This window comes from Canis lupus, chromosome 5 (assembly GCF_011100685.1).
Source record: "Canis lupus familiaris isolate Mischka breed German Shepherd chromosome 5, alternate assembly UU_Cfam_GSD_1.0, whole genome shotgun sequence".
Classification (NCBI taxonomy): domain Eukaryota; kingdom Metazoa; phylum Chordata; class Mammalia; order Carnivora; family Canidae; genus Canis; species Canis lupus.
In genome coordinates, this window is record NC_049226.1 from 53,347,243 (window position 1) to 53,469,138 (window position 121,896).

General features: G+C 43.4%; 1 protein-coding gene and 1 long non-coding RNA gene across 3 annotated transcripts; one reads left to right on the forward strand and one right to left on the reverse strand.

Moving 5' to 3' along the window:
- Window positions 1-12,690: 12,690 nt before the first annotated feature.
- Window positions 12,691-21,629, reverse strand: LOC119876277. Its single transcript, XR_005358906.1, has 3 exons — window positions 21,504-21,629; window positions 17,816-17,940; window positions 12,691-13,016 (listed from the first exon to the last, which is right to left on the reverse strand). It is a non-coding gene; the product is annotated as an uncharacterized LOC119876277 (long non-coding RNA).
- A 17,997-nt stretch (window positions 21,630-39,626) lies between these two features.
- PLPP3 (phospholipid phosphatase 3) lies at window positions 39,627-121,646 on the forward strand. 2 transcript variants are annotated; one of them, XM_038537422.1, is made up of 6 exons: window positions 39,631-39,852; window positions 81,053-81,210; window positions 95,336-95,616; window positions 96,066-96,123; window positions 106,876-107,052; window positions 119,716-121,646. In XM_038537422.1, the coding sequence occupies exons 1-6, from the start codon at window positions 39,714-39,716 to the stop codon at window positions 119,839-119,841; spliced, it is 939 nt and encodes a 312-aa protein (XP_038393350.1). In that variant the 5' UTR covers window positions 39,631-39,713; the 3' UTR covers window positions 119,842-121,646. The 2 variants fall into 2 exon arrangements, with proteins under 2 accessions (XP_038393351.1, XP_038393350.1); XM_038537423.1 differs by lacking the exon at window positions 106,876-107,052 and having other exon boundaries at window positions 39,627-39,852.
- Window positions 121,647-121,896: the final 250 nt, after the last annotated feature.

Below are 121,896 nucleotides of genomic sequence, written 5' to 3' on the forward strand. Positions count from 1 at the left end.
TGTACTTAATATATGTTAATTCATGTACTTAATACATCTTGTTAAATGAATAACAGATGAAATCTTATTTCAGACATAACATTATTTTAATTCACCTATCCTCTCACATGCAACACTAAAGGGTTCTTCCTGTTTACTCCTGTAAAGTCCTGTATCACTTGTGTTCTAGCACCATGTTGTGCTATCCCATTATATTTGTTCTATTGCTTTGGTTTTTGTTTTTTTTTTTCCCCCTCCCTTTTCTGGTGCAGATGTCCTCTCCCTGAAATATTCAAGGGCAGGGATTTTATCCTGTTTATCTTTGTATCACAATCACCCAGTTCTCAATAAATGTTTTAAGAATGTCTTGTTTAATAATTAAGGGGATATCTTATCTTTTAGTCTTATATCACATAATCATGCCCTTCTTTTTCCACTTTCAGAAAGGATCCCCTCATCACTCTTGGCTAGATAATTCATCTTTTGCTCCTCATTCTATTCACCTGTAGCTGTATCTCTTTTGTGTAATTATCACTTTCTAGTTCAGTAATTGGTATAGAGTGACTGCAAAAGCCTAAGGACAAGAAGACTCTTCCTTATATTCCCATGCAGTTGTAATTCACAACTCTTCCTTTTTGTGCCCTGCTATGCTTGAGTAGCACACACCCCCGCACCAAGGGTAGGCATAATATATACCCTTTCCTAAGGGAGAGAGCTATAAAAGCAATACTCCTGAATCTGATATGATTTATTTTGTTAAAGCAAACAATTATAAACTACGGCATTTATACTATTAGTAGTAACTATTTATGATGATCTGTTGTCCCCTTGAGCCTTTACTTTAAAGGGATTCTTTGAAAGTTTCATGAATGAATAAAAGAAGGAAGGAATACTATTTCTGTTACCAAGTTCAGAGGAAATTTAGTCTGCTCATTTAATCTATTACTGCTTAGAGCCAGAAATCATGTATTTGTATGGGTTAGAGGAAGATAGTATTGTCCTTTATAAACTAGATTTGAAATAAATAATAGTTTCACTTTTAAAAATTATGCTTCTTTCCCCAGGCCATGCTAGCCTTGAAAACAAATAGAAATGTTATAGGAAGTGAGTTTTCCCTGAGGTTTTAGTACGTTCTGACCTCTCTATTCTCTGTGGAACTCAAGTAACTCGTGCTCATGCTCATCCCTGATGTGGGAAACAAAGACAGAACAAAAATTATTACATTTCCTTACTACTTGCAACCCATTGACAAGTCCTTCAAACAGGCAGAGTGACATTCCTCTAGGAAATCAGCTGCCTGGATGTTAATACCTTGCTAAAGTCAAGAGGCAATCTTAGCCCAACCCCCAGGATCCTGTAAGTCTACTCTAACATAAAAAAATTCCTTTGGAAACTTCTTTATCTCTCCCCTCCAAGATGTGTGTTGGCAATCATCCCACAAGCCTATGACCCACCGATATACATCTGAAGGGTCTCATGACTCAGGCTTTATTAGACAGTGATAAATGACCTTTCTTTCTTTCTTTCTTTCTTTCTTTCTTTCTTTCTTTCTTTCTTTCTTTCTTTCTTTCTTTCTTTTTTAAGATTTTATTTATTTATTTATTTATTGATGAGAGACACACAGAAAGAGGCAGAGACACAGGCAGAGGGAGAAGAAGCAGGCTCCATGCAGGGAGCCCGATGTGGAACTCAATCCCAGGACCCTGGGATCAGGCCCTGAGCCAGAGGCAGACGCTCAACCACTGAACCACCCAGGCGTCCCAATAAATGACCTTTCCCAACAGTAGCCAGCCCCCCTCAAGGTCCTGGAAACCTTGCTACCAAATTCTTTAGAGATTTATGCTATCCTTAACCCCCTTCCAACTTGAAAGTCTATAATGGGTCACTCCTTATGACCCTGGTGCAGCTCTTTCTGCCACAGGTCCTGTCCTCTTTAATAAAATCACCTTTTGCATCAAAGATATCTCAAGAATTCTTTCTTAGCCATCAGCTCCCAACCCTACTCTCTTTCCTACATCAATTCCCATTTCCCGTGTCCCCCAGCACTGCTTTTCCATCTGGTGCCCACTGCTGCCTTCATTATCCTCAAAATTGAAAAGGAAGGATTTTTTTTTTTTAAATGTTCTCCTCCCAGTGACTACAACTCTTCAACAATTGAAAAGGTGATTTTGTTCTTTTAGTTTACTGCCCCTTACAATGCAGGACTTGAAACAAATGTCTCAGGAGAAGGACTGAGCACCATGTGGACGGTTCTATCCCCACGCAGCTATAAGCAGTTACAGGGCTAACTCAGCTACTCAGCTGGGCTACTCAGCTGTCTTGGTGTGCTTGTCTCTCTGCTTCTTCTACCGCGCAGGTAATTCTCACCTTTTCAGGGAACATCTTCCATTTTTGCAGACTAGAGGCAGCTTTTATTTCCTCCACTTTGTTTTTCCTCTTTGTGTGATCATCCTAGTATCCCTAGAAAGCTTCTCTTGTCACTGGGATAAAGGGAGAAGTCATGTAGGGAGGATGTCCTGTCTCTGCAAATTTGATGCTTTGGTTTCCTTGCCAGTGTTCAGAAAGTGAGCATGTGGTTGGACTCCCCTCTGTGATCCTGCTCTTATACTCTTCCATTATTTGATCCACTTGATATCACATAGATTATATAATAAAGTGCAGTATGTCAGGCATACTTGGCTATAGACATAGAATAAGGAAATGCTTAAAATCATAATGTATAATGAGAAACGTATCATAGCATCTCTCATGAGTTTTTCCAGGAAAAAGAAAAAAGAATTCAAAGCAATCTTCAGCTGTATTCTTGGAAGATGGGCTTTAAAATTATCCTCAGGAGGAAAAAAAAATCACCCTCAGTAACTATCATCCTCTATATTTTTAAATGTATATTTCCAGCCTTTTATGATCTTTTTCAAGTCTCATTTGGGGAACAACAACAAAAATAAATTTGGAGGCTTTTCTTTTTTGTTTTAGGTCTGATTCTAATTCTTTTACAAAACTTACAACCACTTTTAATATAGCTTTTTTCAGGTAACTATTGTTAGGTTTATTGTAAAGGTGAATCATTGGAGGAATTCTTTGGTAAGTTATATGCTATTTTTTCAGAATGTCACTCCAGCCTCAAGAAGTTTCTGGTACATATGAAAGAAGTATCCCGTGAATAACACCCTTAGGCTCTTACCTTCTCAAGAAGACCTGTACCCATGAAATGATTTAAAACCAAGTCATTATTTTTTGACTTATTCTTTTTTAACTTGTGAAGGAAAAATGGCACCTCCAATTTTTCCCACCAAACTCTCTCTGGTTGCATGGGAAAGACATTATTTGATTTTTGTTACCAATTTTCATTGCCTATGACATAAATACTCCCAGAAACATGGGCTTGTAAAAATGAGTCTGATGATACACCCTTCCTGCCCTTTACTCCCTCGTTCGAAAATCTAATGTATCTTTGTGATGCCTACAGGGAAAAAGCTAAAATCAAGTGGTGATTGCTTTGCTGAAAGTCAACAACCTGAAGGCAAGGGGGTGGTTTTGTTTTGTTTAAGAAAGAGTGACAGAATTAATCAAACTTGCCTTTAATAAATCCTTGTTTCTAAATCCCAAGAATGACTGTATTTCTTAAATCCCAAACTTAGCTTCAATCCTGAATTCCTGCTGCAAATGCTCTCTGCATTACTCAGAAAGACACCTGTTGTTAACTTTCACCACCTGTTCCTTACTTTGCCTCGTTTGCCTCCTCAACCAGTTTGCTAGTTAAATCTGTCCTGCGTTTTTATAGTTACCTGTTTTCTACGACCACTCCATCCAAATCTGAAAGTCTCAACAACATTCCGCTCCTCCCCACCACTATAAAATTTATTCTACAAAATTTGGAGGCACCCTGGCAAACTCCAGGCTTTCGCCTGAAAAAGGAATAAACCTGAAACATGCCCCCCTGACAAGTTTCCTGTAACCCCAAGAAACCCCCAACTTTGTTACCAATTTGAATTTATCATCATGGAAAGAGATTGCTTTTTCTTCTCTTCTTCAAGAAAGAGAGTGCCATAAACGCTTTTTCTTGAGCTTCATTTAAAAAGTCAAGCCTCTTGAAAGGTACAGATGAGGAAATGTTTGGATTGGTAATAGAAGGAATAAATAACTTTTATAAATTGGAGAAATGAATTCTCAGTTTGTTTAAAAGTACATTCTACACCTTATTTCCTGTTCAATAAATGGAACATTTTTGTGGAAGTAAGCCAAAGGTTTTATGAATAGCTCCTTACTTTTTTTCATCTGTTAGGAACATTTTTCAAATATAAATTAAAAAATAAATCCCTACAAGAATTTTATGTTCTCACTACTTTGCTGCTGAGGGCTCTATATTATAGCTTTATGTCAAAGTCTTAGCTGAGTTTGTATCTGATAGAATACTTAACACAGATTCAAGCATCAGATTAAAAACAGCTTGATCTTATTGTATTGTGAATATTTCTCAGGATTAAGCCAAGAATTTTGAGATTTCAAATGTTAACTATTTTGAGTCACTTTACTATTCCTGCCTTGATATGTGTTAGTTTCTAAATTAAAATCTTCTAAAAAAATCTTCTAAATATTCATTATAAATCTGATATTTCATGAATCTGTGAGTTTTGGATAATTCATCTAGTCTCTAAACTGCCATCACTTTTTAACCTATACAAAAAAGCCAAGGTCACTCGTATTAAGAAATCATGTCCATTTGAGTCTTCAAAAGGTTTGTCATTGGAGAGCCTGGGTGGATCAGTCAGTTAAGTGTCTGCCTTCAGCTCAGGTCATGATCCTGGAGTCCTGGGATTTAGCCCCATATCAGGCTCTCTGCTCAGCAGGAAGCCTGCTTCTCCCTCTCCCTTTGCCCCTCCCCCTGCTCCTTCTCTCTCCTACTCACTCACTCTCTCTCTTTTAAATAAATAAATAAACAAATAAATAAAATCTTTTAAAAAAGTTTTGTCATAAACAATTACGTTTCCTATAGTAAGATGATATGCATATGTAAAAATCATGAGCAAATTGTTTCCTTTTGTGTAGCTACATAAAAATAATATTTTCTACTCTTGTCACATACTTCATCTCTCTAATATCAGCTATAGAATTGGAAAGTCATGGTTTGGAGAAGCAGGGGGAATTGCAGAGATGATATCTCTATGTTATTTCTGGATGACTTGCAAGGATGCAATTTCATATGAACTTCACTTAAAAACACTTCGTGACTTCAGTGTGAAGTTTAAATTATGAAAAATACACAATGAGCCGAGTGAGTTTAACAATAATTTTATAGAAATTGAAAGGTTTATTATATGTGTTGAATGGTAATAGAAACCAGTTTGCATTCTACTGTTTCCATGTTCTTTTTTGAATTATCATCACTTTCTCATTCTTTTATATTGTTGTCTGCTATTTACTATGAAGTGACTACATTATACAACCTATTTGAAATATTTTTAACTGTGCTAGAATGGTAATAGTCCTCCTGACAGGCCCATAACTACATAATGTGAATCTCTGAAGGTTTTTCCAGTAAGCAAATCACAAAAGAAATAAATGTGGAAAGAAGCCACTTCAAGAACAGATTTTTATCAGTAATATAGTAAATGAACAGTGAATACCCTAAAGATACCTGGTAAAGGTATAAAAACCATTTATACAGATCTCTCTCTCTCTCACTCTCTCTCTCTCTCATGCACACACACGCACACACAATGGCACACACATGTATGTGCACAAAGCTTATCTGCAGGAAAATACTTGAGGTATACTAACCCAAGTGTGTTCAATTTATTTTATTCAAAATAAAATCACCTCACTGGGGGAAGGAAAAAATGAAAAGTCCCATGTAGAAAATGAAAATGGGGAAGAGAGAAGCCAATATGTTCATTCTCCCATGTTATATAGTTTTAGCATTGAAAAAGAAACAAGGGGGTCCTGGGTGATTGTACTGTATTGGGTGATCAGTAAGCATTTGACTCTTGGTTTCGACTCAGGTCATAATCTCGGGGTCGTGAGATGGAACCCAGCCTCCTAGGGCTCCATGCTCAGCATGGAGTCTGCTTTTCCTTCTCTGTCCCCCTCAATCCCTTCCCCATGGCTCATAGGCTCACTCTCTCCAAGAAGAAAAAGAATGAGAATGAGAATGAGAATGAGAATGAGAATGAGAATGAGAATGAGAAAGGAGAAGGAGGAGGAGGAGGAAGAGGAGAAGGAGAAGGAGAAGGAGAAGGAGAAGAAGAAGAAGAAGAAGAAGAAGAAGAAGAAGAAGAAGAAGAAGAAGAAGAAGAAAGAAAAAATTAGAACAGCATATTCTGGATTATGTATGCATGGATTCATTGAGTGCTTACGACAAGTACTAGTAAAGTTGAGGGATTTTACTAGGCTCTGGGTATGTAAAGATAATAGATACTACTCCTATCTTCGTAAATGAATGATCAGAAAGCATGGTAATAAGTAAAATGACAGAGGTAAGCTTACATGCTAACGAAGCCCCAGAAAAAAATTAATATGTTTTGTTTCGTCCCTTCTTAGATTCAATTAATATATCCAACTGCTGTCTCTAAACTTCCACTCTGGTTCCTAAATAATCACGTCTTTTGTAGGTAGTTCTCCAAAGAAATATAAAAATTTTACTTAAATCTATAATTTTATTTTAGTATTTAGCTCTTTTTATAACTTGCAGGTATGACTTGGCTTTTTAACCTGTAGTCAAGTCAGATTGTATTGCTTTTCAACTAGTATTTGCCCGGGCTCAATTCTCCCAGGATTGAGGAAGGAAGCATATACTTCCCTTCCACATTGACAAGGGGCTTGGCCATGTGACTTTGACTGATGCAATGTGAGCAGATGTAACACACACCCCATCCTTGAAGAGGTATTAAATATGCTTTCATGGTTCAGTCTGGCTTCTTGAGCTTCTGACCTCCGCCAAAAGAAAAGCCTTCTTTAGATAGTCCTGAACTAAACACACACACAAAGCCCATCAAAGCTTCATAAGCATGTAATAAATCTTTATTAGTATAAGTTCCTGAACTGTTGGGGTTGCTTGTTACTGCAGCAAAAAATAACTACTACAAGAGTCAACCTTATCATCATACTTGTGCAAAAAACCATAAGCAATATAAATAAAAGGCAGGAATTTGTAGTGACTTTCAAAACAAGCAAATGCTATACATATATTGTAGGATATGCACTATTACTATCACTCTTAACACAATGTCTACCTTTTTGTACCAAAATGTGTGCACAGGATGCAAATATTTAGGAGCCAGTCAATAACATACAGGTATGTCTGTCTGTATGTTTGTATAAATAATTAGTAATTATGTATCTGTCATGATTCCCCATATATCATAAAATTTAAAAGGATTCATTTTTTACAATAAAATCTATTGCCCATAATCCAATTCAATGAAGAGATTGACATGAAGAAAAAGTTTTATCCTAATAAAATAGAACTTTAGGCTTATGAAATGCTTCAGACAGTTTTTACTATCCACTAATGGCCATATGAAATGAAATAAAGGAAGGAAACCATGTTATATGCCTATGACTATATTATATATAACTGTACACCCAGATACTAAAAATAATAACACCAAACATTAGTAATATCCTCATTTGTTGCAAGCTTCTAGTTCTACCACTGAGAAAGACTTCTTATTCAATATTGTGCATTAGTAGATCTCAAAATTTTAAAATCCTTTGTGACTAACACTCATCTTGTTTATATTTCTGCTCTATAGTATTTGCATATTATAGCTATTTGGCTAATCTCAAAGCAACCTAACCTCCCTATTCCAAAATTAATTCTAATGTTGCAGATTTGCAAGTGTGGGTGGAGAGAATGTAAGCATATAAAACATAATGATATTATGCCGTTTCCAGCATAAGTATTTTTATAAACTCTAAAATCATGCAAGAAAGCATATTTTTATAAATTGAGAAATGTTTTATAAGCACCAGTGGGATATAAACTTTCTTCACAAAAACACATATTGGCTCATTCCTAAACTATCTGCTATTTTTAATCTAAATGAAAATTATTTTTACAGCTGATTTTTGCAGCAGTTTTTCATTGTACCCTGCAGATATATTAATGTGTTTTTATCATGTTGACATGTTATTATAAATAAATCCATTTTATCTTAAACTTATGGTGTTTCTCCCGTGCTTATATTAAGAGGAAGTGGGAGACTAGTTTGAATCAAAAGAAGCATCTGTAATAGTCCCTCCAGGAGTCCCTCTAGACCTTTGCCAGCTTGACGCTGATTTGAGGCCGGTGCAGGGTTGGGGGTGGGGGTGGGGAATACAAGAATTTAAAATATAAACAAAAATGTTTTCCCAAAGTTCCTTGAATCAAAAGAGAAAATATATTTGGGATGAACTATGTGAATTTTTTTGAATCTCTTTGCCTATTCCACATGAACCCACAGCCAAACAAATAAAGTTTATGGTTACACAGCTGGGGACTTATTACTTCTTCATTTTATAAAAATAAAACCACAGGTAATTGTGTGCCAGTTGGTCTGAATTTGTACATGTAACAAATAGGTAATGAATTACTTCCTCCACTTTCTCTAGGTACTGAATAGATGCATTTATCATGAATTTGTCATATACTGAATATAAGAGACTGGATATTAAATCAGAAAATTACGTTTTCAGATGACATTTTGCTTATTCATTCCTTGATTTTTTCCTTTGTCCTTTTCTTCATTTATTTATTCATTCATTTAACAATAAATATTTATTGAGCTCTTCCTGTGAAGTAGGCTCTGTGCTAAATTCTGGGAATACAGCGGTAAATAAATAAACACAGGAGGAGCTCAAAAGACAATTCCAGATCCTTCTCAAATTCACTCATCCATTTATTCACGTTTATTTCCAACACAGAGTACAATGAATATAGTCAAACAGACATGGATTTAATTTGCACTTAACAGCAGGGTGATCTTGGGCAAGTTGTTTAAATTCTCAGAGCCTCAGCTTTCATATATGCTGTTTACCTTAAAGAATAACAGAGTGAATTACAAGCATAATATATAAACCTGCTTGGCATTTTATTCTCTCCTACCCCACATCAAATCTTACCTGTTCCCCACATGTTAGGTCCTAGAGACACAAAATGGATAGGATGCATTTCCTAAGCACTATGCTTAGTGGAGCTAACAATCTAGAAAAATATCAAATGTGGTCCTTGTCTGGAAAATTAACTTTAGAATCATAACGAATAACATTTAACATGTACCAAGTATTGTCCTAAGCACTATTACATGGATGGACTCACTCTTCTTCACAATAACCTACGAGACAGGAATTATGCACGCCCTGCTTTCTGTGTGAGGAAGAGGCAACACAGGAAGATTAGGCCACTTGGCCAAAGTCACACAGCTAAGTGAGTAGCAAGAAGTAATTCAAACTCAAGTTGCCTGTCTCTGGAATCTGTGTTTTTAGCCACTGTCTCTAGAAGGGAGATTACTAATACAAGACAATGAGTGCTCAGCATCTTATGAGTTGGTCTAAGCAGTACATGAATGACAGGAGAGAAATCAGGGCATAGAGTTCAGACTTTAAAAACTGATAACATTTTAGTAGAAAGAACAGTGAAACATGACAAGAGATATTATTGGGCATTTCATGCAGGTTTTATTTTATCTTTCTAGAAAATGATTCTTCTATACATCTAACACAAATATATTATGTTGGGTATGAACTGTTCTTCTTGGTGGAGATGAAAAAACATATTTAGAAAAAAGACTAGAACTTTTTATTGCTTCTGATTTGTAAAAGTAATACATGCTAACATAGAAAACTAACAAAATAGCAAGATATAAAGAAAAGCACTTTTGGGACTCCTGGGTGGTTCAGCGGTTGAGTGTCTGCCTCTGTCTCAGGGCATGATCCTGGGGTTCTGGGATCGGGTCCCACATCCGGCTCCCTGCATGGAGCCTGCTTCTCCCTCTGCCTTTGGCTCTGCCTCTCTCTCTCTCTCTCAATCTGTGCCTTTCATGAATAAATAAATAAGATCTTTAAAAAAAAGAAAAGCACTTTAAAAATCATTTCAAGTTTCATCGACCAAGAAGATAATCATTTTAACATATAGGAATATTCCCTTTGATTCTCTTCTCTGTGCATATTGTATTAAATCTATTTTTACATAAAAATAGGCAATTTACTTATATGCAGTTTTCAGTCTTTTTCTTTTATTTTAAAGGATTTATTTATTATTTATTTATTTGTTTGTTTGTTTATTTATTTATTTTAGAGAGCTGGGAGGGGCAGAGACAGACGGAACAGAGTCTTAAGCAGACTCCACACTGAGTGTGGAGCCTCATGTAGGGCTTGATTTCACAACCCTGAGATAATGACCTGAGCAAGAACCAAGAGTCAGTTGCTTAACCAATTGCACCACCTAGGCACCCCTCCATCTTATTCTTTTCACTTAATACTTTATCCTTAGCAACAAATGTTGTTTTTTTATTGATGCCCCAGCATTCACAACCATCCTTCCCTGCTTTACCATCTCCATAACACCGACTACCATCAACATACTGCAATGTTTTTACTTCTTTATTTTGTTTATCTCTTGTTTCCCCCCTCCCCACCTCCCACACATATTCAAGAAAGTAATCTCCAGGGATCCCTGGGTGGCTCAGCGGTTTAGTGCCTGTGTTCTCCTAGGGCATGATCCTGGGGTTCCGGGATTAAGTTCCACATCGGGCTCCCTGCAAAGAGCCTGCTTCTCCCTCTGCCTGTCTCTGCCTCTCTCTCTCTCTCTTTCTCTCTCTCATGAATAAATAAACTCTTAAAAAAATCTTAAAAGAAAAGAAATTAATCTCCATGAGAGTGAGAATATGTTTATTCTGTTTTCTACTGTATCCCCAGTGCCTAAAGAGTGCCTAGCACATAATAGATGTGTTATTTGTTGAATGAATAATGCCGAAGAGGAAGGCATAATAGCACCATCACTGGAGGTAATTCCTGGATTTAAAGGTTGGTCAAGGGGTGCCTGGGTGGCTCAGCTGGTTAAGTGTCAGACTCTTCGTTTCCACTCAGATCATGATCTCAGGGTTGTGGAATCGAGCCCCACGTCAGGCTCTGTGCTCAGCACCATGTCTGCTTGAGATTCTTTTTCTCCCTCTGCCTTTGCACCCCATCCCCCAGCTCATGCACTCTTCCATTCTAAATAAATAAATAGAATCTTTAAAAGTTGGTCAGATAATATAACTATGAAAACACATATTCATGCACCATACATAGTCAATTGTTCTTACCACTAATGCTATTTCTAGTTATTTGGGCTAACATACGTAGGTAATAGGATGAGCAATTCCTCATGCATAGTGAATTAGATGATTGCAGCTTGCATGCAATTGTTTTTTCATAGGGAATTCTTCTCAAGACTCTCTTTTTTTCCCAGGGTTTTCTCTTATGTCATCTTTTTTGTCTTTCCATTGTGCTTTATGTGTTCCCAATAATCTTGGTTCCTAACTTTATTGTCTTCTAAAATTTGGGGTTTGTTTTCAGTGATAGTGTATAATATGTCATGCATGGGTACTTTCTCTTTGAATTTGATTTCACTTTGATTGATGGTTTGTTGGTTTGTTCAGCAAGCCACATCTTGTTATATATGTCTATCTATCTATCTATCTATCTATCTATCTATCTATCTATCTATCTTTGAAAGAGAGAGAGATACACTTTATATATTCATTAAATTAACCAATTCCCTGTATTTCCCAGATGTCAGGTGGTCAGGCATGGGCCTGCCCATATGAACTCACATCTTCCTACCTAATTAAAACCTGAATCATTGGGTCATCTGGGTGGCTCAGTTGGTTACGTGTCTGCCTTCACTTGGGTCACGATCTTGGGGTCCTGGGATCGAGCTCCACATCAGGCTCCCTGCTCAAAGGGAATCGGCTTCTCCCTCTCCCTGTACTTCTTCTCCTCTTCCTACTCATACTCTCTTTCTCAAGTAAATAAATAAAAGCTTTTAAATAAATAAAACCTGAATCATTGAATATGTTTATATCTAGTAGTCCTTTCTCTCATTTTTATCAGTAATGATTGTTTTTCCTTCATCTTTTACATATGTAAAGAACAAGATACACATAATTGCCATTTTAAACTCAACTCACTGCTATAAAAATTATTCAAATGAGATAATATATATGAAAGTGCTTGGTAAGCTTTGAGCTCTCTACAAACATTACCCTGTTGCAAATAACATTAACTCACAGCATCTCTGACTATATAGCATGTCACATATACACTTCATTCACTGTGTGAAAATCTTTCATATGCTAAAAGGCCAGTATCAAATCCTCATTCCAATTCTAGGCTGAATAGCCTGGCTTATTTATAATTTCTTCCTACAATCTTTGCTCAAATTCTCAATGCTTTTCATGTTTTGTGACTTCTCTTGGATCTATCCTTTATTCTCTCTTTGCTAACAAAGTGCTAACACTGTGCTAGCATGGTGATTTGACAAGTGAAACTCACTTTATGAAATACAACTCTGTGACAATAGAATATTTTATAAGTTGTGTCCTATTACAGTAAGTGACTTAAATACCCGCTACAGAGGGAAGTTAGGAAAGAACTTCTGTTTATGGAGCACCTACTCCAGTGCATATCTGTAGCGTGAACTTGCTTCTTTGTGTCTCCAAGCCTGTTTTTCTCACATGTAAAGTAGGGGCTCACCATTAACCCTTCCTGCAGTGGTTTTCAAAGGTTAGGGTACTGGGGCACATTTGAAAACATGTGGGAGTGTTTTCAGCCCACAATGCCTGGGGGGATGTGGGTGGGGGACAAGAATATAAACATCCCCAAATACCTCAGAAGCAATCCCTCAACTAGAAATTGCCTTGCCACAAAATGTTGGTAGCACTGCCATTGAGAAACAGATAAAGAAACTCCTTACACATGACCCTCTGAGACACCAGTGAACACTAGATGGCAGAACAGGGAAGCTTCAGGATTCAGGAAAAAAAGTCCTCATTCAAAATCCACAAGATTCTCCTGCCCTGTTAAAATAATAACACTTTTAAATAATAATTTAAATAATTTTACATTTTAAATTTAAGTAAAAATTTAAATAATTTTAAAATAATAACAATTTAAAAAATAGAAACGATTTTAAAATTATTTCCTGTGTAAGTCTGCCCAAAGCAAACCTGAAATTCTCCTGCTATATGGGAAGCATCTTAAAATTTCAGATCAGCTCACCATCCAGGTGAGAGGACTTCTCTTAATGCCTTTAGAAACAGCGAGTTCATTTCCATTTTTGTCTGTGTTTCTGAAGAGTTACTTGACTTTAGTCAAATCAGTAAGTCATATTGCCAATTATAAGTTATATAAGATACTTCTTTGAATGTACCTATTTCTTATGCCAGCTCTGTATGAGCTCTGACAAAGTTCACATGGGCCAAAGTTGAAAGCACTTCACCTCCTGCCCTGCCTCTCATGTCTGTCCTCCCACTCCAGAGCTTCCTACTAGGGATCCACTTGCACCCAGAATATGCAACCTAAGGGTGCAGGGACTGAGTCTGTGATCTTATAGATCGTAGCCAGTGGATAAAATCTTTCTCCTTTCTACCCCCTGGCCTGCAAAGTGGGTAGTTCTGACACACAGCATGTCTTAATTCTTAAGAACCCACCCAGTCTTTGAATCTAGCAATCAATAGCTCTTTGCAACAATTAGCACTAGCATGTGCTGTTTCACTTTGGCTTTCCCACCATCCTTGCTTTGCTGTCCTTGTCCTTCACTCTCCTTCTCTGGGACTGTACTCCTCAATAAAATGAGGGCATGTAAACCCTCTGTTTTGAGCTCTGCTTTTGGGAGATCCAGAGTAAGACATAAGTGGAGAATTGAAACCATCATCTGGTTAATTCAGACTAAACTCTTGCAGAGATCAATTTGCATTAATTTACAAGACAAGGTGTTAAATACAGAAGAATGGTCATGCCAACTGACAAGTTAAAGTGAGCTGTCAATATTGTGGGATCATCATACCACATTTCTCTTATAAGCTCACTTTCGAGTTCTCTGGTATCTGTTTCACACAGTCTCTCAAGCCTCAATCTTTCATCCCCACTGCTATCTTCACCCAACAACATCTCTTCCAACTTAATTGGGAAAAGAGACACCATCAGATGGGCACTCTTTGATCATCTTATTACTAGATCAACAAGTCCATCTGTGCCTGCCATCATCTCCTTTCTTCCTATTCCATCTGGTAAAGTGTCCCTTCTATCGCCAGCCAATTCCTCAGTGAAGATCTAATTCCCTCTGGCCTTCTCTTCTCAGGGGCTTGGTTCCTTAGTCCTCTCCTTCTTCTTCTTTTTTTTTTTTTTACCCCCCGCCCCCGTTCTTTTTTTTTTTTTCAAGACTTTATTTATTTCAGAGAGAGAGTGTGTGAGCGCATGAGCAGGGGGAGGGGCAGAAGCAGAGTCAGAGGGAGAAGCAGACTCTGCTGAGCCTGGAGCCCCATGCAGGGCTTGATCCCAGGACGCTGAGATTATGACTTGAGCCCAACTCGGACACTTAACCAACTGAGCCACCCAGGTACCCCTATTCCCCTCCTTCTTGAAGCAATAATCCCTCTTGTTCTTTCCCACCTGAATTCAAAACACTTTCCTACCTTTAAAAGACCTCCCTTTACTGCATGCTGGCCTCGAGCTGGTTCTACACTTCTATACTTGCTTTCCCAGTCAAACTTCTCTGAAGAGAAAGCTATCTCAATTTTTTCACCTTCTATCTTTTCCTCAACAAACTGTAATGAGGCTTCCACCTGCATCACTTCTCTGACACTGACCTTGTGGAAGTTACTAATGACTCAGTTACTCAATCCAATGATCATATTTTTCACGGCTTCATTTTAAACCATCCTCAAGCAGCAATCAACACAACCAAGCAGTCTCTCCTTTAACCATTCCTTCCCCAGTTTCCTTTTAATGCCCTGTCCCCACCCCCACATGCTGCTATTTCTTTATTACATTTGTGTTGTACTCTTCCTCTTTCCCAAGGTGAATGTCATCAGTCCTTCCTCAAGACTTGATATAGGCCTGCCCCCTCCTCATTACATACTGAGACATTCTCATATAGATCCGTGATTCCAAAGTATGTCATTTGCAGGTGACTCAGAAATGTATATCATCAGCCAGACCTTTCTGCTTTATTTCCCACCTAGTGCTTACAATCTTATCTTAGAATTTCAAATGCATCTTATCTTAGAATTTCAAATGCACTGCAGGCTACTCTTTCTGCTCACAGGTCCTTTCCCTGAGCTCTAATAAAAACACCTTTTTGTACTAAAAAGAGAGAGAGAGAGAGAAAGAGAATTTCAAAAGCACTTCAGACTTACCATGTCCAAAAATCCAACTCTAGATTTCCACCCTATCTTCCACTCTGCCCAACCTGGTTGTTCTTCAGATTCCCTAGTTCAGTGATCAGTGTTCATGAAGTCATAGGAGCAGGAACAAAGTTAGGGGAGACATCCCTTAAGCAACCTATTGCTAAGCCTTGTCTCTTTGTATAGACTCTAAAATATTTTAATTCGTTTCTTTTATGTTAATTTTTTTTTTTTTTTTTTTTTGAGATTTTCTTTAGGGATGCCTTGTTGGCTCATTCAGCTAAGTGTCTGCCTTGGGCTCAGGTCACAATCTTGGACTTCCTGCTCAGCAGGGGATCTGCTTCTCTCTCCTCTTTCTGCCCCTCCCACACTGGTGCTCATACTCTCTTTCTCTTTTGCTATCTCTCTTGCAAATAAATAAATAAAATCTTTTAAAAACTAAATATTTTATTTATTCATTTGAAAGACAGAGTCAGAGAGCATAAACAGGAGGAGTGCCAGAGGGAGAGGGAGAAGCAGACTCCCCAGGAGCAGGGAGCCCGATGTGGGACTCCATCCCAGGACCCCAGGACCATGACTTGAGCCAAAAGCAGATGTCCAACTGACTGAGCCACCCACATGCCCCTTTGTTAAATCTATTTTTAAATATTTTTTGAATCTGTCTACTTTGCCACTACCACTGCCATCACCCTCTATCAGTGTCTTTTGCCTGGGTTAATCCAATTTTTGTTTCCCCGGTAGCCAGAATGATGGTTTCAATCCCCAAATCTGATTGTGTCACCCTGTTGCTTAAATTTTTTAAACGGTGTCTATCTATTTTTAGAATAAAACAGGGAATCCCAAATCTAGTCTACAAACTTCACATGTGCTGGTCTCTATCTATCTCTCCAGTTTACTTTCTTTTACTTTGTGCCTCAATTCATTAGCTTTCTTTCAGTTCCTCCTATTGTTCACATGCTCTCCTACCACACTACCTTAGGCTATGCTTCCCCTCTGCCTAGAAAGCCCTTTCTCTAGTCAGTGTCTGCTTGGTCTTCAGGTGTAAGTTCAGGAATCATTCTCTTAATGCAAGCATTCTCTGACCTTCCAGCCATGTCAGATTCCTATTATTACACTCTAATGTATGTGTGCCCCAAGACACTAATAATGTAATGTTGAAGAGAATACGTCTAAAGAGTTTACAAGAGTTCAAATTAAAGCCTTGGATTTCAGGGCTGAAAGTGAGAACCCAATCCCTAGAAGGTAAATTATTTTAATTTTAGGCCCACTTTGGGGCACCTGGGTAGCTAAGTGGTCGAGCATCTGCTTTCAGCTCAGGACTTGATCCTGGATCCTGGGATTGAGTCCCACATTGGGCTTTCTGTGGGGACCCTGCTTCTCCCTCTGCCTATGTCTCTGACTCTCTCTGTGTCTCTCATGAATAAATAAATAAATAAGTAAATCTTAAAAAAAAAAAAAAAACCCCACACACAATATTTTAGGTCTACTTTGATGGAGGTAGGAAATAAAAGGAAGGTCGGAGGAAATTTCCAGATGTCTGACTTGACTGGATGGAAAGAGATGCCTTGAAGGAGAATGGCAAATTTAGGAGTAGAAATAGGCTTCCTGGCCAACGAAAGTGTGAATGCCAGTTCACAGTGCATTTACATTTGCTCTTTGACTTAGCGGTTATACTTCTGAGACTCCATCCCAAAGGTGAACTGATGACAAAATTGCTGAAAGCCACCCAGTGTCAACAATAAGGGATTAAAGGAACCTCCTGTGCACCTTCGTATAATACAGTACCAAGCAGATGTCTAAAAAGAATAAAAATTTCTATGTCTTATAGTGGAGTTATCTTTAGAATATACTGATAAGTGTAAGAAGCAGGGAGGAAAAAGCATACATAGTATGTTACCATTTACCTAAGAAAGGGAGGAGAGGATTCAAATATATGTGCTAGTATTTGCTTATATTAAAAAAAAAACAAAATGACAAACCATGGATATTTTGAATTGTTACCAATAAAGACTGTAATGCAGATCTGACTAAGTCTTCATCAGCCTACTGAGTTGCTCCAGATCAAAGATTAAGAGTTCTGGTTGGGTATTAATGGCCAGTGCTACGGCTACCATAACACACTGGTAGACTGGGGAGCCTGGAGGCTAAGAGGTCCAAGATCAAAGTTTGACAGTGTTCAGTTCCTGGTAAGAACTCCTTCTCAGCTTGCAGATGGCTGCCTTCTCCCTGAGTCCTCATGTGGACTTTCCTCTATATTTGTGAGGAGAGAGAGAGAGATTTCTCTCATCCTCTTCTTCTAAGGCCACTAGTCATATTATCAGGGCCCCATGGTCATGACTCAGTTGAACCCTAATTAGTGCCAAAGTCCTCATCTCCACACATTATCTCTCTTACTCTGTTCAGGCTGCTAGAACCAAATACCACAGACTGGATGGCTTATAAACAACAGAAATTCACGTTTTTTTTCTCACAGTTCTGGAGGCTGGGAGCCTGAGATCAGCATGCCAGCATGGTTGGATAAGGGCCCTCTTCTGGGTCATAGACCTCATGCTGTGTCCTCAGATGGCAGAAAGGGCTGGGAAACTCTGTTTTCTCTCTTTTAAAAGAATAGAAATTGCATTTGTGTGAGTTCCACCTTCGTTACCCAAGGACCTCCCCTTCATGACATAAGCACCTCCCAAAGGCCCTAACTACTACCATCACATCGGGCATTAGTATTTTAATGGATGGATTTGGTGGGGACACAAATACTCAGACCATAGCACCACCACCTTAGGAGTGAGAGCTTCAATATGTAACTTGTGGGTGAGGGACACATTCAATCCATAACATGCATTCACTGTGTTTGTCGTTGGCTTGGGGTCGCCTGGAAAGAATAAGGTTTCAGCTAAATCAAAGTGACTCTGAAGCCACCGAACATGGAAAGGTGCAAGATGCATCAATTTGTCTTTTGCTTTGGAGGAGATGTTCTGGGATGTACCTGCCCACTGGAGCTTTAAAAACTTTACTGAAATGACAGCTCCCTGGATGATCACAGGATGTATTGTCTACTTACTAGAGTACATGCATGTGTTTTATCAAGGCTTCCAGTGTGCTAGTCAATTCTGGCTCATCCTGCCAAATCAGAATGATGCTGTCACTGTAATGAATTAATGTGATATTTTGGGGAACATCCAGAAGTTCAGATCTCTTTGGACTGTATTAATGTCAGATAGCCTAACATAGCACAATGACAAAACTGTGAATGTGTATTATTGTCCATTTCATGTGAACTGATCCTGGTCTTTTTTTTTTTTTTAAGATTTTATTTATTTATTCATGAGAGACACACACAGAGAGAGAGAGAGAGAGAGAGAGAGAGGCAGAGGGAAGTAGGCTCCATGCAGGGAGCCTGACGCGGGACTCGATCCCAGGTCTCCAGGATCATGCCCTGGGCTGAAGGCGGCGCTAAACCACTGGGCCAGCAGGGCTGCCCTGATCCTGGTCTTTTATCTTTTTTTTTCTTTTTAAGGAGAGAGAGGCAGAGGCAGAGAGGCAGAGACATAGGCAGAGGGAGAAGCAGACTCCCTGTGGGGAGCCTGATGTGAGACTCGATCCTGGCACCCTGGGATCACACCCCAAGCTCAAGACAGACACTCAACCACTGAGCCACCCACACGTCCCTCTGGTCCTCTATCTTGATTGGGATAGAAAATAATATATTCTTTATGTTAATGGCCATACACCATGTATCTAAGGCCAGAATTAATCAACTCTAAGTAAGATATCATGTTTAGGGGGCGCCTGGGTGGCTCAGTCAGCTGAGTGTCTGACTCTTGATCTCAGCTCATGTCTTGATCTTGGGGTTGTCAGTTTGGGCCCCACATTGGGCTCCACACAGACTTTTTTTTTGGAGTCTACCAAAAAAAAAAAGAAAAAAAAAAAAAAGAAAAAGAAGATACCATGTTTAGCATGTTAGCTGAAATTGGGGATATTACTTGGTTGAGCCTGCATTGGTCTACTGTCATTCTCCAGAATCTAGCACCTGGTTTCTACAGAGGCTAGACTGGCTGGATACAGGGAAATATGGTTGTGGCCACCATCCCTGCCTCCTTGAGATCCTTAAGGCTGATACTAATCCATTCCATACTCCTTTAGATACAATGTTGTTTGTATCTTGATTAGGGATGAGGATAGGGCAGTTTCAGAGGTTTTTACTTGGCCTAGTTACTACCATATTTCTTACCTCTACAGACCAAGGGTTACTCCAAATACCAAGTAATTCTATCTCAATTATACAGTCAGGAATTGGAGAAAAAAGCCACAGGGTCAGTGCAAATACCTAATATATTGATTTTAAGCCATACTTTGGCCACAAACCTACTTATTGCCTGGTTTACTTTTGCATCCACTCTGCAGAGGTTTACAATGACCCTGAGTTTCTAGGTATTTGTATTTGTTGACGTTTTTCAGGGAAACAAAATAATAGTGTGTGTGTGTGTGTGTGTGTGTGTGTGCGTGTGAAAAGAAAGAGATTTTTTTTAAAAAAGATTTATTTATTTATTTATTCATGAGAGACACAGACTGAGAGAGAGGCAGAGACACAGACGAGGGAGAAGCAGGCTCCTTGCAGGGAGCCCGATGCAGGACTCGATCCCGGGATGCAGGATCAGACCTGAACCAAAGACAGGTGCCCAACCACTGAGCCACCCAGGCGTCCCAAAAGAAAGAGATTTTAACAAACTGGCTCATGTGATTATAGCAACAGGCACATCTGCAAGGAAGACTGGCAGGCTGGAGGCCCAGGGAACAGTTGCTATTGTAGCTCAAGTCCACAGGCAGCCTGGGGGAAGAATTCCTTTTTCCTAAAGATGACTTCAGTCTTCATTCTTAAGCTCTTCAACTGATTGAATGAGGACTACTCGGAATTATGGAGGGTAATCTGCTGGACTCAAAGTCTACTAATTTAAATGTTAGGCCACACCTGAAAAATGTCTTCACCACACCATAGACTGGTAGTACACCAAACATCTAGGCACTATAGCTTAGCCAAGTTGACACATGAAATTAACCCTCACAGTATCAATGTCAAATATTAGACACTGTTCCAGTAGTTTTCAAAATGTATTGGTATTTCTCTTCCCCCAGTTTACAGTCACCCAAGCCAATGGCCATTCATCCCTTGGGAAAGAACAAGGAGAAATGAGTACATATTTGCTGGGGTGTTTCAGGGTCCTTCTTCCTGGAGACAAACCACCTCTTTATTTAGTGGTGTCCTACTTATTAATTTATTACCCCTCAGCTCCAAATTTACCCTTCAGTACTTACTCTATGATAATGGATGAAATTCTTTTAAGTACTTATCCTTTACAGTGAGCAACATGCTAAGCTTTCTCAATGTCAGGGGCTAGAGGAATATTACAGGAAGAAGGAGCTATGGGATGCCTGGGTGGTTCAGCAGTTTAGCACCTGTCTTGAGCCCAGGGCATGATCCTGGAGTCCCAGGATCGAGTCCCACATCAGGCTCCCTGGGAGGAGCCTGCTTCTCCCTCTGCCTGTGTCTCTGCCTCTCTCTCTCTCTGTGTCTCTCATGAATAAATAAATAAAATCTTTTTTTTTTTTTTTTTAAAGAGCTTCTTCCACTCATTCTGGCTGCTGTGCTGTCAACAAGTGATGTGGTCGGTGGTGCTGACCCAGCCTTGCTCCCAGAATGTTCCAAGGAATGCTCCAAGCTTAGCCCAACAATCTTCCCAGGGCCTTCTCGATACAGATATTGTGCCCTCCAAGCCTCTAGCCAGCACCAGCATCCCACCTCTTTCTGCTGGTCTCTACCTCTCCTCTAGACATACCTGACAGCGATGTGGCTTTACTGACATAGACATTGTGCTCTCCAGGCATCCCATTTGCACTGGCCACTGCAGGCAACCATCCTCTATGATTGTCTCCCTGCTAGTCCAGAAACTAGACCAGCTCTGGCCTAAGAAGCCAGCACACATCTTTGCCATTTAGTGGGTTGCAACCATGCCTTCTCTGACAAAGTCTGAACCCCAGCCATTGGAGGAAAACACCCTCAATAGAAGTTTGTCCTTCCTTGGGCATTTTCCCTTCAGCCCTAGAGTACCTTTGTATCCTATACTTATTCTTTGATCATAGCCTAACTATTCTTAATATTGTACTTACTCTTTTTAAATCATAGTGTGAAAAAAATAATAAAAAGTAAAAAAAATAAATCATAGTGTGGTTTCTGTCTCTTGATTGGACCCAGACTGACAGAGGATGAGAATGGCCCCAGAAAGTTAGGATTTGGGAATCAGATTGGTCATTCCCTGGTCCTGAGTGCAGTGCTGAGCACATTGCTGATGGGAAGTGGGTGGCTCACAACTCATTGCATACAATGAGATCACAATTAATCAAGCTGTGGTTGATTGTGATGAACTGCTAGATGAAGCAAGTGCCTTAGAAACTTAAGTGGCTATGATGTTTGACAATTACTGAAGCATTTAAGGACTGTCCTTTGGGACAGATCCTTTTGAAAGTATTTCTGCACTTACAGAGAAAAGAAAAAAGATACACTGAAGCCCATTAATTTTTAGCTCCCTTATGGAAGTAGCTTTCTCTGTATACTGTGCACAGCCACAGGTTGTGACTTGCTTATGCCTAGTGACTGTAGACCATCTCTGATCTGAAAAGTCAGAGAATTTTTCACTATCCAGTGAACTGCAACTCTGCTTTCTCCAGTGAGGTCTGAACTCCTGTATATGTTTGTCCCTGCCTTGCTTACTCTTTCTCTGCTCCAAGGTCTATATATATCTTATAGTTACTTTTCTATCATTTTTTTTACATTGAACTTCCCTTGTTTAAATCACAGTGTAGTTTCTATCTTATGACTTGCACCTATACTAAAATGGACTCCAGGGACACCTGGGTGGGTCAGCGGTTGAGTGTCTGCCTTTGGCTCAGGTCATGATCCTGGAGTCCTGGGATCGAGTCCCATATCAGGCTCCCCACAGGGAACCTGCTTCTCCCTCTGCCTATGTCTCTGCCTCTCTCTGTGTGTCTTACATGAATAAATAAATAAATTATTTTAAAAAATAAAAAATAAGATAAAATGGACCCAAATTTTGTACCTGGCACAGGTCTAGAAACTGAACAAGGAATCATGAATTTTTATTAAGAAAACTTTCTGCAGTCCTCTGTTTATCCATTCTTTCTTTCTTTTTTATTATTATTATTTTAAAGATTTTGTTTGTTTGTTTGTTTGTTTGTTTGTTTATTTATAGAAAGATAGTGTGTGAGCAGGGAGAGGACCAGAGGAAGAGGGAGAGAGAGAATCTCAAGCATATTCTATGTTGAGTGCAGAGCTTGATCTCATGACCCTGAGACCATGACCTGATATGAAATCAAAAGTTGAATGCTAAACCAACTCAGCCACCCAGGTGCTCCATATCCATTCTTGCTTTCTTTTGATTGGAGACATAAAGCAGCCTTTTTTTTTTTTGCCTATTGATATTGCCCTAGGGACACTGTGATCTACTAACCATCTCTACAACCCTGCAGGCCAAGGGTTTGGCCCATCATTACGATCATTGTGAACCATTGGCTTCTGGTAGTTAAATACTACTATTTGTCTTCAAGAGAGCCACCACTAGACTTCTTAGTGATGCTGATGCTTCTCACTGACCTATACCTGATGGCCTTGGTAAATTGCATGATCCATGGGACTTCCATGGAACAAAATCCTCTGATGGGTTTTTCAGCCTCACATGATAGGTCTACTCAAGTGTGCTCATTGCCTGAACTTTGCATTCTTTCTGCTCATTGAATTACAAAAATTCAAGCATTTCAACTTAGTTCAGCATAAGCCACCGCTTTCCTCTGCCAGTGTTGCATTGAATTTGTACTGTCCGTTGAGTGTCTTGGAAGGGTACTCAACCCAGTATCTCAAGAGAGTTCCCCCAAATCAATAAACTCTACTTTATTCAGTCTTAAGTTTCAGCCCCTTTGATAAGATATTCTCAAGATCCAGTCACTCAGGTACGCCTTGGTTCCATGTGGAAAATCTGATTCTCACAGCTCCTGTGGTGTATAGGCCCTGTTCTCCCTTATCAGGCTCAACATGAACGCGGCTGTCACTCCTATTAACTTGGTGGTTTGGGCCCAGTTGCACTGTGGAGGAAAGGTGTCTAGAATATCTTCCTCTATGAAGACAGTATTACTCATAATGAGGAGAAGTAGGCTACCTTTGCAGGCTCTGAGGATTTAGGTAAGTCTGTAGAACAAAAATCTTCAAGAAATATGCAGATATCCTTATTTCATGTGTCAGGATTCCCAGGTTTCCCAACCAGGGCCCTGACAGTGGCATAATAGATCTTCTTGCATTATGTATTCAATTGTTTTTGAAGCTAGGAAATCTATTCAATTCTGAGTTTAGTTTTTAGCTTTTTCTGCTTCTCATTACAAGAGAAAAGGGGTCTCTAGGATACCAAAGATGCTCTTTGGCCTTCACAGCTAATTTTCTATTGTTAATTGCCCTCAGCTTTTCATCATCCCCTGTAAGACGATCTGTAGGATACAACTTCATAGCAAATCGCTAATTCCATTGTGCTTGCATGTCCTGGCCTCCCAATCCCAAGCCTCAGACCAGTTTTGCAACTTGTACATTGCAAAGAGGAGGGGTTTAGATTCTATCACCCTTCCTCCTGCTTAGATGCGATCAAATGATCTAGAGGTCAGATGACAAAGCCTAGGAAAAATTTAGACAACCTCTCAAGCTTTTTCAGACAAAGATTTTTATTGGCTTACATGAGCTCTCAGTCTTGTGTTTTTTGTCTTTCATTCTTTTTGTTTCAAAGTATCTATTTACCTGATACAGAATAATACATTTATTTTTCTCTTTTGTCTATACATTTTAGAAATTCGAGCATTTCAATTAGTTACCAAACGTGAAACAGTACTGAATTATAAAACAGTTACCATGAACGGAGCATTTTATTTCAATGTACATTCTATATTTATCTGTGCCAGAACACTATAAAACCAAGCTAACTCTTCTTATTTTACAGATCAGGAAATTTAAGGACAGGGAGCTGAGGTAACTTGGCCATGATCACACATGCTAGCAAGTACTACAGCCTATCTGACTCCACACTCGCAATATCAAGTGTAATCAAGTGAATCATTTAGGTAAGTGTAATCAAGTGAATCATTTAGGTAATTCAGGGAAGACATGCACTTTCCTCCAAAATTAAAACCTCAAACACATGCCTATTAAGGGTTAAGAAACTTCCTCAGACATTAGCCCTAATATTTTGTTCTGAGTTTCCTTCCCTACTTTAAGAGAGAGTTTCTGTATCAAATGCTGGAATCTGAGTAACTACTAATTATCCTAGGAGGATGACTAGAAAGAATGTCCAAGGGCATACATAAACTTTAACATGTGACTACCCTGGGATAGTTTTCTCCATTCCAACCCAAAGTTTAGGGCATCAGACAAAATACCTTGCCCAGATTCAACTACAAAATAATGCCTTCTTTATTACTATCATACTAGCTGAATTAAAAACAATGGGAAATTGAGTTTAAATAATATTATAAAAAAGGGAAGACCTTTTATTTTATTAAGGTAAACAGGCTTAGCATTCTTATAAGAGACTGAGAGACAACAAAAGCTCTTTATGCAAACTTTCCTTCTTGTTACTATGGGACTACCTTTTTTTTTTTTTTTTTAAGATTTATTTATCTATTCATGAGAGAGAGAGAGAGAGAGAAGTAGGCTCCCTATGGGGAGCCCTATGTGGGACTTGATCCTGGTATCAGGCCCTGAGCCAAAGGCAGAAGCTCAACCCCTGAGCCACCCAGGTGTCCTGGGACTACTTTTAATATTATTATCCTTTCCTAGTTAAGTGGCTAGGATTCCAGGTCTCCAGGCATTCGCCTGTTTCCCTGGGCTCCTCGATGTAGTTTTCATCTTGGTGGTCCTGCTGCTTTGGCCCTTGGTGGGCTTATTCCTGAAGTGCTGCTTCATCCCTTCCTGGTGTCAGTGGCCATGGCCAGGAATGAAAAGGGTCTCTCCTTTCAGCAGTTATGGCTTTCTATTTGGCTCACAAAGAGCTTTATGAGTTTTTTTCCTGTTGGCTGGGATGAAACACATTTGATAGTAAGTCCTACTTGAAACAATACCTCTTATGGAAAGATCAACTTCAGCCCCAAATTGATTCATGTGTCTTAATTCTTTCCTACCTGAAGCTGATTTTACCCCCATGAAATTAGGGATGATCTCTTTCTTTCTTTCTTTCTTTCTTTCTTTCTTTCTTTCTTTCTTTCTTTCTTTCTTTCTCTTTCTTTCTCTCTCCTTCCTTCCTTCCTTCCTTCCTTCCTTCCTTCCTTCCTTCCTTCCTTCCTTCCTCTTTCTTCCTCTTACTTTTGAGGCTTAAACACCCGCATGCTAGATTCCACATAATCACATTTACAGTTTACTGCATGCTTTCTTGGGAGGCTTAGGACCCACAGTGAATATCTGTGAGCATCTTGAGGAGAATTTTTATTCCTAGGACTTAACAGGAGTCAATATTCAATTGATGTTTATTTGAATGAATAGCTACATTGGTGAGACAAACTATTAAGTAAGCATAACAGTTATGTCACATAAGAAAAGTTGTGTAGTGCAGTATTTATGTATTTAAAAATACCTATGTAATATGTTTGCATGTATTTTTTAGATATTATGGTTTGTTCATTGGGATATATAATTTTTATTGAAGTATAATTAATATACAATGTTAGGTTAGTTTCAGGTTCAAAAAAATGATTCAACAAATCTCTGCATTACTCAGTGCTCACCACAATAAATGTAGTCATCATCTGACACCAGACCACATTATCGCAATCTTAATGAGATCTAGCCGTTTACAACAACATGGATGGACCAAGAGGATATTACACTAAGTGAAGTAAGTCAGGCAGAAAAAGGCAAATACCATATGATTTCACTCATATATGGAATTTAAGAAACAAGACAAATGAACAAAGGAAAAAAAGAGACAAACCACAATAAAAACAGACTTAAGTACAGAGAACAAACTGGTGGTTACCAGAGGGGAGGGGGGTGGGGGATGGGTGAACTAGATAAAGGGGATTAAGAGGTACAAACTTCAGTTACAAAATAGATAAGTCAAATTGAACTCCAATAAAAATAAACAAACAAATAAATAAAAACAACAAAATAAATAAGTCATGGAGATGAAAACTACAGCACTGAGACATAGACTTTTTAACACAGTATGACTGTACCTTTGTTTTGAAACACCTCTTATTGAAGAATGAGACCCAGACTTACATTAATAAAATGATGGGAAGCACTTAGGCCAAGGAAGGATGCATCTGTCTATATCCACACCTCTCACTTTATCTCTAGTTACCTGTATCCTCTTAATGTAATGTAATGTCTTAATGTAATGTCTTCTTATATTTGTCTCAACACTTTTTCTTCATGTTTTTACTATTAGTAATGATAAAGAGTAATGTAGACAGTTTAGGAATTCATTATTAATATATCTCCTGAAACACTCATGGAATTTATTAGGTGTTCCACACTTAGGCCTTCCATTCATTTTGTAACTGCATGGTGAACCATGACCATCCTGCTACACAGAGTCAGGGGGCTTCACAGAGACGCACATGAATGGAGATTCTGAAATCATGCAGCCACACATAGTGGCCCTAATATTACATACATTCCCAAATGTTTTACAGGAATAGTTCTCTGTCTTCTTTGGAAATACCAGAGCAGACCTCTGAACTCACATTCCTATCAAGTCCTAGCATTGAACGAGGAGTCTGCTAAACTCTAGCAGACTTTGAAGAACTTTGATCACTTTAATAGTATAAATAACATAATAATAGTATATCTTCTCAGAATATTTTAAAGATTATTTTTCAACAGAGTCACTTCAAGGGCACCTGGGTGACTCAGTCTGTTGAGCGTCTGACTCCTGATTTCGGGTCAGGTCATGATCTCAGAGTCATGAGATTGAGCCCTGAGTGGGGGCTGAGCATGGAGCCTGATTGAGATTCTCTCTCCTTCTGTCCCTCCCCCACTTTGTGCTTTCTCTGTCTCTAATAAATACATAAATCTTAAAAAAAAAAAAAAGAATCATTTCAGTCTTCAAAGGATTTCCACATTCATTATCCCATTGTATTCCCATACCAACCTGGGTATAACATCTGCGATTCTCAGTGTATCAAATCTGGAATTGAGGTTTCGGGAGACACAGCAACTTGACCAAAAAGTCACATAACCACTTAGCGACACACTTGGGATTCAAAATGCTGAATATAAATGCTATAATTTTTCCATTATTTACTTTTTTAAAAAAGTCAGGAATATCTTGCCTATGCCAGAAGAAATTCAATGACCTCATAGGTGTGTATAAAATTAAAGCAGGTATGGGATACCTGGGCAGCTCATTTGGTTAAGCAACCAACTCTTGGTTTCAGCTCAGGTCATGATCTCAGGGTTGTAAGGTCTAACCCCTCATCCAGCCATATGTCAGGCTCTATGCTCAGGGGATGGTCTGCTTGAGATTCTTTCCTCCTCTGCATCCCCCAACCCCCACCACTCATGCACATCTCAAATAAATAAATAAATAAATAAATAAATAAATAAATAAAATATTTTAAAAAATCAAAGGAGATATAACAATATTACATAAAAGCTCAAAAGAGCAAAAACCACCCACAGACATCAGAAGAGAAATTTTATTTTATTGTATGTTAAATTTTTAAAAAAATTATTATAGTTGGTTTGTTGACTCATTTATTAATTCAGTATACATTTCTGGGGTGCTGTCATTGACAAGGCATTGAACTAATACTATGGGAACTGTAAAAATGAGTAGAGCACAATTACTGACCTCCTGAAATATATCATCTCTAAGCACACAAATAACTGTAATAACTGGTGGAATGTTACAAATGCCATACCAGACAGGTGAGTATAGAGTTATGAGAAATTAGCAGAGGCAATATAATTTTCATTTTTCTCTACATTACATACATATTACTCTTACAATAATAATTTTTAAGGATTCACTTAAATTTTTTTAATTTTTATTTATTTATGATAGCCACACACAGAGAGAGAGAGGCAGAGACACAGGCAGAGGGAGAAGCAGGCTCCATGCACTGGGAGCCCGACGTGGGATTCGACCCTGGGTCTCCAGGATCGCGCCCTGGCCAAAGGCAGGCGCTAAACCGCTGCGCCACCCAGGGATCCCAGATTCATTTAATTTTTAAAGAAAAATTTAAGGGACGCCTGGGTGGCTCAGCAGTTTGGCGCCTGCTTTTGGCCCAGGGAGTGATCCCAGAGACCAGGGATCGATTCCCACGCCAGGCTCCCTGCATGGAGCCTGCTTCTCCCTCTGCCTGTGTCTCTGCCTCTCTCTCTCTCTCTGTGTGTTTCTCATGAATAAATAAATAAATAAATCTTAACAAATATATGCATATCCTATTGAACATCATAGCTTAGCCTTGTCTAACTTCAACATGCTCAGACTCTTACACTAGCCTACAACTGGACATAATCATCTAACATAAAGCTTATTTCATAAATAAGGTGTTTATAATAAACTATTGAATATCTCATGTAATTTATTGAATTCTATACAGAAAGGAAAACTAGTATGGTTGTAAGAGTATTGAGTATTCATCCTTGTGATCCCGGGGTTGATTGGAAGCTGTGGCTCACCACTCCTGCCCAGCATCATAAGAAAGCATCGTACTATGTGCAGCTAGCCCAGGAAAAGATCAAAATTCAAAATCTGAAGTATGCTTTTACGGAATGCATATCACTTTCATCTCATCATGAAGTTGAAAAATCATAAGTTGAACCATTGTAAGTTGGGACTGTCTATCTATAAACCAACCAACTTTTTCTTTGTCCCGTGAATTACCAGAAGAAGGAAAAATAGCTGCCTTTTCCAGGAAAGTTCCAAGGAAATGATATCACCTGAGGAAAAATAGGTTTCAATTAGATGAGCAAATTGAAGAATTTTTAGGGCTGGGTGGAGGGCATCTTGACTATCATCTTGTACAATCCCCCATTTTAAAGTCAAAGAAACTGAGGCACAGATTAATGAAGATACTTGCCCAAGATCAGGTAATGATTTGGAGCAGAGAAAGAACTAATACTCATGTCTCCAGACTCCATACTGCTTTCGCTGATGACTGGTAATACGTAGAATACTGTCTGAGACATGAACAGTGTTAGATTATCTTCATTGGATATCCACAGTTGTGCCTTACATAAAATTCACTAATTATTTACTGAATAAATAAATTAAATTAGTAATATGCTATTTAGTGTAATAAAATTACAAAACATACTTATTTGTCCACATAACATCCTGAATACATAATAGATATTTTTAAGTTTATGTGTCTAAACCTGAGCTCCTGATCTTCCCTCCACAGGTATGCTTCACTCTGTCTTTCTCCTTTCTGTTGAAAGCAACTTTATCTATCCAGTTACTCAGGCTAAACACCTCAGAGTCATTATTGATGTCTCTCTTTTTCTCCCACCTCTTATCCATTTTGTCAACAAATCCGATTGGTTCTACCTTCGAAATATCTCCAGAACCTGATCTCTCTCACCACCTTCTCCACTCCACCATTACCACCTTAAATCAGTCCACACTGTTCCCCTCTCAGAATACTTGTAATGGTCTCCAAAGGTCTGCTTCTACCTTTGTCCACACCCAGTCTAGTCTCAAACAGCCATGATGATTCTTTTAAAACTTAAGTCAGGTCGCCACTCCTCTGGTCCCAGCTCTAAAAGTGAGTTTCTTTCATTTTACTTCTTGTAAAGGCTAAAATCCCTTCAAATGTTTTTAGCAGCCTCATTTGTAATAACTAAGAAATAGAAGCAACCCAAATGTCACCAAATGGGTACATAAACAACAGTGTATGCATTTGTAAGGGCTACTTCAACAGATTACTAAAAACTGGGTGGCATAAAACAACAAAAATGTGTTCTCTCACAGTTCTGGAGGCCAGAAATCCAAAATCCAGCTTGACTGCACTCCCTGTGAGGGCTTTTGGAGAGAATCCCTTCTTGGACTCTTCCAGCTTCTGGTGGCTGCCCCAGTGTTTTCTGTCTGCATCAATGTCATCTCTGCCTCCACCCTCACAGGGTCTTTTCTTGCATGTCGCCCATGTTTTCTCTTCTGTGTCTGAGAAGGAGACTTGTCATTGGATTCAGGTCCCACCTGCATAATTCAGAATGATCTCATCTCAAGATCCTTAATTACATCTGCAGAGACCCTTCTTCCAAATAAGATCACATTCACAAGTTCTGACAATTAGGACATAAACAGGGAGGCTCAGTGGTTGAACGTCTCCCTTCGGATCAGGTCGTGATCCTGGGGTCCTGGGATCCAGTCCCACATTGGGGTCCATGCATGGAACCTGCTTCTCCCTCTGGCTATGTCTCTGCTTCTCTCTGTGTCTCTCATGAATAAATAAATAAAATATTTTTAAAAATTAGGATATCAACATATCTTTTTATAGGTGACCATTCCAGTCCACTATACTCAGTAAAGATGTCTTAGTTCTACTTTGCCTTCATTATGGGCTCCCTCACATTCTCCATCTTTTTTTTTTTTTTTTTTTTCCAGGTTAAAAGTTGTCTTGTAGATGCATGTTCTGGGAAGGCAGTGCCTATGCAGGCCTAAGTGCAGAAGATGACTAAGAACGATCTGAGGGTGAGATGTTCATATGGCCATAGCCATTCATGTGGTCCAAAGGCAAGGTGGCATTGGCAACTGTTTTGGAGCTGGGAAACCTACGTAAGTTAAATTTTCAGAATAGTTATTAAAACTGCCTGTTGGCCAAACATCAAATAGATAAATTTAATTAATGATAACAATCTGGAAAATTGAAGAAATTCTTCCATTTCTCCCTCTTTCCCTCCAAACCATACAGAGCAGTTCCCTTCCTTAGTTCATTTTCTCCTACTTTGGCTATCTTTTTATAGTTTAAGTCTCTACTGTGGCATAACATACAAGCAGGGAAGTATAAAACTTTTATGTCCATATATTGATTTTGTACTATCAAATTTTATATATGTTTATGCTCATGTAAGCACCACCCAAATCAAGCACCCAGAAAGCTTTCACGTACCTCTGCCCAGTCAATAACCTCTCCCCAAAGGTGACCACTATTCTGAGTTGTAGCACCATAGAATAGGTGCCTGTTTTCATACTCTTATAAAGCAATATGGTATGCATTCTCATATCAGTTCTTTTTTTTAAACATTATGTTTGAGAGATTCCATGCTCCTCAGTGTAGAGGCGGTTCATTCCTTTTCAACACTGCATATTATCCTACTGTGTAATACATAATATAGTCATTCTGTTTTGGATGGTTGCTTGTGTTACTTCCATTTGTGAGCTACCATGAATAAAGCTGCTAGGAATCATCTCATACAAGTGTTTGGTGGACCTATGCCCTTGCCTTTGTTGGGCACATCCCTAGGTGTGTCATTACTGGGCCATAGGATAGGCATATGTTTAGTGTTAGCACATACTGCCAAAGGCTTTTCCAAAGTAGTTATACCAATTTTCACTCCAGCTAGTTCCCATCCTCACCAACACTTGACAGTGTCAGGATTTTTCATTGTAGTATTCTGATAAATAGATAGTGACATTTAATTGGGTCTTAATTTGCATTTCTTTAATGACTAATGACAGTGAGTATTTTGTCTTTGCTTGTATATCCTCTTATGGAGTGCTTACTGAAGGCTTTTTCTTCCTCCTTTCAACTTTTTTTTTTTTTTAAGTAGGCTCCATGTCCAGCATGGAGCCCAACATGGGGCTTGAACTCATGACTCTGAGATCAAGAACCAAGCTAAGATTGCTCGGTTAAGTCGAATGCTTAACCGGCTGAACCACCCAGGCACCCCTTCTCCCCTCCAACCAACTTTTTAAAAAAAATTGGGGTTTCTGTATTTTCCCAGTTGATTTGTAGTCCTTTATATATCTTGGATATGAATCCTCTTTGTAAATATATGTCTTTTCCTAATCCACCCTAATTGCCTTTCCATTTTCTCATTTGTGTATTTTAGCCATCAGCAAACTTTTTCTATAAAGGGCCAGATGGCAATTATTTTAGACTTTGCAGGCCTTTGTGATCTCTGTTGCTACTACTCAACTCTGCTAATGTAACACAAAAGCAGCTGTAGACAGCCATACATTAAATGAATAAGCATGGTTGTATTCCAATAAAACTTTATTTATGGACACTGAAATGTTGAATTTCATGTACATTTCCCATATCATTACATATGGTTCTTTTGACTTTTTTCAACCCTGCGAAAATGTAGAAACCATTTTGAGCTCCCCGGCTGTACAAAGCTATGTAGCAGGATAAATTTAGTATGCCGACCATTGTGTGGTAATGTCAGATGTACTTTATACATATAAGTTCTGAATTTTCATGAGCTTCAATTTATATCTCTTCTTTTGTCATTAGTGCTTTTTATTCCTATATGAGAAATCTTTGCTTATTCCAAGTTCCTGAATATGTTCTCCTTTGCTTTATCCTAAAAGCTGTGTTTTGTCATTCATTTTTATGTCAATGATTCATCTAGGATTAAGTTTCATGTATGGGGCAAAGTAGAAGTTTTACACTTTTGTTTCTATGTACTTGAGTTATCACATACCTTTTCCAACTTAATAATGTAGCCATGACTTATCTGCTGCATGAAACTTTCCTTGATGGCTGAATGTGGAGCTTACAACTGTCAGCTAGTCATTCATTCAACAACTCCTATTAAAGGCTTATTATGTACCATGCCAGACACGAAGGAGATGATTGTCTTTTGGAGAAACCAACTAAGTCTCTGCAGTAAAATGTGGTAAGTGCCATGATAATATTGCAAGCATTTGTTTATGTTTTTCTCCTACTAAAAATGAGTCATTTGAAGAAAGGGACCATAGGGTTTTTTTTTTTTTTTTTAAGATCTTATTTATTTATTCATGAGAGACACACAGAGAGAGAGAGAGAGGCAGAGATACAGGCAGGCAGAGGGAGAAGCAGGCTCCACGCAGGGAGCCCGACATGGGACTCAATCCCAGGTCTCCAGGATCACGCCCTGGGCCAAAGGCGGCAATAAACCGCTGAGCCACCTGGGCTGCCCAGAGCATAGGCTTTAATTTGGTTATCTCTAGCACCTTCCATGAACTCTAGTATAGAATAGGTGCTCATGAAAATTTGATGAGTGATTAAATGAGTGAATAAATATTTATATACAGTGAATATACATATATTCATATAGTACATCTGTATACAGAATATGTACATATATGAATTTAGCGAATAACATGCATAAATGTGCATATGTGTATATAAACACACACATAAAACCTTCTACCTCTTGCTCCCAGACACACAAGCTAAAGTACCTCTTGGGCAACCACTAATCTCTGTGTACATTAGTCAGAGGACAAAGTTTACACCACATAGATTCAAGATAAAAGTCCTGATGGCTCTTGTATCAGACTGCCCCTGTTCAAATCCAAGCTCTATCCCCCAGTTGCTGTGTAATCTTAGATGAGTTACTTCATCTTCTTGTGGCCCAGTAACCTCACCCATAAAATGGGAAAACCTTCCTCATAGAGTTGTTTAGAATATTAAATAGGTGTATACATATAAAATAATCAGAGGCCTAAAAAGCTCAATGAGGACAGGAATTTTTGTCTGCTTTGTTCATGGCTGTACCCCTAGCTCCTAAAAGAGTGTTTGGTACATAGTAGATACTCAGTAAACACCTATGCTGCATGAATTACAAACACCTAGGTCAGGAAAATCTCAATAATTGTTGACTATTATTATTTCATGCATGATATAAAAGTTTGGGATTCACTTTCCAGTCATTCCCCATCCCCCATGGAGGACAATTTCACACTTTGGGAATCATAGCATTTTTCGACAATGACACAAGGTGGCAGCATCCGTCTCCTTTTGAGGTATCAGCCACAATCGTTTTAAGGTTTCCAGAGACCAACCCTGCAACATCGCTATTTGCAAATGCCTCATCCATTCTAGATTCTATTATTCTAAATAACAACATTGTTTAAATTATTATGAGGTCAGCTCTTAACTGTCCTAATTTCTAGCTAAAGAAAAGACTACTGGTCGTAAAAAGATAAAAATACTGACATCAATCCAGGCTGCTTTACAGTCAGTCAGTACCACTACTGTTTTGTGTTCTTAAAACTCTGGTTTTGTAGCAAATAACTGCTCAACAAATAATGAGCCCACATCTTCTGTTTCTGCTACACGTGGTACAACAATGTTGTTCCTTTCGGAGTCTGTAAGAAAAGACAAAACAAAATCAAACTGCTCTGCTTTCTCAATAAAGACAGGAGGCTAATTCTGCAGTCCTAAATTACTCTGTAAACCCACCATTAAGAAGCAGAAATGTCTGAGCACCTTTGAGGGGGAGATCTTGTGATATAAAGAAAAGAATCTTGGTTAAGAAATGAAGAGACTTGGGATTCCAGTGGTTCTTCTAAAATCTCCTTACCTTCAACCTTAAACTAAGTTCCTTTCCTTCCAGAACTCAGTACCTTTCTTTCTTTCTTTTTTTTTTTTAGTACCTTTATTTCCAAAACAAAGATAACCATCTTTGCCTTACCTACTTGAATGAGATCAGTGAACCTAAATACCTTTAGAAACTGTAAAGGGCTCTATTTTATACTGCATGAGCTAAGGTTAGAATCATTTCCATTTTACCAACGGGGAAAACCAGTTCTAGCCAGTTAAATGGGCTTGCCCCAGTTTTCTCATCTATAAAATGGGCTAATGAAAGCAACTCCACCTACTTCTGTGAGTTGTAAGGATAAAATAATAGATGTGAAAGTGCATTTAAAATGAATGCACCCTTACTTGTTCAAGATTAGTTTAAACAAGAGGCTTTTCTTGGGTTTCACCAACAATCCTGAAGGTAAAAAATATGTAACTAAGTAGTCTTAAAAAACTAAGCATGTTTGATTTACTTCAGAATTTCAGGAAATTGCACATTAAAAAAAAAGAAATAGGAATAAAGAATCTCAAGGTATCATTGGATTTAGGGAAGGATAAATAAAATTAAATGGTATATTCGCAGTTAGTAGTCGATCAACACTTCTTGAATATTTGCATTTAAATTAAGTGTACCGTAGAAATAAAATCTTTGCTTAAAATCTTAACATTCAACTAACATTCATCCACTGCCTATTTTGTAACAAGTATTTTCAAAATGTATTCTTTCATTTTTAATGTTCTAGTCCTCAAAATCAGAGAGAAATAGAAATTAAATCAAAATTTAATGAAAACCGAAAGTAAAAGTTGAGAAAACAGATTCAGAGAAGTTGCTCAGCTTGCCTCAGGTTAAACAGGAGATCCAAGATATTCAGACCTCAACTCCCTGCTCCTTCCTGCCCTTTTCTTAGGTGCATTATTGTGGAGGCTTCTACTCACTCCTGCAGCAGCACTCCTGATATTGCATCCAGCACTTACAAAAGCAAGCTAGCAATTTTCATTTAGTATAAACCAGAGGTGGAGTGTACAGGTTTTAAAGAAACTGGATAAAGGGGGTACTTCAGAGCCAAAACTTATCTGTCTTCTTAAGTGAATTTCAATGGCTTGCTTTGACCTTTGGACTATACACTCACTCGGAAAGGCACTCAGTTACCTTTCCCCTAAATATTTCCAGAGCCGATTCAGGCCTTTTCAAAAAAAAAAAAAAAAAAAAAGATTAATTATTAAATGTTAGGGGTTAAAGAGAAAGAGAAATAAAATTATGAAGTAACAAGAGATCTTAGAAACGAAAGCCATTTAAATCTCTCGGGAGGTATCAGTTGTTTAAGAATGATGTGCTGTTGTTGCCACACATAATAAGTTAATCTTAAAAAGTCATTTATCCCTGCTGATGTTCCAGTTTTTCTACAGGCTAGTGTAGTGAACGAGATGCCATTTTCAGGTGTGAATTTTGGTCACCTGTGTTTACTGGGAATTGTAATTACTTAAACTTTGAAATGACACGATTCTAAACTCTGGACTCTGCTTCACTGCATTTTACTTGTTCCATTTTAGGGTTAAAGCAAAGAGGCTTTCAGGTTTATGGGTCTGGTTAGGTGGTTTGACTTTCTATTACCTAAAGAATGATATTGACACTGTGCTTATGACTTGTTCAAGTCATTTTTAATGAGTATCTATAGTATTCTCTTCCCTTGAAGATTAATCCAAATATAATACTTGTTTGCATACAGCTATATGCATCAATTAACACTATAATCTTTTTGTTATGAAAAAAAAAATAGCCCACAGAGCTCTGTAAATGGAAATATAAAACTTACTTAAACATCCATTAATTTTCCCTCTTATCTGCTCCTGGAACACCAGACTTTTAGCCTTCTTAGTAAGTGGTTGAGTTCAATCGGAAGGACCTAAATATTTGGTTCCTACCATTCAATCTAGTGCCAGTGAAAGTTAACAATGTTACCCAATGACTTTAGAGACCAACAAGATTGAGGAGTTGTAATACCATTTAGCTACAGTAAAAGCTTGGCTTTTAAAATGTTTATTCTTAAATTAATAAAAGTCATTTCACAGATAAGGAAAAGCAGACAGGAAATGTAAAGGGAAGTAACTCTAAAATTCAAATAATACAACAGAGTAGTATAGAATGGACTAAAATCAGCCACCTGAGTGACACAGGTGCCAAGGAGGAGGGAGCAATGAAAGGAGAGGCATCCGCAGTTTCCAGAAGATTTGCATTTACTTTTAGGTTGGAGTCCCAGAGATACAGTTTGGTGACTTAGAACTTCAAGGATGATTATACTAATTACAAAGAAGGTTGGGTGGGCAAGAGAAAGACACTAGAATCCCTGAATTCCTTTCAAAATGTCAATAATCACATTGCATTGTTTCTGCTATTTTAATATTTCGAGAGGTGTTTCTCACCGAAAAGTTATCTAAGGAATTTATTCTTAGTTATCCTGGCTTTTACCTGCTGCTATTTAAATTGAGAATGCTGTGTTTGACAGGCACCTGGATGCTCCCCGCTCCAAAACTGTCTTGGAGATTCCAGAAGATAGCAATTTTGCCTCTCTTTGCCAGCCGGATTTGTTGCACAGCCTGGACTTGAACTTAGTTCAGCAGACACCAAACCCCTGTACTGAGGAGAGGCCGTGGAGCTGAAAATCCATAGAGCTGACTAGTTTTACTAATTATAACACCAAATCAGACTGTGATCAGTGCCACAAGCCTGTTATAAACAAAGCATTGAAGGTGAAGTTAATTCTGTCTGAGGGTCAAGGAAGGGCTCAGAGGGAAGATGACATTTCAGGGGACTCTAGAGCAAGAGAAGCATTTTGCCAGCTAGAGACGGGATAAAGGTGCATCATAACCAGAGGGAGTAGGAGGGCAGGGGTGTGAAGTGCCAAAGGACTGTCCTAGAAAGGCCAAGTGGTTGATGGTGGCTGGATATGGGGGCTACTGAACCCCATAAAGAGTCAGTGTAAATGTATCAAAAAGCTACAACTATTTCTATTTCTGGATTCACAAAAAGAGACACCTGGAATAAATACCCATTTATCGTCAACTGTCTGCCCAGTTCTCTGGTAAGCACTATAGAAGATGTAGCGGAAGACCCATGTCCTGGGGATATTTATATGGCATTCTATCTGGAAGAAAGATGAACTCACATAAAATAACGTGAAATAATACTACAGCCTCCAAAGCAAAGCATTAGTTTGCCCCAGAAGCCAAGCTAAAGATGATACCTCCAGAGAGCCCTCCTGCTGGGCTGGACTTCCCCCGACCCCCCACCCCCCCATGGTGGTACATGCAGACTTAAGGCCAGCTCAACCAGCAGAGAGGCTTGAGGGCTTGGGAGGCCTTCACCTCAGAAACAGGAATAAAGTTCACGGTTCACCCTTATATATAGCACTTCTATGTGCCTGGCACCGTTCTAGATGCTCACATGGATTAACGAACTCAGTTTTCACAACTATTATATTTGGGAGAAAGAGTATATCCCGGTATCTCCATTTACATATAGGGAAACTGAGGCACAGAGCCACAGCCAGGATTCAAATCTACAGGGTCTGGCTCCAGAGTATGTGTCTCAAGGTCTAGATGCTCACATGGATTAACTAACTTAGTTTTCACAACTATTATATTTGGGAGAAAGAGTATATCCCGGTATCTCCACTTACATATAGGGAAACTGAGGCACAGAGCCACAGCCAGGATTCAAATCTACAGGGTCTGGCTCCAGAGTATGTGTCTCAAGGTCTAGATGCTCACATGGATTAACTAACTTAGTTTTCACAACTACTGTATTTGGGAGAAAGAGTATATCCCAATATCTCCATTTACATATAGGGAAACTGAGGCACAGAGCCACAGCCAGGATTCAAATCAACAGGGTCTGCCTCCAGAGTGTGTGTGTCTCAAGTTCATATCCTCAGAATCTGGTGCTGGGCGTTTCCCGAGGTATTTTCAGGATAATACGATCCAAAGCGAAATAAATACTCGAAAGCCCCAGATCTGTAAGGGAGGAGAAATGCATGCTCGCTCTCCAGCCTCCACTTAGGTCCGACCCCAAGGCCAGCAAGAAAAGGTTTCTTTTTATTTACATAGTTTTCCTTCTGGGACAACTTGGTGTTTCTGAACGCTAGGGGCTCCCGGATTCTCTGGTTTGAGAGTAACTTTTCCTTTTAGGATTTTTTTTTTTTTTTTTGGAAGGGGGTGGGGGAAAAATGTGGCCTTAATTATCCTACGTCTTAGGCTGCTTAAGGAAGGGGCTGTGCTTTCGGGATCTCCTCGGAGCCAAGTAAGGAGGTCCCTCTCTTTCCCTCTGTCTCTCTCTCTCTCTCTTTTTAAGAGGACCTCGTGCAATAAAAGTGCAGAAACAAACCCAGGCGACCACAACAACAGCAGCCGCGGCGGCAGCAGCAGCAGCAGCAGCAGCAGCAGCAGCAGGAGGAAGAGGGAGGAGGACAAATTGGGAGCTGGGGCAGGCGCTCCGCGGCGGCCGGGCTCGCAGCAGCTCCCCATTCATTAGGTGCGCGGCCGCCGAGGAAGGTGGCCGAGCGCTCGCCCGCCGCCCGCCCCCCGCGCCCCCCGCGCCCCCGCGCCCCCCGCGCGCCCAGCGAGTCCCCGCTCCCCGGCCCCGCGCACGCCCCGGGGGCCGCGAGCGCAGCGCCGAGGAGCGGCGGGGAGCGTCCCCGAGCAGCCCGAGCAGCCCGAGCAGCCGCGGCCGGGAGGCGGGCCGGACGCGCGGGTGTGTGGCTGCCGCCGCCGGGCGTCCTCGCGGGGCCCGAGGCTCGCGCCGCAGCCAGCGCCATGCAGAACTACAAGTACGACAAGGCGATCGCCCCGGAGAGCAAGAACGGCGGCAGCCCGGCGCTCAACAACAACCCGAGGAAGGGCGGCAGCAAGCGGATGCTGCTCATCTGCCTCGACCTCTTCTGCCTCTTTATGGGTGAGCTCTCCCCCGCCCCCCACCCCCCCCCCCCCACCCCGAGCCCCAGCTGCAGCCCCAGCTCCAGCTCCAGCTCCAGCTCCGGCCTCAGCTGCAGCCCCAGCTCCGGCCCCAGCCCCAGCCCCAGCCGCAGCTCCAGCTCCAGCTCCGGCCCTAGCTCCAGCCCCAGCTCCAGCCCCAGCTCCAGCTCCAGCCCCAGCCCCAGCCCCAGCCCCGGCGCCCGCCCTTCCCCGGGCCTGGGAGCGGGCGTGGGGGGCGCGCTCAGGCTCCCCCGGGCCACCGGCGCGCGGCCCCGCTGCAAGGTCCCGCGGAAGGTGCGGGGGGCGGAACCGTGAGCCGGGGCGGCGCGGAGCTCGCTGCCCCCGAGGACCTCCCGGGGCGCCGGGCCGCTGCCTGCTGTGCGTAAACACCCCAGCCTTCCGCTCCCGCCGCCTCGGCCCGGCCGGGCTGCAGCTAGGCTTTCCCCGGCTCCCCCCGCAGGTGGCGGGCTGGAAGGTGCGCCCTGATGCGGGCGCGGGGCGCCTACTGTGTGCCGGTGGTAGGCGGCGTCTCGGACGTAGTTTCTAGCAGCCCTCGGCCCGACTCTGTGCGGGATGGATGAGGAGCCCCATTTCACCGATTGGGAAACTGAGGCGCTGCGACTGGAAGCCCAAGATCAGGGTCGTGTCTGGGGCGCACGATTAACTGCGGTCTCAGAAACTTTTTCCAAACTAGTTGCATGCCCCCGTGCGAAGAACCGGTGGGCTCTTAAAAAAAAAAAAAAAAAAAATGGGGCTGGGGCGTGAGGAGCATTTATGAGCTTGCCGGGGGCGGGGGGAAGCTATTGACACGAATCTACGGGAGTTCCAAGGTTGAAGTCAGAGTAGAATTATTATTATTATTTTTTAAGCGATTCATGGTGTAATGGAAAGCGCCCAGGACTTCTCCTCTAGAGCCCTGCTACTCTGCCGCTTGCAGGGTGTGCACCTCCTTGCCTCCTGGGCCTCGGTTTCCTCATCAGTTGAGTGAGTGGCTTGAATTAGATGCTCTCCTAAGGCCCCTTCCTGCATTAAGAACTCGGATTAGGTCCAGGAGCTGTTTTGCCAACTCTGCTAACTGAAGAAACATCTGTGTTCCCAATTCAGTTCCCTTAAAATAGACTCCTGCACGGAGACCTAAGTCCCCTTTGAAATGGATTCGTCCGTGCAGATTGTGCGAACCCGAGACGTAGGGGGCCCGAGGGTACCCTCCTCTTGTACCTCGTGAGTCTTTCTGCAGCAAGGTCCTCACTGAGGTCCCTCTGCCCTCGGCTGCACTGTCCATAGTAAGTTTGGGAGTCAAAGGAAGATGGGACGCTTAGAATTATTATTAAAAAGGTAGGAATGGTCCCCTTTGGGTACAGAGAGACAGCTGCGGGTGGAGTTGTGCTCTGTGGAAGGGAAGAGGTGACTAGTTCAGGTGGCAAATCCCCCTCCCACCTCTCCATAGAAATGGGACATTAAGATGCTATGTAAAGGAATTGTCACTGGGGGGCCTGCCTTCCTGTGGGCCGCTGGCTTATTATCCTGCACAGTGGGAAGATTAGTATTTAAAGTCTGCTGCCAAGCTATTGAATTTTTAAAAGGCCCTCCCTGGTCCTGGGGGAGTACAAGGAGAACACTAAACACATTGAAGCTGTTTGCTGTAAACTTGTCTGGAGCTTCCCAGTGTTTACTGGTGTTTTTTGTTGGTGGTAAGGTAAACTCTTCCCGGCCAGGCCTGTGCTGAGTACCCTCCTACCTCCTACTTTGTGATTAGGAAAGCAAATCTAGAACACGCCTGACAGCCTTTGTACAGTTTCATTGTTCTCCTCCCCTCTTCCACTCTTCTGCTTTCAGAAGGCAGTCCCGAGAGATGGTGCATTCTTATTAATGGGAAAAGAAGTGTGAAGGAATTTGCAGGAGGACACACCTATCAGCTATAGTTTAGCCAGGGACACTGTTGTGCATTGAAGGTGCAAGTAACGTTTATGTTTGCACACTTCAGGTCATCTGCCCCCACTCTCCCCGTGTTTCCCCTGAAAGCTGACATTCTATCCCTAGCTATTTATTACATTTACTCACTGTTGGTCTGTTTGAATAAATGATTCTGTTTACCTCAAAAAGGTGGTAACTGGACCCTGCATTTTATTATGATGCACATTATAGCTATCTCTTTTAGGGGTATATCCTTGCCATTAAAAAAAAAAGTCAACAAAGTCATTTTCCAAGTAACTTATTATCAGTGTCTCCTCTATGCATAGACCAAAAAAACAACATCACTAATTTAATGCCTAACTTGCCTTTAGTAGGAAAAACTGTAAGGTAAATACTTGAGAAATATATGCAGAAGAACTCTGTTTGGTTTCCAAAAGAAATTAATAACACGACATGTGATTTTAATATCTCCTATACAACAGTCTTAAAAAACTGTTTCTTCTTGGTTCACTTTTTGCCTAACACTGTCAGTATGATTTAATTTTTATACAGTTTATTGATCATATGGTCTGGATTACAGGGCACTAATATATTAAAAAAGAGAAACATAGTTTTCTGTTTATTCTCTCACAGAAATATATACCAAGCTTCATCTCCCTTGTATCTGGAAAAAATAAAAGCTGATGTGCTGCATTAAGTGTTATGTGAGTGGAAATATGCAGGCAGTTGAACTTGTTTCATGTACCTTCTTGGAATGTTAAATTCTTAGCAAAAAATAAAAGTCCACTCTTGTTTGAATGCCCAAAGAATCTGGTGACCGAGAACACCGAAGGGAGTTTACCTCCTCATGAACAGCTGTCTTTGCCAACTAATTGCTTTTATAAATACAGTTAAGAATCTTTGTGTGACATTCCTTTTGAAACGGATTTTGTTTTCCTTTCAATTACATAGTATGTACCGCCTCCTGGTTTTCATGCATTGGTTCTGGTGTACCAGGTGACAGGAGAGCAGCAGAGGATGTTCCCAGGCAAGAAGGGAGGAGCATCTTCTGTCTTTCTAAGCTCTTTTAGCCCCTTCTTAATATAAATGTGTGTTCTCTTTGCTATAATCTTTATGAAGAGATTATCTCCATTTCATAGGTGAGAAAACCATGTGTCAGAGAGGGGAGGCCCTGAGATGCACCTTGAAGTCGATTTGGGATTTGGGTCGATGCCTCATTCTCAGTGAGCAGGACTGGAGTCCATCTCCCTTTCAAACTCAAGATTCTTATCAGAAAATCCCGAGGCTGTTTGCAGAAGGTCCTGCCTCTCTGCATTTCCAAGTTACCCATTTGAGCCAAAGCAAATGGATAAAGGTGGTTGAACTCTCCTGGTCAGTGATACGGTCTTGTTGCTCCACAGTGTTGTTTGGATTTGGAACTGGTTCTGAGACTAAGTAATGCACAGATTTTTGAGGGCACTGTTTTACCCCATGGGCCAGTGGTTCCATAGAAAGAACACCGGCAGTACATGGTTGTAGCAAAATGTAGGGATTTGGTAAACCCGGGCTGAGCTTCTACGTCCCTGCTTTCCCTCTTTCCTGTCACTCATCCCAGATATTTACTGAGTGCCTCCTTCCAACCCTTGCACTTGGAGGACTAAGCAGTTTTAGGCAGGTCCAGCTTTTCCTGTGTGGACTTTGCTCAAGGTCCTTCATCCTTTGGGTTCAGTTAGCTCATCTGCAAAACGGTTAGCAGAATGACCACTTCGCTATGTTGCTGTAGGGATCAGAAAAAGTCTTGGATGTGAAAGGTTTTTTTTTTTAACCTCTCAAGACTTGGGCAAATAAATGCAACGGATTTATAACCTGAAGCCCTTTAAGAAGGTTTTGTGGTTATCTTCGTATATCATGTCTCAGGATCATAGGTAGATGAGACCATGAAATAAATATTCAGTAATAATACAGTGAAGACCATAGAGCTGCTCTTCAAAAAGGAGAATGTCCCATTTGCCCAGTAAGTTGAAGATGGATGATTTCCATTCATTTTGACTCTAGCTGAGAAGGCAGCCCCTAAAACTAAGCAGATGTCTTGAGCCAACTGGTCTTCACAGTGTACCCTGAGCCCTCTTTAGGGAAGGTTCTTGTGTTCAAAAAAACTGTTCCTCATTTGGTTTTTGATGCCAGAAGGTAGGTGAGCTGAACTTATACCAAGAGGGGTGGGAGGTATTTGAAGAAGCAGGTGCTTCATCAGTCTGAAAGGCCTGACTCATGTGCCATTCCCAACCAGGAAAGACAGTCAATGGGTGGAATATGATGAAACAGGGAAAGAAGTTCAGGCAGGTAAAAAATTAGAATTTGGATGCTCAGCATCCATGCTGTGTAATTTAGTGGTTCTAGAATGTTCTTGGCCTTTCTTTCTTTCTTTCTTTCTTTCTTTCTTTCTTTCTTTCTTTCTTTCTTCTTTCTTTTTTTAAAGATTTTATTTATTCATTCATGGGAGACACACAGAGAAAGAGAGAGAGAGGGTCAGAGCCATAGGCAGAGGGAGAAGCAGGCTCGATCCCAGGACTCCAGGACCACTCCCTGGCCTGAAGGCAGGCGCTAAACTGCTGAACCACCCAGGGGTCCCCTTCTTGGCCTTTTCTGATTTTCAGTTAAATGGATAAAATCCTAGAACTGGTTCCGTATATGGGCTACATAACATCATCTTGTGTTATTATTAAATTACTCACTTTTCTCTGGAAGGGAGGCAGTGTGGTATAGTGAAGAGATCAGGACTCTTACAGCCAGAAGCTTCAGGTTCCAGGTTGACCAATGCCACCATCTGGTGGTGTGCTTGTGGACAAGTTGGTTTTCTATGGATGGATCTCAATCGTTTTGTTTTTTTTTTTTGTTTTTTTTTTCCATTGGTAAAATGACTGGTTGGGCAGGATCACATCTAATGTGTAAAGCTGCCACCCAGCATTCTGTGACAGATTTCTGGCAGAGAGGAATTGACACGTTTGTTGAGTGTCTCCCTTATGCATGCACTTTGCTTAGCTCTTCATTGTACATTACCTCCGTGAGTCACCGCAAAAGTGATGAGCTTACAAACGGGAGTTCTGGCCTTGGAGTGCCACTTTGTCGCTGCATAACTTTGAAGAAATTTGCTTGACTTTTCTGGGCCTGGGTTATTATTATTATTATTGCAATAGAGGGAAGGTACACAATCATCTTCTTAGACCTCTTCTGGCACTAACAGCTTTATGATTCTGTGCTGGTAGACATCCTGTGATGTAGAAACCCAGTCGTTCCATCATTCCTTCTGTTAGACTATTCATCATGAATTGTTAGATTTTTTTTTTGTTTTGACCAAAGAATTAATGCTGACAATTAGCTTATATTGGTATTCATTCTGGAGGGAAAGTAAATGCTCTTACTAAAGTTAACCCAATATGCCAAGAAACTAGCTAGATTTTTCCTTGGCCAAATGTGTCCTTTAACCTGCCTCTTGAAATGTATAGTACAGTTGATCATTGAACAATGCATATGACTTCTGACTTCCCCAAAACCTAAGAGCCTGCCGTTGACCAGAAGCCTTGTTGATAACGTAAACATCAATTTACCACGTATTTTGTATGTTGTATGTATTAGAAACTGTTCTTACAATAAAGTGAGCTCGAGAAAAGAAAACATTCTTAGGCAAATCCTAGGGAAGAGAATAGGCATTTATAATACTGCTGTATTTTATTGAAAAAAATCTGTGTGAGTGGACCCGTGTGGTTCAAATCTGTGTTGTTCAAAGTTCACCTGTAACCACAAACAAACAAGCCCGACAGGTAACTTTCCCCCTTTTTATTACTCTTTTGTTATATTCACTAAATATGTGTTTTTAATAACTCAGTTTTGATAATTTAATCTACCCTGTGAACCACAGAATGCAGAAACAGATTTTCATTCAGTAACTGGTAAACTGTCCAGCCAAGCACCTTGCATGGCTTGGCCTACAGAAGGATAGGTAAGCCATGCTGACTTTTCCAGAATGGCTGAAAACTTCTATTTCCTCATCGTCCAAAAGGCCTAAGGTCTTTTTGTTTTGGGTTTTGGGTCCCCCCCCCCCCCCCTTAGCTCCTTCTTCCCCAGCTTCCTCTCATACTTGAGATATACCATGGAGGTATAGCTGTCTCTGGTGGGAGACTTTTCCACGTTTAGCCCTTTTTGATTTCCTGTCAATTTTTGATTCTTACTTTTCCCGTCTTGTGTGGTTTGGGCTCGCAAGCCCAGGTGGTCACACATCATGATGCTAATGAGACCATAGTCAAGGACTTCTGCTCTGTGTAGGCAGTTGTATTTATGGAGACACCCTACCTACTGTGTCAGTTCAACCAGTACATAGTATTTGAGGAGTCATAACTTACTTGGGGGATTTCTACTATTTCAACATTTTAAGAAACCCATCTAGAGTGAAATAGAGATTCTCAGGCTCCTTCTCAGGAGATTCAAATTCAGCAGGCTTTGGGTCAGGGCCTGGTATTCTGGATTTCATAAGCTTCTGATGATTCTCATCAGGCCAATCAGAGAATTGCTGTTGTTTAACAGCTGGCGTCTTAAGGGCAATTGGCTATGTCCTGAGGCTTTTTGTCCCTGGACTGAATGTTCTGGCACTTTTCACATTGTTAGGGTTTGTTCCTGCCTCCACCCCCCCTCGCCCTACCCCCACCACCCGGTTTGCGGCCAGCACACCTGTCTTTCAGCAAAGATAATGAAGCTTGTTAGAATTCTTTCAAAAGGAGAAATTGCTTCTGGGTGCAGGCCTGAAGGTCTCTGGTGATTTTTAGAGAAGGGACTTGGTGGTGTCTCCTAATTGCTTAGAGGCTGGGATTTTTATTTGTTTCTCGGTCTTAAACCGAGTTCTGTGTAGTGGAAGTTGACCACCCAGTGATCACTTTGGAAAAATGAGGTGTTAACTCAGTAAATATTTTCTTTTGAGATATTAAAATTTGTGTCTGAGTGAAAAGTGAAATGAATAAATGAGATTCTGAATAGAGCCTTTAAAAGATCAAAGTTAGCCTGGCAAAGTATTGTGGAAACAATACCAGCTTTGGATTCCCTTGGATCTGGGTGTGACTTGGGCAAAAAGTATTTCACCTTTTTAGTATTCAGTGTCCTCATCCAGAAAAGAAGCAAGAGACCTAGTATGGTGATGCTCAGCTTTGATCATGAATCTGAAAATGCTCTGGGAAGTTAAAAAGTATTCTATCATGATTATCAGGTATCATGTTGCTATTATTACTCAGAGTAATAGTAGTATTTTCCTTTCCATCCCAGTGTTCTTACTCTTGATGGTGCTATGAAATCCTCTCATTTTTTTTTTTTTTTGGCAGCAAAGTTGCCTGAAATATATTAGGGGAAAAAATTGTGAAGAGAATCCTAAGAAAAAACCAGGCAGAGGGAACGCAAATGTTTTCCATTAGCCGAAGAAAAGCAGTGGCAGGTTTTCTGACCCCATCTGGGAAAGTCACAAAGCAGGAACCTTGGTAGTCTTTGGTGGTTGCTTTCTTCTTCCCCTTTGAAAGGGACGTGGCCATGTCATCTTAAGAGAAGGACACATCCACCTTAGGAAAAGGCGGGAGGGATTTGGGACAAATTGTCTGACTTAGGGTCAACTCTTATCTGTGTCTTTTGACAGCCCACGGAAAAATGTAGCTGAAAAGAACAGTCCGGATTGAAAATGACCAAAATACACATTCTCCAGGGCCCCGTCTGCATTTCTTGATCTAGGGAGGGAGTAGCTGTGCTCATTACCATACTGATTATTCAGGCCAACCATGTGGTTGGTATTGGTACCAGACTCCTTTCAAAGACAAGGAAACTGCAGCCTAGAGAGGTTAAGGAACTTGCCTACAGGTCCCCAGTGTTCAGTAATCATTCAGTTTTCCAGAGCTCTTGTCACCCTTAATCTGTCTTGCTGCTCACTTTTCAATGCAATGAATGCAGCTAAGACTCTCTCTTTTCTAGTTCTTTCATTTTATTAATTTCAATTACTTATTTACTTATTTTAAAAAAGATTTTATTTATTCATGAGAGACACAGAGAGAGAGAGAGGCAGAGACATAGGTAGAGGGAGAAGCAGGCTCCCTGCAGGGAGCTGGATGCAGGATTCTGTCCTAGGACCCCGGGATCCGGGCCTAAGCTAAGGCAGATGCTCAACTACTGAGCCACCCAGGTGCTCCCATTTCGATTTTATTGAGTCCAAATGTGTACAATATATTTTACAGGGCCCAACATAGGACACAAACAGGAGTCTTTTTTTTTTTTTTTAAGATTTATTTATTTATTTGAGAGTGTGTGCACCTATGCAGGAGCACAGGAAGTGGGGGGACGGGCAGAGGGAGAAGGAAGGGATATCTCAAGCAGACTCTGCACTGAGTGTGGAGCCTGACATGGGGCTCGACCTCACAACCCCGAGATCATGATCTGAGCTTAAATCAAGAGTCAGACACTTAACCAATTGAGCCACTCAGGTGCCCCAAGACAGATACGAGTGTTAAGGATCATGTTGGGCAGTGAGGAGGTAGGTATACATAAATCGTTGCAAAACAGCTTGGGGCATGTTTAATGAGCCTTTCTGCGAACAGCATAGAGAAAGTGCTTTTGGAATAGTTCTTCACTGCCTGGATTCATGGAATCTTTAGAATAATAAAGTAGATTGGAGTTGATGTTATCAACAATATCAGGGTCATATTTTAACTCAAGAACACAGGCCTCTTGTGGTGGGGCAGGTCGAGGTTGGAGTGGATGGGGGGGCTCAGGCTTTAGCCTCAGACAGATGGGGGAGCTTGCCTGCTGTTACTGGCGAGGTGCACTTAGGCAAGTCACTGAATGTCTCTGAGGCCTCTGTTTTCTCATTTGTAAACTGGAGAGTATGGGCTTGGTGGAGGTGTGAGGCTATGCCAGGCAGGTATGGTGCGTGGTGCTGGCCACTTAACAGATAGGGGCAGCTGCTGTCACCCTTGTCACCATATCTTACTCTGTGCCCTCGAATTGATATGAGGAGCCTGAAGCCTGACCTGGGTGGTGATCGTCCCATGATCCTGAAAGAGCAGGGCCTACTACCAGTGTCTTGCCTCTATACCATTTTGCTTTTCTGGTGCTGTTTACTTGGCAGTTTGAAACTGGTACCATCCATGAGGTCCAGTTCTCCAGAGAGCTATAATCTCTTCTTTCTCTTGGCTTTGTTACTTAAAAAGGAACAAGACAAACAAGTTAACTTTTAATCCAGATTGTCGGGTAAGAGTTCAGTGAGACCAGAGATACATGAAGCAAATTTGAAGGACGAGGCAGTTTCTTGATACCACTGTTCTTCAAACCGGCACTTGTTCTAGAAGTGCTTCTTACCAAAGATCCCTGCTGACTGATTTGAGTTTGAACGGGCACTCGCTTTTGCCAATGATGTATCGCAGGAGAGAAGAAAGAGAAACCCAAGGTTTCAAAGTTTTTGCTTTTTAAAAGCCTCTTGAGGTAGAAAATACTCTCATTTGACCGAGGAGGAAACAGATTAAATAATTTTCTCAAGGTCATTCATTAATTGGCGGTGCCAACATTCAAAAGAAAGCTAGGTCAGGTTCTCAAACATCCTTGTGGAACTATCCTTCCTTTAGACCGAGGTTTATAAGTTAGAATCTGCATTAAAATTCCCCAATTTCATACCAAACCAAACAACATACACAGGATTCAGTTGGAAGCTTTTGAAAGGAACTTGTTGATTTCTGTGTGCTTTGAAAGTATATGTTGCAATCAGAATATTGGTGGTAAGTGTGTTTTTGAGGTTTGTCACAAATTAACAAAATTATATGCTTAGAGAGTTTTGCAGAGAAATGCAAATCAGTATAAGCGCCTTGTCATAATAAGCAGTATGCTTTGGTTCCTGTTTACCTATCCCCAAAGCACATAATATACATAATTACATTGACACGAAGGAAGCTGTTCTCATTGATGGTTTCTTTATATCTGGCCCCCAAATTAGTTTGTGGTATCAATCAATGTAATTTCTAGAGAGCCTATTTAATTAAGTCTAAGTTTGTACTTGTCTTTCAAGTATCAGTCTGGTCTTCTGTGGATGTTTCTTGAGCACCTACTATGTGCTGGGCCCCCAGGGATTCTTGACCTTTAAGAATTCTCAGGCTGGCCAGTGGGAAACAGACTTGCATAGTTAAATCAACGAAGTGTTGCTGATGTGGAATGGTAGAGGGGCTGTAGCAGCAAAGTGAAGAGTGGGGAAGTTTGCCTGAGGGCAGGCATGGAGCTGGGTCCTGCCAGAGAAATCTTAGCTCACATGCCAGGAGAGGGGAGAGGGTAATCCAGCAAAGGGAGCAACAGGTGCTGAGCCGTGCATGCAAACACGAACAGATCTGGAAGGGGTGAGTATGAGACGCTGGAGTGCAGCCTTGTGTGGAGGATGTTGGAGATAAGGCTGGTGAGATAGGTTGGAGCCAGATTATGAAGGGGTGGGGGGCTGCAAAAGGCAGGCAGCTGAGGAACTTGAACTTTATTTTGGAGGACCAGCCGAGCAAATGAAATTTTATTTTTGTTTTCGTTTTCCTTTTTATTATGGAAAATGTCATATAGAAACCAAACACCGTGTATACCTAGGAGTGGAATTGCCAGGTCATATGGTAAGTCCATGTTTCACTTTTTTGAGGAACTGCCAAATTGTTTTTCCATAGCGGCTGCCCCATATTTTAGAAATAGCGTGACATTAGTTGAAATATGTAAGGAAAAAAAAAGTTTTATGGACAACATTTGGAATTAACATATTCATGAACAGTTTTAAGAGAGGGTTCATCTACTCAGTTGTGTACTCAGTTGTGTTCGAGATCGCTGCGTTTGGGGAGAGGGAAACGGGAGAGAGAGGAGGGGACCAGTAACAGGGAGGCAGAGCTGGACCGTAAGCATTGGAGACAGAGAAGAGAAGGATGGGTAAGAAGGATGACAGGTAGCTCCAGATCTCCTGAGTGGGAACCTCGGAAGAGTGGTGCTGCCATTCATTCCCTCCACAAACACTTCCAAGGCAGTGTTTATAGAAGGCTTAATGAAATCCATCTTGTAGGATTACTGAAATGCTTCGTGGTCATGGCCTTACTAGGCAGATGAAGCTATATGTTCTCTTCCACCACCAACCCCCCCCGCCCCACACACACACACTCTGGAATTTCTTAGTTTCTCAAATGCCCCTTAGAATAAATGGGCCATTGGAAATCCTCCTGGTTTAGAGAAACCATTTTTCTTGGGTTGTAATGGTATTTTAAAAACAGTGTTGTTGAGATATAATTCAGGTACCATATAATTCAGCCATTTAAAAAGTATAGTTCACTGGCTTTTGATATATTCTACAGAGTTGGGCAATCACCACCACTACTGATTATTTTATTTTATTTATTTTATTTTATTTTATTTTATTTTATTTTATTTTATTTTATTTTATTTTATTTTATTTTATTTTATTTTATTTTATTTTATGATTTTATTTATTTATTCATGAGAGACAGAGAGAGAAAGAGGCAGAGACACAGGTAGAGGGAAAAGCAGGCTCCTTGCAGAGAGCCTGACATGGGACTTGATCCCAGGTCTCCAGGATCACACCCTGGGCTGAAGGCAGCGCTAAACCGCTGAGCCACCCTGGCTGCCCACCACTACTGATTTTAGAACATTTTCATCACTGCAAAACGAAACTCGTACCAGTTAGCAATCACTCTCCATTCTCCCTTCTGGTCCTGCCATCCCATAGCAACCACTGATCAACTCTTTGGGTCTACATACTTGCCTGTTCTTGACATTCATGTAAGTGAAATCATATAATATGTGGTCTTTGTGAATGGCTTCTTTCACTCGAGATCATGTGTGCAAGGTTCATCCATAATGTATCACCTATGGACAGCATGTTCATTGAGCATGTACCAGTACTTTATTTGGCTTTATTGCCAACTAATATTCCCTTGTATGGGCATACCACATTTAGTTTATACATTTATCAGTCTATAGACGTCTGGATTTTTTCCACTTTCTGGCCACTGTGAATAATGCTGCTATGAACATTCATTTACAGATTTTTTTTTGTGTGTGGACATACATTTTCAGTTCTCTTGGGTATCTATACCTAGGAATGGTGACTCTGTGTTTAACTTCTTAAGGAAACTGCCACTATTTTCCATAGTGGCAGCTGTGCCATTTTAGAAATATCTTAAGATTAATTAAAATATGTAAGGAGAAAACACAAAAGTTTTACCAAAGTCCTTGGAATTAACATATTCATGAAATCACTCTGGTGTTGCTTTGTTCTTTGAGCCATTTTCCACAAAGAAGCAAACTTTTTAATCAGTTCACTACTGTCACTGGGTTTAAGATGAGTGAGCAGAGAACAATAAAGCTGATTGAGAAAAAGATGCTGGGTGGTCAGCTAAACCCGCTCACCCGCTGAGTAACATACTTCCACAGATGGGGATGTCACTAGCAGATTCCTGCCTCAGCAACATGAAAACAAGCCTTAGATCCTCAGTCTCTTGAACAGTTAAAAGTGCAGATATTAATATTAAGACCTTCATATTCCTAGGATCTGTTTTAAATATTTTTTAAGACCATGAAATGGAACCGTAGTTTCTTTTCTTTCTTTCTTTTTTATTCATGAGAGGCACAGAGAGGGAGGCAGAGACATAGGCAGAGGGAGAAGCAGGCCGCCCCATGGGGAGCCCCATACGGGACTCTATCCCAGGACCTCGGGATCACTACCTGAGCCAAAGGCAATTGCTCAACCACTGAGCTACCCAGACACCCCTGTTACCTTCATTTTATAGAAATGAGGTTCAGAGACGTTAAAAGATCACTTCTCAGAGTTTCTGTGGCAAGTGACTTGCAGTGTGGGGGTCAGACCTAAGCAGTGTGACCCGTTGGGCCATCCTTCACCACCAGGCTCTACAGCTTTCTGGTGCTTCTGAAGCCCCTTTTGTCCACACTGCTCCATGCAGCTTTCACATTGGTGACACATGACAGTTTGCCCAAAATGAATTAGACTTGGGATTCTCACCCTGAACTCTCTGAACCTGTTAAGGTTTATTAGAACAATTATGGGGCATCTTACCCTATTTTCAGTACTTCAAAAATAGCTAACATGTGCTATAGGTTTACCAGTGTGCATCTAGTCTAGACTAACTCAGAGCATCAGGCCCTGCCTAGACTAGTCAAAGCATTGGCATTCTGTGCTGTGACTTAAATGTGGAAGGACATCTGTTCGCTCACTCAGGTCTTGTTAGTTGTTTCCACTAAACAGGAGATGAGATTGGCACTTTCTATGCTTTGATTAACAAAAGTAGAGAAATGACTTAAAATATAGTTTACTTGATAAGTGAAGACATCTTTCAGACATCACTGATGGTCAAGAAGGAAGGGGTAGGTATCTTCGGTAATAAAAAGGTTGGCCATCCTAGAAGAGATAAGCCACTCTGTGAATTTAGAGAGGAAGACACGAGGTCACAGGAAGATGGCCTGATGGGAAGAGGGGCTTGAACTAGACCGTATCACTCACATCAGGCAGCAGTAATGGGTTGCTCCATTAGTGACCTTTTTTGTACCATGGACTTGATCTGCTGTCCTTGTGGTTTTGCATAGCCCTTGGGTCACACTGAGAAATTGTGAGCTTCTCTGGTTAGTGGCTGTGGGCACAGCACCTTCATTAAATGTGGCAAATAGAACTTCTACTAGTAGCCTCTTCCCCACAAATGACCCACATTGTTGTAGAGTTGGCAACCACTAACAGTAAGTGGCAGAAATGCTTGTCAGCCACACAGTAGATTTCATTAGACACTTGCCCAAAGTAGCTGTTTTGGTCAGTTCGGGCTGCATAGGTTTGTGGGGAAGAATGACCTAATACATTAGTTCTCATCATTGCATTTGTCTTGCTATGCTCTTGGCCTTGATGGACGTTTTGATTAAATACATAGTGTTATCTTTTGAAGCAACTGCACATAATGTGATTAGAGGGAATTATTTCCAGCAGGCTGAGATTTTAAAAATATTTCCAAGGGTGTTATCAACTTACATCAGAGTCTTTTGTTTAGTGGGCTTCACGCTTAAATCTCTTTGGAGAGTGACTCCTGTAACTAGGCAGGAGGGATGATGGGCTCTACTCAAACAAGTAAACCATTGCTCTGGAAGATCTGTATCATAGGCATTGGGTGAATGCATGATTCTCAGGAGCTGGCTGGAAAATTAAAATATACTTCTTGGGTCAAAACATTAAAAATACTGGGTGCTTTCAATCCCATGGAGAAATAGCCATCTTGATTTTTGGTTTAATTTTCCTAGGGCCATTGATGGTTGATGAACCTTTAATTAAGATTTTGGAAAAAAAAAAAAAAGATTTTGCCTTAAATTGGATGTTTGCAGCAATTGTGTTGGCCTCAGCTATGAAATCCAGTGATTATTAGTTAATAATCTATTTCAGTGAATGGCTCCATCAAATGATAATGTGTACATCTGAAAACTAGAATGTAGATATCCATTTTTGCCTCAGTTTCTCTCATTTTGATCTCTAGCTGCCTAAACCTTGAAAGCTAATAAAGCACAAATACCACTACACCCAAGGTATCATTGTCCAAATGCCAACTGGAAAAGGGCTAGGAAAAGAGCATTTTTGAGCCCTGTGGTATAGGGCATATCTTTGTATCTCATCAAATTGTATAATGCCGAAGAGGAGATACTGCTGTAACTGGTTTTTACAGAAGAAGCAGTTGCCCTTCAGAGGGGTGGACAGGCTTGCTGGGGATTCTGCTGCTGGAAAGTGGTCGAGTGCCTGGGATAAGAACCAGCCAACACCTAGGCTCTTTCTTCCAACAGTGAAGACTGGCATTGGACTTTGTACTGACTTCTATTTTCAATAATAAGCTTATGAAGCAACTAAGCCAGCCAGAAAGTTTTAAAATGAAATTATCAGGCCTTGTAAAGTGTTCCAAGTGTGATTTGGGATTTAAAGCCTTTCGCCCATTTTAGTTTTGCCTGTTTCTTTGTAAAATTCCTGGAGGACAGAGATTAGACTCAAAACCTTCAGGCTGCAAGGGGGAAGGGCATGAATTTTGCTGAGTATTTCTCTGGCAGGCAGTAATGCAAGGGGCTTTACGGGCATTATTAGCTGACTTGAATTTCACAACAACCCTGTGAAGGAGGAGATTGGAGTTCATTTTAGTTTTCTCTGAACTTAGCCAGCAATGCTGGTCTTAACTCCTTTTGGTGACACACTGTATTAATAATTCAACTAGTTAATCACTAGCAGAGATCATTTACTAAGATTCCAGGGCAAGTGCTTTGCTGAAATCTACTTTGAGCTGGTCACTCCTGCCATGCGTCCACTTTTGCTGGAAATCTGTGGGAGCAGCTCAGCTCCAGTTCTGTAGAGCATCAGACAAGGACAGGCCACGGCCGAAGGATATTTTGCCGATTTCATATAGAAACAGATATTGAAATGGGGAGGGATAGCGACTTCTCATTCTATTGTTGCTCCTTCTCACCAGTCTTCTCCAAAGGAGTTAAAAAGGCAGGGAAATGCAACATTTTGAGTGAAGTAGCCTACGCTTTGGTTACGGGCTCTGTGTATTTCCCAGGCTATTGTAGGTTTCCTATTCATCTGGGATTTGAATGGTGGTGTGATTAGCATGAGAGCAAGTGTATAAAGTAGGTCTTTTTCTCCTTTTCCTAAAAGAAGTTTTGTGGCATTTCTTTTTCTGACAGAGTTGGCATGAAGCTTTGACAAACACAGACCCATGGAAAAGTTAAATAGGACTTAGCGCAGACCCATTTTGTACAGATCCTTCGCACTTAGAATGCAGAGCAGCGAAGCAGCCGGGAGGCACCTCGGCTCATAGAGTCATAGCAAGGGCTGTTGCTCTACTGTAGACCAGTGATGGATGGGAAATAACCCACAGGACCAATGGGAAAGTGCATTCTTGGCTATTGACCAAAACTACAGATGAAGACATTCCTGGGACTCTCTCTGTCTTATCTATCCTTCAGTATTTATTGAGATAAATACAAAGGCTGAAAGAGGTACAAAGAATTATAAGAAGTAGATCCTGCCCTGGAGGGGCAGGTGAGAAGATGAGAGAGACACACACAGTCTGTTGATGGAGAAAACAGCCGGGTGTCTTGAATGAAAAAAAAAAAAAATAACAATAATGTTTAATTATTATATTATTATGTTATCATATAATATAATAATATTATTATTTGAAGTTGAATGGAAAATTAAATGAAAAACTTATAGCATGGAGTGTAGGGGCAGCTCTGTGCTGATCTTGGGCTCTGTTCCCCGCTTTGCTGTATTGGCTGGGGGACCCTGGCAAATCACTGCTACTTTAGGAATAATACAGTGGGGGAACTGTACATTCCCTGCCTACCTCCTAGGGCTATTGAGACCACAGGCTATGGTGTCACAATATATAGGAAAATGCTTTTGGCTGTAAAGCCATATCTGTGTTGTGCAAGGAATAGATAATATATTTTGTATTTTCTGAATTTGTTCTCTCCTCCATTTGCCTTGTTTCTCATTTTAGGTGCATCCTGTCACATACCTGTGGCTGAACGTATTTCTTTAGAGGTTTCGTTTCTAGGGTGATATTGTCTCCTCTCCCATATTTCCTTTATGCATTAAGCATACAGGAGTCATTTCATTTTTTTTTTAAGAATTTTATTTATTTATTCATGAGAGACATAGAGAAAGGCAGAGACACAGGCAGAGGGAGAAGCAGACTCCATGCAGGGAGCCTGATATGGGACGTGATCCCAGGACTCCAGGATCACAACCTGAGCTGAAGGCAGACGTTCAACCACTGAGCCACCCAGGTGCCCCACAGGAGTCGTTTCTTAAAACTGCAATTCTGATCAGTCCTTCTCTGCAGACCAGGACTTTTAGAACCTTTTATTGACTACAAATAAACTTTTAAGTATATTTGAGACCCTTCTAAATCAGAACCCAGCCAACCTTTCCTGCTCTTCCTTTATTCCCTTCTCCACTGTTCATACCCTTGTGCACACATCTCCATTCTGTGGCCAATCCAGGTACTTTCCCACTGTCACTCTTTCTCTCTGTTCTATAGGTGCTACCTACCTCACGATACACACTCAGTTCACATGCAGCCCCTTCTGGGAAGCCTTTCTTGATTTCCTCTGGGCAGAATTAAACCTACTTTGGGCCCTCATAGCACTTTGTGTTGATCTTTCTTAGGTAGAAAATTTTGATTTGTTTTCAATTTTGTGCAGTTCCATCTTAATAGGATATGACTTCCTGGTGTATAATAGATGTTTAAAATTTTTTTATTAAAGAAAATGGGGGGACAGCCCAGGTGGCTCAGCAGTTTAGTGCCGCCTTTAGCCCAGGGCATGATCCTAGAGACCCGGGATCGAGTCCCACGTCAGGCTCCCTGCGTGGAGCCTGCTTCTCCCTCTGCCTGTGTCTCTGCCTCTCTCTCTCTTTCTCTCTCTCTCTCTCTGTCTCTCTCTGCCTCTCATGAATAAATAAATAAAATCTTAAAAAAAAAACTTATTTAAAAAAAGTAAAGAAAATGGGAGATGTAGGAGGGGAAAGGGGTAACTAGGTGATGGGCATTAGGGAGGGCACGTGATGTGATGAGCACTGGGTGTTATATGCAACTGGTGAATCACTAAATTCTACCCCAGTAACTAATACTACACTGTGTTAACTAAATTGAATGTAAATTAAAAAAAGATTTTTTAAAAGAAAGATGCTTTCAAAAAATTAAAGAAGATGTCAACAAAAAGTTATTTTAGAAAATAGAGACAAGAAGCAAGAAGAAAAACAACACTTTTGCTGTCTCTACTACCACATGGTAAGGTAGCCATTGGCAGAGTACAGTCTTCTTTCTATAAATAGCTACATTATTATTAAGTATAATTATAAAGCCTAACAGTGGATTACTTAGTATGGACTTCCTGCAAGGGAGTGTGATGAAATGGAAAAAAAAAAAAAAAGCCTTTGTGGCTAGAGTCTGTAACAGCCCATCATCAAGTACTAACTAACTTGAGAGAATGGAGTGTGTAATGAAATTAAATCAGCTAGATATTTTGAGTTCAATTTTGCATTCGTACAGTGTTTTGAACTTGGTCAACAGAATGAATTTGTACTAATGATGATAGCTTCCTTTAAAAAAGAAAAAGAAAGAAAAAGAAAGAAAGAAAGAAAGAAAGACAAAGAAAGAAAGAAAGAAAGAAAGAGAAAAATTTAACTTACCTTAAAAGCTAGGGCTGTTTTTAGAATGAGATTTTTCTCATCTGGTCCTGCTTTAGGTAGGGTTTTGCATGGAGAGAGCAGAAGCCTTCTGCAGAGGAAAGTTGCCCAAACTGAGGATACGAAATCTGCATTTATGTCCTAGGGTCACCTTTGCCAGGTAACTTTCTCTATCTGTAACTGTTGCCTTAAAGGTTATATCAATATGAAATCCATCTTCTAATTTTAACCCAGTATCAGCTATGTTTGATACTGTGTTCTTTAGTAATTAGTACCATTATTAATAATATTAGTAAGTTTTATCATTAAAAGCTCCAGAATAAATGGTCATGATGTGTCATTTCAACAAATATTCCTTGAGCATCTTTAACATGCCAGGTACCGTGCTTGGTGTCAAGATCTAATGATGAATTGCATGTGGTCCCTGCCTGTGAGTCTTCTAGAGTGGACACTGGTAGATACAACTCTAGAAGTACAACGTGGATATTGCACAGAGGTAGCAGATTGATTTGGGAGGCTGAACACAGTCATATCACAGTTGTTTGGACGGTGAATTGGGAGAATGCTGTTGGGCACCGTTGTCAAATAAGGCCTTATGCCAGCAGAGTGGTTCTGTCTCGGCTCTGACTAGTCCTGATAACCACGCTTTAGAAAAATCTTAGAATGCAGGAGGTGGGAGGGCCCAAACATCAAGGGTTTTTCCCCTGCCTACCTTTATCTTATGGATAGGAAAACTAGGCTAAGAGAAGTTAACTGTTTTGGAAAATGGGCAAAATCCAGAAGAAATAAAACCCTTACCATGTGCAAATTCAAGTTTAAATCCAGTAAGTACCATATTTTGCTTACTTATTTAGTAACCATATTTTAAAGCATCCCTGGATGCTTTTTTTGATTATTCTGCAAACCAGATATTGGCCCCATGTGTCAGTAATCTGCAAAGCCTTTTAAACCTTAACACAACATCCCAAAACATAGTAATATGTTCTATGGTAAAAAAAATTTCCAAAAATACGATTATGCTAAAAGGGAATAACCCTCTCATCCATCAGCCCTCTAAATTCGACTCCCCAGAGGCATCTACTGTTTAACAGTTTCTAGTTCCCGCCAGCCTTATTTTGAATGTGCAGGTATTCTTAGTGACATCCACCTTCAGCCATATATTCTCTCACTGTTTCCTAGATACACCCCACAGATGTCTGCCTTCTGGCCTTTTATTATGTCTTCCCTCTTTAAAGCACTCTCCCCTTCCTCTCTGTCTGTGGGAAAGTATCCATTCTGATGGCTGGTGTCTGCTCAGCCCACTCCCTCACTACACCTACCTTGGGGTACTTTCACCCCCCACCCTCATCTCAAGTCATCTCAGCTCTGACACTAGTTAGTGACCTTAGGCAGAACACTTACCCTCTGTTGGTCTAATATTCCTCACCTAAATAATGGGGCAGTTGGATTGGATGGTCAACTCAGGATCTGCTGAGGTCATAAAACATAAAAGACTACAGCTGTGGACACTACACTACACCACACCTGGTGGCTCAGTGGTTGAACATCTTTCTTCAGTTCAGGTCGTGATCCTGGGGTCCTGGGATGGAGTCCTGCATCAGGCTCCCCACGGGGAAGCTGCTTCTCCCTCTGCCTCTCTGTGTCTCTCATGAATAAATAAAATCTTGAAAAAAAAAAAAAAGATTTGTTGAATGACACCTCATGACCATTCTGGAGCTTTTAATGATAAAACATTAATATTAATAATGGTACTAATAATGATACTACCAAACATAGCTGATGCTGGGTTAAAATTAGAGGAAGATAGATTTCATATTGACACCTAGCATAGTGCTTAGTTAGTTGGGAATCTTGACTATATTGAATGGCTGAATCCTGTCACAGGGTTAACATAAGGGGAGAGATGAAGAGATTCATCAAACAAGTTCCTCGCACTTAACTCTTGCCTGAAGTATTAACCTTTAAGAAGCAGTGTGGCACAGTAGAAAAAGGATGTATGTCTTGGGGGGCAGCTCTGGGCTCAAATCCTGGTCCCGCCATTGGCTAGCTCACAACTTGAGGCAAGGGTCATAACCTTTCAGAAATTCAGTTTCCTCATCTGTAAAATGGGGACAGTTATTTGTATCTTAGAGGTTGTCCCAGGATTGGAAGGTGCCTGGCAGACAGCAGACTCTCCCACATTCATCTCTGTCCGGCCCCCTAAACTTTTTGTGTGGAAACTGTTATCTGTCCCAGATAATTGGCAAGCTTTAGAACAAATAAGCGTGTAAGAGTGCTACCTGGATTTATAGCGTGTGTAGTATACAAAGTATGGATTAGATGTAGTTTATCTGATCTTTGAAAAGGAGCTTTGGAGTCCTTCCAGAGAATCCTCTGGCAGCTGCACAGATGTAGCTCCTTTTCCATGGGCATGCTCACCCCGAAGCTGAAGGAAGGTGTTTTCCAGTTGGGAGAGCGCACGCTGGGAATTCATCTTTAATGCATTCCAGTGTTCTGAGGCAAAACTTGCCTGAGAGATTAAGCTGAGCATATTAACCAATATCATTTAAAGTTGATTAAAACTATCATCTTAATTAAATACAAGAGAACAAGAAGTTCTCAGTCTTCTGGTAGCAATTAAAGACTAAAGAGTCAATTTGAAGTTGTTTTTGCAACTCTTAAAATAATACTCCCCCTCTCCCCCCGCCCTCCCATGAAAAGAGTTCCTTAGCTATAGACGTGCCCTCACATTGAGGTTTTTGAAAGCTGTTAGGACTACAAACCTGCTGGCAAGGCCTTCTGCTGCCAAGGCATCGGAGCTCTCAAAAGCAAGAGGGTTCAAGCTCAGGATACGCCGATTTGGAAAGAGGGCCCAAACAAAGGGCCTTTTGAGGCAGGAAACGGGGCTTTGGCTTGGGCACAGAGCAGTGTGGGATTGGAACAGCGCCCCGGGACTTGCCGAGGAGAAGAGGGACTATGAGATCGATGGAGGAAGTATAAACTTTCTCCATACAGTGAGAGTTTATTCCAAAACCCTCGAAAGTTGGTCTCAGAAGCTGTTATCTTTCCTGTCAGCTAAATCAACGTGCCTGTAAAATGTGGACTTAATACCATTATATGTCTTTTAGCAAAAAAAGGGAAATGATCCATGAAGGCACACACAGACTCGACCATGACCCTCCTTCCCGCTCCACCCAAACAGGTTTTTACACTTGCCCTTCCCTGCACTGACACTTCTAGTACTCATCTTCACAGATTCACAGCAGCAAACTGACCAACAGATTGAGCCCCGCTGGGACACATCAGTTAGAGGAGAGTTGGAAACGTGGAGAAGACTCAGGGAGGTAACTCAAGGAAGAGAAAATAGGTTCTGGTGGATTCTAGGCTCCATTTTCCCCCCATCCTTCATTTGTATGTGTCTCAACTGTACCTACTAAGCAAAAACTTCCGTGAGTAGTAAAGACCTTCCTGTCAACTGCTTGGTAAGATTCGGGGAGGAGGTTGGGGGATGGGGTTTGGTATACAACAGTGGGAACAGCAAAAGGAAATGAGTGGGTTTAGTAGAACCATTGGCAACAGAAGTGATTCTGGGAGGGCCTAGGTCTCCTGGGACCATCATCTAGAAGAGGTTTGGTGGCTCTAGGTCACACATGTGGAAAACTGAGTTTTCTGGAACAGATGGGACCCAGAGCTGTGAGCAAGAAGGGACAGGTTTTTCATAGACTGGTGATCTTAAATGTTTCCTTTGTACCCCCAAATGTGCATCAGTAATGTAGCCCATGCCGAGTGCCATTTTGAGAGTCAAGATCTAAGCTTGTCCATCCTCTGCCTTGTAGCATTGTTTATGGGGCAGTTAACTACCGTTGTTCCTACATAGTAGTTTTACAGACATGCCCAACGAGCAAATGCAAACACACTGGATGGAATTCAGAGGTGCCAGGGCCTTGAACCCGCATACAGGTGAGGCGATCCTAACATTAGCTAGATGTGGTCATGAGATGTGGGGACAGCGTGTCTCCCTCTTTCAATTCTCACTGCAGGTGGTGTTTTTGACAACTGGAGTTAATCAGAGAAGTAATAACAGCTGATTGGTTTTTTGAACAATGACATTTAGAAGAAAAGTTTCTGATGTGCTTATAGGCCTCTGGACCCCAGAGGCAACTTTTCTTTCCCTCTTTGAATTAGAGGATTTTGCACAGATTAAAATTTGGAGAAAATACTACACTCCTATATACATTTGGAGAGGTGTAGAGGATAAGCATAGCCTTATATAGAACCTTGACAGTGAAACTGAGGCAGGGGCATTCTGTTTATTTTCATATTCCTAATGCCCAACTCGGGGCTTGATCTATAGAAGTTGTTCAGTAAAAAAGGAAAAAATTGAAAAACTCAAGTATTTTAACATTTGCATAAATCCTTTAGCTTTTTTTTTTTTTCTAAATCTATGGGTTTGTTTTTACTACTGATGTTTGAAACTACCCAAAATTTGGGGAAAAGGGAGAAAATCACCCATAATCCATTACCTACCCAAATGTTATTACCATTTGGGCATATTTCCTTTTAATTATCTTTATTTCATTTTCTTTCAATTATTTAGGTATAGATACATATGTGTGTGTGTGTATGATTTTCTTTGTTGCTGAAAATTGCCTTAGAGTTATTTCTCTTTACAGTCATTCAGAATTAAGGATTACCCTTTAATCACACTGATTTCTCTTCATTCCCTTTTGCTTTCCTTGTCTTACTCCCCCAGATTTGAAGTTTCTAGGGCAGGTACTGTTGCCCCTGCTTGCTAAGGCTGCTGTAACAAAATATTGCAAAGTCAGTGGCTTCAACAGCAAAAACATATTATCTTACAACTCTGGTGCCTACAAGTCCAAGACCAAAATGATGCAGGACAGTTCCTTCTGAAGGTTGTAAGGGAGATGTTCCATGTTTCTCTTCTTGGCTGAAGATGGTGGTCCTCATGTGAACATGGTGTCCATTCTGTACATCCTATATGTGTGTCTCTATGTCCAAATATCCCCTTTTAGAGGGTCACTTGTCACATTGGATTAGGATCCACCCTAATGACATCATTGTAACTTAATTACCTCTGTAAAGATCCCATCTCCAAGGTAAGGTCACACCCTGAGGTGCTAGGGCCAGAACTTCAACTATGAATTTGGGGGAGGAAAAGGGACACTCCAAGCCATAGGATCCCTCCACTTAGATGCAGAGAAAATGAGGGAGGCCCAAGTCAAGTAGCTTGAGATTTGAACTTAGGCTTCTGTGACTCTGAAATGTGCCTTATCATCACATCCTGTTTTCTACCCATGAATTGAAAATACCGTGAACAAAGAAAAAAAAATTACTTCCTTGATTTGAATATGATTAGTGTGAGACAATATTTGATGATGGTTATTAATTGCTAAATTTAACTGACCAGTTGAAACCTGTGTAATCACTTAAAAATGAAGTACAGTACACTCTGCTTTGTTAAAACTTTGTATTGTTCTACAGTGTTTGTTAAGCCGGTTGCATTCTTATTTGAAGTACCCGGGAATATAGCACCCTCTAGGCTCTGGGGTGTCCCAGTGATTCTCTACTGGTTGGGTCATGTTTCAGAGTAAAACCAATCGATATTACATATTAGTCCTCGGTTTTTATCTTGTTTCTTTATCTTTTATGTAAATTCCCTTTAGTTTTTTGTTCTCCTCCTGTGGTACAATGGCAAGCTATGTGTACACGTGCGTGCATACTACACACCCCACACACATTGTTTTTACAAGAAAAATAACATTTATTCAGTGATATCTAATATGTGGTTCATACTCAAAATTGCATAGTAGTCCCAATATCTCTTTTATAGATTTTTTTGATCCAGGATCTAATCAAGTTCCACTCATTGTATTTGATATTGTGTCTTTAGTCTCCTTTATCTGAAACAGATTCTCATGTGTAAATATATAAAACGTTGAGTTTATTGAAGGGTTCTGGCCAATTGTTTTACAGAATGTCCCATACTTTGGGTTTTTCTGTTTCCTTATTACTAATTTAGTTAGACAAGTTTGGCATGAATATCACATACACACCGGTAGGCCCCAGGGAAGGCCAGAGCTGGTATAACGATACCCAGTTAACATAGTCAGCTGGGCCATGGTCCCTAGGGTGTGATGTGGACAAGAAATACAAGGCCCTGTTGGAGCTCTTGAGCAGAGGGGGTTGTGTGGTACCCGCTCGGCCTTCTCCATGAAGCAGGAGTGGAAATGGCACTTAGTTTCAGGCCTGCCTGAAACTGAGGCCTGTACGTAGTGACCTCTGGGGTTGTGCAGTACGTAGATACTTGTGTCCCTGTCTTACTGAGTGCACTCTGGCAGACTACTACTCTTTTTCTTAACTTCCTTGCTTGAAATTTTAAAAAGGGTTTGATCTGCAATCACTGTGTATCTCCTATTGCTGTCACGTCTGTACTTTGTCCATGGTGGGCACACAATAAATATTTATTGGGAAAAAGTGAATGATGAGAAAGTGGACAAATAGTCTCCATGGAGATGGAAGCTGTCAATATGAAGTGAAGGTCCAAGGAAATCCTGAGGGACACCCCGTTTAGCCCACCATGAAATGCTAAGAAAATCCTGGCTTAACTTTCCTTTAGCTGGAAATAATCAAACGTTGAAAAGACACTGCTGTTTTAGAAAACTCTACATATATTGTTGCCCTTGGCTGCTTTAAAGGAAATGAAGAGCTCCCACATGGGGGCAAAGAGCTACCCTAATCATCTTTCTTCATTCTGATGTATTTTGGAGGGAGGACCATGACCAACAACTGCTTGCATGAATTGAGCACACTTTATGTATTGTACTGTCTCTCTCAACGTCACAGTTAAGCCCTCAAGATTGGCTTAGTTAGCTCCATTTTACAGATGGCCTTAGAGACGTTAGCAGCTTGCCCAGTGTCACAGGACCAAAAAGAGCCAGATGCAAGCTTCAAATGCAAACTGAATCAACCCCCAGGCCTGTGCTTTTTCTGACAGTCCATACTCTCACGCACTGGTGTCTCATAAAAAAGCCAAAGCCTCGGTAACTTTCATGGTCCATTTCAGTAACCAGACATGAGGTAAACGATGCATTTCTTTGTGGGCCAAGAGATACACCTGTCTCTCTCCTTCCTACAGAAGACACCCCATCCCATCGTCGTAATAGTAATGGTTACCGAGCATGTCTGTGTGCTGGGTATTGTATTAGAATCTTTGCTCCTGGGATCTTGTTCTTCTCACATCACCGGAGAGGTGAACTGACTTGGTTAAGGTGGAGACGAGACCTAGGTGGGGCTGACTCTAAAATCAACGTGGCTAGAGCTACACCAAGCCATTGGTACTTCATCTGCCCATGGATGAAGTGCTTCTCATCCACCTGGAGGTGTGCCCCCTGAGAGTGCTGTGTATTAGGACAGCCAGGAGTCTGAACAGGCAGGCTGCAGTGATCGGTTTCAGAGGAGTGGTTCAAGCAAGGAGGGAAGTAGCCCCAGACTCTCCTGGAGTGCGGGTAGTGTTTATTTGAGTTGTGCGGGCCAGGGCCTAGCGTGGCGTCAAGGCTGTGGGAGGCCTTAATACATCTTATTCAGGGTTGATGGGGATGTGTCTAAAAAATGCAGAAGGGCTTTTCCTCGGGAAGGTGGTTGGTCACACCTCAGTTAGCAGGGAGCTTTATTTCTGTGGGTCCTTTGCCACCGTCTACCCTAGACATAGTCCTTTATTTTGAGTCTCTGCTGTATAGCCAGCACTGCCGAGGGTAAGTAAAAAAATGCTGCTTTCTGCTGGCTAAGAAGCAAGTCTTGTTTGAAAGCCGTATACATGAAACATAATGTTAGAGCCCGTTAGAGATCACTTAGGCTGACTTTTCTGCAGAGAGTGTTCTGGAGAACTCTGGTTCTTCCAGCTTGTACATCTCCCTTTGAAACTCAGCAGTGAATTTTGATGGAGTCTCCAGGGAAAGGGTTCATGCTACGCATGCTTTGGGATATGACCACACAGTCCAATTTCCTCTCTTTTATAGATAAGGAGGCTCAGTGAAGAACAGGGACTTTAAGTGGAGAACATTATCCAGGCTTGGGCTCTGAAACCCAGCCTAGGGCTTTGTCTGCTGCACAGGGACCCACCCTGTTTCTGGCTTCAGTCTTGGCCGTCCTAAGGCCCATATTTTCTTCTGTATCTTGAAACCATATGTTTCTCCAGCTTTTTTCCCCCTTTTAAGATAGGCCTCTGACGTTGGGTGTCTGAAATCCTTCTGTTTCCTATTGGGTGCCCATCTTGGCAAAGGTACTATAAAGTGAAATCCACCATAAGGCAGAAGAGAAATGAGGAAGGAAGAGCTGAAATTTTGCAATCTCATGGGATCCATAGGTAAGAAAGACCAGCTTTTCTGCTGGGATGTTGCTGCATCCCTAGACAGGGAGCTCTTCTGAGGGAAGGAACCCTGTTTTCCTCGTCTCAGCATTTCCTGTCTCTAGCACACAATAGGTGCGGCAGTAAACATTTGATATTCAGTGTGGTGTAAAATCAGGTTAATTTGGTGGATGTATATATAAGTTTCATGTTATGTATATTATGCATCCATTTTTTTAAAAGCCCTTGAATTCAAAACTGAAATTATGTTTACTTTTTAGAGCAGTGACTCCCAAATCTCCAGGGAATAGAATCATTTTAAAAGGCTTGTTAGGATGGAGAATTCTCAGGCCCTTGTCCTGGGAATTCTGATTGAGTTATTAAAGCAGGTCTGGGTAGTGCCTGGAATGTGTTTTTTTTAATGAGTGCCCCTGATGATTTTCATGATTGGCCAAATCCAAAAGTCACTGTCTAGAGAATAATCCTCGTTCAATGCCCAATTTTACCCTTAAAGACAGACATGAAAATAAGCACTAGCCTTCAGGCCTAGAACCTCGAAACAAAGTGTGCTGAGAAATAGGGACAGGTTATATACAGAACAATGGGCCAGTATACCTGGTGTCAGATTGAGAGGGGGAGATAGAGAGAAATGATTTGGAACCCTAATTAGACCTGCTCCCCAGTTCTCAAACCTGCAGCTCTAAGCCCCCTGCTAATTGGCAGTCCCTTAATAGATTAGGAGTTGGCATCGGGCTTGCATGTTATTATAAACCACACACAGAAAAACCCAGTGGCTGAGGAACTCCTGCCAAACCCAGGCCTGGGTTTTTGTGAGGCTTTTGAAGTGCACTGGTCTTTCAGGATTTTGTATAGTCAGTGTACTGAAAGGCATCAAACCATTCCTTTGGATGGGATTTGTGAAGGGCCAGTTTGTTGAATAATTAATTCCCTGAGACCCATTCTGTCATCTTGATGGACAAGCAGGAGCCCATCCACAGTTTTGCTCTCAGAGGTACAGGGAGCAGGATAGGAGAGATTATTTTCCTGCACTTGGCAGTCTGTACCCTCCCTTTAGGCTGGGGGCGGGGTGTGTGGAAAGACCTGAGAGTGCATGTGTGCCGGGCCGGACCCAGCTCTTTGACACCCCCATACACCCTGTCTCAGGAAATCATCACAGCCCTTCTTCCACACTGGGCCTCGTTTGGCCGAGGAGGACACCAAGGTCCTTAGGATTCATGAGTCTTGGGGTCCCACTGCCACAACCAGAGAAGGGAGGAACTCATGCTAGGTCAGCTAATTCCAAACGGTCACAAAACGCGACCAAACCTCAAAAATCAAAGTTTTGATTTTCCTTGGAGCTCAGATGATTAAGATGAGTTGGGAAACGGTTTTCTGCTATTGACATCATGTGCCAGGGAAACAAACGTGTTTGCACCCGTGGGTAACATAAACATTGCGAGCGCTCCCCTGCCCCCTGAAATTCTAGAACAGGATCTCTACTCCGGGGTGAGGCTGCCCATTACAGACAGCCACCTCGTGCAGGGGGGTGAGCTGCTGGAGAAGGTAGCTGTGCAAGGGTGCCCGGGGGCCTGTTCCAGGCTGCCAAAGGCACAGTCCGGTATCCCCAGGCCTCTGAGCCATCCCTGGGGCCTCCCTCTCTGCTCTTGTCTGCCCAGTTAGGTTCCAGTGAGGGGCCTTCTACTTCTTTCCAAGTCCATTTCCACAAAGGGAGAGCTGTAGTTGGAGGCCGAGATTTCCATGAAAACCTTCCAGTTTTCAGGCAAACATACCAGGCAGCTCTCATGGCAATACCATGGTGAAGGGGAATAATGTTATTTGGCATTTCGCCCTTAAAAAAAATGTATGTGTGTGGGGGGTGGGGTGGGTAGAGAGGATGTGGGGAGGATGGGCAAAGAGAACAGTGGGGGCTTTGTAATTTACCGCTCTGGAGAGGTCAGGTGGGCTGGGCCAGCAGGGGAGGCGGGGTGCAGAGAAGGCCTGAACCCCCCCTTGGGCCCCTGCTACCTTCTCCTCCAATGCCTGATTCACACATTCAGAGAGGTCGTGAGGGGAAAGTTGAGGAGTTTTTTATGTTTTTATTTGGAAGAAGGCCTCTAGACATTTTGTCCCTCTGAGGGAAGCTGGCTCCTTGCTGCTTTGCAAGGATTAAGGGCCTGGCTTCCAGTACCATTGAAGAAAACATCCCAGGAACTACCCTTTTCTCTCAACAGCTGAAAAATGCATCACAGAGCAGTGGCTTCCTGGAGAGTTTTGGCAAAAGAGTTTCCCTCTGGAACAATAGGGTTCCTATAGCAAACCACCTAGGTTTTTTTTCTTTTTTTTTTTCTTTTTTCCCTGCAGCTCGTTCTCCTGTATCTGAACACCCAGATTTTGTTATCCCCATCCTGCTGGGGGGAAGGGGAGGGCTCCCAGAGCAACTGAGGGTGGCCCCAGAGCATCAGGATTTCTAACTACAGAGAGCCAGCCAGTTTACCAGAGGCACCCCTTCTCCGTCTAGGCAAACTTCTACAGATAGAGGCAACACCGTGCTGCCCAGACCTGTGGAGAGTCAGCCCGACCCAGTGGCAGCTCTGCTCTGCGGCCTTACCTCTGATCTTCATTCAGCCTGGGCCTTTGCAAAATCTAGCTGTACTGCTTACCTGGAAAGGATCAGCAGGAGGAATAAAAGAGGCCCCGCTGTAAAGCGCCTAGAATAGTGTCTGGTTTGCTGCAGGAGCTGATGCTAATTCCCACCTGCCTCCAACCCACACCACGTTTTTGCTGTTAACCGACTTCTTTGACAGAGCCAAGAGCTGCTGATCACTAATTTAGTTTGTATCTGCAGGTCTGCAGATTCATGGATGTTTCCAAAGCTGTTCTTTATGAATGAGCACCTTTGACTTCTGGAGGGCTCTGCTTGGCCATCTCTCTTCCCAGGCTTAAAAGAACCTAGTGTGCTGCTCAGTTCCCCCAGTGGGGAGAGCATGCAGGTGGCGATGCCCATCCGTCTGCTCTATAAGGACGCCCTGGGAATGAGCCTGCAGTTTTTTTGTTTAAAGATTTTATTTATTTATTCCTGAGAGACACACAGAGAGAGAGAGAGACAGAGACACAGGTAGAGGGAGAAGCAGGCTCCATGCAGGGAGCCTGACGTGGGACTTGATCCTCGGTCTCCAGGATCAGGCCCTGGGCTGAAGGCAGCGCTAAACCACTGAGCCACCCGGGCTGCCCCTGCAGTTTGTTTATAAAATGCTGAGGCTAAAGGTGAAAACTCCTAAATTAGAGACATTCACAAGACACCTGATAAAACCGCCTCTTTCATTTTGCACATGAAGAAACGGAGCCCGAGAGAACAGAAGTGTGACTATATGGTTAGTTTGCCATGGAACTAACACTGATGAATACGAGTCATTAGTGTTGTCAGTTAGTATTGGTTGGTATTTGTTTTTTAGGTTGCCTTGCCAAAAGAAACTCCACTAACACTCCCACACTTGCTTGTATTGTGTTCTTCGTGATAGCAGGCATCTCTTCACTGAATCAGAAACTAGTGTGGAAATCATTTTCCTCTCCAGGACATTGGCTGAACTGACCCAGCTCGGGCTACCTGAGACTTCATTATTCAGTAGGTGAAAGGTTGCCTGATTCACTGGGATAAACACACACACTGTGGAATGATCCTAACACATCTATTTGGATTCAGCCTATTTCAGTTGGTAGTAATCCTAGTGATGATTAAACTGGAAACCTTTGTCACCAGGGAAGGCGTTTCTTATGGAGTGAACAAAAGTTTTAGCTGCCAGTTTGCCCATTTTAGCATCTTTTCATCATTAGGAGGTGGATGGGCTCCCTCAAACTCCTTTTCTCCTTTTCCTTAGGGCTAAAAGTTGGGTAGGGGATGAGGGTGGGCTACAGGAGCACTTTTGTGAATTGCTTTTTAGGGGAAATCTTTCCAGGTCTGGATTTTTATTTTACTGCTTTTATTTGTAAAAAAATTTTTTGTATAGCCTTAACTACGTTGTTGGCATTCAAATGATTGCAAGGAATCTTTGAAATGCATTTGCTGGGTTAGTCCATAAACTGCCACTACATCCCTGCTGGTGGCCCAGTCATGCGCTAACACGTGTCCTCGGTGCTCCCTGAGCATTTTTGAAATGCCTCCCTGGATGGTCCTGTCCCGCTGCATCATGGGTAGCTGTCCCCAGAGTCTGTGTTCTTAGAGGGCAGGGACCACATCTATAAATTCCTGTAGCCCCTAATTCTCCCAGTGAGGACTCTCCTTCAAAGCGGTCTTTTACTCCTTCACTTTCTTGCCACTCAATGCAACTTGGAAAACTCGGTGGGGCATACACCAAGCCTCAGATGTTGGGGAGAGAAGTTTGACTTGTACTTTAATCAGGTATTTTGTAATGCCATTCACTCCCTGGATACTCCTAAAACGAAAATGTAGCCTGCAAGTACAGCACCTAGAGAGGAAATATACTACAAATTAAAAAGTGATTAGTGAGCATTTAGGCAGAAGGTCAAAGGGATTATTTTGGACTTCAAACTTGCCAGCTTTCAGGGCTTGTATTCAGTTACAAAATTGCATCCCCGAATTATTTGTGCAGGTGGCAGCCGTCAGATTTGAAGAAGGTTTCTGGGTTTTACAAAAAGAACCTCGACAGGCTGGGGATGGGGAGTGTGCTCCTGGCGTGGGGGTTGTCTTGTCCCCGGCCCGCTGGAACTGCCCCAGCTTTACTTAGCTCGAGTGACAGCCCTTATCTGAGCCGACACAGCCGTGTCCAGGTGAGTTGGCCACTTTCTAGAGGAAACCAGTCAAGCCGGCTGATTGGCATCATGTGAATAGCTGGAGAGTAGATTTTCAGAGTGGGAGGGCAGAGAACTAACCTTGGTTAAATCCCGGCCCTGTGATAGGTCATCCCCGCAGCTCATCAAAGTGGATATTTGGTGTCCTCTTTATCAAGGGGAGGCGCTCTGAGAAGTTAAGCTGATGGTTGCATAGATGTTAAGTGGCAAAACTGGTTTTCAAACCCAGATCAAAGTTGCCTTCTTGAGATTTGTGCTCTTCCTCTGCCTGGGAGCTTTCCCCTGGGCAGCGGTTCCCCAGAGGATCGCAGGAAGTGGGTCAGGGCTGTGCCGAAATGGATCTCTTAGCCCTTGGGACAGCTGAAGCACTGAGCAGCAGCCTGCTCAGCTACCTGGGGGGGCCCTACAAAGGACTTGCCGATGGTTTCACTACATGAAAAAGATTGGGAAACTGAGAATTCAGAGTCTCAGCAGTCATCCAGCCCAACAGTACCCGTCTGAGACTTGAAACTGGCTAGGTGCCCTGTAATAGTTCCTCATGGTTTTGTCTGCTCTTTGTGAGACGTGTGGTGGTGCGTTGCTTTGGGGTATTGTGTTAGGAAAACAGGAGTTGAGGGGATCCCTGGGTGGCTCAGCAGTTTAGCGCCTGCCTTTGGCCCAAGGCCTGATCCTGGAGTCCCAGCATCAAGTCCCACATAGGGCTCCCTGCATGGAGCCTACCTCTCCCTCTGCCTCTCTCTCTCTCTCTCTGTGTCTCTCTGAGCCACGTTGTCTGGATTTTAGTTTGTTTCCTGTATACATTTATCCAATATCCATTTGTGGGGCACCCACTTAGTCCTAGGAATTACTCTTTGTGCTGGACACCCAGATATGTATAAAATATGGACCCTTTTCTGAAGAGACTATCAGTTAGTGTAGAGGACTTACAGAAAAAGGTATATACAGTGCTAGGGTATGATGGATAAGTCCTTGGATTTATAGTTGAACACAGGTAGGCTTAAGGTTAAAACAAATATATATACTCATGCATATACACATGTCCCATGAGGCCATTACCTACAACAGAGGACATTGTTGAAGCAAGAGTTAGTTATTTCTATTTTGATGGGTTCATCCAAGGATTTCCGTATTTTCTAGAGCAGTGGTGAAAAAAGCAAAATGTCTACAGGGGCCAGGTAGGTAACATAAATGATGGAAGCACACCAGGCATAGGAAAATCAACAGTACATGCTCAGTGACAGTGAAAACTGACCTGCAGCCTGGAGGTCAGGGTGATGACAGGGAATGGTGCAGAACGCATGTAGCCACAGTTTGTACTGCCTGCATTGCCAAATAGCGTTAGAACCGGTTCAAGAACCGGAAATCTAGATGCTATGTGAGATCCCCTGTCATTAAATGGTAACAACCAATGTTAAGAACTATAAGCAGTGGATGGCCAAATAGAACATCTTTGTGGGCTAGGTTGTGTGTGAGCGTTTGGCCTTTGACCTAGATCGGCCCATGTAGCTCAGTAGGTTATCTTGGGGTGCCCTGGTGGCCTTGGACTGTGTACCAGCATGATTTTGTTCTCACAGCATCTCCAATAACGTTCCAGCTCTTCATTTTTGGCACCGCGTCTGGCTCCAGTCTTGCCTTTTGACTATCTTGAACTTTGGCCTTCCCTGGTATCTGATGTCCTGCCCGTCCACGTGTTGTTTATTTTACCGCCATGTGAATGTGGTGTTTGTGTACACCTGGGTGGCATAGCTTGGGTGGACCATGTACGCTGACGGATGTATGTTTAACTCTTTGGGAAAATGAAAAGAAAAAATTGTTCCCCCTTACAGACTTACCTCCCATCAGCCTTATATGATCTTTTGACAATGCATGGTAGGATTCCTGCCATGATATTTCTTTTCTACGCAGGGTGCCAGGTCCTGCTAACCACTGTTGAAGCCCCTTCTATTTATACAATCCCAAGAAGTCCCTCGAATTATAGGATTTTATGAGCGTGCTTCCCCCATGGGATCAGATTGCATTTGGGAAGGAGTTGGCAGGCCTCAGCTGCTTGAGTGAGCTTTTGACTGAACTCTCATCACATCTTATACCTGCTTAAAAGCTTTCAGTGGCTTCCTGTCACATACAGGAGCAGGAGCTAATATTTACGGAGCCAGGCAATTGGGTATTTTATAAACTGTGTCTCACTCACAATCAACTCTGTACCTTGGGAATTACTGTACAAAGTCCTGTTGTACGTTGATGAAACTCAGAGAGGTAAGGTGACTTGCCTAAGGTCATACAGTAAGCGTGGCAGGTGATAGAAGTAGGACATATAATCCTATCTCCCTGACGCTGAAGTTCATGGATAAGTCAAAAAAAGTAACTCTGCCAGAGTGGCTAACATGGCTCAGTGAGTCCTTTGTAGGAGATATTTATGTCTTGAAAGACAGATAGGAGTTTGCCAGTGGTACTTCAATCTAGATATTAAGACATTCCATGGAGTTGTTAGGAAAATTGAATGTGATTCTTTACGTAAGAGCTATAAAACCCAATGCAACATTGGGATTCTTGCTGCGTCCTAGCTTTGGGCTGCCGTATTGGAAATAAACAACATTTGGGACATCAGGGAGACTGAGGCAGGAGAGTAGCTGGATCTATATAAATCCATCTCAACATCTAAGGAGGAACCTTGCTTTTTATCCTTGTTCAAGGTCCGCGTACACTTTTCCCAGAGCTAATATCTGCATAGACCTGGTTGCTGCGTGTACTTAGCAAGAAAGCCTAACTGGCATCATCTCTGAATGAACTTCAAGGTTCTCAGTATTCTATTATCTATCCTGGTTACACTGCTCTTAGCAGCAGCAGTGATAGATCATCTCTCTGACTCTCTCTTCTTGGGCCGTATACTAATTATTTTAGAGGATTGTTTTGAAAGTTACATCATTTGATGTATCCAGAGCTCCTGGCACCTACATAGTAGGTACCCAATACAAATTTGCTTATCCTTATTTAAAAGAGAGGTCAAGGGGATGCCTGGGTGGCTCAGTGGTTGGGCATCTTTGGCTCAGGTCATGATCCTGGGGTCCTGGGATCAAGTCTTGCATCAGGCTCCCTGCGTGGAGCCTGCTTCTCCCTCTGCCTGGGTCTCTGCCTCTCTGCGTGTCTCATGAATAAATGAATAAAATCTTTTTAAAAAAATTAAAAAAAAAAAAAGAGGTCAAAAGAGGAAGGTAGGTGACCCAGTCTGACTTGAGGTAGAGGAATTGTAAGTCCTATTAGCTCTGTAGTTGTGTATTACTAGACATATCATGGCTACAAAAGAGGGCTGGGGCTCTCTTCGTGGAAGGTCTGAATCATGTGCAGTTGGCTGGTTTGTTCTTTAGTCCCTGGTGGATCTGACAGCCCTTTCAAAATCCAACTGGAAAGGCCAAAAACGGGCAGGACCTAGAGTTTTAAGGTGGCCCATGCTATTTTGGAGAGTAAAATGTTTTCTCTTTAAGCACTTTCAAGTAAGAAAGGCCATCCAAAGTTCTTTCCTATACCCACGATTAGACTAAAGACAGGTGTCCCTTTGTCATGGAACCTGAGACTTTCCAAAGTTGAGAAACTCAGAAACAGTGCAGTATCTTGATATTGTGTGTCCCCAGCACCCAATAGTGCCCTGTACTCACGAACTGTCCCTACATGTTTGTGGAATTGCACTCAAGGCCCAGGAGACCCAGGCACCAGGACTAGATCTGCCACTGATTTCTTCCGCCACGGAGTTGCTTTCTATGCTGACAACCTTCTTTTTGTAAAGAAGGGACCTCGACTTTCTAGTTTTGAAGAATGAGCATTTGTCAAAGAAAAACTCCTAGACCCCGAATATTGCCTGTTCACAGCAGCCAACAGCAAGTGTTTTTCATGGCAGCCCGTTTCAAAGGTGGGAAACGCCTTCATAGTAAACTTAGTTTTGTCTCTTCTGGATTGTATCCAGTATAAAAATCTGGACAAATATCGTAAACCAAAGAAAGTTTGCACACTTCTAAGACCAGTAGCAATTAATTACTTTAAATAGAAACCCTGTCACTTACAAGCAACATAAATATTTGTGTTTTGAACCTCTAAGTAGTAGTTGGGTTGACCATTCTGGCCTTAAATGATTTAAAAAAAAAAAGCAGTTGGTCATATTTTAACAGGGAATACATTTATAAAGAAAGGGAGGGTCAGGTCATGGAGTAAGAAAACATGAACCAAAAGACAGACAGACCTAGGTTCAAGTCCCAGTGACCAACTGACTCATGTGAGAACCTTGGACACATTACAAAACTTCTGGCCTCGGCTATCCGTTGGATACAAATGAAAATAAGAACGTGGAAGTTCAGATACATTAATTCCTAATTGGACTCTGAGTTTGAAATCAGAAGCCCCATGCCTTCCATCTGTATTTCTAACATCTGGTCCGTATTGGCACCATTTGCCAGCTTTGTGCTTTGGGTGAGCTGCTTCAAAACTTTCTGAGCCTCAGTCTGTCATTTGTAAAATGAGCAGAACAGTAGAGTCTGTACTGTAGGTAAGATGTCTAAAGTCCTGTTGTGGGGTTCTGCTCGCTGCCTGATTGGAGCAGTGAGTCTGTGCTTGAGACCCACACACGTTTTCTGCACCCACTGTTCTTCTGTGGGTAGGTGTGTAGGCTTTCTGCAGATATTCATTTATTTATTACTCTCACAGATTCTGGACTCTGCTTATTTTAAGGTAACTACAGATTGGATGAAGTAGAAAGCTGGACAACTCTGGGAAAGACGCTTGAAGGACTTGGTGTAGAGGAGCCATGAGCAGCCCCTCCCTGATGCTCTGCGTTGGGTCCTGCCAAAGCACGAAAATTTCTTATTCAGTCTCCCACCCCAGCTCTTTCCCTGACGCACACCACGGGCTCTCTAAAAAGCACTTTGAGAGCAGGAGGCTGTATTTAATTTTGTGCAAATGTGAAGCTGTGGCTGAAAGGAGCAAGGCTCTGGGGCTGGGTCACTTTGGTAACACTTCCCACATGACTTTATCAATGGGTGGGCCACAAAAACTTATCCTGTGTTTTTTTACACCCCACCCCCCAAACCACCCAACCTGCTCGAGTGTTAGTTTTTCAAAGCCCAAGGAGTTTCAAAGGCCCGAACCCAACACAGGGGCCTTTCTTCATGCTTTGATTTTCTGCCCATTAAGTGTTTGTCATTGAGTTCGTATTTCGCCTCCTCTGCAGCTTACACATCCCAAGAGGTCCCTGCAGGTATAGGAAGTTAATTGATCCTTGATTAAAAGAAGGAGAAATTCTTTGAGTTGGGGTCTAGAATCACCAGATGATATGTACACACACACACACACACACACACACACACACACACATATTTTTTGGTTCTGCTTTGTAAGAAGCTGGTAATGCACCTTTCATTAGAGATAAATCTAAAGTCTAGGATATTGGCTTCAGAGTGTTGGTTAAATTAGATACTGAGCACATGTGTGCAATGTGGTGAATATTCAGTGAATAATCACCTGTGCTATTGCCTGGACTGTTCCGTATAAAGCATCTTCTTCAAAGGCCATGACATTTGCTGATCTGTAACTAATTTATCAATACTCATACAGGCTTCCTGCTCTGTTTTAAGTGACTTGCTCAACTTTAGAAAGCACCCGAAAGTCTGAGTGGCTCCAGTAAGTCACTTTTAATCCCTCTGAATCTTAGGGTGCCTGAATCTGCTCGTTGTTATGACTGTTCTCCTAGCAGCCCTTGGACCACTTGGAGGTTGGGACTTCCCTCGGCACAGTGGCCCAGTCAGTCCTGAGAACATAATAGACATGTGGGTTTGTCAGACAGCAGACATTTCTGTGGGGGATTCCTTAGCACAGTTTGGGCACGTAATGGTCGTTTGGTAAATGTTAGCTGCTATTGGGACGCCTGGGTGGCTCAGTGATTGAGCGCCTGCCTTCGGTTCAGGTCATGATCCTGGGGTCCTGGGATTGAATCCTACATCAGGTCCCTTGCTCAGCAGGGAGCCTGCTTCTCCCTCTGCCTGTGTCTCTGCCTCTCTCTCTCTCTCTGTGTCTCTCATGAATAAATAAATACAAATCTTCTAAAAAATGTTAGCTACTGTTGTTGTCTGTGTTAGCTTCCCCTTTCTTCCTTTCATCGTATACTTACATGTCTCTTCTAGCTTTATAAGCCAAATTAAAAATCATATTCTGGTAGTGGCCATTGGTTTTGTTGACTGCTTTATTGAAATCCTGAAACTACACTGAGTCTCTTGAGTGTACTTGGTCCCTGGACCCCGGAAACCTCTTACTCATGTAAGGGTTCCCTCCAGCCTCCCATCCCACCCTCTGTGGGCCATCTTTAGTGTTCCCTATGCTCTATACATATGTCAGTCCTCATGTTTAGAAATATTTTAGTGCACTTGTTTTTGTAATTTTCTTAAAATACCATGAGCCTGTTGAGGACAGTTACTGTGATGTTGTCACCTGTAGATTCCCAGGCACTCGCACTGAAAATTTTCTTGAAATGAAGTGATCAGGGACCATGGTGGTTGGTAATAAAGATGGTGCCAGGTTGGAGATCCCACTCTGGAATAAAAAACAGCTTCTTTCCTGTGCCCTGGAGAGGCAAGGCATGGTGCTCTGTCTCTTGAGGACTAGCTGTCCTGTTGAGAAAATGCTCACGCTTTTCCAACCAACTGAAGGGAATCTGAGGTTACTCTCTTCTGGAGCAAAGTCAAGCCTAGACTGGCATCCCCTCCAATCATACCACAAGTTTGTAGGGGAGACAGAAAAAGCCATTGGGTTTTCCAAATGCTATCTCCATGCCTTTCAAGCAAATAAACAGAACATAATTCAGATCCAACCTCTTGTCTGTTTGTGGTCATCATCCATATAATCAGAACCGGAAACTCCCCAAGCCTTAGGCAAAGGAGGAAAAGAAAGGATTTGGATTGCTCCCAGATTAAGAGAGGGCAAAGAAACAGAATAAAGAGATTTTCTTTACTAGCCTTCTCTGTGGGATTGTCCCCACCCCCTTCATCCTTTTAACATTTATTGAGTGTCCATAGTATGTGCCAGACTCCGTGTTGATGTGACCCAGTGCTATTGCTTGATTTCTTTTAACTAAGCAACTTCCTGTACTCATTTTCTCCCATTACACCTTCCCCTACTAGACTATAAGCTCCCTGAGGGCATGGTTTATGCCATCTTTGTATTCCTTGTACTTTATGTATGTAGTGAAGACTGCATAAATGTTTGTTGAATAAATGAATAGATTAATGTAGCAGCGTATCACATCGTCCCAGCAGTCCCCAAGCTAGGTCTCCTTCTTCCCATTGCACAGGTGAGAAGGGCGTTTTGGAGATGGCAAATAACTTGCTCAAGTAGCAGGGAACAGAATCGAGATCATTAACCCAGTTCTGTCTAACTCCACAGCTCTTTTATATGTGTTTTATTGTCCTTAGAAACATATGTTTTACAGGCCTATCATGTGAACACTATTAAAAATAGAAGCTGGGGCCTAAGAGTGTAGCACAAATGTAAGGCACTTGGGGTCTGTTCCCTTCCTGAGTTTATTAGCAACGCTTTGGCTCCCAGGCACCACGGAGGCTGTGGCCAGGCTCAGGCATGGAGCTCCACGTTTTATCACGACGTGTGGAACTTTAAAAGCGGACTATTAATATCATACTCCTGGCTTCTCGGCTACTTTCCATAGCCAACTTGGCCACATTTCAAAATGTTGAGTGGGAGAACGAAGATGGTTCGGGCTCATAGGATATTTTCTCTCTCCCAGTCCCCTCGCCCAAAGATCAGCTGACTACTCTTGTCCTTTCTACCCCACCACGTTTACACACTGCCTCCCCTTGCCCACTCCATTCCTTTGCAGAGACAGTCTCAAGAGCTAATGGTTCCTGCCTTCCAGGGCCCCTCTGTGTTTACTTTGAGAAGGTCAGGCACAATGCTGTGGTGTGTTGCTGTTTCTTTCTTTTCAAAGCACCAGTATGAATTTGATAAAGTAAATTGTTGTTCTAGCAGGAAGCAGTTAGGGGTCACAAAATAAATAGCCGTAGAATTCAAATAAATCCAAAGAATAAAACCAAATAAATCCATGTGTGTATGCACAGTGATACATAAATACACTTTTTTAGAAAGTGAGCATTTTTATCGCTGCTGGTCTGGACCAAAGTAATTGAAAAATTGTGGAGTTCATGGTACATTTTTTTTTTTTTTTTTTTGGAGGTAGGCTGGGCCTTCGAGCAACATGACGGGAATTTAATTCTTTTTTGAAAAACATGAAAATGGAATTTTATCTTTTAAACAACCGCTTATCTTGGGATTTTTCAGCAAATGCAATTCACAGTTGGATGAAACCAATTTGCAAAGTTCAATTAGGGGATTCGAGCATTTGAGCATAACCTAATAGACTCTGAATGAGCTAAATATTCTCTTTAGTCTCTGTTCTCTTCACTTGAAGATGAATGGGGCCTGCTTAAATGATGATTTAACAGGACCTCTTCAGGTTGTTGGAAGACTCAACTCAAAAATGGCTATAAAGCATCTTCCACATTGCTGGTGGCTGTTACGTTAATGCTGGCTGTTAATAAGATAGTTTCCATGATCTTCCCTGGTCCTAACATTTGATGGCCCACCTTTTACTTTGTGCAGTGGCATTGCGGCTCAGTGTTGACCTTGGGTGGCAAGGGGAAGAAGAAGAGGTCTTCCAGTCTGAGAGGAGACTGTGATCCAAGACAGAGTCCCTGTGCACTGTTTCCTTGGAAGCGGTGTGCAGGAGGGCAGCAGACTGTGAGTCGGGAGAGGGGGAGGTCCAGGCCCTGGGGAACTCCAGAGGTCATACTTAGGGACTTTATCTCGTCTTGCACAGTGGGGAGTCGTTGACGAGGCCTAAGCAAGGCAGGGACGTGCTCTCGGTCAGGAAGTGAACTGGTTGATACGTGTGTGAGGCAATGAAGGCCAGGAGACTGATGTGGAGGCTGTTGGCAGTGACCAGGCAAGAGATATTGTAGGCCTTCGCTTTTTGCCTCAGCCTTAGGAGGAGCTTTTCCTGGCAGGTGATGGAATCCATTTGCCATGACCTTTAAGAGAATGGCATCTGAGCTAGCCCTGATAAACCAGCAGCAGCTGCCTGGTGCTCCCAGATGCCCTTGGGCTCTGCTCCAGGGCTACAGGCAGCAGGGCCCCACTCAGCTGCCTAGCCTTGTTAGGGACCCTTTGTGGAAGAAAAAGGTTGAAAAGGGCACCACTGAGCAGCTATGATGTGCCAGGCTGCATCATGCTAGAAGTTGTATGGTTCTCCTCTCCTTGTCCCCATGACTCATTTGTGAGGAAACTGAGGCTCCGGAAGCTGGAATTAGAACATTGCTAGGAAGTGGTGGATCTGAGATTCAAATTCAGGTTATCTGACTCCCGGGCCCTTCCCTGCTCCAAGCAACGGAGCCTTAGGATGAGCTTCTCCAAGGGGGTGGTGGTGATAACTAACACACTTGGAGAACCAGACATCATTAGACCTGAGGCTCTGTGGATAATTATTACAAATTAGGCTTATGTTTCAGCAAGGGGTGTGGCACAGTGGGAAGGCTCCTGGCCTGGCTCTTCCATTGTCCCCCTCGGCGTTCCTGGACAAGACTAGAGGATCATGCTGTGCTCCTATTGGGGGTGACCAGGAAGGACCAGGCATCGGGCATGCATGTACTGAGCGCTCTCTGTGGCCCAAAAGTCGCTACAAATGCACAGAATTACTGTCACTGTCAATGCTATTATTTGGGAGTGGTCTTTGCTGTCCATCAGTACTGCCTCCTTTTATTGATCTTTTCCCTTTGTCTCCCCTTTTTTTTTTCTTCGTGGTCCATGTGGCGGTTCCATCCTGAGCAGCTGGCTTGCCCTTCCTCATCATTGAGACAAGCACCATCAAGCCTTACCACCGAGGGTTTTATTGCAATGATGAGAGCATCAAGTATCCCCTGAAAATCGGTGAGACGATAAACGATGCCGTGCTCTGTGCTGTGGGGATTGTCATCGCCATCCTCGCGGTAAGCATCCGGGCTGCCTTGCTCAACCTGGCTCAGCGCCCCTGGATCGTATTTCAGAATATCCAAGCCAGCACAGGTTGGCAGATCAAGTAGAATTTGATTAATGCTGTTTATTTCATGTGGTTAGTATTATTACTAAAAGCGTTTTCAAATAATATACATGTATACACTGTAAGTATAATCTATATATGCACGTCTATACTAAGAGTATTATGAAAGTACGTGAAGCACCTCTCTAACATACTTTGTATATGTGATCCTCACGACCATCTGGTGAATTCTAGATACTGTTCTTACCTTTCTTCTACAAATTAAGAAACTGAGGTCTGCGGAGCAGCAGAGTTAGTATTTGAACCCAGCTGCCCCTTTCCCCAGAGTCTCAGCTCTGAGCCATGAGGCTGAGCCCCAGAGGAGAGAGAGTTGCCATCAGGTGTCACAGGCATTTTCTGGGCTGTCTTCACACCATGGTGTGCTGCTATAACAGCACATGCCACTAGTATTCTCTGGCATATCGTTCACTTCTCACATCCAGGGGCTGTGGTGGCAAAGTGAAAATAAAATGGGACTTGGAATCAAGAGACCGAGGTTCTAGACCTGGCACTCCACTGACAAGCTGTACATCCTTCAAACCAGGGATGACCATCTTGCTTCACAGTATTGCAATGAAGAGTAAAAGAGGTCATGAATATTGAAATTCTTTGCAAACTCCCAGTTGCTGAACAGGTTACTCAGGTGCAAGTATAAACATACAGATCTTCCCTTAAAGGAAAAGTCCTCACTGAGGATGCAAAAATGTGCCACAGACTTTGAGACAAAGTTCAGAGTTATTTTGAGCAATGGTCGCCTCGTGGAAAATGGGGTATGGCTCACTTGGGCTTTACTTGGAATGTCAGCACTCTGTTTTAGATGTGTCCACGTGGGGCAGCGGGGTTGGGGGAGAGAGTAGCTGATGGGAATCCAGTCTTGTAATTTGTGAGTTCTGCATTTTCACAGCTGTCCATTCTACACCTCCAGAATTTTCTGTTTGTTCTCTGCCCTTGAACTCCAGCCATGTGGGCATAAGGGATAGGCGTCATGTCCACCAAGATCATAAATTCTTTCTCTTAGATCCTTGAGTCATGTTTGTATTAGCCAGAACCTAGAAGCTTATCTTTGGCCTATATTAGAAGCCAAGAAGGAAGGAAGCTGAAGTTAAGAATACTACATGCAAGTTAAGTGCTAGTACCCTCATTATACAAATGGAAAACCAGAAGCTCAAGGGGGTTAAATGATATGCTCAAAGTCTACAGCAAGTAAAAACAGGGGCTCGAGCCTAGCTTATTCCTAGCTTATTTCAAAGCCCTCTTTTCCATTTTGCAGACTTGATTTCAAATTGAGAGTGGCTGTCCTATCCAAATTAACTGCTCAAGGTTTTGGCAGTTGGCTACTCTTGCCTATTCTGGATCAGATGCAAGCTGCTGATGGTACTGAACCACATTTCATGAAATTTTTCTTTTGACTTCCCCACTCTGGGGGTGGGTTGTAAACTCTGAGACCCCTCTTTGTTTTTTAATAACATCGTAAACCAGGCACACAATCAACAGTTTGAAATTGGGAAGGGGGATGGGGCCTAGTAGAATTCTTTCCAACCTTTAAAATGAAAACAGTCCATTTGGCAACTCTAGGAGTTTCTTAAAGGTGGACTGAGGATCTTTGTGTTCAGAAACTGAGAGATATAAAATCTAATTTTACTATTTGCTCCAAATTGACAGTGTGGGGCTGAGTGCTCCAGGAAGAATGGCTTTCCATGGAAAAGAAGTTTGTAATGGAAGGCAAATAGTTGTACAGTAACTTGTACTAAGGTTTGAACAGGTGTTTTTGACACTTGGAGGATCAGTTCATGGAGTGCTTCTAGGAAGCTGACTATAACTCAGGAGTGGTTATAAAAATAGCATAGGGACAGGGATGTCACGTGCCCTTTGCTCTCTCTACTTGCAATTAATATGGGCTTGCCTGGCATAGCGCAGTGGAGAGGGACCGTTCAGAGGCAGTGGCACCCTCAGCCACGTGAACCGAGTGAATCACAGCTCTTTCCAGCCCTTAGTTTCCTCGTCTGTGTTTGAATTCACTCATGGGGATTGCTCTGAGAATCAAATGCCATTACTTGTGGGAACAAGCTTTGTAGCACTGGGCTAAGTGGACATAGGGTGCTAAAGAAACTTCTGAGAGCTGTGCTTCTGGCCTGTTCTTCCTTCCTCAAGCAAAACTCCTGATCAGCAGCTCATTCCTTGCTGTTGGCCAAGACCAGCCCCCTCTTCCTCTTGAAATGCTAGCATTTCTGAGAAAAATCTGCTTTGAGGGGTTTAGTTTGGCTGGCTTTTCTCCTCATGTCATGTTGGTGTTCTAATTAAAATGCTCCTTGACCTCTCAGGTTTCCTTGAAATAGTCATGTGCCGTGGCCTTGGTTATAGGATGAGCCACAGCATTGCTTCCTTATCCCATACAATGTCAGCAAAATAGGTTTGGATAGTGCTTTCCTATAGTTCCAAAAAAAAAAAAAAAAAAAGAGAGAGAGAGAGAGAAAGAAAGAAAGAAAGAGAAAGGAAGGAAAAGAAGAAAAGAAAAGAAAGAAAAAGAAAGAAAGGAAAGAAAGAAAGAAAAGAAAAAAGAAAAGAAAAAAGAAAGAAAAGAAAAGAAAAAAGAAAAGAAAGAAAGAAAAGCAGGCAAGAAAATACCAAAATAATCGGTGTCCTTTGTTAGGTGCCCCTATGTGCCATAGAAGCCTATGAACCACATTCAAGCATTTCACCCTTGCAGAAACCCCAACAGTTAGGTAATCTTAAAGGTCTCGGTGTAGCATGGAGGTTGAAGGTAGAAACCCTGGAGCATATCTGAACTCCTGCTGTGGAATGTGTAGCAAGTTAATGAGCCCCATTGAGCTTCAGCAGGCTCATGTGTTAAATGGAGATGATATATGTAAAGTAACCCAGCACTTGGCACTTACAGTATACTCAATGAATGTTCACTGTTTCCATCATAAATGATAAGTAAACAGTCAAAAAGCGGTGAAATGACTTTGCCAAGACCTCATGTCTAATTAAAATTGAATCAGGAAAGGAGCTCCAGCTTTGGGACCCATCCTATCTCCCACTCTTTTCTTCTAGTTAGTTAAGTAAAATCCAGATCTCTTGACTCTCACTCCAGTGCTCTTTGCAAGAGGACTTCATGTCCAGATCCAGCAACCCCTGCATTTTGACTGGAGGCACGTGTGAGATGTGGGCTCATAATGAGCTCTGCTTACCCACTTACCTGCCGTCAAATATTAGAGTACTCATGGAAATAAGCAGAAGCAGAGGCCTCAGAGGAAAAATGAGTAATTCACTGTAGTGTACTCAATTCTGGAAAAGCTATATACGGCCTAAATTAAACAACAACAACACATTTCCCACTTTCCCATTATGACTGGTCATAGAGCCTGGCTGGCTCCATCCAGGATCTGCTTCTGATCAGAGGGCGTGAATGACAGGGAGGGTGGAGGGGGCTCCCGGGCTGGAAATCTAATCATCCTGCTACTTGCTGCTCAGGCCTTCTCCTGCCGACCTCAAGTTTGTTTAAAACAACAAGCGAAGCCTTGCCCGATGTGGATACCCTTGCTCTGGTTTGAGCGTCCCCACAACAAAGGAGTGGGGTGCTGGGGCCGTTTAGAGTGTGATGTGGATATGCAGATCATCAGAAGTTATGGAGAAAGCAGACACCTTTCTATGGCAGGAGATATGGAAAAATCTAGTCGTTTTGACTTCTTTTTCAGCTGTATCTCAGATTCTGGAATTATAGCATAATAGGAATTCTTTCCAAATCCACAAAGCAGTGGTTCCTATCCTGCCTTGTAAAGGTTTAATGACTCTAGCAGCAGTGAGATTAGGAGCAAAACCAGTAAAGTATCACCCCCTACCTAGCCTCCACTCACTTTGCCTTATACTGGACTGTGAAGAGTATTATGGGCGAAGATTTTAATATGGAAAAAATGTGTATTATTCATTTCAAATAAACATGGGCTCAGTGCTTGCCTTGGTCAGCCCCTGAAAGTGGTTTATATAGATTCTTAATATCTAGGAGTTGAAGTGTGGATGAGTTATGGGTGCATCCCCTTCTCCCTCTGGCCATATAAGTTCTACTTCTCAAAGATCTGTTGAATGTAACTTCATAATAAATATTCCTAACTAGAGAAGAAGCTCAGGCTTCGGCATCATCTGGTTCAGGTTCATGTCCCTAACTTTTGTGCTCATTCATTGCCCCACCCCTTGGAAAAGAACCGTACCTTTTCTGTTAATTGGTGACAGGAGCTCACAAACCCTGTAGGCTTTTTTTCTAGAGGTCATGTCAAGTGACATTATGTGTGTCATCGGCAAGAATCATCCTTTTCATTTCCCTCGTGTCCTACAGTCAACAAAGTCTGCGTCATGTGCACATTCCCTGACTTGCACCTGGTGGTGATTCTGGGAGGTGGATTGTTATAGCTAAGGCAATAGGATCAAGGATATTAAGTGACTTTCCCATAACTAATTAGTGGCAGGGCCAGACGAGGGGTCTTCTGATTCAAAGGCAAGGCTTTTCTTTTTTCTTTCTTTCTTTCTTTCTTTTTTTTTTCCCCCTCAATAATGGCACCACTTTTGCCTTGTAAAGCCTTCCTGCCTGCCTTTCACAATGACTTATCAAGCACCTCTGAGGTAGCAGGTGCTGGGGACCCGATGGTACACCTCTGTCCTAGTTTCATCTCAAGCAGACAAATAGTACCTTCCATACTTCTGTCCTGGCAACATGATCTGTGTCCGGCTCTTGTCTCCCCAGTCAGATAACAGGTTCCTAGAAGGCTGAGACCAGGCTTTTCCTCTTGCCCGTGGTAGGTATTAAATAAACCCCAGCAGACCTCTCTCTCTCCAGGAAACATTCCTTGGTTGCTTCCTCCCCTACCTTCCGAAGGGCCCTACCTTCCCTGGGCCCACCTCTGACTTTGCAGTTACTGTGTGGAACTGCCCTGTTTTTTTTTTTTTTTTTTTTTTTTTTTTTGCTTATCTGTTTTTTAGTTACTCCGAGAGCTGCAGCAGGGCCGGGGACCTGTCTGGTCTGATTTTGAATTGCGAGTGCAAGGCACAGACTGGGGTGCTCAATATGTATTTGTAAGAATCACAAGCCATACAGTTTGGGCAGAAAATTAAAAGCGTTAGGCCAGGAGATGTCAGAGGACCTACGCGGCAGGGAAACGTATCCCATTTGCTTCCCTAAGATCTTAAATAGGGTCCATGGTGCACATGGGACCATGCTGTGTAGCACACGCAGATTTCTTGCTGGAGAGACAAGAAGAGCTTAATACCTCCAAGGCTTGTTTATTCAGGATCGGGCTTCAGTGTGCCCACATCTGGACTTCATTACTTCCTCCTCAACCCCCCCGGCCCCAGCCCCCTTTATCTGAGAGAGCACTGCCAAGAAAACAAGGTTCCCCAAGATTACCTCCTCATTAAAGGTTAGGCCAGTTTTCAACTCTGAAAAAAAGTGAAGTGGGGCTGGCCCAGTGGTGCCTTGGTAGGAGACCCCGTCCCCCAGTTTACAATCCACTACATCTGTGCAATTACCAGGACCACCCACGGAGAGGGGCCACATGAATCCTTCAACTGTGCCGTTCCCTGATCAAATGGCCACAGAGTTCTTCTGAGACCTTCTTATCCCCGAGGGGATGGAGGGAGGGGGCATCTATTTGCCATTTTAAAACACAGGCTTTGGGATTAGGATCTAGGTCACACACACACACACACACACACACACACACACACACACACAAAGACATCCAGCCCCTGGGAGAAGAAAGAGCTGCAGCAGTTCCTCTCAGTTCTATGTAGCTCTAAGGGCTTAATGACTACTTGGAAAATGTATCCAGTATGAAAATGGTTCTTACTTTATCCGTTTTAAGTGATAATGCTCTGGAGGCTGAGAAATCCATTCTGTGAGTCAGTGTATATTAGGGGATGGAGTAGAGAATCTGATTACATTTACAAGCTATCTAATGGGGTGGGAGGAGGCTAATGCCTTATCTTAAATCCTCTTTAATAATTGGATGAGGTAGGTATTATTTACCTTGTTTTACAAATGAGAGAGGGTGCGGAGGCTTATGAGGGAGAAGTGGTTAGTGCAAGGTTACTGTGTGGTGAATGTGAGGGAGCAGGAGTTAAAACCCAGGGCTCTCGGGCTTCAAAGCCCAGTGCTTGAACTGACATGTGTTGAAGGCCTGTTCGGTGCTAGGTGCTATGCAGAGTGCTCTTTATTTCATGAGCTATAAAGACTTGTAGTTTCTGGGCTTCTTTGGAGAACTCAGCGTATGGAGGAGCACAAAACATTTAGGCCACTGGGCAGATGACCGGCAAGGATCCTAAGATCGGCAGTGTGCAGTAGTGTTTTGCATGAAGTGGGTTTTGCAGAAGGCAGTAGCTTGCTGTAGGTGGCTGCTTGGTGAGGCCTCCTTTAGAACAAGCAGACATTGTGGTAGATTCCTCAGCCTACAGCTGGTATAGAAGACACAAGTACTACCCTGGGAGCTGATGGTCTAAATACAAGAATGACTGATTATTCTCAGGCAGACTGAGAAGTTGGTCAGAGAACATGAGGGGAGCCAGAGCTGAGAGCTTCAAGGACAAAATAGGCCAAAGGCAGCAGACGGGATGAGATATAAATAAAGTGCTGCTGTGGGAATTCAGAAGACCACTGAAGTTTTATTTTCATTGGTGAAGATTTCATCATTATTGCCATTGTCATCATTCATCAAGTACTAGTCCAGTTAATTATCACAATGGCCCTGGAGCTCTTGGTACTGGCATCATCCCCTCTTTACACATAAGGGAACTGAGAGTTACAGCACTCAGTCATCCAAGACCCATAAGTTAAAAGAGCCAGAACTTTAACCCCGTCCACGAGTTGACACTAGGAGTCTATATTGAAGGGCGCATAGGACTTTTATCTCATCGGATAGCCTGGCTTTCCAGGCAGAAGGGGTTGCTTCAGGGATGAGAGGCTGAAACAATGGAGTGTTTTCAGGAAATGTAAAGCAAACCTGTTTGGCTGGAGAAAGAGAGTATCAGGAAGTAGATAGAGATAAGGGAGAAAAAGATCACACTGAGATCCTGAAATTCCTTGACTGGTGACGAATTTTTACCCAAATTAATTGGCTAGAGATTGGTGAAAGTATGTGAAGCCAGCTTCATCAATTTTGCAGCCAGGGTGAGGATGAGGCCTGAATCTTGGTAGGGATAATTCAAGGGGATATGATGGGGAGAGATGGATGACAGATAGCTTGTGGAAGTAGGATGACCAGAATTAGATGACGGTGGGATAAGGAGGCGAGGAAATCTATAGGGTCATGTCCTTACAGCTCTATGGTGGAGACTCGAACAGAGATGAAGGGAAGAGCAGTGAGGTTTGAGACAGAAGTTGGAAGGAGTATGGTCTGAGACTGGGTTAGGTTGACATGCTAGTGTCACTGGTTGATAGCTAGTTGGGAAACTTGGCAGAAGATGGGAAGATGACTGATTGGAATAAGGGGTAAGTTGAAATGAGAGAGAGAGAGAGAGCGAGAAAGAGAGAGAGAGATGCCCCATTCTGAGAAGATGGGTGGTCATCTTCACAGAGGTAATAATTCAGACTGTTGAAGCAGCAGAGATCACACCAGAAAGGCAAGACTTCATCCCCAGTAAGACTCACATTTATCTTGGTAGAACTCTGAAGGGGGTCCACTGGAAGGAGAAAGGTGTTTGAGAAATAGGAAGAAAAGCACAGTGATGTGATATTCAGGCAGTTTAGGGAACTCAGTGTCAAGAGTAAGAGATGGGCAGCAGGCAGTACTGCAGAAAATACATTGAGGAGACCCTTGCACAGACAGACAGAGCTAGTCCTCTAGGAGTCCTGTGGCTGCGAGTCCTTGATGTTTGGGGAAATAATGATGTTTCATGCTTCAGACTGCCTTCTTCATAAAGCTTATGGGCTTTAGGCAGCTACCACAACTCATTTCAGCCATGAGTGACATGGTTCTCTCTAGCCTCTTTGCTGCCTATATTCTCGATATTGGAGTTTTGACTTACCCACAGAGCCAGGAACTCCACTGGTGGCCTTGGATAGAGCTCTGTCCTCATGGCCTCTCCCAGTCTGCAAGGCACTGATCTCCTGCCAAGAGGCTGAAGACAACCAAGCGGGACAAGCAGCAAAGATTAAATTTCTCATCAATTATTTCTAGTCACTAAAGATACTGCATTCTCTTGTCCTAGATGGACCATCCAGCTTCAAAGAAAATATACTCTGTCTCCATCCTTAGAAGCAGGACCCAGATACATTACATTTTTCCTTTTGCTTGGGACTGAGAAAAATGATTCCCCCTCCTTTATTGTCCATCATCCAGTGTGTGTTGGCTGAATCTATTCTGGACAGCAAGAAGTTCATTAGTCCGCATAAATGGAGATGCAGAAGAACAGCTTGGCACCAGGATCTGAGGTGTGCAAATGCCTGCCAAGAATATGCCACCTTACCAGGTGCTCTAGGAGCATCTGTCTCACTGGCCTCACAGATCCTGCTGCCTGTTAGGACTTCTAAGAGAGAGCCGGCTTGATGCTGTGGGACAGGGTACAAGAAGCAGAACAAAGTCCAGGCTGCCAGGACAGCCCTGCCTTCACCGAATTTCTGACCAAGGATGGTTCTCTGGCCTTCCTCATACTTAACCTAGAAAGTGTGATAATAATTTCGTAATTCATAGGGCATTTTAAGAAGCAGATAATGTAATGGATGTGAAAATGAGTTGTAAGGTGTAAAGCACTACACAGATATTATTCAAGCAGATCAGAAAATAGGGAAGTTTGTCCTTCCAACTCTTCAAACTCAGCAGTCTCTAAAAGGGATTGTTGGGACACTGTGCAAAAGTCTTAACTTTTCTTGGGATAATTTATATAAAGAGCGGAACGTGACAAATGACACACAGTACAGGAGGCTTTCCTTGGCTGCCTGGGGTTTAGACTTCTTTCCTGTTTGTTCCCCTGATAAAAGGATCCTGTAGATGAAATGGTCAAAACTACTCTATCCATACACATATTTTCTCATTCTACTCTGGAGGGGTGGTACTTCCAAACTCTTCAATTTGTAATGTTCTTTTCCAAGGAGCTTTTGGGAGGATCTTAGAAAAGATATTTTCTACAAACAGGTGTTAATTTTCTCTTTCCTCTTCTCTAAGGGAAAGAGGGGGAAAAAACTAACTTTTGGAGGGCTCTGCTTCTAGGTGCCAGGCATGGGACATATCACCTGTGGTATCCTTGGCGATCCTACCAGGGAGATGTCATTAATCTTGCTTTTATAGATGGGGAGACCTAAGGCCAGAGAGGTGAAGTCCCTTGACTAAGGTAAGAGATGGGGTTCAGACTGAGGTTTATCTGGCTCCAAAGTCAGTGCCTCTTTGACCACCCTGTCCTCCCTCCTTTCCAAAAAGTCAATGTTCTCCAAAGTTCCTCTGCGGAACACATTGGTATTTGTGAACATGTGTGCAGTGGAGCTCTTTTACGCCAGAAAGGATAGACAGAGAGGAGCTGTCCTGGAGCTGGGGACAAACTGTTACCGTTCTCAGGCAGGGAATGATCTCTTTCTGTCCCCTTGTAGCTTAATTGCAATGCTTTCCTGCTTTATTAGTTTCCAGGTTCTGTGCCAAGTGCTTTAAAAGGCAGGTAGGGGAGAAGTCTCCTCTGCTGCCTGGCAGCTTGCCATTCCCCTCCGAATCTGCTGCTTGCTGCTTCAGAAAGGGATCAACATTGAAGGCATTCTTCTGGGCATATCACAACCTTGCTGACTGAAGCAGAAATGAGGGCTCCAGGGGCTGGAGTCGGGGGTGGGGACCGAGCCTTTGTAGGGGGAGGGAAGAGCTTATTTTATTACCTAGGAATAAAAACATTGTGAGTAATGAATAAGGTCCGAAAGCAGTAAATCTGGAACTCCAGAGTTAGGTGTGTAGCATGTCAGAGAACAATTTAAGCCTTCGCCTCTTCGGCAGAGGTGAGGTATTCGGACTGCCTGTCCCAGCCCGAATTTCATTCAATGGTCTTTTAAGGGTTAGGATTACAAGAAGCCAAGTCCGGCTGGTTCATAATGATGATTTATGGCTGTGTTGTCGACTCCCCGACCCTTCTGTATGAGGGGATAGAGAAAATACATAATTTGTTGCTCATTAACTGCAAGATCTGTCAGGGCTGCCCCAGAAGCCATGTGGTCCTGGAGTCATGTGTCTGCTAAATGGCTTCAGCCTGGCCCTGTCCTTGAAAATATGCATTTGCTATTCTGGGGTGGAAATCGTTTTTAATAATGATAGAAGTACGGCTGATCCCCAACTTCTGGTGGTTTGACAGATTTTTCGACTTTAGGGTGGTGCACAAGCAATACACATTCAGTAGAAGTCATAGTTTGATTTTGAATTTTGATTTTTTTTTCCCCTGGGCTAACGATGTGCAGTATAGTGCTTTCTCGTGATGCTGGGCGACAGCAGCAGTGAGCCACGGCTGCCAGTCAAGCCCTGTGATGACGAGGGTAGACAGCCCATATGCTTACACCATTCTGTACCCGTGCAACCATTCTCACCTCCGGTGCGTAGTCAATAAATTACATGAGCTCTTCTACAATTACTTGTAAAATAGGCTTTGTGGCCATTGATGGTGCCCAACTGTAGGCTAACATAAGTGTGCTGAGCATGTATAAGGTAGGCTAGGCGAAGCTATGATGTTCAGTAGTAGGTCAGGTGTATTCGATGCATTTTTGACTTAACGATATTTTCCACTTAGGATGCGTTTATCAGGAGGTAACACCATCGTAAGCCAGGGAAGATCTTTAACAAAAAATTCTGTCCATGTAGTCTGTTGTGAGGCTTAAGAGTCAGCATATCTGGGCTCTACTATTAGCTCTGTCGCTTAGCAGCCTCAGCTCCTTAGGCAAGTACCTATCCCTCGGTGCCTTACCATCCTCAGCTGTACAGTGGGTATCGGTTCTTCATAGAGTCACAGGTCGAATGGAACCGTAAAGTATGAAAGAAATGTACAAGGTTGCTGCTCTTAATAGCTTTGTTATTAGGAATTTGAGGTGCCATGAAATGCCTCCTTTACCGCTTTCGCCTTTTGTGAGAGGAGGAGGCATTTTAACTGGCAGTTTGCTGTGTGCATGCCTGTGGGACTGAAACCGAAGTTTTAGGATGAAGGGATGTTAGGGCTGTAAAGGAGCCCTTGAGTTGTAACCAAATCCTTTCTCCCTAAGGTGGCTGGAGCCCAGAGGTGACTCGCCTGAGATTAATCAGTAAATTCATGTATGAGATGCTGATTTGCAGTGAAAAGCCACGTGTTCTTTTTCAGCATCAAATAGGAAGTCAGGCTTAAGCCAAGCCAGTGTAGAGTTTCTTAATTTGTGGCAGTGGTGTGGTTCGAGGATCTCAGGAACCATCCAAGGGCAGGGACGGTGCATGGGACCTTGGTTCTGCCCCATGCCCTTGGCATCATCTCAGAGGAAGTACTTTCCTCTGCTATTGCCATTACCTTTGCTTGGTTGGAAGGCTAGTGGTGGAGGTAGCGCAGGAGAGTTGAAAATAAATGTCATTGTAATTATGTAGTGATAAATGAAGGAGCCTAGCACCCTCATTTTGTAGATGGAGACACTGGCTTATCTCAAATTCACTCAATGAGTAGGGACTTGAACCCTGGCCACTGACACCTCAGTGAGTGTTCCTTGCCTTGCATCCAAAGCCATGCGAGTATGATTTATAAATAAAGAAGAAAGGGCATGATGGTGGTAGTGAACATCTGGAAGCTGTTAGCCTGTAAGGTTACACAGGGTAAGAGTATAAACAGGTTCAAAGGGGAATTAGACCAGGAATGGTAGGAAAGAATGCTGGGTGGGGAGCTAGAACACCTGGGTGCAGTCTTTCGTTGCGAGTTAATTTGGACCTCAGTTTCTTCCATGTATAATGGACCCTTTCATTTCTGACTCGCTATGCTTCTCAAGTTTTAATCTCTGCAACATGTTATCGGAGGACTTTTGGTAATATTTAGGGGATATTTCCAGTTTTGTAATAAAACAACGTGAAGACTATGGTCCTGCTCCCTTTCATTCCCTCATTCAGCCAGTGTGCCGTAGTCTCTGAGCACATCTGCCAGGTAAGATATTAATCCTGCTCTTCCAGAGGAGAGCTAAGCCAGGAGTTTGCACTGCACTGACCTCTGACCATCCCTCTCTAGTGGAGAATCACAATCAGCGTGATCTGGGAACCAAAGTTTAGCAACTTAGAAATAATCAAGTCTTTATAAACACAGAATCGCTGCACAAACAGTAGCAGGGCCGGTGGCTCTTCTCACTGCCACACCTGCTGGCCCCTGGGCCCAGCTGGCATCTCCCTTCCACCTGGCCATCCCAGCCACCCCTCAGAGTTAGGAGCCCTTGAGAACTTGGATCAGACCCCATGCCTTGACCCCTTCCCCAGCTGAAAAAAAAAGTAATGGGAGACTTTGAAAAGGAGTGCCAGATATGTCAGTCTATTGCTTCCCTTGTGGTTGTGAACATGCTCTGTGCTCCCTGAAAGAGCAAGTGTGGCTCATCGTCCTGCCCTGTGAGGAGCTGTTAAAGGAGCTTTGTGTCGCGTGATAAGTTGAACGTGGCTATCCCTGGACTGTGGTTACAGTCAGGAAGTGGCCGGGGCTGTGCTGTGGAGTTAAGACCAGAGCAGCCGGCTGTGTAGTTGGGCATGACCAAAGCGGAATCGGTCCTCTGCTGTGTAGGTATCACAGGCATTTGCCTTACGGAGGACAAGTAGGGCTCCCGTTCTTAATGTAAAACAAGGGCAGTTTGTGTTGAGCTGCTTCCCCTGGCTGAGCTTTAGCCATACTTCTCTCATGGTCGTTGTCAGGATTTCATGAAATAAAGCCCACGGGACACCACCTGGGATGCAGTGGGTAATCAGTAACTGGTGGCTTTTCTTTTCCCAGGAGTGAGAAACCTCCCCTAAGTGTTAGGAGTGAACACCTTGGGCTGGAGGAAGGGTAGGAAAGCCCGAGACTCACTGGCTGTCCTTTAGGATAGAGGAGATGGGAGATGATGCCCGCAGACTTGGAAAGTTGCACACTGGAGGGCATTGTGCTAAAAGTTCTATGGTTTGTAGGCTAGTGTCCTCATCACAGCATTTTTCTAAGAAAGAAAATGAAAGAATCACTTTCTATGACCCAGGCCATTTCCCATCCATGTTACCAGATTTAAGCCAATGACTCCGCAGGGGGTGCAGCCCCCTTTTGTGGAGAAGGAAATAAGCTTGGAGAGCTTGTCATGGCTGAGGGACACCGGGCAGGTGGCAGAGCTGGGACTAAAACCCAAGACATAGTCTTAGGCATTCAGCCTCCTAGAGAAACCCCCACCATGGCTCAGTATTAACACAAGGCTGGTGATCCCTGACTCTGAAGCCCAGAACCCTGAGATTGGCTCAGATCCTCTGACGTCCTGGCCATACTTACCCATGTCCTTGATTGAACGTTCATCTAATATTTTTCTGTATCTGGATTTTTTTAAAGATTTTATTTATTTTTTCATGAGAGACAGAGAGAGAGGCAGAGACACAGGCAGAGGGAGAAGCAGGCTCCATGCAGGGAGCCCGATGTGGGACTTGATCCTGGGACTCCAGGATCACACCCTGGGCCGAAAGCAGATGCCCAACCACTGAGCCACCCAGGTGTCCCTCTATATCTGGATCTTTATTTGTCTCTTTCTTTGTTTAAAAAAATACGTTGAACTATTATATAGAATATTTATATATATTTTTAACATTATATATATTTACAAACAAATATATTTGATTGTATATTTTTGTTGTTACAAAGGTACTATTTGGCCATGTGGGACTTTTTTAAAAAGGAAAAAATGACGATGTTAGCCCTCTGATGTTTCCTCCCATGACTATTTCTGTCCGTATATTTTTCAAATAGAAAATTGAGATTTTCTAGATTACAGCGTGCATTTACATATGAGAACATTCCCTTATGTCGTCGCTAAATATCCTTTACAACATCCATTCTGATGGATACTCCTAATTCCTATGTGGGTTTCCTTTCAGATCATCACTGGGGAGTTCTATCGTATATACTACCTGAAGGAGAAGTCCCGGTCAACGATTCAGAATCCCTACGTGGCGGCCCTCTATAAGCAGGTGGGCTGCTTCCTCTTTGGCTGTGCCATCAGCCAGTCCTTCACAGACATTGCCAAAGTTTCCATAGGGCGCCTGCGTCCTCACTTCTTGAACGTCTGCAACCCTGATTTCAGCCAGATCAACTGCTCCGAGGGCTACATCCAAAACTACAAATGCAGAGGTGATGACAGCAAAGTCCAGGAGGCCAGGTGAGTCACCACCTGCTGTGGCCGTAGTGTGCACAGCTTTGACGCAGGCAGTTCAGAGAGCATTTACTTTATGAGGCACCTACTATACAAGGTAACAGGCTCAGTAATAGGCTTTGGTTTCAAGGGGTGAATAAGACATAGCCCCTATTCTTAAGGAACTTGGGATCAAATGATTTAGATACATAGATAAATAAACAATCATGGTTGAACACCAGTAAGTCCGTCCGTCCGTCCATCCATCCATCCATCCATCCATTCTTTTGCTTACTCATGCCATCCATCGGTGGCTGCTATGTTCTAGACATCGTGTCCAAAGCACTACCAAAGATGTAAAACCAAACAAGATAGTGCTGCTCTCAAGGTCACAGTCTAGGGAGGAAAGACAGACAGGCAGACATGTATCAGGGATGTGAATATGGCCCTTTCATGGCCCTCTCTTGCTCTTGCAGGAAATCCTTCTTCTCTGGCCACGCCTCCTTCTCCATGTACACTATGCTGTATTTGGTGGTAAGTACCTTCCTTCTGATTCCAGTGGAGTACAGCGTCCAGCCCCACCTTACATCTCTTCTGTGCAGAGAGCACTCAGTATGGTTAGGGATAAACTTCATTGTGAAATCCTTGAAAGAGAAGTTAGCTAGAAAAATTAGGTTCTGTTTTGAGCACTGCCGTGGCGTCAGTAGAAGTTATTTTACTTTCTAGGTTTTTTCCCCCATTTTTCAAATAAAACTAATATTTGTCATGGCTGTTTGATAAGGGTCGTGTACCCATTTTTGAAATTATAAACTGATGAAGACACTCGTATCACGTTTTAGGGTAACAAGTACTGTTACCTGAACATCCATTTAACTCCGTTGACCCTTACAGGCACCCTAGGTTATAAGTAATATTATCTCTTCTGTGGGAAAGGATTACTAAGTAAGGCTTAGAGGATTTAAGCGAACTGTCAGAATTTACACAGATACTGGCACGATGGCTCAAATCCAAGGCCTGTCATCAGATTTCTTGTGGTGTCACCATGCCAGTCCCAGTCCTTCTCCATCCCCTACTGAGGTTAAGGCTTTAAAAATTATTATTATCTGACTACATAGAGTAATTTCAAGTTTTATAGAATAATTCTACCTCCATGGGCACACGTGATCTCATAATAACATGGTGAAGTACGAGATGTGTATCCCTGCTGCTTGGATCCAGATACCAAGGCCCAGGGAGGCCTAGCAGCATGTTGAGGGGGGGGTCCCTCAGCTAGTGGTGGGGCCACGATGGGAACCCCCATGTTGCCCTTCCCATGGCCATGTCTGCTCTGACTTCGAGAGGCTCTGGGGCAGTGTAGGCAGCACGCCCCGCTCCTCTCCAGCTGCTGCACAGACAGCAGCCGGTCTGTTTCTCTTTGTGAGTTAAATACGGTCCCCTGCCCCTGCCTCTCCTCTCCTCTTGAATGAGGTCCCTGTGCCAAGGCACTTCCTGCTTTCGGCCCCTTTGATGAAGAGCAAGAAGGCGCTGAGAGGTCAGACATAGCTCAGGGGAGCATAAGCTGTTTGCAGAAAGAACGTTTTGATTTTGACTTATTTAAAAAACATAATTAGGATTTGGAAAAACTAGCAGAAGGTTTTTTCTGTTTTGTTTTGTTTTGTTTTCCCTCGCAATCCTTTCCAAGCCTGGAGGCTTCCGGGCTTCCCATTACCTGGGATAGAGAGCTGAAAGGTGGGCCCCAACCTATGAAAACCTCAAAGGTGGATTTTACGTCATCATGCATCGTGCTCCCCTCCTTTCTTCATTTGTTGTTGTTGTTATGCTTTTGCTTTGCTTTTAGAAAGCTCATTTAGCGAAAATACTTAGTTTCCTATTTCATTTTTTCATATTTCACGCAAGTCTGGAAGCAATTTTACAAATGTAATTTCAGTGCTTTGCAAAGGTGCTTGGAGGAGTGGGTCTGTATTCATTTTTCTCCTATTCCTTCATTTTCTTCCAAGATAAAAATATGGGGTAATTTTGAAACCAACTCTGCGCCTTGTGTGCTCTATGGCCGCCCAGAAGATAAAGGTGCTGACATGTTTCTGGTGCCTTCTGTGCGCCAGGCACTGGGGCAAGCTCACACCACAGCATTCCGATCTCTCAGTAACTCCATGAGATGCATTTCCATTACCTCGTTTTCGGTTGAAAACCAACCAACCAACCCAAATCTTAAGAATTTTAGTAATAGAAGTTCCATCTCCAGTAAAAGGGAGAAAATGGATTTGAAGGCTGGTCTTTGCCCTGATGACACCAGGATCACTGTCTGTTCTTTTCATGGCACTGCTCTTCAAAACACAGAAACAATCTCGCCAGGATAAATTAAGGAATATAAGTTCCCAACTCTAATTTCCATTTCACCTGAAGGCAACTTGCCTTTCTTCAGGTCTGCTTTAGTGGATGAGATGCCCTCCTTGCCCCCCCTCCACCACCCACCAGCTGTGATTACAGCCAGAGAGACCTTCTCTGCAGGGGTGAGGAGTGAGGGGGTAGATTCCGACCTAATGTTTGTTTGCATCTTTGAGGGAGGAAAAAATTACAGTGCCTTTGTGTTTCTGGAAAGAAGGAAGAAAAAGAGGCAGGGAAGAGAGAGGGAGAAAAAGAAGAGTCTCCTTGACCTCCGATTCCATAACATCTTACTGTACACACCACACACTAAAGAAGGCTTGCAAACCTACACACATTTTAACATTCACAACTCACCCATACCCATATATGTAGACGACATATAAATGAAGGGCTCTATTTTTATCTCTAAGGTTATCTTGCCCTAAAAACAACAACAACAACAACCCCTGAGGCTAAATTCCAAGAGTATATGGATAGTGCTCTTTGCCAAGGCTCATTTCTCTGTGATGCTACACAGAAATCCCAACCTTCCGAATGTCCAATTTGCAAAGCTTTCTAGAGCAAGGTAGAGCACTGTGGCTGCCTCTTAGGGTCAGAGGGAAATGCTGCAATCTGAACAGCCCTCTGCCCATCCCCCAGTGCTTTTCTGTTGAGCTTCAGGAAGTAGAAGTGGGCAGACGGAGACCCTGGCCTCCCCCTGGGGCCTTGGGGACAATCACCTTTGAACCAGTTGGATGTAGCCAGTTTGCCCTCAGGGTCTGGCAGGCCTGGATGATTGTACCCTGTCGTGATTAGCTCTGGAACTAGGAGTTGCTTACTTAAGCTTTGTCCTCGGTATACTCCTCTGTAAAGTGTAGATAATGTCTCTTTTGCAGGATTGCTGATACTTTTCATCCCTAGACCCTACTTTCTCCATCTGTCAAATGAAAAGAGTGGAATTAGATGGTGTCTACTTATTTCTCAATCTCTGTGGTTCTATTTGGAAGAAGTTTGATCTACCCTAAGCACTATAGAAAAGATGGGAATCCTCAGGGACAGACTTACGCCCTCATTACCTTGGCATTCAAAGAGGGGGTGAGGATGGGAAGCGCCAGCCACCCCTACTCCAGGCCCGTGGGCAGCAGCTGCCATCTGAAGCCTCCCATGGCTTTGAAGGACACTCCATATTAGGTTTTGATTTGTAAAATGGTTGGCTTGGAAAAAACCATGCCGCAAACACCACATTATCTCTGGGTATAGAAGCTAACAGATGAGGGTAAGGCATGTTAGTGATTAATGCAGATTCTAATAAGAAAAACCCACAGTGTCTATAAGCATACGTGATACTTTTCTAACCCTGAGTCCTGCCCTAAACCCTAGAGAACCACATCTGGACAGGCCCTGTACCTCCACAGTCAGGGATCGAGGATGACTTGGCTTTCTGGAATAAAGTGCCAACACCAGCGTAGGCACCAATCTGTGTGCATACCTGGTATTTCTTCTGTTATGCCAGGCACTCTGCTACCTCCCAGGGCTGCCAACATGAATCAGACCTGGGCCCTGCCCTCAGAGGAGCTCAACGTGGGTTCAACATTCGACAGATCAGCAAATATATAATGGGTGACTGTGATAGACGGAACAGCATGCTAGGCGTAGGGATCTAGACATTGGTAAGTCACGGGCACAGCCCTTGGGGAGTTCAGTGTAGGGAAGCAAGTAGACAAGGACAGCAGTTTGGTACACTGTGCTGGGGCTGGGGAGCGGGGGTGGGTGGGTGGGTGGGTATAGGTTCTTACAGAAGCTTAGAGTTGTGGCACCCAAGCCAGCTTGGAGTGGAGGGCGGCAGAAGCTGGGGAAGGCTGCCCGTAGGGTACAGATGGGCTGATTGGAAGAACTGCCTGTGTTCAGGTGAAAAGGCGACAGTGATTTGTGAGCTGCAGGTGTTCAGTTCAGTCCAATTGTGATGGCTGGGATGAAGCAGGGGGTGGAGGGTGCAGTGAGAGCTGGGAGGACCTTCGGGACCAGCCGCCCCAGCCCCTCCTCCTGCAGCTCAGATCAAGCAGCAGCAAGTTGGTGGTGAGGCCTTTGCCTTGCTGCTGTGCCTCCCTCCGCGAATGAGTACCGAGCACCTTGCCTCAGTGCCTCCTTCAGGGTACTTTGTCAGAGAATCCTTCCCTGGCCTCTCCTGTGGTACTCCTTGACTCCCTTTGCAGCGATAACCACCACCCCCTTCGCCCCCGCCCAATTTCTCACCATCTATATTCACTTCTTTGTTTCTATCTCAACTAGATAAATTGTAAGCTTCACCAGGGAGACGTTTTTGTCTCTTGTTTCACTACCGTATTCCACTGTCCCAAACAGTGTCTGAAGCTCAGTTAAGGTTGCAATGAATATTTGATGAGTGAATGAATGAACAAATGAATGGATGACTCAATCCCAGGTCTTCTACATTCCCAAGCCATGCTCCTCTCCATTCCAGTCAGAATTTTATTCATCCCCTCCTCACTACACTGGTAGATCGTAAAGGACCTGGCTGGTGTAGGGATGGCCTTTGACGCCTCTTTGCTGCACTGTTGACATATTGACTCTTTCCTGGGGTGCCCGTGAGAAGCGTCTGTGTGTCAAAGGGTTGAATCCCAAGGAAACAGGGAAGCGGTTTGTCCTCTGACAGTCATGTTCTCTGGCCTGTGGTTGTTAGTCATTGAGGTTTTGTTCAACATGTTTAGAATCCTGGAGCTTCAAAAAAAAAAAAAAAAAATCCTGGAGCAGTGGGGTCTGGTACACCCATGAGACATGCCCACAGATCTAGGGAGTGTCTGGCGAAACCCCTTGCAGGGACAAGATTGTTGTTTCTATGGGGAATAAACCACCATATCAGATGTTTTCCCCCACCTGTATCCATCCATCCACCCACTCGTACATTTGTCCATCCATCCATCTGGCAGTTTCTTTTTTCTTTCTTTTTTTTTTTTTTTTTTTTAAGATTTTATTTAGTTATTCATGAGAGACACAGAGAGAGGCAGAGACATAGGCAGAGGGAGAAGTAGGCCCCAAGACCCTGGGATCACAAGCTGAGCCAAAGGCAGACGCTCAAACACTGAGCCACCCAGGTGCCCCATCTAGCAGTAAGACCATGTGTGAGCATCTGGGGACTCGGACGATGTCCTTTTTGGTGTGGAAAGCCTGAAAAGTAAATAGTCTCAGAATAGGTAGATGAGGTGTCTGATTCAAGTAGACTGAGGCTCAGGGCCCAGAGGGGAGGGCTATTGACTCCACCCCGAGGTGCACTGACTGCATGGTTCCGAGGCTCTGCTTAGCTTACAGTTGGGTCAGGGATTATAATACTCTCACTCTTTGGAAAGCTACACACTTGATTTTAGACATGGGCCTTATAAAAGTATGTGACAGGTGAATGGTGGGAGCACATGTTTCCAGATGTCCCCCATAGGCTGTCCTTTAGCCCACGACAGCCACGTTGCTTTTCTCCTCAGACAGAAGTCCAGTACAAGAGAGCACTGTGTGCAGAGCACTGATTCCCTACGAGGAAGCCGGGTTCTGTGATTAGAGCTTGCACTTAGAAAAAGACACACACACCTCACTCAGTGGAAATCACGGCTATTACCCTGAGCACGTGACTGGGCCTCTCAGCCTCGATCTCTTCATCTGTATGATAGGCACAGTGGTGTCTCCCCAACAGGACGATTGTGATAATTGCAGGTAAGGTCATGTAAAGCGCCTGGCACCATGTCTGGAACGGTGCTCGACAAACTGGTAGTTTCTTTTTCTCACCCTGAAAGACTCAGAAAACAAGAGGTGCCTCCCTTCTGAGGGAGATTCGAGAATAGTCAACTAAACATTCTTTTTTTTTTTTGTCCTGAAAGCAGTTGAATAACTTCCTAGAGAGAAATTTCAGTTCTTGCACCACACGGACGAGTCACCAGGCACATGAAGCAGAGCCAAGCGTGAGCCATGGCAGAGATGAGAGGAGGGAGAAAGTTTCTCCCTGTGGGTGTCAGTGATCTGGACGGACTTCCAGGAAGAAAGCAGGCAGGGACCTCAGGAAGGACAAAAGCCTCCTTCTCACTTGGAGCAGAGAGTCCCAAGAGCAATGGAAATGAAGTGAGAGGACAGTACAGACCTGTTCCACCAGTATGCAAATCATGTAATGAAACACAAATGACTTAGGGAGAACCCAGTGTGACTCAACCCTGCTTTTGACTGCTGGTTCAGACCAGAGGAGCCAGCTTGAGTTCAGCCAGACGTCTCTAAAGAGGTTTTGTTGGAATTCCACGGGACCCCAGTTTTGAAGCTGGGACTGACCGGGAAGGAGAAGAGAACTCCATTTATGGAGTGAGTTCTGTGTGCTCAGGACTTTCACATACATCATTTTGGGGTGGGGGTTCGCAAGCAGGCCTATAGCTCTCTGTTATAACCCTTTTATCTATGATCAGCAGTTTTGTTTTTTAGCAACTAGAAGAAAAAACATCTTAGCACGAGAACATGACTTAATCTTTCATTTTAGCGTATTCTTTTTTTTTTTTTTTTTTTTTTTTCAGGGAGGAGCTTGCTTTATTCGTGTTTGGGCCTTTCACAATTTCGAGCAGAATAGATGCTCGTGGCAGGTGTTTGTTTTTTAAGTGAACAGATCTCCGTATGTAAGAGACAGCAGAAATTGGGAGAAGCAGAGTGACTTGTTCGGGCTCCTACAGGTGGCATGGAGCAGAGAAAAGATTCAAATTTAGTTTTGCTCTGATTGCAAATCAGACACTTTTCTGCAATGTCATGCTGATGCTTAGAAGTGGGTTTGGCCCGCCTGGAGACCTTCACACAGATGAGGAAGTAAAGACGGGACCTCAGGGCAGTTGGCCTCTGTGAGAGGTCAAGGTGATTCAGCCCTTCTGATGTCAGTCTGGCTCTGCTTCCGGGCGAGTCTCCTTTACTGCTTGGTCCAGGACAAGGGCCACAGTATCACTGTGGTCAGTAGTGTGGCTTCCTCCTGTGGAATGGGAATGAATGCAGCCTCCTGCCCCTTGCCCTGTCCCCAGCTCAGGTTTCCAAGGGAGTAGGGTGCTCCAGAAAGTTCCTCTGGTCATGGTGAGGCCCAAGCCTCTGGTATGGAGTACCTCATGAGAACTGGGCTATGAACCAGCAAATTAGCTGTAGGATTGGTGGGGCACGGATGGACCTATCAAATCCTTTGGTCAACCTCAAAACATGTTGGGACCAGCTTCTCAAATCACTAGGAGGAAGATCTTTTGCAATCTTTTGCTTTAGTGATCAACTTGTGGTGGTGAAATCAACCATAGTCATTGAGTAAACCTCATTCACCAAGGCAGAGGGTGGTGACACAGATTTCTGAAGAGCTCCTTGAGTGCCCATCTTACACCAGGCTGGGTCCTGAGTGTTTCATTTGACCCTGGCAACCCTGAGAGGGAGATCCTCTTGTACTTGTTTCATAGATGGGAAGTTGAGAGACCACCCACTTATGAAGTAATGGAGCCAGAAAATGGAGTCAGGGCTGCTTCACCCCAAAATTCATGCTACCCTTGCTGCTGTGCTTTCCCTGAAGCCCCAGTTGGGCAGATGCCAGGATCAATCCTGAGACCTTGAGCTTGATTAAATGTGTCAGTTGCTGATGGAATCAGAGGAGCAAGCTTCAGTGCTCTGGGGCCAGTCCCCAAGGGATTCTCTTCCCATGGCCCCTGCTCCTTTCCCATTCATAAGCACTCCCTTCCTGAAGCTCTTCTGATGACTGGTCTCTTCCTCCCTCTTCAAGTTCCTCTTGTGTATTTATTTTTTTCTTTTCTCAAGCTCCAGCCTTAAGCATCTGAGTCAATGGAAGGGGAGATGTGTGCCATGTCCGGTTGGGAAACCCACCCTTCCTCTGCCCCACCCTGATTTCCAAGGCCCTTGACCCCTCTGTGTGGAGGGGTGGAGGAAAGTTGGAGGATTTTGAACCAGCATTTTCTGAGAATCTGCGGATTATTTTGTGTGAGAAAACCTAAGGCTCAGTGAGATTTTTCCGATGAATACCTGGTGTTCTTTCTGTCCCCCCTTCCACCGCCAGAATGCTGGAGGAAGGCCAGATCATGGCAGGCATGATGCAAATGGACTGTTGATTTTGCCCTGAGACTTGTGTTAAGTGGGAGCTACACCTATATCCAGCATCATCCTATCCCTGCTCCTGGAAGGAAAGGATCTTTTGATTCATGATTGCAGAATCACTTCTGCAATGACTGGCTCATTCCTGCAGAAACTAGGGGGTAGCCTTTGACCTGCAGGTTATTTTTTCCTAGTACCGAGGGCCTTGCTTAAAATACTTTTTTTTTTTTTTTAAGATTTTATTTATTCATGAGAGAGGAGAGAGAGAGAGAGGCAGAGACACAGGCAGAGGGAGAAGCAGGCTCCCTGCAGGGAGCCTGACATGGGACTCGATCCCAGGTCTCCAGGATCATACCCAGGGCCAAAGGCAGGCACTAAACCACTGAGACACCCAGGGATCCCCAAAATCCTTTAATTTTTTACCGTTTGCTTACAGTAACGTTTCCCAGTTGTGACTCAGTAGATACTCTGTAAATGTAATTAAGTATGGTCAGTAACGAAAGTAAGGATTTCCTATAGAGCCTAATTTACCATCTTTGGTTAAAAGACCCTTAGAATCTTACAGAGTATGGTTTGAGAAAGACCGACCTACCAAGTAGAAGCCAGGTTCCTTAGTTTGACAGCTACACCCTACATGAACGGCCCCTCTTTGCCTCTGTAGCCCTGTTGCTCATCAGCCCCTCCATCCCCACCTTTACACCCTTTTTGGCTGTACAAAAAGCTCTGAGGTTCTCCAGAACCCTGGCTTCTAAGCCATCACTGCCTGGAACACACACCCCTCACCACTATCCCCTCAACTCTTAGCAAATGCATATTCATCTTTAGGATTCAAGTCAAGTGCCCTTGCCTTGGGTCCCCAATGTTTCCCATAATTCCTAGGAAACCTGTAAGTGCACCTGCATGTGTTCATGGATTCCCCCAACTAGGGAATGCTCTGTAGGGCAGCAGTTACGACTTCCCATTTCTGTGTCCTTAGCACCTATTGGAGTGCCTGGCTTATTTGTTTTCTGGCCAGTTGTACAGTTGAGGACTTTTAGGTGCTTTTTGGAATCACCGCTTTTGGGTGTTTTTCTCTAAATCTTAGGATGTCCATAGGAATCTGATGGAACGTACATACCAACTTGTGAGCTCCTTAGTAGAGCGTTTATAAATAAAAACGCTGTCTATTCAAATTGTCCTTTCTATCCCTTCCTTCCTAGAGGCCTACGTGGTCCTCTGACAGCTAATTACGGTTTACGTAATCACCTTTGTTGCTGTGATGATTCTACTTCTTTTGGATTTTTTAACTGGTTATTTTTTACATATGAGAAACTGTTGAACTTTATCACTCAGCAGCCAACATCAGCACATTCGTTATTATTCTTCATTTGTTGTTCTTAGATTGCCCAGGAATGTATTCAGAGAATTCATAATGATTCTAAAGTTCAGAGAATTTCATAATGATTATAAAGTTGTCTGCTGTGGTCCAGGCATGGGTTTCGAAATTGTCTTCCAGGTAGTTGAGGACTTAGGGCTAGGCAATCTTCCTACCTGCCCACCCTGGCAAGGGTGGCTCCGGAAACTTCCACTCGTTTTTCTTCTCAGGACCAGCCACTGGCTTGCTCCTTCCTGGGAGCCTGAAGGAAGCTTTGTTTCAGGAAGGGCTGAGTCCCACCTCTGTCCCTGTCCCATTTGGGGCCCTCGCCCTCAACTCCTCCCTCCACTCTCTCTCTGCCCCTTGCTCCCCTTCTTCCCCAGGGCCTGCCTTTGATTTGTCGTCGGAAGCTCCCCCTGTCCCGTTGCCTTTTCCCCCTCATTTCCCAAGTTCCCACAGGAACCTGGGAAGTAGGTTGTGCCCAGAGGTTAGAACGGAAACTGCAGTAAGATAACTCTGAGGGACAATGCTCAGTTGACGTCATTTCAACTTCTTTGCTTCGGCCAGAGGTGGTTTTTTTTTTTTCCTTCCATTTTTCTTCAGGTTACTCTCGAACTCCACCCAGTCCAGTGTCTGTCAGCCTGTGTGTGAAAGCTCTCCGGCATTGTCCGGGTGGTTTTATGTTTCCTTATATTCCAACTCAAAGTCCAGAGTTTGGAGTTGTGACTTACAAATTTGTTTTTTGGGGGCACCCCAGTGGCTCAGTGGTTGAGCGTCTGCCTTTGGCCCAGGTATGATCCTGGGGTCCTGGGATCGAGTCCCACATCGGGCTCCCCACAGGGAGCCTGCTTCTCCCTCTGCCTGTGTCTCTGCCTTTCTGTCTGTGTCTCTCATGAATAAATAAGATAAAATCTTAAAAAAAAAATGTTCTTGGGTCTGTACTGTGCTTCCTGTTGAGGCAGGAACCTTCCCTTGTGACTGTCATGATACCTCTCTTATCAATCCTGCGTTTTTATTTCCAAGACAGTCCTGAGCGGCAAGTAGTGTAGGGACTGGACGGCCCAGGTCTCCAGGGAGACACACAGATGCCATTTGTGAGTCATCACGGATTGCAGAAAAGACACCTTTCCTCCCCTGCTTACCATTCTTTCATTAGCTTCAATCATGAAGAAGATAAAAGGGGACAAACGTTTAGGAAGTGTCTAGTATGTGCCAGGCAGTGGACTTGAAGGTATTCCTCAGCTTTTCCATTTCTCCTCTTTTTCTTTTCTTTTTTTTTTTTTTTTTGTATGGAAACTAAGGCTCCAGGTGTCAGTAACAGGCTTGAGGTCACATCCCAGTTGAATGCTCTTTGGGTGCAACCTGCCGCCTAAGGTCCAGATGGTTCCATCTCGCGGGAACGCGGTGTGCGTCGGCCTGGTGTTCTAACGCACTGAGCGTCTGTTCGTTTTCTCTCCTCTCTCCAGCTGTACCTGCAGGCCCGCTTCACTTGGCGAGGGGCCCGTCTGCTCCGGCCGCTCCTGCAGTTCACCTTGATCATGATGGCCTTTTACACAGGACTGTCGCGTGTGTCCGACCACAAGCACCATCCCAGTGATGTGCTGGCAGGATTTGCTCAAGGAGCCCTGGTGGCCTGCTGCATAGTGAGTAGCATCTTGTTCTCAGTGCACTAGCAAAGCCCCGGGCTGCTTGCTTGTTAAATGTTTCCGGCCCAGTGACCAAAGCTAGGGAGCTCTTGATCCTTTTCTCTGCTTGGTGTATAAAGAGTCACCCCACCCCAGGACCCCTGCAGTAAAAGGAAAACATTTTCTCTTTCTTTCCAGCCTGTGAGTTTGAATTCAGCAGAATCCATAAGCCCTCTTCTCTGTAACCATGGAAGTTTTGGGCTCATAGAACGTTGTAGCTGGAAGAGATCTTAGATATTGTCCACCTTGCTCACTCTGCTGATGAGGACATTTAGGGTTTGAGAGAGGAAGAGATTTTTCCTGGGTCACATGCCAGTTACTAGTGGAGTCTGGGTCCCTGACTCATTTCGTGCTCATATGCTGCTTTGGTGGAAACTTACAATTCCGTAGAAGTCAGCTTCTTGGAAAACATCTACCCTTCCCATTGTGACCTTTGGGGCGACTTGGTCAGACTATAAATTTGATGTTGGCTAAAGAAGAGAGGGTCTAGTCAAGGCTAAGCAGTCTCCTCACCAGCCCGATGGGCCTTGTCCGTTGGGAGAAAGACTTAGAGAATGGCCTTGGGATAGGCCAGGTTTTCATTTGCCCCAGGTGACCCGGTTACCCTTTTCTCACACTTCTTCCCTGGCACTCAGCGAGTGTGGCATAAGGCAAAAGTGATGGAGCACCTGCTCTGATACTGTGCCTTCCTGGGCCACACTCAGGGGAGCTTACTGCAGGCCAGCAGCGATCCCAGAGCATAGTTGTGACTGGATGTTTAGGCACCACACACATGCATGGTGTTGTTGGTATAATCCCTGCCCCACTCATGGTAAGACCCACCAACAGTACAGAGATCTAGATGAGCCCTTGCCTTTCCCCCTTTCTAAGCCTGGCTGCTGCCCCGGGTCTCCTGACCACAGCCTCTCCTGCTCTCCTCTGATGGCATCGTTGCTCTGTACTGAAGTTGCTGACATGTGTCTCCCTTGAGCCTTTAGAGTTTCCCGGGGGCAGGGACCATAGGTGGCATGTGTTGTGCTCCCTGGCTCACAACGCCTCTCATGGAATCTAGCTCAGAGTTAGTAAACGTACGTGTGTTTTTTAATCAACAAGGAGCCAGGGGCACCTGGGTGGCTCAGTGGTTGAGCATCTGTCTTCTGCTCAGGCCATGATCCCAGAGTCATGGGATTGAGTCCCACATCACGCTCCCCACAGGAAACCTGCTTCTCCCTCTGCCTGTATCTCTACCTCTCTTTCATTCTGTCTCTCGTGAATAAATAAATAAAATATTTAAACAACAACAACAACAACAAAAAAAAAACCAAAAAGCTAGAATCAGTGGGTGGCTCTCTTCCTTGAAAACACTACAAGGGACATTCTCTTAAAGGCAGAGGGATGAAGGCGATAGGACCCTTGCTCCCAAGGAAATGCCACTCTAGTTGCTTCTACCCCCACTGGGCCAGCATAGGAGTTAGAACACAGCCCGGTGCTGTGATGGGGCATCACACAGGGTGCCCCCCACTGCGGGCAAGGCCGGACACCGTGTACAGGAGGGAAGGGGACAGGGGACTGGGGCAATCACAGTGGGTGCCATGGAGAAAGTCACATCTGAGCTGCTGGCCAAGGGACAGCCTGTTTTGATGGCTTTATTCATTACTTTCATTCTACTTTTTTTTTTTTTTCCAGTCAAGGCCAGAGAGGAGAGAAATTGCAGGAACAAACCGTTAATGAGCAGCCCTAACAAACCATTAATAAACTGGCCACCTCGTTCTCTAATGCCTGGCTCTTTAATGTGAAGTGACAACCTGGGCCGGGTATTTGTGGGGAGGGGTAACAGGGAGGGGTGACCCTGTGCTGACTGCCCTTCTGAGCACCCTGGCCTGCTGCTCTGCTTCCTTCTCCGTGCCGCTGCCTTAGTTGAGTCTCCTGCACCCTCAGTTTAAAAAGGCACGGGGATCCTTGGTAACCTCCCTCATGCACACCCTAGAGTGCTCTCCATGTGCAATGAGATGGTATCCTGGGGGACCAGGGATTATTTTCAAGAAGGGAAGTGAGGGGTCTGACTTTATCCTGTTTGGCTCTGGCTGACTGTAGTGCAGGATAGGAGTTTGGTGCTAATGTTTGTAAAGCCCCTGCTCTGTGCTGGCACCATTCTAGATCTTTTACCCATTGGCTCTTTTTAGGCACATGGGGTCATTTTACTGATGAGATCACTGAGACTCCAGAGAGATGACCCAAGGGACGTGAAAGATTGAATACCACAGAGAGAAGGTAGAGAAGCCAGGGTGATGTCCAGGTGGTCTTTGGAGCCAGGACTGTGACACCCAAGGGCCAGGTCTCCTGTCCACACCCCTCACGTCCAAGCACACCAGATTTTGTAACATTTCCTACACCCTGAGCTCCTGTCCTAGATGGCTGTCCCCCCTTTGATGGAGCATGGCTCTGCTTTCACCCCATCGCTGGTAGGACCTTCTGTGTTCATTTCCCAAGTTGTTGCTGCAACAAATTACCTCAAACCTAGTGGCTTAAAACAACCCAGATTTACTTTCTTGGCATTTCTTGAGTTGGGAATCAATATAGTCCAATCAATCAATATATCAGTCAATGAGTCTAATCAATATAGTGTCACCAGGCTAAGGTCAGGGTGTTGTTGGGCTGCATTCCTTCTGGAGGCTTGAGGAAGAAATTGTTTCCTTGACTGTTCCAGCTCCTGCAGGCTGCCTGCATTCTTTAGCCAATGGCCCCTTCCTCCTTCTTCAGATATTTCTCTCATTTTCTCTGGCCGCTGCTTCCGTCACCACATCTTCTGTGATTCTGACTCTCTGCCTCCCTCTCACGAGGGCTCTGATGATTCATTGGGTCCGCTCTGTTAATCCAGGAGAATCTCCTCATCTTGAGGTCTTTAACTTCATCACATCTGCAAAGTCTGTTTGGCCACGGGAGGTGACCTATTAGCAGGTCCTGGGGATTAGGATACAGACACCTTTGCAGGGTGGGGAGGTGGTATTGTTCACCTACCACACCTTTCCCTCTGTCTTCCCTTCTTACTGCCCGGGCCCTGTGCGTGTTTTTCCTGCCGTGGCCTTCAGCCTGGTTTTGTTGCTCAGACGCCTGTCTCCCCAACTAGACTGCCAGTGTCTTAATGAGAAAATCCATGGCTTTACCTTCTGGATTTTCATTCCCAGGCTGAGTGCAGTGGCTGGCACAATAGGTGCTTGATTAGGGTTGGAAAAAGAACGAGTGCTGAGTGAGCTTATGACCCCGGGCCAGACACTTCCCCTCTGCGCCTAGTTTCCTCATCCGGTGAATGGATGTTGCAGGCCCCGTGGCTCTGTGACCTTCTCCCACAGAAGTTCAAAGGCATAGCCAACTTCGTAGTGACTAAGCTGGAACTGCCTTCTCAGAGGGAGCCGTCTCTCTGCAGTGTCCATGAAGGTGGCTTCTATTTGGGGAGGGGACTTGTCTTTAGGTCCCCAGTGGGTGCAGTGCATCACCCTAGACTGTTGGCTGAGTCACTGCAGAGCCTTGGGCAACAGTCCACGACAGCTTAGCATTTTGACCCCGGTCTGTTGAGAGTAAGACCTATCACAGCAGATGTGTCTGGACGAGAACCACATACCAAGCAGGAGCAGATTCAGTTTCCTCCTCCTACCTCTCACTCGTTGAACCCTTTCCAGATAAGGAAGATGATGGTTCTCATCACGAACAGAAAGCCCACGTGGCATCATGGACTGAACACGGAGACATGGGCATGGAGGGTCAGATAGGCCTGCTTACTGATGGACATCTTCATACGTGTGGATGGACGTAGAGAGACTCAGAGGCACACAGACAGACCCAGTAGTACCCAGACACATAGACATCCATCCTCTCTCTCTTTCTCACCAGCACAGAGAACCACAGAAATGCACAGACAAGCCAATGCAAACACAGGCACATAGTGACCTTCACAGTGCCCCTCCTGCCTATCTACACAAACACCCACACGCACACGCATGCGCGCGCACACACACACACACACACACACACACACACACACACACAGAGTCATCCCTACCAACATAGGAGCTCTACAGCTGGGCTTACCAGACCCACCCCTGGAGTAACCCAGGGACTCAGACGAAGCAACAAACATCAGTTCATTTCCTGTCTGGTGACAACTTGCCTATCTGGTCACCTTCCTCCCTGACCCTCTCGCAGATGGCAAATTATGGGGCCCTGGGAGGGGTCAGGGCAGGGCCAGGCCGCCATTGCTATGGGTTCGGCAGAGGAAGCAGCTGCTCTCGAATGTCATAAACACACAGCAGACTCTTTCCTGGTTTTCCTCTTCCCTGGGGGTGTAGCTCAGCTAGCAGTCGCTCTTTTGTGTGCTGCTGTCTTCCTCCAGGATGTAGGGAAGGGCGAGGGTGTTCTTTGTCTCTGCCCCAGTGAGGTGACCTTGGGAGAAGAGACAAGCAAGAACATGAATGTGAAGAAGAGCTCGGTGGTGACACCCCTCAAGAGGAAATGGGTGCAGAGAGGGTGTGACACTCCCAAGGACACATAGTGGCAGAGTTCGGACCAGATCCTGGCTCTCTTAATTCTATCTCACAGGACTAAGACAGTGAACTCCAAACATGCTTGGTCTGTGCCAGGAATCTGAGAGCTCCTCCTTCTCTAATGGAAGATTGCCATCTATCCTCATTGGATTTGTCCTACTGCTGCCCAAACACAGGGACATGGATGATATGACCCTGCAGTCTCTTCTAGCCCAGCAGAAGTCTAGCTCTTTGCCCAGTAGGCCCTGGGTCTGACCTTGCCTCCTCTGGGCCACGACTCTGCAGTGGATAGGGGTGCCAGGACCACAGAGATGGATGAGAGAAAGAAGCAAAGGTGGAGGCAGACTTTGTCCCCAACATATGTTGACTCTCTGCTCCACCATCTGCAGTGTCCTTCTCAAATCTCCTTTGTCATTCCACTGCTGAGATGAATGGGATGAATGGTGAGGCAGAGACTCCAAAAGAGGAGTCTCACTAACCACCTGCTGACTAGGCATGTTGTGCACGTCACTTCTTCTCAGCTACCTCTCCGCATCGTGTGATGTGGGGATCGTAGTACCTCCCACAATCTTTGGATTGAGGAGTCAATGAATAAAAGATGCTCATGCTTGGCACGTGCGCAGTACAGGTTGAATGTGTGTCATGGGGAAGTACTATGCTTTATTTGAAAGATTTGGAGCTAAAAAGAGTTGGTCCTTAAAGAGCTTTTGTGCAGCTGCTTCCCCAGACTTGGCCATGATCCGTGATTAGAACATTTCCCATCATAACCCAACAGAGGCACCCATATGTAACTGAAAAATTTCATAAAATAAGATTTACCCTTACTGTGTGCGATACATCCCAACATTTTCTATTCAACCCTTACAAAGGCTGGTAGTGACCACGCAGTAAGTGGATTTTGTAACTTACTAGTGATTTGTGACACGCAGTTTGAAAAACACTGATCTAGTGGGGAAGCAGGGGCATGAGAGACGGAGTAGTTAGTTCTTCCTGAGGGTGTTGGAAGGCTAGAAAGAATCCCTCCAGGAGATGGAATCTTGATGAGTGGACATTTTCTATGAGCTACAAAAGGGAAGGAAAGACATTTCACACAGAGGAGACATGGGGATGGATGAGAACAGTGAGAACACAGTGTGTCTTCTGATCCTAGAAAGCGTCAGAATGTAGGACTTCTGGAAGGTGGGGGGCAGGTGCTGCCTCTTCCACCTCTGTCATCCTTTAGCCCTGTGTTCCTGACCCCCGGCTCCTGCTGGACCTAGCACCCCACTAGCAGAGCTGGAAGGCCCCTGGGCAGGCCCAGATCCATATTCTCCTCTAGAATGGCCCCCAGCTGTCTCTCCTCTGCTGCTCCGAGCCCTCCTTGTTTTTGTGGGACTAATGTCCTCTACATTCCTCAGTAGCAGTGCTGGCCACGCACGATGGTAACAGAGGTCGCATTCGAATGGTCCTTTATTGGTAGGATGTGTTTTCATATAAATGGTTCTGTTAAAGCCTGACAATCATTATGGAAAGATGAATTTTTAAATAACGTTTGCACACAAGTACAGGGCAGGTCTGTCACCTGAAATCACAGACCTCTTCGTTTCGTGCAAATTCAAGCCCTGACAGGAATGTGATTTAGCCTGGGTTGACAGAGCAGGAGCAATTTTGAGACTAGATCTTGCTGTCTGACTCCTAGTGTCACACGCTTTCCACCCCATCAAGTTCCTTCTCAGATATACCAGGAAATCATTCAACAGAGACGCTGGCCAGTTCCCAGTGCCAAAAGCCACTGGGAAGCCCTTTTTTTGAGGTCAAAAAGTGATGATTGCAATTGACTAACTCTCATTTAGTCAAAAGACAGGGCTGCCAAGGATGGCTTTTCTTTAGATAGCACTTACACTTAGGGCATGAGGGTGAGCCAGGTCCCAAGGCTTTCTCCTGCAAAGAAAATGATTCCTTTAATCTATGAGATTGTTTATTATGGTAGAGCAGGATGCCAAAAGGAAATCCAGGGGCCAAGGCATGGGGATGTCTGTGAAAGGAGCAGCACAGGGGCACCTGGGTGGCTTAGTTGGTAGAGCATGTGACTCTTGATCTCGGGTTTATAGGTTCAAGCCCCACATTGAGTATAGGGATTACTTTAAAAAAAAATCTTAAGAAACAAAAAAGGAGCAGCACATGGTCTCTATCCTCACATGGTGATGGATTAGAATTTATTGAGGGCTACAGTTGTTGGGCTTTGAGTAGGTCATACGCTAAAGTGGGAATATGGTACAGCATTGTACCTAAAAGTCTATGCCTAGTGCTAAGAGGAAGGCTGTTAAAAGTTGTGTGGATAGCAAAGAGAAGATACTAGGGAAGGTACCATGAAATCCAGTTTCCAGCACCATGAAAGGAGCTGCTCTCAAAGTAGTTATGTAATGTGTAAGGCATTCAGCCATTAAATGGCAGATGTGGGATTTGAGCCCACCTGTTCATCTCCACGCAGTGTCCTCTAATGCTTCTCACTTGAAGACACCTGTAGGGCTGTTGAATGCAGATTCCAGGCCACACTTCTGGTAGGTCTTGGGCAGGCCCAGGAATCTGCTTTTTCAAGAGGCACTCAGCTGATTCTGAAATAGATGATCTGAGGACTACACTCTGAGAAATACCAGAGTAGACACCTTGCCATTTTCTTCTTCTTGTAAGATTCCAGCTTTCTTTTCCTTTTATATTTATCCGCCTCTGTGCTGTCATCTAAGCTCGTGGCGGGAGGGGTAGGGGGGATTATAAAAATCTCAATGTATGAGGATGTGATTCCTCTTTTCAAGGAGTTAACTTACACATTCTCAGAAGTTGACACACTCAAGGACTCCAGAAACATTTAGAGAACAGTTTTGTCGTCATGTTATACCCTTCACAAAATGACCCTCAGGATTTGCTGACTTGGCCATTCACAGCAATGGGAGTGGAAACCTGGCTAGACTATAGACCAGACTTCTCGTTTCTGGCTGGTGTGGTTCTCAGGGATCCCCAGCCAGGCAGCACCCAGCAGTGCTGGACTGTCTGCACTCCAGGGGCCTGGCATCTCTAGAGCGGGTGAGTGCCTCCAACAAGACATCAGAGGCATCTTCCTGTTTGATTGTGTTGACTCATCTCCCAAAATAGCCTCACAAATTATAGGACTTGGAGATCAGATTGTATCTGTCCTGCAGAAAACTCCCACCTGCATATGGTCTTCCTGTCCGGCTTGACGTTTACCTCTGGGCTTATATTCTGAAACATTCTTCTTTGCCCCTCCTTTCTCCTTCTCATTTTTTCTAGTTCGTTCTCTTGTTTCTTGCTTTCTTCCACAAGGGACAGGGGAGGAGATGTGACTTTGTATAGGTAGGCACTGAAGCCATGAGCCATTGACGGTGGCTTCCATTTATTAACCTCTTAAAGGACACCAGGTGCATTGTCACCCTTGTGCCTTTTGTTACATCACATCCTTAGAGTTACCCTCAGACGTGGGTACCGTGTCCTTCGTTTAGATATCTTACTGAAAATGGCAAAGCCTGGATTTGAAGACAAGTCTGTCTTGCTTTAATGGGCAAAGCTGGTTGCCGGTGCTGCTTGTTGCCAGATGCAGCGGTCCAGTAAAGATAGTCAGTGTTTGCAAGGAGACTCCCCGTATGCTTCTTACCTCCTCCTAACCGTGAATGGGTTCCTCATCCTGGAATTGCCTTGTTTGTATGTAGTGTTGCTCTCAGAGGACTCCACTGTCCTGAAGTCATCTTGCACCTTCAGGTCACAGAATAGCCTGCCATTCTGACTCAGAAGGTCAGAACCACTTCCCCAGGATACTACCCAAGGGACGCCAAATATTAGAAGGCAGAGGAAAGCAGAGCTGGAATTTTTTTTCCTCTGGTGTGGTTACCCAAAGCTGAAGCGTTTCGGTGGGAACAAGTGCAGAGATTTCTAGAGCTGACTGCAGAACCAGAGAGGAAAGCTCTGCCTCCCCTGCACACATGCACACCACCTCTATCAACTGCAGTCTGTTCGGAGAGTTTCACAAATCCATGTCTTTGCCTAGGCTCCTGCCATGGACTCATCCTCCCCTAGATTCTGTAGGTCCTGCCTGGTGCCCTTGCTGTCAGGTTCCCTGCTCCCTTTTCGACTCCTGCCTCTCAGATACAGCCTTCTCAGCATGCTGCTTCCCTGCTACGGCCTTGACAGTGGCTCCTGAGGCCCAAGAGGACAAGATCTGAACTCCTTGCCATGTCCTAGGAGGCTTCTCGAGATCTGGCTCTCCCGTCTCCAGCCTTACTGACTGCTTGGCCATCGCCGCTCTGAGCTTCCTTCCCACAGCTCCTAAATGTGCTGTCCTGTCCTGCTCCTGTGTCTTCCTACTCCCTGCCCCTCTGCCTAGAACCACATTCCTGGCATTCACCACCCGGCTAACTCCTACCTATGCTCACTGAGCCAAGCTCAGATATACCTCCTTTGCGGAAAGCCTTCTAAGGTGCCCTCGCTCCCCTTCAGTGTGGGTTAGAGGCCGTGTTCTCTGTGCGCCTTCAACACCCTGGCTTCCCACTCTCGTGATCTTTAAGACACTGTTAATGTGGTTGTCTGTTTACCTGGATCTCTCCCTCATTGAGCTTTGGGAGGGCAAAGCACGCTCATATGTCCTTATCTTTGTAATCTGAGGGCTTGGCACAGAGCAGATGTTCAATGTGAAAAAAAGCTATTTATAAAATGCAAAGAATCAGAGAAATGGAATTGAAAACAAATGCTTCAGGCAGTGTAAACAAGAACTTTCCTTGCTGCTGAGGGTATAGATTTCTGGCTTGCTGACACCGTTGTTGATTCTCTACTATGCTCTTTCAGACGCGAAGATCCGTGGAAGTGGGGCTGCGGGCTGGGAGCGTTTCCCTGGACATCAGATAGCTACCTAATTTGTATAGACCCTTCCCTGCCTGGGCCTCTGGGTTTTCTTTTTGGGTGGAGATCACCTTCTGCAGGAAATGGAACTGCTCCGAGCGAAATGTTCACTTTGGCTGGTCCTTTCTGTGTTCTGCTGTTCAAGCGTTAGAAAGACTGAGCCCTGTTTGAGTCTTGACAGCATCACGTTTCATGATTGCACCCCCCCCCCCCCAAAAAAAAAGTGTGTGTGTAAGCTCAAGCCACGCTGAATGTGAAACGCAGTGTAAAGGGGGATGCTGCTGGACCTGACTCAACTTCTCATCCTGCCGCCTGGCCACGTATGTGCAGCGTATGAGCGTGTGGTTCCCCTGAAGTCCAGGGGATTTGCCTGTGCCGATAAGGTCAAAGGCCAGAGTGCTCGCTTCCAGTAGAGAGGAGTTTAGAAATTCAACAACAAACATGTACTGAGCCCCTCAGGTGGGCAAGACAAAACCCTAAGTGTTTCAAGTGATGTAGGATCAGCAGGGCTCAGATTCCACCTCCAAGAGGCCTCCCACCTAGGAAGAAAGGCTGACAAGGTTTGGGACATATGAGAGGCACGGCTTACTCTAGGCTTCGTAGGTCATTACTTTGGGGTCCAGAGCATTACAGAAAGGAATGTTTTTGTTTTTTTTTTTTTTTTTTTATCTAGGTGTGTTCCAGACACAGGTTTAGGTCTCCTCAGTACATTATTGCTTTGAAGCTCCACATTATCCCTATCTTGCAGCTGGGAAATGGAAACCCTAATTATGAGCTCAGAAAAGTAAACTGGGAAATAAGCCAGTAGATTAAGGTGGTGTCAGAAACTTGAAGGGATGATGTTTACTGGGGCTTGGGGGACTGTCTTCGGCAGGTGGGATGAAGCTAGGAGAAAGATTTCCAAGAAACGAGAGCAGTAAAAATCCTTATTGGGTGTAGCCAGCTGCTGGGCAGGAGTAAGTACAGTTGAGAGCCAGCCACTGAAGAGTTGTTCAAAGGCTTCCTCAGAGGCTAAGTAACAGAGGAAGGGGTAGATAGTTTCCAGGGTAGAGATGGGGACAATGGCTCTGCACCTGTCAGAGAAGAGTTGAAAAGTTCAATTATCTCCACATTTAACTTTAATCAAGTTCATTTAATATTTCCTTATACCAGGAGCCCTTGAAAGCCCCTTCAATGACGGCGTGTATAAAGGATTCCTGGCTAGGGGGCCTAGAACCTCCCAGCAGGGTTGGGTACAAATCTTTTCTTGACTTGGTTCTCAAGTCTCTCACCATTTATACCTCCTTGGAAAAGAAAGGGACAGAAGGCTTAAATTTTTTCCTTTGCAAAATAGCATATTCAGTAGCCCTTGGGTTGCAAACATTAAAATGTTACCTTTCTTGAAATATTTGACTTTATTATGGTAGCATAGAAATATCCCAGCCATCTTTTCTTATTACTTTTTTACAAAAAGATAATAATTAAATGTTTGGGGGATACCCGGGTGGCTCAGTGGTTTAGCACCTCCTTTCGGCCCGGGGCGTGATCCGGGAATCACCGGATCGAGTCCTGCATCAGGCTCCTGGCGTGGAGCCTGCTTCTCCCTCTGCCTGTGTCTCTGCCCCCCTCTCTCTGTGTGTGTCTCTCATGAATAAATAAATAAAATCTTAAAAAAAAAATTTAAATGTTTGAGTAGGTGATCTATGGAATGGGCACAAAATTCAGAAGGTGTCAGTGTTTTGTAATAGTTGGTTAAGTCTGTTTCCCGTTTGTCTTCTAGTCACTCGATCTCCCGACTAACCAGCATCACCAGTTCTTTTTTTTTTTTTTAAGATTTTATTTATTTATTTATTCATGACACACACACACACACACAGAGGCAGAGACACAGGCAGAGGGAGAAGCAGGCTCCATGCAGAGAGCCCGATGTGGGACTCGATCCTGGGTCTCCGGAATCACGGCAGCGCTAAACCGCTGAGCCACCTGTGCTGCCTGCATCACCAGTTTCTTGCTGTGATTTTTGTTGCACGTTTGTTGACTGCTGTCTTACTACAGAAAGGACATTTTGGAAATTGGTTCAACAGGTGATCCAAGTCCCTATGATGGCCAGGCCTTGGCTGCATGAGCCTTGGTGTTGCTGAAGTCTTATTAAATTAAGAACTTCACTTGCTAGCCTGTACTGTGTCCAGAATGAAATCATAGTACCATCCTTGTTAGTGAGCACATGACCCACTGCAGGCCAAGGACTTTTCAATCCAGAAAGCTGCTAAACATAAGAAATTTGAAAGCGTGTTCTAGTCTCCATTCTGAAACCCAGCCATGTGTTTCCTATTACGTGGCATGCCTGATAGCTGCCTCTTAGGGTTTACTCAATACAGACTCCTATTGCTGAGTGGCTCAAATGGATGTCTGTATGTTTATTTTGCCAACTGATACAAAGCACAAAGTTTTCTTGCTCCGCTAACTCATCAAGTTCTTGAATCTGTCATCGTAAGCTAATGGAGACAGGAACTACACTGGAGCCATCCCCGTAGCCTTGCAAGTTGGGTGTTCAGTAAGTGTTCCTTGGTGACTCTAAGACTGGGTGAGGTCTCGTGCTCAATAGGAGGAAGGGTTTTGGGAAGGAGCGATAGGAGTTTTCATTGACCTCTCCTCCGGGTCAGTTGCTGACTCCCTCAGCAATAAAATCCCCCGGCTTCTTCACCCCCATCAAATTGTTGAGATCACCGGGCTTTTAGGAAAACGTGGCCACAACTGCTTCCTTCTCCAATCCCGCTGATAGGAATTCATGTTGGCTGATCTCTTGTGGTCACACCCTTGATTTCTTTCTGAGGAAAGGGAAAGTGTCGTGGATTAATGAGTGTGACATAATTATGACTTGCTTCCTTGTTTAGGAACTTGTTTTTCATCGCTACACATTTGCCTTGAAAAATCAGGAAGTAGGCTTTGGGATAGGGAACACTGGGCTGAGAGTCCAGAGAACTGAGTTCTACTCCTGCCATGGCTGTGCAACCCTGGCGCATGTCACTGTCCCTCTCTGGGCTTCAGTTTCCCTATCTGTATAACACAAGTTGGAATATATATATATATATATATGATCTTTATATGATCCTTCCCCATTCAAAGATCTATAGTTTGGGGTCCCCTTTCCCCAGTCTATGCTCCTCTAACCTTCCTTTTGCCTATTCCCCAGACCCCGGATGTCAGTTATTGATTTGGATGTCTGATTTTGTGCTTCTAGGTTTTCTTTGTGTCCGACCTCTTCAAGACCAAGACGACACTCTCCCTGCCTCCCCCTGCTATCCGGAAGGAAATCCTTTCACCTGTGGACATTATTGACAGGAACAATCACCACAACATGGTGTAGGTGCCGCCCAGCTCCTGAGCTGTTTTATGGAAATGACTGCTGACAGCAAGTTCTTGCTGGTCTTCAATCTCATCAGACAGTAGAATGTAGGGAAAAACTTTTTGCCCAACTGATTTTAAAAAGGAAAAAAAAAAAAAAAACAAGTCTTACTTTGTGGCCTTCCAAAATAGGTAGTGTTCACCTATGTGGAAACAACAGCAAACTAACACCAAGTGCCGAAATCCTGGATGTGCAATTGGTTTAAGTGTTCATGTTCTAGTGAACACGGGCTTGTTCTGGAACAAACACTAAAATGATTTGCATAGAGCCTGCCAGTCACCCTTGTGACCCGAGGAACCCCAGGCCTGTGAGAAAAGCTCAAATTCCCATTGTAGCACATGATGCCAGAAATAGCACTGAATCAAGAAAATAGCCATCGCGGGGCGCCTCTCTTGTGTCTCTCTGTCCACACCACTCTACTCCATACTGTGACTTTGGTTCAGGAAGTTCAACATAAGGAAGAAAGAGCAAGTTTTCTAAGCCAGGTGATTAGATCCTGAGTCCAAGTTCCAGTCCTAAGGCCTTCCGTAGCCCTCCCTCCCCGCGGCCCGCAGGCCAGCAACCACAGCCCCTCAACTTTAGTGATTAGGAGACTCTTTGTGGATGAGGGAATTTCACAAATAGCACAATTTCGGAGGAGATGAGGGTGCCGGCCCTCATGTGTCTTCTTCTGCCGCATCATGCCATGGTGTGGGAACGTCAGCTGCAGGAGGCCGCCGCTGTGGTCTCCAGCCCCCGGCACCTGCATGTTCTCGGCAACGATAGCTTCGCTCACTGCTCCTCCCCCGAAGCCCTTGCTGTGCGCCCACCAGGGTTTCCCGGGAGGCTCCCCAATGGGAGCAAAGGCGTGCTCTGCCGCCAGCTGATGGAAAGCAGCCTTACGCACAAGAGACGTGGGAGCAAAGGGGCAAGAGTGAAAAACTCCCCAAGCTTTTGGCTACTCGAAGTCAGGATGAGCCAGAGTAGGGGACGGTCTCCTGCCTGAGAGGCTGCCCCTCCAGTTCACGGAGCTCACTGGGGTCTCTGTGGGGGCTGCTCTTGCTCAACTGTGTAAAACACTATTGTCTTGGGGTTGATCTCTAGGGCAGTTCTTGGTAGGTTCTGCTGGGCAGAACACGGGGGCGAAATCTCCGTAGAGTTTTTCTCATCCTCTATCTGTAAGTGTCCTTCCGAGCCAGGCCCCACTCTAGGCAGTAGACAGGGATCCTTTCTACTGAACCTTTGAGGAAAGGAGGAAGGAAGAAAGGCTTTCCGATCACGGATGCAGACCTTTCAAAGGGCTAAATGTAACCACAAGGATCAACCACATGCACATCCTTACCACAGAAGCCGTCCTTTCATTTCAACTCCTAGCAAGCTATGATTTTTTATATATAAATATTATATAAATAATGTATAAAACATTAAAAGTTAACTATGTAAGATATTATTTCTGAAACAATTTTAGCTATATCCACTATGATTATAAACTGTGTCTCGACCTGTGTTATTTACATTAGCTGCTTAAAAAAGCATTGAGTTAATTTTTTTTTAATATCAACTAAAATATCGTAGTTCTGTGGTAGACATTGTTTTACAATGAGAGAAATAACTACAACTAGAGAAGACTGTATAAAAACATTAAATTGTCAGTATTTTTGTAAGGTTCCATTTTGTAAAGAGAATAATATTCAAAGACTTTTGTAGAATACAAAGTGAAAACTTGTATCTGCGAAACTATACTTGTATTAAATGTGCTTTTTAAATAAAAGCTCATAACACAACTATTTAAAGGAGTCCGAATCCTGGAATGTTCGAGGGATGTGCCGTCTTGGATGTGTGGTAGGAGGAAGTGGGATCACGGGTGATCTGAGTTCTTTGGATGGGCCAGCCTCACCTCAGGGCACCCTTCCCGATACTTCCAGCTATCCTTCCAGCGGGAAATATGGTGGCCATTGGATAGCCAAAGCTGTCTGAGCTGCTCTTTCATCTATGAAAGCCTGTTTGCCCAGAGAGGCTCTGGCTCTGCTCTGTCTC

Bases quoted from the DNA above. Each gene is read 5' to 3' on its own strand.
- PLPP3 (XM_038537422.1), top strand. From the start codon at position 39,714: ATGCAGAACTACAAGTACGACAAGGCGATCGCCCCGGAGAGCAAGAAC. The intron at 39,853-81,052 runs GTGAGCTCTCCC...CATCCTGAGCAG, and splicing joins CCTCTTCTGCCTCTTTATGG to CTGGCTTGCCCTTCCTCATC. The intron at 96,124-106,875 runs GTAAGTACCTTC...TCCTCTCTCCAG, and splicing joins ACACTATGCTGTATTTGGTG to CTGTACCTGCAGGCCCGCTT.